Source organism: Pelobates fuscus, chromosome 3 (assembly GCF_036172605.1).
Source record: "Pelobates fuscus isolate aPelFus1 chromosome 3, aPelFus1.pri, whole genome shotgun sequence".
NCBI lineage: Eukaryota > Metazoa > Chordata > Amphibia > Anura > Pelobatidae > Pelobates > Pelobates fuscus.
The window spans coordinates 189,855,895-190,000,073 of NC_086319.1; the positions used below are offsets into that span (position 1 = coordinate 189,855,895).

The following is a 144,179-nucleotide window of genomic DNA, read 5'->3' on the forward strand; positions in this document are numbered from 1 at the left end:
TAATTTTATCAAAATATTAAAATATCAAAAATATATAATTTATAAACGAATATATCAATATATAAAAACTTGAAAATCTTTTTAACTATTAAATCATTTTTCCATTATATATATATATATATACATATACATATATATATACATATACATATATATATATATATATATATATATACATACATATAACACAACAGAAACAGAATTAATAACAAATAAAGAGTTATTTCTAGAAATTATGGGAAAAAGCTTTCACTTCCTCTGCTAAACATTAACACTGTGAGTCACAGCAAATCAGGGCATGTTTTTTGTTTACATATTGGTATTTGGACTGCACGGTCAGAGTTCGGCTTAGACTGGCAAAATTCCTAGGCACAAGTGTGCTCATCTCCAGTTTCTGCATTAGGAAGTGTAGTGATCGCATTGCTGTGGTTTAGGCCCTGTTAGGGTAAGACATTGCTAAATGAGGTAAGCTCATAATGAACAAGTTGCTAAATCGTTCATTACATGTCGTACATTATATGTGTATGGGGGACCAGATCTTATGAATAATGAGGACGGACACCAGAAGAAAAGTCTGTACTGCTTGTTTGAATTGGAAAATTCAACTGTAAAGTGTAACTTTTTTATTGTCCTGTTTCTTTATTAAAATTATTTGGTGTTATTTGTGTGCAATTTAGTAAATACACCCCAAATAAGATAAGCATGTTTTCTTCGAATGTATATTAAATATTCACGTACAATAGCTGCACATCTAAAATCTGCAGCTACTGCAAGCCCTTCCCTTTTCTCCCCAGCAATTATTTTCTATGTGTGTTTAATCACAGACTTTTCATTGAGCTGTGATATAGCTTCGTGATAAGTTTATTCAAGGCAGCTGCTCTGGACAATTGGCTTCCTCTTGAGTTTAGCTCCACTGAGGTAATAAAACAGGAAGTAACAAGAACATTGTCTGATTGACAGCCAGAGGTGTGTAACAAGATTCATTTATAAAAGTGCCAATTTCTACTGAAATTTGCACTTTATGTATAATGAAATATAGGTCATATTCTTCACAAATTATGCATTTCAGCATAATTCAAGTTCAAGTGCTTTATGTGTTGGGAATGTCACATTTTAATACTACTGGTGAGAGGTGCACTGGCCATGGTCAATGAGGTTGATATCAAATGTAATAATCCAAGTTTGGGATTAAACTGCAAAAACGAATTACTGCTATAAGCATTGTCTGATGCATCAATATGGCAACAAGCCATAGCAACAACAAATAAACAACCTTGACTTTAATTCAGTTAGAGCCAGGTAGCCAGAGTTACAATTTGCACCTCAATTGAAAATAATCAGTGTTTACATCTCAAAGGTGTTTACATCTCAAAGTCTTGTGTAAAATGTCACAGTTCAGCTAAACTTTGCATAATCAAGGTTCCCTGTTTTGTATGAGCAACTAGTGCTGGGGCCTGGGAGAAACAAGAAAGGTGGTTTAATTCAACAGAGTCTTTCTATTGATAAAATCAAATAAATGCCTCATGGCTACAGTCACAATATAGATGACAACTGGATTTCCATATGCAGCTTTTGGTGTGTCTCCTTCCCCCACTTTGCAGTTTCCAGGTGTACCTTAGAAGAAATGTTGATGAGTGCCTAAGGGTTTTCAGTAAATTAGCATTTAGTCGAATGGCTCCCAAAACAGTCCTTATGATTCAGCAACAGTCCATTTTTGTCAGTATATCCATGGGAATTGTACACGGAAATACATAAATACTGGAAGGTGTTTGGAAGGAATACTGGGCCATGAGGACTGGCTAGTGAAGTAATTCGAGATTAGTGTTAGAGATTTTCAGAAACAATAGCTATGCACCAAAATATTTTATCAGTGAACTGTCAGCTAATTCTAAATTTGAATATTGTGATATTGACAATTCTATGTTATATGAAAGAAAATGTATTAAACAATTAGGACTACTGATATAGGGCAACCTTAGTTTACAATGTAGTTTTCTGAAATTATTGCACAGACTAGAATGTAAACACTGCAACAGACCATGTAAAGCTGAAAGTATTTACAGTTTGGATATTTTTAGAAGCATGCGTCCCTCTTGTGTCCTCTCTGACGTATAGAACAATATAATGACCAACTCATGTAGAGTTTACAAATAAAGATAGTGTAATGGGCAGGGACGGATTTTCCTATAGGCTAACTAGGCTTCAGCCTAAGGCCTCAAGATCAAGAGGGGCCTACATTCAAATTGTTAGCAAAATTAAAATTACACTATTCTAAAAACAGTGAACACTAAAACACTGAACCGAAAATAAGGAGAAATTCTACGCATATGATATGACCAGTGGCGTACTAAGGGGGGGAGGGGGGGGCGGTCCGCCCCGGGTGCCACTTACTAGGGGGGTGCCTGGGGCAGACTGCAATGCCCCTCCTGCCGCGATCGCCGAGACCGGCGGTCTGAAGCTCCGCAATGTGCAGAGCTGCAGACCATGGATCTCGCGTGCACTGCCCAATCAGAGCATTGCCGCGGGTTACCACAGCAACACTCTGATTGGGTCTCGCGAGATCCATGGTCTGCAGACCGGAAATGAGGGCCACCGGACCACCAGGGACCCCACCGGACCACCAGGCAGCCCCCACTGGACCACCAGGGATTTAAGGTAATTTTTTCAGCCACCCCCCTCTCCTCATCACCCCCCTGCCTCTCACAATCACCCCCCCTCTCCTCATCACCCCCTCCCTCTCACAATCACCCCCCCTCTCCTCATCAGCCCCCTCCCTCTTACAATCACCCCCTCTCACAATCACCCCCCTCTCCTCATCACCCCCCTCCCTCTCACAATCACCCCCCCTCTCCTCATCACCCCCTCCCTCTCACACAATCACCCCCCTCTCCTCATTACCCCCCTCTCCTCATCAGGGGGGTGATGAGGAAAGGGGGGGGTGATTGTGAGAGGGAGGGGATGATGAGGAGGGGGGGTGATTGTGAGAGGGAGGGGGGTGATGAGGAGAGGGGGTGATTGTGAGAGGGGGTGATTGTGAGGGGGGGTGATTGTGATAGGGAGGGGGGTGATGAAGAGAGGGGGTGATGAGGAGGGGGGTGATTGTGAGAGGGAGGGGGGTGATGAGGAGAGGGAGTGATTGTGAGAGGGGGTGATTGTGAGGGGGGGTGATTGTGATAGGGAGGGGGGTGATGAAGACCCCCCTCCCTCTCACAATCACCCCCCTCACAATCACCCCCTCTCACAATCACCCCCTCTCCTCATCACCCCCTCCCTCTCACAATCACCCCCCCTCCTCATCACCCCCTCCCTCTCACAATCACCCCCCTCTCCTCATCAGCCCCCTCCCTCTTACAATCACCCCGCTCTCACAATCACCCCCTCTCACAATCACCCCCCTCTCCTCATCACCCCCCTCCCTCTCACAATCACCCCCCCCTCTCCTCATCACCCCCTCCCTCTCACACGATCACCCCCCTCTCCTCATCACCCCCCTCTCCTCATCACCCCCCTCTCCTCATCAGGGGGGTGATGAGGAAAGGGGGGGGGGTGATTGTGAGAGGGAGGGGGTGATGAGGAGGGGGGGTGATTGTGAGAGGGAGGGGGTGATGAGGAGAGTGGGTGATTGTGAGAGGGGGTGATTGTGAGGGGGGGTGATTGTGATAGGGAGGGGGGTGATGAAGAGAGGGGGTGATGAGGAGGGGGGGTGATTGTGAGAGGGAGGGGGGTGATGAGGAGAGGGGGTGATTGTGAGAGGGGGTGATTGTGAGGGGGGGTGATTGTGATAGGGAGGGGGGTGATGAAGACCCCCCTCCCTCTCACAATCACCCCCCTCACAATCACCCCCTCTCACAATCACCCCCTCTCCTCATCACCCCCCTCCCTCTCACAATCACCCCCCCTCCTCATCACCCCCTCCCTCTCACAATCACCCCCCCCTTTCCTCGTCACCCCCCTCCCTCTAACAATCACCCCCCCTCTCCTCATCTCAACTTTTTTTTTATTTATTATCCGTGCCACATTTTTTATAAAGGTTAGTACCAATCACAACATGTTTCATTTAACATATTGATATATATCACAGTAATTATGTATTTTATTGTCTCTCATGTAATTTACAAACTTAAAAATGGGAGGTGAAAGGGCCTCATAAGTGGAATAGCCTAGGGCCTCTTTTCATCTAAATCCGGCCCTGGTAATGGGACAAATAGGTGATTAAAGGGAACGTATAGTCCCAAAAATAACAAAATAACAATCATTGAGACCACTGATGCTCCTTAAAGGAACACTATAGGGTCAGGAATACAATCATGTATTCCTGACCCTATAGTGTTTAAATCACTATTAAGGCACACGGCTCCCACTTGCTTCCTTAAAATAAGTAATAAGTTTACCCTTATTCCAGTGCCGCTCAGGTCCTACCCCGTTCTGCCTCCTTGGCTGAGATCATCAGAATTGACAATCTCAGCCAATCCAATGCTTTCCCATAGGAAAGCATTGGGAGGCTAATGCACACACATAGTAAAACGCCAGCATCTCCTCATCAAGATGCATTGACTCAATGCATGTCTATGGGGAAAGTTCAGCACCTCCATGCAGAGTGTGGAGACAGTGAACGTTAGTGCTGCACTATAGTGTCCCTATAAACTGAAGCACTTTGACAGGGTGGGCAAATACAATTTTTATTGAAATGCAATTAGATTTATTTACCAAAACATTTAAGGAAAGAAAATGTTTAGCTTTTTTTTTTTTGCAAACAATTTGTGTGTCTCTATAGCAATACAGATACACAACAATTGAAAACATGAATAAAAATGGAAAACAAGGTAGTGTCTGGTGTTATGTATTCATCCCATAGCAATATTACATTGTTTCAGGATTTTCCCCTCCCTTTCTTCAACTTCAGATATCTTCATATACCTCCCCTCCATAGCTTTACATGCATTCTACATTCTCCTCAGTACCTCTACGTTCACTCATTCATATAAACTTCCTGACCCCTCACATCTTCATTGCATTCTTTTATATTTCATTCACATTTCATAAGAGTGTGTATATGAATGTGTATCTGTGTATGAATGTGTGTGTGTGAGTCTGTGTCTATGTTTATGTCTGTCTGAAGGCTGAGCTTTCCACAAATAATACAAGCAGGGTTATCCACTGAAACAAAAAATTGGTAGTTAAAGGATCACTATAGGGTCAGGAACAAAAACATGTATTCCTGACCCTGTAGTGTTAAAACCACCATCTAGCCCCCCTGGGCCCCTCATGCCTCCATAAATATAGCAGAATCTTACTTTATTCAAGCCAGAAGCTGTAGATCTGCATGCTGTTTGCCTAAAAAAAAACAAGCAGTCTGCTGACATCATCAGAAGTGGTAGCCTGATCCAATCACAATGCTTCCCAATAGGATTGGCTGAGACTGACAAAGAGGCAGATCAGGGGCAGAGCCAGCATGATTCAAACACAGCCCTGGCCAATCAGCATCTCCTCAAAGAGATGAATTGAATCAATTAATCTATATGAGGAAAGTTCAGTGTCTGCATGCAGAGGGAGGAGACACTGAATGTTTGGATGCATTTTAGGCAGCCATGACCCAGGAAGGATCTCTAACAACTATCTGAAGAGTGGCCAGTGAAGTTATCACTAGGCTGTAATGTAAACACTGCATTTTCTCTGAAAAGACAGTGTTTACAGCAAAAAGCCTGAAGGGAATGATTCTACTCACCAGAAGAAATTCAATAAGCTGTCGTTATTCTGGTGACTATAGTGTCCCTTTAATTTAAAGTCTATGGCCAAAATAGCTGAAGTGGAAAAATGATCTAAGTCAGCTATGCTTCAATTTCGCTACTTTGGCCTAAAATTTGAAATTCACTTTGAATTCTCACTTTAGAGAATACCCGGGAGGATCTTGGCATGTATAGTTGCAACAATTTTCTGGTGAAGGTCAACCCCAATTCCCTTTATTTACAAGCTTCCGCTGTTTCTAGACAAATATTTTTTTCACCATAAGGTTCACTCTTGTTTGTCTGTCCATACTATACCACATATAAATGCTTGTTAGTGTGAGGCTCTGTTGTTAATGAAAGGGCAGCGCCTAAAAGCTATATATAAATGTTTTGTGTTCTTAATTAACAGGGCTACAAACAGTAAAGTGTGATTGTGTGCAAAATGTTTAACATTTATGTTACTAGCCCCAGTGCTGTGCATTGTTTAGGGTCCCACGTCACTCGGTTTCAACTTTCATGCTCTTAAATACTTTAAGCATGCAGGCCTTATTTCCCTTCTTCAATTGTGATAATATGAAAATTTGAATTGTCTAATAAATAAATTATATAAATTATATATATCATTAAAATAAAAAATAATATATATATATTTTTTTATATTTTCTTCCTTATATATCATTTTATTTTTATTTATTTTCTACACAGCATTATAGCCTTGCTCCCTTGCAGTGAATGTCAGCTGAAAGAGATTGTGGGACATGTAAAACTAATTAAACATAATATATAGTAATTTCAAACCCTATGGTTGCAGCAATATTTGAATGTTGTACAGGTAAATTAAGTAATCGCATACAATGCCTAAACACCCTCCAGGAATTGTTTGCTTAGACTGAAGACTCTAGGCAAAGTGTGAATTGGCAATTAACTGATATAGCTACATTTGAAGCTTTTCATATAATCTCTCTATACTTACTTAAAACCCTATTCCTCCGTCTAGTTGAATGGGCTGTTATTGAGTCAAGTATCAATGTATTATTATTATTATTGCCATTTATATAGCGCCAACAGATTCCGTAGCGCTTTACAATATTATGAGAGGGGATTTAACTATAAATAGGACAATTACAAATAAACTTACAGGAACAATAGGTTGAAGAGGACCCTGCTCAATCAAGCTTACATTCTATAGGAGGTGGGGTGTAAAACACATTAGGACAGGAATTTGCAATCAAATAAGGTGGGCTGCCCTTTAGGAGAGGGCAAGAGACAGGTATGTGATGTATTGGTTAGTCTTGGAGGCAATAAGCTTTCCTAAAGAGATGGGTTTTAAGGCACTTCTTAAAAGATGCAAGACTAGGGGAGAGTCTGATGGCGGTAGGCAGGCTATTCCATAGGAAGGGAGCCACCCGCGAGAAGTCCTGCAAGCGCGAGTTGGCTGTACGAGTGCGGACAACGGACAGAAGGTGGTCACAGGCAGAGCGGAGAGACCGAGAAGGGACATACCTATGGATCTGTGAGGAGATATAAGAGGGGCTAGAGTTGTTCAGTGCTTTATAGGTGTGAGTTAGTACCTTGAATTGACTCCTATAGCATACAGGAAGCCAATGTAAGGACTGGCAGAGGGGTGAGGTGTGAGAGAATCATGTCTCAATGTGTAAAGAATTAATTCTAAAACAAAGAAAAAAAGAAAGAAAGAAATGGAAATGAAGAAAGCATGTTGAGTATGCATTTATGGAAGGTTTATTTACTAAAGTGAGAATTTAAAGGGAATTTCAACTTTTAGCAGAAGTGAAAGCATAACTTTTCCATTTTGACCTTAAATTTGAAATTCACTTTGAATTCTCACGTAAGTAAATAGCCCTGTAAGTTTCATTTTGTTTTAGTATGGTCTTTAACCCCTTAAGGACCAAACTTCTGGAATAAAAGGGAATCATGACATGTCACACATGTCATGTGTCCTTAAGGGGTTAAAGCTTTTTTTGTACTTTGAATATGTTATATGAATCCAATATTGTAAACAATTAATTTAAGAGTTTGTTAGCTTTATATCAAGATGCTAAATATAAATGATTGAGTCACTTACTAATCTGGGGAATTTAAAAAATGTAAAGGAAATATTTGCGCTAAATATTCTAAACATGTGTACCAAGCATTTAAATGTTTTGTAGTGTTACCCAGAATAGACGCCTGAATCGCTTCTGCACTTTGAATCTCTTCAATCTTATCAAGCCATTGTTCCTTAGTTGGTGTACATGTTTGTTTCCAGTGGACAGGTATCAGAGTTTTAGTGGCATTAAGCAAGTGACTCAAAATAGTTGTTTATAGACATATATTGGCATTGAGGTCATATGTAGAAGTACTAAATCTGCATTATAAGGTGGAATTTCCCCTAAAATCTCAGAAATGTAGTTTTGTTTGCCATAATCCAAAAGGGAATTATTTTTGGACAGTTCCACCAAGTAGGCATCACAGTACCCTCTCCTTTCTGACATCTCCAGCATGTAGACGGGAGATTCGGGAATATCCTAGAAAAATTTTTTGGGTATCGAGACCACATAGAAAGAAGTTTGTAATTAATTTCTTGAAATTTAGAAGAGATTGCGCTTTAATGCGGTAAGATCAAAACCTTGTCCCATTGGGCATTTGTGAAATTGTGACCTACTTGTTCACATTTTCTCTTATAAGTTATTTTTTCACCCATATCTCCTACCAGGAGATGTTGATAAAGAATTGATATAGCTTTGTCTAGCGGCTTGCCTTCTAAACATAAAGTTTCAAACCATGTCAACTCTCTCCATAGTTGTGACCTATCCGGTAGTGTTGTAGCTGTGTGTAACAGAGCTCTACTCAAATTTATGCTTTCTAGGGGTCACTTCTAATGGGGCACTAAATATTTAGTTTCTAAAATATGTGATTTTAAGTAGCTGTGTAAAATTTTAATTATATTTTTCTGTGTGTGCTATTGCTTTAATCTGTATTTTTTTCCATGAGATATATTGCTAATCTCTGATTAAATTAGAAATCTGCATTTATTACATTAATTGGTCACAGCGCACAGGGATTCAACAAGCACAGAATGTCTCCCAATACAAATAATAAATTTTTACATTGTTACATAGTTACAAAAAGTATAGAGAAGATTTTTCATTTTAGAGTCAGTCTAAATTCAAAAGCGTCTGAAGTGGAAATAGTGCAAAGACCCTGTCTATGCAGTCTTAGCTGTTAAATCCTTTCCATTTGCCTTAACTTTTTGGGGGGAAGGTCAACCCTGCGGACAGTCAAACAGACAGTTGGAATTCTGTCTGCAGTTTCCATTTTGCCCAATTTGTGCATCTGTACAATGAAACAAAATATGAAAACACATGTCTTATAAATGAGTAACTTCATCCGGAAATTAAAGCAGCATATTAAAGATTATGATTGAGGGTACACACGACTCCTGCGTCTGAAAAGGCAAATAGCTCCCAGGATATATGCTGTAGAAAATATAGATGTACACGTAATGTGTAATATAACATGTCACATTTGTTTTACCCTGTAGGGTTAGATAAAATCATATTGATGAGATCATTACACCAAACAGCACCACTGCAGTGTACAGCCGAAAATTGGCAAGACAGCTAGATACTATGCGTTTCGTTTTATCTTGAAAATTTTCTTTTCTTTTTTTTGTACGAAGCACATAGACATGCGGTAACTTGCTGTGTTTGGTGTGGTGATCTCATCATCATGATTTTATCTAACCATGTGGGGTAAAATAAATGTGACGTTTTTATTGTTCATTACATGGATATCTGTATTTTTTTTGCAGCAACATGTACGTATGAACATACACTTATATGGTTTGTGGCTCGACTGGTTAAACAGTGAACCCTGCTGTCTATAAACTAATAGAAGCTGCAGTAAAGCTACTATCAATTTAGTTACAATGATCCTATGTGATGTTACATGTTCTGTGAATATGTTTGCTTTATTCTACAAGCAAAGACAATTCTCCATTTTTTTTTGCAGATGGATATATAAGTTTTTTTAAAATTATATATTTTTAGAATACTTGTGTACTTGACATGTTGAATGCTCTTAGAAATTACATAGTTGAATAGGTACATGCATCCATTACATTCAGCCTTTCTTACATTTGTTTTTGCTGTTGATCCAAAAGAAGGCAAAAAAAATCAGTTTGAAGCTCTTCCAATTTTGCAACAAACTAGGAAAAATTCCTTCTTGATCCCAGAATGGCAGCCAGATATCGCCACGGATCAAGAAGCTATTACCCCACTAATTAAAAATTATATCCCTGTATATTCTGTTTTTGCAAGTATTTATCCTATTGCTGTTTAAACATCTGTATAGACTGATAAAACCACTTCTTCAGGAAGAGAATTCCACATTTCCACATCCTTATTGTGGTTACTGTAAAAAACACTTTCCTTTGCCTTAGACTAAATCTCCTTTCATCCAGTCTAAACGAATGACCTTGTGTCCTATGTATCGTCCTGTTTGTGAATAGAAATAGTGGCAAACCACTGAGAAATACTAAGATTTATGAGTTTAGTTTCACAAAGGTCTCCTCTTTTCTTATTCTAAAAGTAAAGGGAACTCAAAGACTAAGCATAGACTGACAATTTAACACTACAGTGAGTGCAGAATTATTAGGCAAATGAGTATTTTGACCACATCATCCTCTTTATGCATGTTGTCTTTCCCCAAGCTGTATAGGCTCGAAAGCCTACTACCAATTAAGCATATTAGGTGATGTGCATCTCTGTAATGAGAAGGGGTGTGGTCTAATGACATCAACATCCTATATCAGGTGTGCATAATTATTAGGCAACTTCCTTTCCTTTGGCAAAATGGGTCAAAAGAAGGACTTGACAGGCTCAGAAAAGTCAAAAATAGTGAGATATCTTGCAGAGGGATGCAGCACTCTTAAAATTGCAAAGCTTCTGAAGCGTGATCATCGAACAATCAAGCGTTTCATTCAAAATAGTCAACAGGGTCGCAAGAAGCGTGTGGAGAAACCAAGGCGCAAAATAACTGCCCATGAACTGAGAAAAGTCAAGCGTGCAGCTGCCAAGATGCCACTTGCCACCAGTTTGGCCATATTTCAGAGCTGCAACATCACTGGAGTGCCCAAAAGCACAAGGTGTGCAATACTCAGAGACATGGCCAAGGTAAGAAAGGCTGAAAGATGACCACCACTGAACAAGACACACAAGCTGAAACGTCAAGACTGGGCCAAGAAATATCTCAAGACTGATTTTTCTAAGGTTTTATGGACTGATGAAATGAGAGTGAGTCTTGATGGGCCAGATGGATGGATTGGTGAAGGACAGAGAGCTCCAGTCCGACTCAGACGCCAGCAAGGTGGAGGTGGAGTACTGGTTTGGGCTGGTATCATCAAAGATGAGCTTGTGGGGCCTTTACGGGTTGAGGATGGAGTCAAGCTCAACTCCCAGTCCTACTGCCAGTTTCTGGAAGACACCTTCTTCAAGCAGTGGTACAGGAAGAAGTCTGCATCCTTCAAGAAAAACATGATTTTCATGCAGGACAATGCTCCATCACACGCGTCCAAGTACTCCACAGCGTGGCTGGCAAGAAAGGGTATAAAAGAAGAAAATCTAATGACATGGCCTCCTTGTTCACCTGATCTGAACCCCATTGAGAACCTGTGGTCCATCATCAAATGTGAGATTTACAAGGAGAGAAAACAGTACACCTCTCTGAACAGTGTCTGGGAGGCCGTGGTTGCTGCTGCACGCAATGTTGATGGTGAACAGATCAAAACACTGACAGAATCCATGGATGGCAGGCTTTTGAGTGTCCTTGCAAAGAAAGGTGGCTATATTGGTCACTGATTTGTTTTTGTTATGTTTTTGAATGTCAGAAATGTATATTTGTGAATTTTGAGATGTTATATTGGTTTCACTGGTAAAAATAAATAATTGAAATGGGTATATATTTGTTTTTTGTTAGGTTGCCTAATAATTATGCACAGTAATAGTCACCTGCACACACAGATATCCCCCTAAAATAGCTATAACTAAAAACAAACTAAAAACTACTTCCAAAAATATTCAGCTTTGATATTAATGAGTTTTTTGGGTTCATTGAGAACATGGTTGTTGTTCAATAATAAAATTAATCCTCAGAAATACAACTTGCCTAATAATTCTGCACTCCCTGTAGTGATGTAGCGAACATAAGATTTTTGGTACGCGAACGGCGAACGCAAACTTCCGCAAATGTTCGCGAACCGGGCGAACCGCCATAGACTTCAATGGGCAGGCGAATTTTAAAACCCACAGGGACTCTTTCTGGCCACAATAGTGATGGAAAAGTTGTTTCAAGGGGACTAACACATGGACTGTGGCATGCTGGAGGGGGATCCATGGAAAAACTCCCATGGAAAATTACATAGTTGATGCAGAGTCTGGTTTTAATCCATAAAGGGCATAAATCACCCAACATTCCTAAATCACAATGGATATGGATTGACACCTGACATATGACATATTGACACCTTGACATATGGATTGACACCTGTCCTCAGAGACCCTGATACACACTGACACAGAGCAGAATAGGGACTGTTCCCCCTACATAGGGTCACTTGGCAGATATGGATTGACACCTGTCCTCAGGGACCCTGATACACACTGACACAGAGCAGAATAGGGACTGTTCCCCCTACATAGGGTCACTTGGCAGATATGGATTGACACCTGTCCTCAGGGACCCTGATACACACTGACATAGAGCAGAATAGGGACTGTTCCCCCTACATAGGGTCACTTGGCAGATATGGATTGACACCTATCCTAAGGATCCCTGATACACACTGACACAGAGCAGAATAGGGACTGTTCCCCCTACATAGGGTCACTTGGCAGATATGGATTGACAGCTGTCCTCAGGGACCGTGATACACACTGACACAGAGCAGAATAGGGACTGTTCCTCCTACATAGGGTCACTTGGCAGATATGGATTGACACCTATCCTAAGGATCCTTGATACACACTGACACAGAGCAGAATAGGGACTGTTCCCCCTACATAGGGTCACTTGGCAGATATGGATTGACACCTGTCCTCAGGGACCCTGATACACACTGACACAGAGCAGAATAGGGACTGTTCCCCCTACATATGGTCACTTGGCAGATATGGATTTACACCTGTCCTCAAGGACCCTGATACACACTGACACAGAGCAGAATAGGAACTGTTCCCCCTACATAGGGTCACTTGGCAGATATGGATTGACACCTGTCCTCAGGGACCCTGATACACACTGACACAGAGCAGAATAGGGACTGTTCCTCCTACATAGGGTCACTTGGCAGATCTGGATTGACACCTGTCCTCAGGGACCCTGATACACACTGACACAGAGCAGAATAGGGACTGTTCCCCCTACATAGGGTCACTTGGCAGATATGGATTGACAGCTGTCCTCAGGGACCGTGATACACACTGACACAGAGCAGAATAGGGACTGTTCCCCCTACATAGGGTCACTTGGCAGATATGGATTGACAGCTGTCCTCAGGGACCGTGATACACACTGACACAGAGCAGAATAGGGACTGTTCCTCCTACATAGGGTCACTTGGCAGATATGGATTGACACCTATCCTAAGGATCCTTGATACACACTGACACAGAGCAGAATAGGGACTGTTCCCCCTACATAGGGTCACTTGGCAGATATGGATTGACACCTGTCCTCAGGGACCCTGATACACACTGACACAGAGCAGAATAGGGACTGTTCCCCCTACATATGGTCACTTGGCAGATATGGATTGACACCTGTCCTCAGGGATCCTGATACACACTGACACAGAGCAGAATAGGAACTGTTCCCCCTACATAGGGTCACTTGACAGATATGGATTGACACCTGTCCTCAGGGACACTGATACACACTGACACAGAGCAGAATAGAGACTGTTCCTCCTACATAGGGTCACTTGGCAGATCTGGATTGACACCTGTCCTCAGGGACCCTGATACACACTGACACAGAGCAGAATAGGGACTGTTCCCCCTACATAGGGTCACTTGGCAGATATGGATTGACACCTGTCCTCAGAGACCCTGATACACACTGACACAGAGCAGAATAGGGACTGTTCCCCCTACATTGGGTCACTTGGCAGATCTGGATTGACACCTGTCCTCAGGGACCCTGATACACACTGACACAGAGCAGAATAGGGACTGTTCCCCCTACATAGGGTCACTTGGCAGATATGGATTGACACCTTTCCTCAGGGACCCTGATACACACTGACACAGAGCAGAATAGGGACTGTTCCCCCTACATGGGGTCACTTGGCAGATATAGATTGACACCTGTCCTCAGGGACCCTGATACACACTGACACAGAGCAGAATAGGGACTGTTCCTCCTACATAGGGTCACCATTTTTAGCCCAAGGCAGCTCATCTCATCATGCCTTTTTTAGTCATATGTATCGCCCACTGTCAGTCCCTTCGGGATCCATCCCTCATTCATCTTAATAAAGGTGAGGTAATCTTGACTTTTTTAACCTAGGCGACTTCTCTTCTCAGTGACAATACCTCCTGCTGCACTGAAGGTCCTTTCTGACAGGACACTTGAAGCGGGGCAGGCCAGAAGTTCTATCGCAAATTGGGATAGCTCAGGCCACAGGTCAAGCCTGCACACCCAGTAGTCAAGGGGTTCATCGCTCCTCAGAGTGTCGATATCTGCAGTTAAAAGGCGAGGTAGTCTGCTACCTGTCGGTCGAGTCGTTCTCTGAGGGTGGATCCCGAAGGGCTGTGGCGATGCGTAGGACTTAAAAAGCTCCGCATGTCCTCCATCAACAACACGTCTTTAAAGCGTCCTGTCCTTGCCGGCGTGGTCGAGGGAGGAGGATGATTACTTTCACCTCTTCCCCTGTTAGATTAGACAACGAGCACCCTGGGATGCCTGTTGTGGTTGGTCTTCCTCCTCCTCCTCAAAGCCACATTCCTCCTCTGACTCCTCTTCCTCACAATCCTCTTCCAGCGTTGCCACAGGTCCAGCAAGCAATGCTGATAAGGCTGTTTCTTTTTTTTTTTTTTTTTTTTTGAATTCTTCATTTTTGTTGTGCATGGTTTGACAAAATGATATACACTGCCACAACAGCAGACATAATCACAGCAATATCACAGATTCATACATATGTGGCATTGAGGTGAAAGCACATTTTTTTTTGATAAGGCTGTTTCTGGTGGTGACGGTGACCACAACTCTTCCTCTTCCTCTTCACGCTCATCTACGGCCTGATCCAGCACTCTTCGCAGGGCACGCTCCAGGAAGAAAACAAATGGTATGATGTCGCTGATGGTGCCTTCGGTGCGACTGACTAGGTTTGTCACCTCCTCAAAAGGACGCATGAGCCTACAGGCATTGCGCATGAGCGTCCAGTAACGGGGCAAAAAAATTCCCACCTCCCCAGAGGCTGTCCTAGCACCCCGGTCATACAAATATTCATTAACGGCTTTTTCTTGTTGAAGCAGGCGGTCGAACATTAGGAGTGCTGAATTCCAATGTGTCGGGGTGTCGCAAATCAAGCGCCTCACTGGCATGTTGTTTCGCCGCTGGATATCTGCAAAGTGCACCATGGCCATGTAGGAACGCCTGAAATGGCCACACACCTTCCTGACCTGCTTCAGGACATCCTGTAAGCCTGTGTACTTATGCACAAAGCGTTGTACGATCAGATTACACACATGTGCCATGCACGGCACATATGTCAACTTGCCCAACTTCAATGCCGCCAACAAATTTGTTCCGTTGTGACAAACCACTTTGCCGATATCCAGTTGCTGCGGAGTCAGCCACTTTTCCACCTGTGTGTTCAGGGCGTACAGGAGTGCTTGTCCGGTGTGACTCTCTGCTTTCAAGCAAGTCAAACCCAAGACGGCGTGACACTGCCGTATCCGGGATGTGGAATAGTACCTGGGGATCTGGGGGGTGCCGTTGATGTGGAGCAAGACGCAGCAGCAGAAGAGGACTCAGCCGAGGAGGTTATGGAAGAGGATGGAGTAGGAGGAGTAGAGTAGGTGGCAGCAGGCCTGCCTGCAGTCGTGGCGGTGTCACCAACTCCTCTGCAGAGCCACGCATTCCATGCTTGGCAGCCGTCAGCAGGTTTACCCAATGCGCAGTGTAGGTGATATACCTGCCCTGACCATGCTTTGCAGACCAGTTATCAGTGGTCAGATGGACTCTTGCCCCAACACTGTGAGCCAGACATGCCATTACTTCCTTTTGCACAATCGAGTACAGGTTGGGGATTGCCTTTTGTGAAAAGAAATTTCGTCCGGGTACCTTCCATTGCGGTGTCCCAATAGCCACAAATTTTTTGAACGCCTCAGACTCCACCAGCTTGTGCTGGTGTCAGACGCTGGGCAAGTGGATGACTTTCTGACATTGGCTTCTTACGCTCAAACATGTCCTTGACAGACACCTGACTGTGGGCAGATGAGCGGGAACTGCTCAAGGCGAGAGACGAAGTGGCGGATGGTTGAGAGGGGGCAAGGAGGACAGCAGTGGTTGATGTGGCTGAAGATGCTGGACCAGGAGGAGGATGGCGGCTTTGAGTTTGTGTGCTGCTTGTACTCATGTGTTGATCCCATAGGCGTTTGTGATGTGCGATCATGTGCCTACGCAAAGCAGTTGTACCTAGGTGGGTGTTGGACTTCCCACGACTCAGTTTCTTTTGGCACAGGTTGCAAATGGCATCGCTGTTGTCAGAGGCAGACACACAAAAAAAATGTCACTCTGCTGAGGTCTGCAATGACGGCATTCTGGTGGTGGACACAGCATGCGTTGATTGGCGTGCTGTCGGGCTGACCCCGGGTGCCGATGCATGCTGTCTGACTTTGCCACTAGCTCCTTGCGACGACCTCCCCCTGCTTCCAACTCGTTTCCTCCTCCTCTCTGTCTCCCCATCTGAACTTTCGCCCTGTTCTTATTTTTGCCGAGCGGGCACCCACGTGACATCCATGGACGCATCGTCATCATCAACCGGTTCACTTGTAGCTGACAACTCAGCAAAGGAAGCAGCAGCGGGTACAACATCATCATCATCACACCGTACGTCCATGTGTGTAATGCTGCCTGACTGAGACATATCCCTGTTATCTACATCCTCTGGCAATAATGGTTGCGCATCACTCATTTCTTCAAACGGATGTGTAAATAACTCCTCTGACAGATAAAGTGAAGCGGCTGTGGTGCTAGTGTTGATGGTGGCGGCAGGCGGGTGAGTGGTATCTTAAGAGGTTCCCGAAGCTAAGCTGGAGGAGGGTGGTGCGTCAAGGTTCCGAGCGGAAGCTGTAGAAGATTGGGTGTCCTGTGTTAGCCAGTCAACTATGTCCTCAGAACTTTTCAAGTTCAGGGTACGTGGCCTCTGAAAATTGGACATTATTCTAGGGCAAAAGGGAATCACAGCACCACGACCACGGCGGCCCCTGCGGGGTGGCCTGCCTCTGCCTGTCATTTGTTTTTGGGATTAGTGGTACTATGTGTGCAAGCTACTGTGAGACCAGATATGAGTGGCAATGTGCACTAGCAGAGGTTGGCAGAGTACACGCTGTAGGCATGACACACCCGCTTGAAGACATCTAACTGCTATTCAATCTATAACAGTGAAAAAAGTTTTTTGGTTTTAAATGCACGCTATTGTGACACCAGATATGAGTGGCAATGTGCACTTGCAGAGGTTGGTAGAGTACACGCTGTAGGCCTGACACCCGCTTGAAGACAACTATCTGCTATTCAATCTATAACAGTGGAAAAAGTTTTTTGGTTTTAAATGCACGCTATTGTGACACCAGATATGAGTGGCAATGTGCACTTGCAGAGGTTGGCAGAGTACACGCTGTAGTCCTGAGACCCGCTTGCAGACAAGTAACTGCTATTCAATATATAACAGTGAAAAAAGTTTTTTGGTTTTAAATGCACGCTATTGTGACACCAGATATGAGTGGCAATGTGCACTTGCAGAGGTTGGCAGAGTACATGCTGTAGGCCTGACAACTGCTTGAAGACAACTAACTGCTATTCAATCTATAACAGTGAAAAAAGTTTTTGGGTTTTAAATGCACGCTATTGTGACACCAGATATTAGTGGCAATGTGCACTTGCAGAGGTTGGCAGAGTACACGCTGTAGGCCTGACACCCGCTTGAAGACAACTAAGTGCTATTCAATCTATAACAGTGGAAAAAGTTTTTTGGTTTTAAATGCACGCTATTGTGACACCAGATATGAGTGGCAATGTGCACTGGCAGAGGTTGGCAGAGTACACGCTGTAGGCCTGACACACCCGCTTGAAGACAACTAACTGCTATTCAATCTATAACAGTGAAAAATGTTGTTTGGTTTTAAATGCACGCTATTGTGACACCAGATATGAGTGGCAATGTGCACTTGCAGAGGTTGGCAGAGTACACGCTGTAGGCCTGACACCCGCTTGCAGACAAGTAACTGCTATTCAATCTATAACAGTGGAAAAAGTTTTTTGGTTTTAAATGCACGCTATTGTGACACCAGATATGAGTGGCAATGTGCACTGGCAGAGGTTGGCAGAGTACACGATGTAGTCCTGAGACCCGCTTGCAGACAAGTAACTGCTATTCAATCTATAACAGTGAAAAAGGTTTTTTGGTTTTAAATGCACGCTATTGTGACACCAGATATGAGTGGCAATGTGCACTTGCAGAGGTTGGCAGAGTACATGCTGTAGGCCTGACACCTGCTTGAAGGCAACTAACTGCTATTCAATCTATAACAGTGAAAAAAGTTTTTGGGTTTTAAATGCACGCTATTGTGACACCAGATATGAGTGGCAATGTGCACTTGCAGAGGTTGGCAGAGTACACGCTGTAGGCCTGACACCCGCTTGCAGACAAGTAACTGCTATTCAATCTATAACAGCTTGAAGACACCCGCTTGAAGACAACTAAGTGCTATTCAATCTATAACAGTGGAAAAAGTTTTTTGGTTTTAAATGCACGCTATTGTGACACCAGATGTGAGTGGCAATGTGCACTGGCAGAGGTTGGCAGAGTACACGCTGTAGGCCTGACACACCCACTTGAAGACAACTAACTGCTATTCAATCTATAACAGTGAAAAATGTTGTTTGGTTTTAAATGCACGCTATTGTGACACCAGATATGAGTGGAAATGTGCACTTGCAGAGGTTGGCAGAGTACACGCTGTAGGCCTGACACCCGCTTGCAGACAAGTAACTGCTATTCAATCTATAACAGTGAAAAAAGTTTTTGGGTTTTAAATGCACGCTATTGTGACACCAGATATGAGTGGCAATGTGCACTTGCAGAGGTTGGCAGAGTACACGCTGTAGGCCTGACACCCGCTTGCAGACAAGTAACTGCTATTCAATCTATAACAGTGGAAAAAGTTTTTGGGTTTTAAATGCACGCTATTATGACACCAGATATGAGTGGCAATGTGCACTGACAGAGGTTGGCAGAGTACACGCTGTAGTCCTGAGACCCGCTTGCAGACAAGTAACTGCTATTCAATCTATAACAGTGAAAAAAGTTTTTTGGTTTTAAATGCACGCTATTGTGACACCAGATATGAGTGGCAATGTGCACTTGCAGAGGTTGGCAGAGTACATGCTGTAGGCCTGACACCTGCTTGAAGACAACTAACTGCTATTCAATCTATAACAGTGAAAAAAGTTTTTTGGTTTTAAATGCACGCTATTGTGACACCAGATATGAGTGGCAATGTGCACTTGCAGAGGTTGGCAGAGTACACACTGTAGGCCTGACATACCCGCTTGAAGACAAATAACTGCTATTCAATCTATAACAGTGAAAAACGTTTTTTGGTTTTAAATGCACGCTATTGTGACACCAGATATGAGTGGCAATGTGCACTGGCAGAGGTTGGCAGAGTACACGCTGTAGGCCTGACAAACAGACACTTGCAGACAACTAACTGCTATTCAATCTATTACAGTGAAAAAAAAATTTTTGTTTTTAAATGCAAGCTATTGTGACACCAGATATGAGTGGTGGCACTGGGCAAGTGGGCACAGTATCCACTGTGAGCCTGACACAGAAGCTGGCAGGCAGGCAGGCAGGCAACTGCAATTAGATTACACACACAAAAAAAAAAAAAAAAAAAAAGCAGACTGATGTTCTAGCCCTAAAAAGGGCTTTTTGGGGTGCTGTCCTTTCAGCAGAGATCAGATGAGTCCTTCAGGACTGTAGTGGACACTGAATACATTTCCCTATCAAATGAGCAGGAGCTACACTTTCCCTCCTCTATCTAAGAATCCAGCTTCAGAATGAATCTAAAATGGATGCTGTACAGGAGGTGGGAGGGTCTGGAAGGGAGGGTCTGCTGCTGATTGGCTGGAATGTGTCTGCTGACTGTGAGGCACAGGGTCAAAGTTTAGTCAATGATGACGAATAGGGGGCGGATCGAACTGCGCACGTGTTCGCCCGTCGTGGCGAACGCGCTATGTTCGCCGGGAACTATTCGCCAGCGAACAGTTCGGTACATCACTATTTAACACAGGTAGGAATAGGAAAGGCCATAAACACTGCATCAAAGCATTTTGACAACATAGCTTGCACCATGGCTGTGTGATGCAGGGCCTGGAAATCTTTTAAACAGTTTTTCACACTTCCCTCCCCTTTGCAAACACTGGCCTGGTTATATCCCTGCTGTGCAGGCATGCTATGGTCACACAGATCCTTTAATCCCATCTCTGTGTCCCATGTACACCCCTTTTACAATAGCAGCCTGGGGCCCTAATGCTGGCAAAGCATTTTCCTTGATAGCTGAAGCCTTTTCACCTCTGATTCGCTGACCAGCTGCTGACTGTGTGATATTGGTAGGCACTGGGCACAGTCCAGTGCAACATTGACAGAAGGAGGTCGAAAAAAACCAAAACAGTTTCTATGTCACTTTGGACAAATTTGGGCCCATAGCTGTTTATGAACTTGAACTCCTATCATCCCCAGTTATTGAGGATGCGGGAATGATATCCCAGATGCAGGTGGAACACTGCAAAAAACTCAGCCCTATTATGTATACAATTAATCCTTCTGGCCCAGGTATCAGGGATATTATTTAAAAAGCAATGACAATGCATTTTGGATACCATAGTGAAATATGTTTACCACTTGGCTGTTTTGATCTACACTGTATACTTTAGTTATCAACCTCTTATATACTAAATAATCCCAATATCAATGCATAAAACCTAAAATGTACCTTAATTTAATAAGCCAAAAAGTCATTCATAATATTAGACCGTATGTATACAGAAGACTTTTTTCTTTGTTTTGTAAAAAAAAAAAAAAAAAAATTGTATGTCTTGGGGATCATGTGCACTATAGTCTTTGCCGCCGTCCAGGAGTAGTGGGAATTTGAGCACAGTGGGAGTTTGAGGACTTAATTTTGTATGTTTGTATTTACTTTTGTATTACACAGCCATGTTACTGTATTACACTGTATTACAACCCGTGTGTTCCATATTAAGGATTAATTAGTATGTAGGGGTTTACAAGCATATCCCTCTCTGCCTCATTACAATTTTACCTTTTAGCTGAAAGCATTGTGAACTAATATTAGTAAAAGGTTTTGCCTTGATGTGGCAGGTGAGCTTAAACGTTAATGGCCATTGGAGTGATAATAAATCACCTCCAGTTATTTGTCCAAATGTGCATAGGGATTTGGGATAATGTGCCAGCAACTTTTTTTTTTTTTTTTGTATGTATTGGGGCTGATGTGCACTATAGTTGTTGCTGCTGCCCAAGAGTATTGGAAGTTTAAGCACAGGGCTTCATTTTGTATGTTTGTATTGAAAATATGTTTAGTTATGAATTTCTTATATATACTAAATAATCCAATAGCTCTCACAATATCACTGCATACAAGCAAAAATGTACATTAATTTATTACGTCGAAAAGCCATGGATAATTGGAGACAGTACAGTATACACAAGGCTTCCGTGCTAAGGACTTGCTGTTCTGTCTTGGAACTGTCTCGAATTGTGAAGCAGCTGTGAAAGCATTAGCTTGGTTCTGAAATATACTGCAGTATATACAGTTTCCTTTGTAGTAAACCTGGTTGAAACCTTCAGACAAATCAATGGTAAAATAGATCTGCAATCTAAAGAAGAGAAGGAGAATAAAAAGAGGAAAAAGAGAAGACTATATGGGAATTATAGAACTGTATTCAGAAATCTAAAAAAGTTAAGAATTTTTTTTAATAAATTACTACTTTTTGCCTTTACCTCAAATAGTGAGCTCATAATAAATGTCAGTTGCCAGAATTAAAAGGGTACTTAAAGCATCACAACCACTACAGCCCTGCGGAGTGGCTATGATGCCACAACTACCGTGAACTCTTTCTCTGGTAAAGAAAAAAACATTTAGCAACACTTTGCCCTCTTACCTAGGTTCTCAATGCCCTCTGATTCTCCCTTTGGTCCAGTGACGAGCTTTCGGCTTCTGCAAAGCCGCCAAAGCTGGAAGCTGCAGCTTTTGCCATCCAGCTGATGCTCTCAGAGAATGAATGCAATTCTGTGTAATGAAGGTTGCACAGAATTGACATTAGCCAGTGCGGAACTGGTTGGCTGTTCTCACCCTCATATGCTTACACCTCCAATAGCCGAGGGCTTAAACTTTGCATGTGCAGCACTTCGCTATGACTTCAGGCACCATAACAACTTCAAATCAATACCTTTTAAACTGCAGAATGTACCATTCAGTGGACTGTTTATGTTAGACAATAAAGGAAGATGGGCTGCAAAATACACTTATAATTCTGAAACCAGAAGAATATTCTGTATTTAAAAATATCTAATATTTACTCTATGCTATATGTTTACTTGTGAAGATTTTAACTACCCATTAATGTATTACAGTGTCAGAAATATATTTATTAGAAATGCGGATTCTTATCTGTTATTTGTAAGCCATATGCCTTTTATACATTGGATCCGGGTATGGAGCAGTGCCCAGGCTCAGGCCTTAGCAGGCAGGTTAGTGCATGTCCTCAAGGTTCACTTCTATGTTAGACGTTTGAGGGGTATACGTGCTAAAACTGGGATCACCGACAAAGAAATTTCCCAATGTGCAGGCGGGGCCCAGTTAGAAAGGTCCCAGTGAGTGATGGTGAGGATAAATAGTAACGACATCCTGGTAGGTGGGTTAGGGCACAGAATGAAGGCTTTTACGGGCCTGCAGCTTAGATGAGTAGTTGTGTCTAAGAGCTTCTGGTGTGGTTAAAGCCTGGTTGTTTTACAACTGAAAAGAGTGAGATTATAGTGCTCGCTGGTCCATCTTGGCACAAAACCTCAAGCAAATGTCATCAAAATCCTGAAGAGAGGCTGCCATTCCAGGATGCTGCATGATCCGCATCATTAGTGTCTCTGGCAGTAAAATCGCCACTATTCTAGGAGTCAGCTGCCAAATCTGAAACAAAGCTGAAAATGGTGGCTAGCGATAACGGAGCTGCTCCAATGAGGATCAAAATAACATCCACGGTCCACGAAAAAGGGGGGATAATGGGGCACAGCCAATAAAACCACCAGGATTCAGGCATCCCCAGGTCAGGAGATTGTCCACTTCTCCTGCGAACGGCACACAAGGCCCCATGGCCAAAGAATTGGAGGTCTGATATTATGTGGAGCAAGTCCTACAGATAGAGTCCAGCAATGTCCATTAGCATCAGCTAGAAGTCACAGAACTGGGAGGTTTTGTCTATTTAGAAACCAAAGGCTTGATATTAGCAAGGACCTCTCACAAGACACGTCTGTCTGCCATAACAGTCAGGCCCTGCCCCCTTCATAATATAAAAGTTTATGTATATTAATGTAAAGCTTACTTCCTTATGTAAAGCATTTATAACCACTATAAGTGCATCTGATTGTAGGTTGATCACAAGTGAGAAATATTTCTAAAGCTGTTAAGTTCATATAATAAGGTTTTATTGCAAGACATTTTTAAACATTATAAAGATTCTAAAGTTGTTTTTTTTTTACATCGCAGTTCATTCTTACAACTTTTTTTTTTCTTCCAATTTGTACTTTACTGTTTTCAAGTAACATCTGGGGTACAGAAGGGAAGAAGGGAGGGGGTAACACCAAAGATTTGGTTATTGTACAGTACATCACTTAGTATACATATAAGTTTGTTCGGTACAGTGTTAGTTACATTGTGTGTGCATGAAGGTCGTCGGTTATCTCAAGCATCCCTAACGTCATCTGGCAACTCGGCCTGTTCGGTTCCCACCATGTAGCCCTACTGTGTGTGAGAAGGGTATCACTTTTGTGTATGCCCTAGCGCTACTTGGGGGGTTATGTCTGTATGGGTTGCTCAGTACAGGTGTTCGAGGTGATATACATAGCTATAAAGGCCCTGTCAACGGGATCCGACCTTACATAATCTCTTATTTATAGTTTGCGGCACGTCAGATACCTCAGTGTTCTAGGGTTCCCATTCAGTTTTTAGAGCGGTGGATCATGCTCTCTAGCGGAGCTTGCCTTTAGTGTACGGGGGTGAGAACATGGGGCTACTGGAAGGGAGGGATGGTAGGTTGTGATGCCAGGCCGGGGAGAAGTCTGGGGAGCCCAAAAGGGGTATCTGTAGTCCTGATGGGTACCCTGAAGTGGCTTGTGGGTCGGGTATATGCTGTAGGGGCTCTGGGTAGGAATTCCACTGTGCCTGCATTGTGTGGGTGTCTGAGGTGGGAGCTCTGTGTCCTATCAGGGTGTGGTGGGCCCGGTTGGGTTCTTTGTTGGTAGATTGTAGGTAGATCCGCTACATAGTGGTAATGGTGGGGCTTAATTTCCCTATTTTCGTTTGGTTCCACATAATAAGTTTATATTCTACTGTCGAGGACATTAGGGTTGCAATTTCGTGTGGGCATGTTAGGTTGGGGGCCTTCCAGTTTCTGGCTATTAACGTGGACACTGAGCTCAGTAGGAGGAATATCATTTTCCTTGCTGTCTTGGAAATGTTTTCTGGCAGTACTCTGAGAAGGATGGTCTTTGGTTCGTGTGCCAGCTCGTAGTTTGTGACTTTGTGGATCAGTTGTATGGTTTCCTTCCAGAGGACAACTTTTTTTTAATGTAACATACCTATGCTTGCTTTCAATGATTGACAATAATTAATTAACCTTGTCAGGGATATTCACTAAAGTGTGAATTGAATGTAGTTCAAAATTATTTTTTGCAGTTTTAAAGAAAATTGTAGACCAAAAACAATTTGAAAACTTCTCCAAGGCAGCTGTTTTTAGTTTTGGCTGTTTGACCCTAATATTTTAAAGCAAATCTGGCACCAAATTAGTCCACTGGGCCCCAGCCTAGGAATCCCTCACTTCTAGGCCCCTGATGTTTATTGATCCAGGGACCAGTGCAAATAACTTATTTTTAACATTTTAACGATCCTGCCATGAAAGAAGACCCTGCTTTTCTAAGATGGCAGCTAACATAATTCCCATCTTCTGCCCTTCCTAGGGTGTGTGGATGAAATCACGAGCATGCCTTGTACAACAAATGTTCCTCACTATTGCCGAGAGTCAACACTGAGGATCTTGATGTGCTGCTCCTGGAATTGACCCAGTTCTAGAGAGGGATGTGAGTAAAGATCTAGATGGCCAATGACAACATTGTTAAAGGCCATGGAGCTTGACTAAAGCTTCATACTTTGGCAATTTTATTTCAACCTGTTATACATAAGTTATACATAAGTAGAAAATACAGGAAAAACCCAGTTGGAATTTTGGACATGCAAAAACAGAAAAGAAAAAAGTGACAGAGCCATTTCAGATTCACTGTGTATTCCCAGCAAGTCACACTTCAGTCTGCAGAGTTAATTTCTTGGGTCACAAACCTTATCATACTACCTTTAGTTTTGCTGCCGTCTTTCAGGATGATAGCTGGCTTATTTAAGGGCCTGATGGGTTTGGATTTAAAAGTAGTGCACAAAGATCCAATAGAACATGAGAAACCATCTCCACTCTCATATGCATTCTTTCCAAATGCCTTAGGTTCTGTGGTACAGACCCCAATCTGGGATCTGTGTCCCACCACCTGGGGGTTATTTTACCAACGTCTTGCTCCTTTAAATCATAGGGGAAATACGTGAGAAAAAAAATAAAAGCATCCATTAGTGTTGTAGGAAACACCAAAGTCTGCTGTAGCTTCATAAACATCTAGGCAACCAAGTTATCTCTGGGTCATCCTGAAAAGCCCTCCAAGAAAGTAAGAACCCATGTACATACAAGTTAGACATTTCTGCAATGTTAACTGGAGATTACTAAACATGGCAAGGTTTAATCATATTTGAATTATGATGCAGATTAGCAGGGCTAAAAATTCCCACTCACCACTAGCGAGTAAGACCTAGTTTGTAACATAGGACTTACAATTTTAAGTCCTGAGTATAGAAATAATAAAATGTCAGTTTCACAGTTTTTAACCTACAGTAAATATCAGTTCCCCAATCTGTGTTCCCAAAACCTTTTACTCCCTATCTCTTACCCATCCTTCTTCAACTAGTTTCTTCTTCCTATCTTTTCTTTTTTTAATCACTCTTTTCATTCTTGATCCTCAATCTCCCCTAACTTTCTACAAAAATATGTCACTCCCCCCCTTATCAGTCTCTTTGCCAATCTTAATTTCCTACTTCTAAAAATTTCTCCACCCTCCTCTGAAAAAAAATAAATCTTCTTCCACTTTTTATTATCTACCATCAATTCCTGTATGTTCCACAGGAACAAGCACCTGTCCTTACTGTTTTCCCTCCGATGTCAATCCTATATTCCTTCTCTGTTATGTTAAACATTTTTGCCTGTCTCTCTCGCCTCTCCTTTATGCCACACTGTACTGCTTCCCTCTTCCAGTTCTCCATATTTACTAAATTTCAGAAACTCATCCATATTGGTCCAGGATGGCAAGTGAGCATGATGTGCCTCCTAAATGATCAAACCAGTGAACTTGCTCCCTCCAGATATGTACAAGTGAATGAAATAGTGTCAGGCAAGATATGCCACTTTTTATGTGGCAGCACACTGGATGAAGCATGGAGAGCAACTTGAATCTTCAAGAGACACACACTGCTTTCTATATATCACAGTGAAGCTGCAAGGCCAGATCTCCCTGTCTGCCCGCAGCTTCCCACAATAAACCCCATGAAAGAGCACATAGATTCATTAGCTTGGAAAATTGCAGAGAATTCCAGTCTTCGTTTACAAGATCAGTTAAGATGATCAGAAGTCAGGCTAATGCTTTTGATTTTACATTGGGTAGCTGCTTTGGAAACCAAAAAAAAAAAAAAACATTAATACTCTGCTGTCTCCATTCCACCTCTGCCTACAATTATCCCAGGCTGGAAAGTTCCATATCCAGAGTTTCAGCCTTTAAAGCCGACCCCCAGTATTCCTGTGTATATGCAGTAAATTAAAAAAATCTATACACATTAATTGAATTAAAATAATTTCTTTCAAATAAAAATGAAGGAAGCAAAAGGCATATATTTTCTTCCAGGTGCATGTGCATCTCACTTGGTAAAGGTAAAAATATGAAGAAGTGCAAACAGAATATTACTGAAACTAAAGTGAGCTTTTCCACTAAGAAGTGAATTGTGGTGAACTGAAATACATATTTGCAAATGTCAAGCTAAAAAAGCCAAACTATGATTAAATAGGAATTGTAGAACTTCTACAAATCTTTTATTTTGCTATATAATTTTCAGTTCAATAAATCAGTCCCATTGGATTGTTGTGAAATGAAAACTGAATATAGAAAACAGATGCCTCAACTGCAAAGGAAACTGTAGTGAGCAACATTGGTGCATAGACTGGTACGCTAAGGCATTCCCAAAGCCAATGTGGACCTTGTGCACCTGTGCCAGCAATCCCTTCAGCGTATTTGACCACGTAGCCAGTCACTTCCCCTTTGAGGTGAGAAGGGGTGGCGTGATGGAGCAAACAGTAAGATATTGCTATAATTACCACCTTCTGCTTCTCTGGCTCAATTTCACATACATTGTGACACGGAGTGCTGGTCTGTAAAGATGGAGATGCCAACAGATTTGATGTGATTTGATGTGGGGAGATGAGGGTACTATTTTAGTTGCATTAAAGTGATTTGGGCTGTGAAGGATGAGAACACTAAGGGATTCTGGGTATGGGAATTGTGGCTTTGCAGCTAAATGGCAAAAGAGCAGCAGGCAATGAGGGAACTATGGAAAAGAGGTTATGGTGATGAGGGCAGTATGGGGATAGCGGTAATGTGATTTTAGGTGATGAGGGGATTATATAGGAGATGTGGATGGTTGTGATGGGATCTGATGATGGGGATATGGCATAATGTGGATTGGCATGGGAAATGAAGTGGTTATAGGAATTGGATATTGAGGGATTATGATGATGGGATAATGGTGGTTATGGGGTTGGGGCAGTGGCGGCTGGAGAAGTCTAAAGATTACTAGACCCTATTCCTAGAATTTGACTCAGTGGATGATTTGTTGGACTCTTTCAACTTCACCCCATGTACTCAACTCATAACCCAATGAGACATCATCCCTCTTCAACACCATAAATTAAAAACAATGACTTTAAATGAGTGCAGCTCCTGTTCAACTCCACACACTGGTACTGTTAACCATAGAAAGCCTGAAGAGACAGGATATGCAAGTCTGTGTTTTAAGGGGCCCAGACTCTGTCGGACAAATTCAAAAATCCTTTTAGAGCATGTCTGGGATGTCTATACCCGGAACTACCTCAAATGTTGCTGCTTAGTCTCTCAATAGCAACTCTATCCATCAGCCGGTTACTAAATATATATATATATATATATATATATACACACACACATACACTCATATATAAATTTACACATAACAGATGATAATATATTCAACCATGACTGATGGATAGAGTTGCTATTGAGAGACTAAGCAGCAACATTTGAGGTAGTTACGGGTATAGACATCCCAGACATGCTCTAAAAGGATTTTTGAATTTGGACGAAAGAGTCTGGGACCCTTGAAACACAGACTTGCATATCCTGTCTCTTCAGGCTTTCTATGGTTAACAGTACCAGTGTGTGGAGTTGAACAGGAGCTGCACTCATTTAAAGTCATTGTTTTTATATATAGTTTGTATATTATATTTTTGTAATATTGTATCCAATTGTAACATGTATCCAATTGTAACATGCAATGTTTTGTCGACAAAGACTCAGGACATACTTGAAAACTAGAGAAATCTCAATGTATCCATCCTGGCAAAATATTTTATAAATAAATAAGAACTAAACTGCATAACTAATCTTGACAGACACATTTTTATTTTGCAACATAATCTCCAATGTATGACAGTAAAACTGTTATGCCACTCTTTATACATTGGTACTTTATTACAATTCCACTAGACTGACTGTGGCAGAATACACATTTCTACATTTGTAAAGCGCTACAGAATATGTTGGTGCTATATGAATACTGATAATAATAATGGGGCAGAGTGATGAGGGGATTACGGGTCACGTACTGATATCAATATTGCAAACATGATGCGAGGGGCTTGGTAAAAGTGGATATTATGTGACCTTAAATTGCATATTGAAAGAAAGATTGAACTTTTGGCTATTAAATAGGGTTTTTAGTGTTTGTTATTGAATGAAACTAGTGTTAATGTCAATGAAGTGGTCTGGGTGCAGTGACCCTGTCCAACTTGGCCCTGGCAATGTAAAACATTGCAGTTTCTCAAAATCCTTACATTGCAGGCTGTCTGCCACTAGAGGCACTTCCCGGAGTATGACTCTGTGAAACGACTCAGGACGTCCACTCCTTTACATGAGAACATCCAGCGCCAATGAAAACCCCATTAGAAAGCATTGATGCAATCATTTCCTATGGGTAGGGCCCAATACGCTATGGGTATTGGCATACTATGGGATAACAGGGCTATTCAGCGAGAATTCAAAGTGAATTTCAAATGTAAGGTCGGCATAGAGCTACTCCGCCCTAGCAGTGTGACTCTCTCTGAGCGCAGTGATAGCATGGGAGGTGTTCCATAGTGTTAGCACAGGCTGAAGTTGAGAATGAGTTCCCCTGCTCCCCCCAGCCCCGCCCCCTCCGCCGCATTACGCTCCCCCCAGCCCCTCTCGGGAGCGCGCCCGTCAGCGTGTCTCAGTGCGCGCCCACCGTGCAGCTCCATCGCGTGGTCTTCTCTGGCTTCCATATTGCAGCGGTGATCTCGGGAGGCTGCCCGGTTACTAAACGCCGACCTACCCCGCGTTACTAGCCGGCCTCGCCTTCTGTCTGCGGAGCTCGGTCACAGGGGAGCCAGGGCCGGACACCTTGTCCCCACGGGGGGGACCGGGACATGGCTACCCAGGTGGAGGCTCCGCTGCTGCCCGCGAACCCGCTGCCGCCCCTGCAGCAGCATCCCCAGCAGGAGGAGGAGGTAGTGGCGGACGGGGTCAAGCTGGCCAAGGAGGAGGTTGTGTGCCAGGAGGGCGAGGAAGGCCGCAGGGAGTTCGTGGAGGCTCCCCTCCCTAAGGTGAACCCCTGGATCAAGTCAAGCGGAGGCCATGGCGGGCCGGTGAATGGACAGCTACCGCTAGGTAAGTGCCCCCTGTGCGAGCATGCACCGGGCATGGACGGGGGGGGGGGGGGGGGGAGGACATGGGTTCACCTGTTCAAAGGTCAAAGCGGGTTTCTGCCCCACGCTGAGCCATTCCGACTAAGTGGGTTTAAATGAAGAGTGGATTGGTTTTGGGGTGCTCTCTCTCTGCAATGCATTATAACCCCAATACAGGCCCCGGTATCCCCCACCTCTGTTACCGGGGCTTTAAGTTGTAGGAGAGATCTGTTCCCTGTAAATGAGCGATATAATGTCGCGGTGACCAATTTTGGCTGTCTGTAAATCAGCTGCTTTTAAAGCTTGCCGGTATTAGTAGTTATGGGGTGCCAGTGCCAATCATGCCTTACGGTTTCGTGTCTCTAGACAGTGGGGTGTTTGCAGACAGTGTTGGGAGTGTCCTTCACAGTATGATGACTGGGTTTCGTCGACCATGTGCCTTTTGGATTTGTCTTAACGGTGGCATGTTAGGGGGTGCGGGTCCCTTAATTTTTTAATATATTTTTGGGGAAATGGAGGGGGGTTCTTAGGTCACCTGTGAGCTCCCACTATCAGGCTTGTGTCACGGGTGAAATCGAGAAGGGGGGGTGCGCGATCTAGAGGGGGTTGGGTGTGTAGTACTCCCTAGTACACCCTTTGATGACACTGCAGTCTGTCCTGCCGGAGGAGAACCCTATCGGGCACAGACACCCCTAGATTGGAATGGCTTCGCGTGCTGTGAATTTTAAACAGCAGCCGATTTTCGTAGAGGGTTAACGAAAAGCGCAAGTCCAATCCTTCCATTTCAGAACGTCCTTAGTTCAACGTTCCATTTGTGGATAAACCCCGCCCACATCAGTCCTTCCACTACCCAGCATTCCCCATACAGGCAACGTGGGTTGCCTTTAGGCCTGAGAGTCCTTGCAGCACTTCTCGCACGTTGTAGTTGGGAACTTTGTGCCCCTGTGTGTGCCATGTTCTCAATCCAAAGAGACTTGTTTGGAAAATTCCTCCCAACTCCCTGCCCATAAAGCACAAGCTTCAGTAACACATTGCTAGCTCCCACTTCCTCCTCAGCCCTCGTGGCTCCTCCTCGCCATGTGAGCTCTGCAGATCCGAAAAAGTTGCCCAATGCCTATTTTAATACCATACCATGCCTGTGCCTTGCCAATAACAGCCCTGCGAGTAAACTTCCCCCTCCCATCAATTGGGATCTTGCAGCGCCTTGTGGCTGATTAGGCCTTGGCTGGTCTCCCATGCTTCGCTGGCACTGTGAGCTGCAGGCCTGCACTCTCACCTCGCTGATAAAAATAGTCCACGCTGCCTCTCTCTGGCTATAAGAGGCAGTGTGACCGAGAGGGGCATTGTGGGTGAACATAAATCTTTGGATCGTATGGTGGGCTCATGAGCTAGGTCAGGCATATAGTTTTGAGAGTGTTAAAGTGTAAGGCACATGCTGTAATCTCCCAGCATGGGCCACATTTAAACATCAGCAATGTTAGACTAAGTGATCTACAATTAAATAGCTCCACATATGTACAGGGTGTCAACAGATTCCTCATATTCCAGCCATAGCAGTTTATATTATAGTTCTTATCGACATTCCTTTTGCTTTTATTGAGGAGTATGTGAGGTACCACATGTTATACATGTGTATATTTTTAATCGGTGTTGATGTAGGGAGTAGAGTAACAGACTGACAAATTTGAATTATATACTTATCTACATTCTAATTATGCATTCGTTGCCAGCATGGTTTAGTGCATTACTTTGAACTGAAGACTTGAGTCTTGATGGGACATCCAAAAAAAAATGCTTTTTGCAATCTTAGTCTTAAAGTTTAATCCACAACTATTGTAAGTGCAATGTTTTCCATTTTTATTGGTGTTCTTCGACAACAATATTACAGTTTGAAGAGTACTTTCTTTGGCATAAATTTAATATTGTACCACCAAACTGTGTACAAAAAGACATAAGAGCACACAACCAGTATGTGTCAAAACACCTACACTTCTCATGAACTTGTGTTATGTCTGTCCCTCAGTAGCTGGTGTGCTAAGTTTTTTACGACTCCGATTGGGGGACTAAACTCAGAATTTACTCTAGCATATTCAGTCAGTTTCATTTAATTTGGTTATCTTTACTTTGCATGATATTTGCTTTTTTATTTTTTACTACTACACAAGCCAAACTGTAACTACATATTTTTGCAGCAGTGAGATTAATTTGGAAAAATCTACAGATGAAAGGCCAAATTACCCGACTGTTTGTAAGACGTTTTTGAGGTTAGAGTAGGGTTTAGGGGTGAATCTAGGTGCTGTTTTTAATTTTTTTAATAGGGTGGTGGTTTGGAGGTAGGTTAAGTGTTGTATAAAGTTGCTCAGAGCTATAAGTGCAGTTCCCAAGTTCGTGGGAATTTAAATAAATTAAAGGTTTGGTTGCAGCTGTTCGCGAATAGTAAAAGTAGCACATGTCACAGATATTCTGCTTATGTTAACAAGCTAATGGATTGGCATAAATATGGAAGTGAAAATACAATTGAAATACAAAAATTACCAATTCGTGAATAACTGAATGGGTTTCACTTTGCAAACTTTCAAGCGACTCATTTGCGGAGTCTTCACACTTTATTGTATACTTGTGTGGAGGAGGCATACTTGCCTTAAACTGTCCATCTTCTTGCTGTCGTACTTTAGCTTCTGGTGACTTGATTTGCCATTAGCTGTTACTTAATGCACGAACATCCAAAACAGGCTCAATGGGGGATCCTGCAAGCCTCTGGGATCATCCATGAATAATGTATGTACTGTAAGGTGTCATAAGTATGTTAGCATTGCCCAAAATTATGTATTTTCACATAAGCTGACATGGCAGCATATAAACTGCATTTTGTCAAGGATTAGCAGTTACACAAGGCTAGATAATTCTTACTTTGTCTCATGTATGTCTTTTGGATGAGTTGGAATTTAAAAAAATACGTAATCAACCATTTTCATAAAGTCCAAGCTTCTTTCGGTTAAAACTGCCAAATTTGACCACTCAAATGTAATTAGCTAGCAGACCCTTTGGGAGTCTATCTTTGATATTTTTATTTAATGTTGGGTTAAAAATTGTACACTTTCTAAAAGGATTACAGTACTATTAAAGCAGCTGTTCAGTAAAATGAACTTGAGGCAAAACCTTAAAATAATTGGGTTTCTTGTGTTTTTTTTGGCCATCTGAATGGGTGAATTGAATTGTATTTGTTTACTAACTTCCTAATGCATTTTTATTCATAGTGGAACAAGTTCTGCCTTTAGCAGCAAGTGATCACTAAGTTTTAGCTGGTTGTGTAGAGGAGAAGATAATGGGTTTGTTACCCTCCCCCCATTAACATTTGGAAATTCTTCTACTTGTGTGGCAGACAGTTTGCTCTTGGTAGAAAAAAAAAGTGTTCAGAAAGTCATTACAAGTCCACAGCTTCATATCAGTAGTAGAAAGCACTGGAGCAAAGCTGATCCTGTACTTTGGGTGTTACTAAGTGACTGCAAGTCAGCTGAGCAAGCTGAACTCTACAGTGGCAGATGGCAGACTTTTGCACCATGTACAGAATCAGAGGTAACTGTACCTTTATTATATTGTGTCTGGAAAAATGGGTGAGCATTAATTTTGCTGCATGAAATTAATCGCTCTGGGCATATGGTTTTCATATTTTGCATACACAAATGACACTATTTTCCAAAATGTATTTGCTTCTTACTAATGGGTATTTTTCAGAGTTGTATGTGTGAGGCTCTTATAAATACATAATCTGCTTCATTTTGTAAGAATGTATTGGGATGGGTCAGACACGGTTAGCATATGTTGCACACATTTGCCTTTAGATGGGTGGTTTATGTGAGGAAGAAACCCATATTTTCTACTGCAAAATAATACAGCTTAAAATCTATGTATATTGCCCAGTTGGTTAGTTAATGGCAGGATTATGTAATTGAATCTATGTATATATATATATATATATATATATATATATATATATATATATATATATATATATAATTTATTTATAAACCATCTCTGTGGATTATTTCGCTTAACACCAAATGTTTGAGAATTAATTCCAATTCTGAGTGACATAACTGAGGCAAAAATAGCCAAGCTGTGACTATAGCAGTGTTGGAGTATTTGTTCAAATCAGCTATTTTTACTTTAGTTTTGTCATTCGAAATTAGTCACAAAACATTCAGAATTTTCATTAATCTTGTCTGTTAACAAAGAGCTTATCTTTATATTCGCACAGCCAGTCAAATTGTAACCATTTAAGATCCGGCACACTGCTTCACTGTATGTCCTACTTTTTAACCCAGAGAGCTGATTTTCATGATTGAGACTCCGGTCCAAACACTCGTGATGAATGTCATCATCATACGCAAGTTTTAATGTTGGTGTCATTAGAGCATTACGTGGATACATTGCAACTCTGCTTTGCTCTGTGCATAATAAACACCAATGTTTTAATGACACGAGCAAGGGCTGGGTGACATGTCCCTGTAAACTGACCCTTTAACAGCTGGATGGCTGTCACCTGCTCATTCCTTGTATAGGAATTCCATATAAAACATGCATGTGCAGCTTTATTTTATAAATGAGTTTTCAAAGGGGAGCCAAGTCAAGTTGTTTTTGATATTCATGAAATGTTCAGTGTTACATGTCTGTTTGCTATGAAGGCAGTTAGCGTGCACACAGAGGAAAGAAATTGCAGACTCATCTCTGTAAGATATCAAGTTTCCTTAGGTGATCAAAGCTATTTTGTGTTGTGAAACGTAGCATTATACTGGAGAAGACTTATTGATGAGAAAAATGGAAATGTATAATATTGCATCGAACTCCCATATGGAGTCCCTATAACTTCTACAGTGTCAATCAGCATACAGCCACATTATATACCAATCATGTTACCTGAAAATCTCTAGCCAAGCTCTGTGATCAGAGGTAAGCTATGATATTTGACAGTCCTACAGAGAATAGTATCTGTTCTGCTCTCCAAATGTTTACTGTGAGCAACAAGGTGTTTTGCAAATTGAGTTTGACACGAGGGTTACATTTGTTAGTAACCTAGAACCCATCTATAATTTGTCAAGTCCTGCTGCAACAAAGCTCCCCATACTTCTAACAATGTTCTCACTAATGGGGTTAGTAACATAGATCTTTGTATTCAGAAACCTTTCTTTAAATTATTTTGCAACCACACTTAAAAAAGAAAAAGTTGAGAAGTTGCTAATGTGTAGCTAGTGGCTATCCATTCACATAGATACCCCTCCCAGTATTAGTCAGTCTCTCTGCCCATTCAGTGGCAGGAACAGGTTATCTAACAGCAATTTAATGTACTGAAGCTGACTTCTAAATTGTATGGTAAAAAGATATTGGATAACTGAACCTTACATAGAATATGTTGATGAATGGCAGAGCCATTTGAAATGTGCACGTATTTACCTGGGGCTCAGAGTATGTTTTTTAAAACACAAATGTTATGTTAAACATACACAATATCAGCGTCCCTGTCACTGTCTGGGGACCATGCATAATTTACAAAGACCCCGGCAGTTACAATGCTTCTAGTGGTTGTAGGAGGGAGGAGGAGAAGGTAAGATTTACTTACCTGAACCTGTTCCTTGTGGATTCTGCCATCTTCTTCTGGCTGGTCTACTTCTCCTCTTGGAGCTTAGCAAATATCTCTGCAGCAGTGAGATTGACACTTGTAGATGGGGGTCTAAATGTGTCAGGCATAGGACATATATAAGTAATCCCCACTTGGTCTCTATATCTCTTGACTGGGTTGGAATTTTAGTGAAATTCCAACACCGTCCGTATGAATACTTTACGTTATCGTGTGTGTAAAAAAAAAAAAGTGGAGTATTGAGGGGCAGGGGATAGCTCTGTGACAAGCCTTTTTTAGATTTAAATGATGTATTGATAAGAAAACAATGTGTGCACAGACACCTTAACTAAAAGCAGTAATGTGAGTAAATTAGGTGCTTGGCAGCATAGCCTGTTGAGTGGGGTCTGCTCTCTAGCCCTCTGAACTGCCAGTACACTAGCTGAGCAAATTGTGAAGTTTTTTTCATGATTTCTCGAGGATATAATGGATTTATCATTGCAAGTTGATGCGTGTACAGTATATTTGTGTTGAATATGTGCATGCTGTAAGAGCTGCATACTCATAGCCTGTAGAAACCTCTCCAGCTCAGTTATAACCTTCAGGATCCATGATGCAAGTAAATGCTTTTATTTAATCTAAACTTGCAGTCCAGTTTACCCAGACTTTACCAGTGCTCTCTCATAATGTAATATTACCTGCTCGTCATCGCTGTGAATGTTGTTCCTTTGGTTTCAGAGAACCGGATTGACAATCCTCTCAGTATAATAGAATAAGCCCCATCCTTTCTGAACACCATACCAGTCTCACTGAGTTTGTCACAATGTTCCAGAACCATGTTTAGTTTTTAATACACGAGTTACCCGAGAGGCTGCGATAGCTTTGCTTTGTGAGATGTATGTGCGCGCATATGTTACTCTGATATTAAGCGTGAATTGTGAATGAACTTCTCCAGTGTGCTTTTATTTGCAAAGATTTTGAAATCGTATGTTATTGGTTTGTGGCTGGGCCTACCTCTTCTGCAGTGAGCTCTTAACTTCCTCCACTCCAGGAATCCTGATCTAAAGACCTACACTTGTCTTTTTACAAGGATGTTGCTGCTGATCTCATAAGCTGCTTAAAAGCCATAGTCGTGTGCTTCTGTGGTAGTATGAGTTTTAACTCCTTCAGTCCTGGGGAAAATCTGAAAACCATTGGGTGTAAACTGCCCTGGCACTGGCAATATTCAATTCCGTGTAGGGTTAACTAAAAGGTGGAAATTTATTTATTTTACAGCCCATCATTGGAGCACTTCCGTGGCAGATTGTTAACCCCTTTACTGTTGAGCTCCTTCCAAAACAAATTAACCATAGTCAGGATTACACAGCCTAAACGATTCTTGTTTACAAATGCCATTGTCTGCTTTCTTCAAACATAACTTTTTAAGCATGTGACCATCATCTTGTACATTCTTGTGAGCTGTTTTGTGGTGCTTTTGCACTAACCCTATCTGACCATCTCTGCTAGCATATGATACTGAAGGTGATGACATTATGTACAACCTTCCTGTCATTGTAACAGCTGCAGCATGGGTTTTAGTATGCTGTATTTTGGTAGGAGAGTGGTTAAAGGAACACTCTCGTACACATGAAAACTTCTTACGGTGACAGGTGTGTCTGGGTGTCGTTTTACGGTTCCTGGCAAGCCTCACTCGTACAGTGGCAAATGGAAGGAACGGTGTGAGATTGTACCTTTACTGAGAGCTGGATGACCAACTTCTTTTGGGAAATGGTGTAACCTTTTGATGGTAAGACGATGCCCTTAAACTCCTTTCAGTGAGCTTGAGGGTTTCATGGGGTTGGCAGTGTTCCTTATAATAAGCACAATTTTGCCAATACATTGCCCTAATATGATGAAACTTTCAGCCATGTGTGATTTATGATTGTTATTCTGTAAACTTTAAAGGAACACTCTTGGCTTTTTAATTTGTAAATATACTGTACATCCCAATGAAAACATGCATACTTGCAACCTTTTGCCCAAGTACTCCAGGCTGTCTATCAAGGAGTGTGCAGGCGGTGTTAAAGTAGGCTCTTTGAGCACACACAAGCACGCATTGACACACACTTTTACTTGGGGGGGAGGGGGGGGGGGGAGGAAGGCACATTCAGTGGAACTAAGAAATCAGGGAGGTGTTTCTGCAATTGGTTATAAAAGTGCTGAATTCAAACAGACATCAGCACTTTTAGAAAACTACCATTAAAAAGAGATGCTCCTGACATGTAAAGCACTTCAGCAAGCTGAATTGCTATATGAATGTGTAGGGTCTCCTTAAGTCTGCATCCCCACAGTGACTTGAATGGGATAAAATCATATAAATATGTATACTAGAATATGTAAAACTACAATTATATTCATACATTATGCAGTTTGGCTAGCATAATGCACCTAAAAATAATAGAACTGTGATAACGAACTTTTGACTGGTTAACATTTTTTTTTTTGTGGTTATATTGCTTTTCTAACAATACATTGCCACTATACTTTGTTAGAATGCAGAGATCTTATGTCCTTTTTTTTTTTTCTCAGTCACATGCTTAAAAATTAGTTTAACCACAAATTAAAATTTACTGGTCTGTACAACATTGTAAAATTATTGTGATTTACATTATGCCATGCTGTGCCTTGACAGCCAATATGTTGGGAGATAAGGGGTCATTAAAGAGAGTTTAGTTTTCAACTTCAGCGCTGAATGTGCATGCGCGCGCATTCGAACCGCCCGTAGGAAAGCATTTCTCAATTCTTTCCAATGCATTTCTCAATTCTTTCTAGCGTCTTCTCACTGTGAATTTTCACAGTGAGAAGCATGGGAAGCGCCTCTAGCAGCTGTCAGTGAGACAGCCACTAGAGGCTGGATTAACCCTCAGTGTAATATAGCTGCAGGGTTAACACTTATAGGGACTTGGCACCCAGACCACTTCATTGAGCTGAAGTGGTCTGGGTGCATTTAGTGCTCCTTTAACCCCTTAAGGACCAAGCTTCTGGAATAAAAGGGAATCATGACGTGTCACACACGTCATGTGTCCTTAAGGGGTTAAGTCAATGTTTTGCTCTTTGAACTGCCTCCCCTTTAGAAAACTCTGGAGTCCCATATCTGTTCGGGGGCTGGTCCTACACCTGTCCAGCTTTGTTCCTCCAGGAACCTCTGTCCTCCCTCCACTGAATATGGAAGTCCTCTTTTTAAAGTGGTCAGCAACCAGTGGCTCCAAATGGACATAGTAAACTGTCATTGCACCAGTGGTTACAAAATTGAGTTTTCCTGCCATTAGTAGGTCTTCCATTAGTGTGTAAATCACACTCGCAACTACGGAAAGATAAACTGTTTACAGAACTGAGGAACGACCTATTTAGCTACATTTAAAATGTGTATTGTTACTGATTTCTTGTAACGTGGTGTAAGAGCATAGGGACTGGCCTAAAAGTAGCTTGTGCATCAGAAAACCTCCCCAACATGGCATGTATCAGACTCCAATATGGCTGAATCAATGTGCGTTCCCACCATAAATGAATCAGTGTTCCCACTACTTGGCTACAGCGCCAATAAAGACCAGAGTGTGTGGGATCAAAAATCTGTAAATACCTGGGTGTACGATACTAACCCCTTTAGAAGCTTATATGTGGTTTGCTCTGCCTTACTAGAGACTGAGCAGTGATGTGCCGGGTAACATATCTTTTCCCATTCGTTGTCACTAAATTTTTCCCCTGTGAAAGTCTCCCAATTACTCATGAATAATGGTGATTCTGTGGGGGTCTGCGATTGGAGCAGCCAGTACAGATAAGAGACTTCATGGAGATCAACTCAAAAGGGTCATCAAGATTCTTTTAGTTCCATTTACAAGAGAATTTTTTTTTTTTTTTTTAAAACAAGTTCAGTTTATTTCCTGAATAAGCTGTACTTTTAGTTCAAGCAGAATACTTCTGTTCACAGTGTTACAAAATGATTTTCAAATTGTAAGAGTACTCCTGACTTTAAAAATTAAAATAAAAAAAATCTGCCTTGCTGTTTTGTGAATAAAGACTGTCTTTGAAGTCTCTACTAGGTGTGAGGTATGCCATCCACCTGTTACCTTTCCATATTTTTATTGTTTGTGTGTAGTTACCCTTCATCTTTGACTAGTAAATGGTGCTTGTTTAAAACTGCAAAACCTAGTACTTGCAATGTCATAGATTTTGTCAAAGTTAGCTTTTTTTTTAATTTTATGAAAACAGTAGTAAACAGTCCTTTAAAATTCCACAGAAATTTGTTCACTCTACCACTGTTTATACACATTTTTGGTGTATTTTTAGTATTATTATTATTTTTTAGCATTTTTCTAATAAAGGTTGTTTACCCTATTTATGTGACTCTTTGTTAGGAGGTATTACTGAATGGGTTGGATGTTCCACCTACTTTTTGTGAGTGGATTCTCTACCCCATTTTTTCTGCTCTTATTATTGTAATTTCTGGGGTTAGGCCCCTTATACGTCCTGTAACCTTTTTTTGGGGTAGTGGTGGTGGTTTATTCTACTCCATAACCCCTCCTCTCTTTCTTATTTTAGTCCTTTAAAATTCCACAGAATTTTGCTGCTCAAATCATATTTATTATCTGTTCTGATCGCTAGCGGGAGCACACATTTTATTGCACATATGCAAGAGCTTCACGACCTGAATCTAGAGACTTCCTTTTGTATTTTCCCTTATTTGTTACAGTGCCACTAGAACACTGATCTTGGTAGCGTTTTCCTAGTAGCAGAGAAGAGAAACATTTCAGCTCCAGCTAGTGAGAGTTTAACATATCTTCCTTTCCCCCAAGGTGTAAGTATGCAAATAGCTATGTAACTTGGGATAGTATTTGGAAAGGGGGGGAAAAAAGTAGGCGCCCCATAAGTGACAGCATGGTTTTAACTTATACCTATGTAAATGTAAATAGCTTTGTTTTCCAAGTAAAGTATTTAAAATACCGTATTTGTTTTCCTTCTACTGAGGTATTTTGCTTTGCATACAGCCAGCAATTTAAAATGGAACGGGAAATAAAAAGGAAAAAAAGACCAGGTGTCAAATAATTGAACCAACAATTTACCTCCCAGGTCATAACCGGCTTTACATTACATGTTAAATAAAGAGATTTGGGCATTTTGTTTTGATTCAAGTTAATGGTTCTGTCTATCCGTATGTGAGAGTCAAGTGCTAATGGCAGACAAAGCAACAAATACAATTTCCAATCATGTATAGTGTGTGTGCATGGGAGGCGGGGAGGGGGGTGTATATGCTAAATTAGCAATAAGAGGAGCTGCAAAGCAAGATTACGATGCTGTGAGGGTTATCTGTACAGGATTAACTGGTCATGTTACATGGCTGCAAGGGGCCGATGTAACTAGAATTTCCAGAGACTCAGTCAGTTAATGGCATGCAGAGCTGGGAAGGAGACAGCCCAATACCTTGACACAGAAATGGGGTTATTTAAGTGGCGCAGTGTGGTGTATTTAACCAAACGTTGTAGAGCATCCCTGTTTTGCTTGTTCATACTGTAGTCTAAAGAATAGAAGTTAAATGGACGTGTTTATTTTCAGGACAGCATACACACAGTAGCTAAACCATGGGGCGGAGATGTTCATGGTGGGGAGGAGGGCAGTCCTTCCATCTGCTTTACACAGCAGTTCAATATCTGATTTGGAGAGCCGTGCCATTAGCAGCCTGTTGAAGAAGCTGAGGACTGCATGCAGCATGCTGTGGTAGGGTGGAGATTATAAAGGAGGGGCGTGCCTGTCTCTTGTGGGGAAGGTGGGCTAAAGGTTGCTATTTAAGCATTGGGCATGTACCCCTGCCCCAACAGCCAGTTTGAGAAACACATCTTCTGTATTCTGAGAAAGGAATCTTTGTTTAATTTTTGTTTGTAAAAGGCATGCTTGTTACTTAATTTGAAAACCTCAAATTGTATCAAAAGTGTGCTAATCCTTACCAATAAGTTTTAAAGTGGATATAATGTGGTGTTTAGCAAAACCAACTCTCCACAATTATTCTGTTGGTGCCTACATTTCTGCAGTGTTTTGAGCACATTGTTACCAATCCCAAGTCATGTATGTATGTATGTATGTATAATTCTTCAAAGCTACATTGTTTGTGCTTTATAAGTAACATTATAGAAAATAAATTCAATCTAAAAATGAGAGGAGGTAGCTAGTCAGAATTTAGGAAACCCCCTTTAGGCTTCTACCCTTGAATTTTTTTTATTTTATTTTTTTAAAAAACTACAGAAATTAGGTACTTGCTGTTTCTTTATTACATTTTCATTTGAGAAGAAACGAGTTGACTTACTTTGTTACCATTTTATATCACCAGCTTTGTTTGATTTGTTAAATGTGCCTTTCACACACTGTTGGATATTTCATGAAGTTTTGGCACATGTTGCCTGCTGTATATGGATATCTTCTGGTATTCAAAAAGGAGGATACTAGCAAAGTGTGTCCTGTTTTAAGACCTTTAGTGGAGGGTGGAGTAGAGCATTGCATACACACTGTACTTGGTTCCAAAGATAATAGGAATGCAAAGAGTTAATTGCTTTACAGCTGACTAGAAATGCTTCAGCAGAGGGCATTCAGTAATCCAATTGGGAGCCATGCCAATCATGTGGTGACTGCAATCTCCCCCTCAGAGTGCCATTTAAATGCCCACTAATTCTTCCAAATACATTGAAATGAACAAATAATAAGTGACTTATTTCACTATTGGCATGTTCTTGAGTTCCTATAGTTTGTTTGCCATTGTTTCATTATTGTCCAGTGCCTATTTAAACATTTTCAATGAATCCCCACTTTCTTGGTGCTGTGAAACTCTATATAGTAAAAGACACATTAAAAAAAAAGACTGCACCATTACAGTACTTTAACCCCTTAAGGACACATGACATGTGGGACATGTCATGATTCCCTTTTATTCCAGAAGTTTGGTCCTTAAGGGGTTAAAAACCTCCAGTTTACATGTATACATGTCATGTATCTTCATTTAGTGTCTGGCTTAGCTTACTTTGGGTATTCTCTTATATTTAAAGAGCGGCACTAACTATTTTAAATTATGTATATTCTACTGCTGGAAATTTGGCCCAGATTTTGCTTTCTGTACAAATTCTCCAAGCTTGTTTAAATGATTTGGTAAACTGACCACAAGGCACTCACAGGTTAGGCATTCATAACTCCTGAGGGGTTGTCAAGTGAGCACATGGTCACTGTGTCTGTATTGAGCAAATCATAAAACCCCATTCAGGCCTGTATCAAGGCACGGATTAACTGCAAAATATCAGTCTATAATATTCAATAATTATAAAGAAAAGGTAGAAACCCAGCCTAGTCTGTGTGTGTGATCAGTTTGGCACATTAAGGTGTTTTTTTCCCTTTTATTCCTATGGGAGAAGTTGTTTCTTCTAAATAGCACAGGTCGTCATGAGGAGCTAAATGCAGCAATAAATAGATGCTCTCTCTCGTGCCATGACTTTGCCTGCCAAGGCTCGCATTCAATTCATCTGGCACCCTTTATTTGCATATATTCCACGCATGCTTGTTTGCTCAGCCTGCTACAAACATTTGGTTTTTTTGGCTTCTGTTTTTTTTTTTTTTATCCTTAAAAGGACACTATAGTCACCAAAATAATTTAGCTTTAATAAAGCAGTTTTGGTGTATAGATAATTTGCCTGCAGTCTCACTGCCATTTAGGAGTTAAATCATTTTGTGTATGCAGCTCTAGTCACACCTGCCTGCATGTGTAACTTGTACTGTTTTCCTAAACAATTCCTGTAAAGAGATATATATGTATATATAAAAAATGTTTAACCCTATAAAGACATATGACATGTGTGATGTCATGATTCCCTTTTATTCCAGAACTTTGGTCCTTAAAGGGTTAAACTTCTTTTACTGCACATTCTATTTAATTTAGAATTTGTTTTATCTCATGTGTCATTAAAGTTCAATTCACAGAGCAGAAAATAAAACTTCTAAGCAAGTTAACATCTAATTGACAATGAAAGCATTTTTAAATGCAGGCTGCGTGAGTCACGGCCATGGGAGGTTTGGCTAGGGCTACAGAAACAAGTGTTTTAACTCCTACATGGCAGAGAATCGAGCAATGGGACTGCATGGTCATGATCTACAAACGGGCTTGGCACTGCAGATGTTTTGGACTACATCTAACATAATACTCATACAGCCATAATACTGACAAAGCATCATGGGAGATGTAGTCGGCAACATCTGTAGAGCCAAAAGTTGCCTGACCCTGATCTATACACTAAAACTGCTGCATAAAGCTAATGTTTATCGTTTCGATGCTTGTATAGTCCCTTTAAACGTTTAATTTTTTTTATTTTTTTTAACCATTTGGTGGTGGTTGTAGAAGTTAAATTTTAAGTCAATGTTTAAAGGGTGGGGTCACCATGTGAACAAGTTGGATGAAACCGATGATTGTTCCACTTCTAGAATTTTGCTCTATAATTACTCATTATGCATAACTTCCATTCTAATTTACCAATTAATCCCAGTTATTTAAAAGGCAGTGGTATGGATATTGTTTTAAATGTTTGGTTCACATTTCTAAGAATCCACCACCAGTCAGTCTACCAGTATGCAGCAGTCAGTGTGTATGGTTGAAAGTGTACAAATGTGTATACTGTTTTGTATGAATAGATACTATATGTAGGGTTATTATTTAACTTGTATGTATAATAGAGATCCAGAGATTAATGTGCTTACTGCACGAAGATGCAAATATTCTATGTGTAGTCATTACTGGACATAAGTAACCATTCGAATTCCTCTCATGCCAAAGGTAAGTACTAGTGTTCCTCACTGGGTAGTAGTTACCTTGTGGAAACTAGCTCATAATACTAAAAATGGCTCTATAGTCTGCCCTCAGAGGACATAAAAATAGTTATTTTGGTATAACCTTTGAGTCCTGAACTTTGTGCTTGGCAAAGAATGCACTGGAACCTCACAGTAAAAAGGGCCCACAGATCCTACACATGCAGAAGCTTTAATTTCCTCCATATCTATCTCGGGGGGGAAATAGTTCCTGCATGGACTGAACCTTTTTTTTTTGGTTTGTTTTATTACGGTATGCGTTTCTTGGATATGGTTTTCTTAATCTGGTATTTTAGAAACCATAGAGTATGGAGGACTTCCTAGGAACTGTATGCAGGAGGGTTCTCAGGTATCTCCTGTTGCTATGCTAAAAATCCTTGACACATGAGTTGAGGGACCCTCTCTTGTGATTTACTGCAATATTCACATGTCCCTGTATTTGTGCTAGTACATTGAATGGATGAAATTCTGTTTTTAAATGTATAAAAGCATTCAGAAGTACCTTTTTTCTTTTCTTTTCTTTTTTTTTTTTGTGGTAATACATCTTGATTACTGGCCTCCCTTTTGTGTTTTATCTCCAATTTTTTTTAAACTGGCTTCATTCCAGTACAGTCGCTTTGCTGCAACCGAACCTTCTCCTTCAATCCTGATGACTTTTGTGTAGTCAGATGCTTCTAATAGAAAAGCATTGAGAGTGCATGTACAGCAATTGGCACAATCTACCAGTTTATTGCTTCTTTTTAAAAAGCATTGAATTATTTCTGCATGTCAAGTCTTTTGGATTATGCAGATTTGTTGTCAATTTTTTTGTTTGATATTTCTTATATGCCACATAATGGATTTTATTAAATACATCTCAATATGTACCTTATTTTGAGAATTAATATATATTTTCCAATGGATGAAGTGCTCTGGTATATAATAATATTGGAAGTAGGATTCTTCTATATAGCACCTAATCGAGTGCTGAACATTAAACCCTTGCTGTGGAACGCTTCTAAAAAATTTATTTTAAATTGTATTGGTTTTGGTGCCTAGCTTGTCCCTTTAATGCAAACATTTGTGTGTACTGTGATATCTACACTTTAAAGCTTTGCTAGTAGCCTGGGTTAATAATTAAATAGGCCTGTAAAAGTTTATTTTCTTTTTAGCAAGTTGGTGTTAAGTTTTTGGATAGTAGGTAAATGAGCGTTTTCTGGATCATTGCATTATTTATCAGAATATATAATTTATCTTGTTCTTGGTTTAGATTAGGCCTACAATAAATACTTTGCTTTAAAAAATAAATTCAACTTTTTTTTTTCTTTTTTTATATCTATATAACCGTTTTGAAGCACATTATTGACTCAGGTGTTGCTTTTCAGGGTCACTCTGTTCTTGCTCCACAGTTGTATGTTTTTTCCATGTGTATTAAAAAAAGTTTCCTTCTCCTCAAGGCAGATTTGGTGGTGTTGCTTGCATCCAATGATTGAAAGACACGTCTTCCTTGATTTCTGTGACTCGCCTTAAAATGATTCGGATGTTTGTATATTGGATTCAGTGGAGTTTATTCGCTAGGCTCCAACCTTTTAGTGAATTAAAGTGACATACCAGACACTTAACACCATGGCTTTTTGAGAAGCTTTGTGTGATGAGTGTGTCCCTTTTTGCAAAATGAAAAAGGAAAAAAAGTGCAGATTTTAAATGTCACTTTTATAAATTAACCTTGTTACAACCCTATGGCTTTCAAACAAGTCATTTTACTTCCAGGTTTGGTTAGCTCAGTGGAGCTAAACGCAAGACGCAGCAATAACCCAAAGCACCTGCCTTGCATAGACTTCTCATTGAGCTGTATTGGGAAGTCTGTGATTGGACAGTAACAAAGTCTGGGCGGAGTTTGAAAGGGATGGCTTGCAAAGTCTTAATACAAGAGAACTGCAGCATTTGCAAGCTTATTTTAGATACACCCACAATTCTAAAATGCCTAATAAAATGCATGCCAATTTTCATTTGGGGTATATTTACTAAGCAGTGATTTTTGTTTTGTATTTGGACAGCATGGGGTGTCCCTTTAAAAGCCAAATTGAAAAATGTAAGCTAAGAGTCAAGCTGTGACTGCAGCTGAGTTGCATTGCCTTCCGACACCTAAAAACATCCTAATTCAACTGGTCCCCTTTAAATGTAGGCCCCCAGACCATTTCAGCTCATTGAAGTGGTTTTGGTGCAGTGTCCCAGGCCCTTAACCCTGCAATTGTAATGATTGCAGTTTTTGATAAACTGCAATAATTATCTTAGAGGGTTAACGGCACCTTTAGTGCCGTGGTCACCTGACGCTGGACTTCCTTACAGTTTGCATGAGGACATCCAGTGTCACCCCAAAACCTATAGGAAAGTACAAAGCTTTCCTATGGGGCAGTCCTAATGTGAGCAAGGCACTCAATGCTGTCGTCGGCGGAGTTGGAGCCTTAACCAGTGTCAATGGACATCAGTGCTGGAATCGGATGTTTGATAAAGGTGTGGAGTGTTTTTTTTTTTTTAATTCCTCTTCAGCACTATGGGGGAGGGGGTTGGGAGATATAGTGCTAGTAAAACAACTTTGTTTCCCTAGCACTATAGTTTTCAATTCATCAATATCTTTTTATAATGGGTTAAACAATGATAGAATTTATTTTTCTTTCCAGTCATCATATATACATGGTTACTAGATACAAATGAATGAAAATGGGATGTAGTGGGATCACTCTTAGGACTTTGTGTAAAGTCCTGATAATCCACATTCCGTGGCCTGTATAGCCTCAGGACACCGATTGAGAGTGCTGTCACAAGTTCTGTGTGTGTGTAATCACATGGTTTATATTTACATGTATTTCAAGTCAGATTGTTGGCTTATGTAAATGAAAAATTGTAATTCTGTGTCTTAATTCTAGCAGAGGTCATGTGATCTTTCATCTCTTGAGTGCCAGTAAGACTGGGAATTTCTTGCTCTTCCCTCTGTCATCTACAGGGTCAAATCTGTTTTATAACAGCAGTCCACAATTCTCTCCTTGCAGCACACTCGCTGCCTGTCCTCCTCGCTCATGTGAATGTGCACTCTAACCATGTGAGCTGCAGACACGCCTCCCAGCACTGACAGAAGCTGTGGATTTTCTCCTAGCCACGTCATGCTATGAACATGTCCCATATGTTTCAGTGAAGGAAACTTTATTACATATCGCTTGCCTGTTTTGCTCTTCCTGCATCCGAGCTTGCATGAATGAAGAGGTGCGCTGGCGTAAAATAGAGATAATGAACAGAATATATGGTTTTATGTAGCATTTTGGTTTTTGAAGGGCTTCTAATTTGTCTACATCTACTTTTTTGGGGGGTACTTAAATATATCTTGTTTGTGTATGTTGTCCTCTAAATGTATGTATTTATGTTGAATATAGGAGCCAGCTAAATACTATACAGGTATTATTCTAATGGCTATTAATCAGGGAATGTGTCAGAAGTTAGAAATTGCAGAATTTGTTTTATTGTACAATTTGTTCAACCTGGTGCCCTTACAAATAAAGTCTGTTGATGTTCTTTTTGGGCAAAATGTTAATGGTAATTGGGAATCTGCAGTTTGTGAACATTTAACCTAAATGTCAAGAGGAAAAAAAACATTGTAATCAGGGCTGGATAATTGTTCTTGGTTTCTAGAAAGAGTAAAATAATCCTAATACAAGATGTATCGTAGTATATTCTAAAATAATAAAAAAAAGGATACAAATGGGTTTATTCACTAAACAACAATTTGTGGTGAAGTTCTTGTTTTTTTTTCCCATATCAAAGGTAGAAAATAGAATACATAGTGATGTTTCCAGCTAGGTTATTGTATTCTTATGTATTATGTATGTCACTGTTTAGTGAATACATTTCCAAACCTCAATCCAGTTTAAGGGAAACTTCATCTCTCCTTAGGCTGTGGTTAATGCTTGCACTTTTTAGAACAATTGCAGTCTTCCCCCTTCATTGTTTACTTTCTTCCTATGTGTGGAGGAAAGTTGCTGGGTTAAAGCACATCATTATGGGCTTTTTAGTGGGACAGCTCAGGTTTTTTTTTTTTTTTTAACCAAGTTCTGTGCATACATTGACTCCCTTAATATAATAACTAGATCAAGCAAGTTGACTTTGTTGCTTTTAGTTCTGGATACGGTTGGTCCTAGGTTGGATGGTAGTTAGCCACGACTCCTGCTGGCAGACAATATTTTGATTTATATTGTATACCTCTCAGTTGAAGCACCCATTTTGGTCCCAAGAATGGTCATGCTCATAGCAATCTGTGTTGTATGGTATACTATTATTATTATTTTTTTTTAATTCGTGTTTTAACATCTACATTTCTCTTTACAGAGACACCAGTTCCTGCCAAAGTCGTGAAAGCTGGGATTCCAAGGACGAGAAGGGGCAGCAAGGTACTTTACTTTGTCCTGTTGTAGCTCATGCTAAAGCAATATGTAATGCTGCATTATACACATTTGCAATAGTGAACATTCTCAATTTAATAAAGAACATATATGGCGATGTAGCATGTGGTATCCTTCACTTAAAGGGACACTGTAGGTGCCAAAGCAAATTTAGCTTAACCCCTTAAGGACCAAACTTCTGGAATAAAAACTTCTGGGGTTTATTTATTTATTTATTATTGCCATTTATATAGCGCCAACAGATTCCGTAGCGCTTTATAATGAAGCAGTTTGTGTATAGATCAGGACCCTGCAGTCTCACTGCTCAATTCTCTGCCATTTAGGAGATAAATCCCTTGTGTTTTGGTTTATGCAGCCCTAGCCACAACTCTCCTGGCTCTGACTGACACAGCCTGCATGGGAGATTTTTCTTTTTCTTTGAATAGATGTTAACTTACTTTAGAAGTTTATATCTCCTGCTCTGTAAATCTCACACACACACACGCGCACACACGGCTTCAGCATGGTCTAGACTACTATTAAAAGAGCAGGAGATAAGAAATACTAAATTCAGCAGAGGGTGCAATAAAGGAAGTTAAAACATATGATCTCTCTTTACAGGAAGTGTTTAGGACAACGTCATCTGGCAGGGGAGACCTAATAAACAGCAATGGTTGCACTCGCATTAGGATTTTCCCATAGGAAAGCATTATACAATACTTTCCTGTGGGGGCTTTGGGCGACGCTGGACATCTTCATGCACAGCGTGAGGACGTCGGGCGACCAAAAGTCGCCTAATGATAGACAGCCACGAGAGAGAGAGAGAGAGAGAGAGAGAGAGAGAGAGAGTAAACCCACCAAGCTAATGATTGCAGTTTCTTAAAACCGCAATAATTAGCTTTGCAGGGTTAAGGGACTTTGAACTGTGCACCCAGACCACTTCAGTGAGCTGAGGTCGTCTGGGTGCCTATAGTGTCCCTTTAAGCTAAAGTTGGTTTAATGACTGTAGTGTCCCTTTGAATTAGTAGTCTGCTCAAAAGCCATAGATTTAATTAGTCAGTAAAGGTTAGCCAGATCCACCATGTTTTCTTGAACTCACATTATGCCTTCATGCTTATACGCAGTGCATAAATATTTATACCGCTTAGAATGTATGCCATATGCTGCAGAAGGGAAATCAATTAAGCGTCAAAGAAGGGGTGCTTTGTTTAATGCATTTCCCTACTGGTGCATATGAGCCATGCATGCATACTTTAGGGTAAGACACATACATACTTTAGAGAAAAAGACAAATACACTTGGCGGCCATGTAATGTAAACCTTAAAGGTTGAATGCAGATTTTAATTTTGGCGTGGTTTGCACCACGGAATCATTAAAAGCAAATTTTGCGGTTTCTTGCTGAATCTGACAGATTCAAGCTGATGAAATATATTTTCTTATTCAGAGACCTCTGTTTTAAAAGGACTTGCAAAAGGGAGTAGGGAAGACATTTGTGACACACTAGAGGCAGAGATCTCCTGGTTTCATCTCTACATGATCAAAGATTGCATAAATGACTTCTTAATATAACTTCCCTGAATTGAACTCAGAAATAAATATACAGTTTGAATTTTTTTTTTCATTTTTTATTCTTTTTATTAGTAATTTTACTTAATTTAGTTTTCATGACATTTATATTATCTAGTACTTCAGGTATATTTTTCATTCACTTCTCTGCCCATTTTTTATAGGTTGGGGATTTTGGTGATGCCACCAATTGGCCTACCCCTGGGGAAATTGCCCACAAGAGTGTCCAGGTAAGGTGCTGAAATGTCTCATTAGTGGGACCTTGCTATAATGTTCAGATGACATATAAATGATTCCCCATGTGTAACAGCCATCATTCACCCTAGTGCTGTACTTTGGTTAAATTAAAGGAACTTCTTGTGTCTGCAGCTTTGCTGGTACATTCGCAGATCAGAGACATTACTGGGCTTGACCACAAGCCTGTATCTTTAGCTCAGTGAAGTGCATGATTGACAGCCTTGGAGTTAATTCCATCTATTCATTAAAAAAAGGGCCACAACAAGTGATTTTCATCTACTGTTGAACATTAAAAGTAAGCCTTTGCACCACTATCATTTAATATCGCATCGTGGGAAATATGCACTCGAATGAGATGCTCCTGAATGGAGGTCATGTCCTGGTGTGAGAGGGGTGTGCCTACAGACACAAATCACTAACCACTGATTTGGCTGGGATCCATAAAAGCAATGCTGTCACTGTTTGGGATCTAGGGGAGGGGTAAGCAGGCAAACATTAGTTCTTCTTACTCGAACCTATCCCTCGCAGGTGCTGCCACCCTTTTCCGGACGGTGCTTCAGCTACAAGGAGCAGACGTCACTGCTGTAATCTTGCATGAGCGTGTTCAACAGAGATGTCTATGGATGATCTCTCGAGACATAATTTCCATAATGGGAGATTGACACTTCTAGAAGTGTCAGGAATAGGAAATATACAGAGACAAAGTAGTCAATAATTTGTCTCAGTATATCTTTGACTGGGTTGAAAGTAAGCCTTTGCAATATGAATATTTCATAACGATTCTACCTGACCGTGCTCCTTTAAAGTGACAATTTATTTTGTACCTTTTTAATTTTTTAGTATACCTATAATGCATTTAAAATTAGGATAATTTTTACTACAAAGCTTCCCATTCTCATCAGTGCTGAAAAGCTACAAAGAGCATATCCTTTCCTAATCATTTTTTTAAACAAATGGTATGTTATTTGAATAGTCACATCACAGTGCTAGCCTCTGATATTGTGTTGGGATTCCACTTTATCAACAGGCTGTGATGAATTGAAAATAAAATTACTTACATCTAACTTTCTAACTAGAGAAGAAAGCCAGGCAGAAACCGAATGTGCTTGTCTTGTCTTATAACGTATCTCCCTCTCTAGGAAAAATTGAATCTACAATACAATAATAACAGACATAGCATAATACTGTTGATATATAGGAAAGAGTGGAAGTAAAAATAGTAGTTCACACTCACAAACCGAATTTGATTGTAGGCATGTCTTATCAAACGATGCAAATCTCAAAGTGGTGGACCATCATAGGATACATAGAAGGAAATAAAAGCAAAATAGTGCAGAGTATCTTGGTAAAAAATTTACACTTTAATAATAAGGCACACTTACAGTGTTGAAGTGGCAAACAGGCATGTAAAATCTACCGGTCTCAGGATCAGGTGATGATTTACAGGATCCAATTTCCCGGTCAGAGATAATAAAAGTAAAAATAATAAAACAGCCTAATCTAAACAATAAAAACTCTAACACTATTAATCAGCCCTACGCGTTTCGTCCAAACGTCCTTGGACTTCCTCAGGGGCAAAAATGTCCTTCTGTGTGTAGGTATCTCCCTCTCTACCTTATTTGCCTGTGTAGATTTTACGTCCTCCACTGATTGCACAGCGCTGCGGAATCTGTTGGCGCTTTATAAATACCAGTAATAAATAAATACATATAATAGACCTCATGCTACATTTCATAGCCGGACATGACCAGTTTCCCTAGAAACTTTTGATGTATAGTCAAATTAAAATGTTGGGGGTTTTAAGTTTACTCCTGCATCATTGGTGGTTGTGATTCCATCTGGGACAGGGCTGGGAATTACTTTATAGGGCCCTAGGCAGACTAAAACTTAGCACCCAATCTCCCCCTCCTCACCCAATGTGATCCAACACCATAAGTTTCTCTTGGTGCACACCCACCAAAATTCACTATATTTCTTCATCACCGTATACCTTACACCTCCAAGGCAGCCAGGCCTTCATTCTCCTGGATGATCAAACATTGGTTCTAGAGTGCGGTGGGAGCAGAGAGGGCATGCAGCGTATGGCAGATGTTTTGATCTCTCCTGGCTTTCAGGTATCCAGGATGTTGAGAGGTATATCTTGGACCCAAGTTGTAATACCTCTGTATTCTGAAGAGACCATATTATCGGCCTCTTTCTGGGTCATTAAGGTGACCTGGCCCCTTGGATTTTTGAAGCCCTTCACTGTGTAAACGTCATTCCCTAATATCTGATGAGTGTATGCTATGCGTAGTTTGCTGTCCATTTTCAATAAAAGCCTCTGTAGTTTCAGGTGTAAAGGTTTAGTTCAGAATTTGTAGAGAGAAGGCGTTATTTTTTTTTTTTTTTTAATAATCTACTCGAAAATTTAGTTGAATCACTGATCGTTTCTTTAGAAGTATAATTTTTAAACATAATTAACAAGTATAAGCGTTCCCATGCCTTTGATTCAAATGTCATTGCCATAGCTCAAAACAAGTGAATATTTTTTTTTCTATTTGCCTTTAAGCATTTGAAAAGGGACACTGCTCCAAAACGTACAGTGTTTTACATTTGTGTAATAAAATACTGCTCGTTATAGGAACTGTTCATGGGAAATTACTTGAAGTTTTTCTGTAGAATATATAAGAATAGAAAACATACCTCTTATTGGAGACAACATCCCAATCACTTTAGGGGTTAATCATTAAAGTTAGAATTCAAAGTGTATTTCATATTTAAGAACAAACTAGCCAAATTAGAAGTATAAGTGAGTTTTTTTTCCAGTTCAGCTATTTTAACTTCAAATTGATGGACTTTATTCACGTTAAGTAGCCATGTTGTCAGTCTCCTGTTTTTTTCTTAGAACAATAGTCTGACCCAGCATGCCTGCTCAGCCAGAAAAAGGGAAATTTTCTTTCACACAAAAAAGAAATCTTTAAGTTTTAACAAATGTAATCCTCTTTTATTTATTTTTTTCCTTTTCTAAGCGAAATGTTAACATTTGATGACAGTAGTCCTTTAAGAGGCTAAACAGTCGCAATGAACGGAGGGCGTTAAAAGGCTTCTAATGAACAATGCCATGATAACTTGGTCCATATTTTATAGTTCCCCATGGCTGCTCTTGGGAAGGTAGTCACAGAAAAACTTTTTTATAAAGTGGCATTTATGAAAGTGGTAATGTACTTCTGTATTTCTGTATTTATAACGTGGTTTCTGAAAAGCACAGACCTATCTAATTTAGGATTACCATTAGAGACATTTTTAAAGGCACATTTTCAATCGCCCTAATGGGAAAATACACGGAAACCATATTCTAGATTTCTGTATAGTATTAGTCACCATGAGCTTAGTGACCTTTCCCTTTTAATAAATGGCTTTATTTCAATACCCCCATTTATGTGGATTCTGTGGCAAAAGTTCTTCAAATCATTCAAAAATCATGCGCTGTAAACTTGTGGAATTGTTGCTGTCAAAACCATAGAAATCATCCAGACTCTGGAGGACTCTGACCATTCAAATAGCTGTCCCTTTGTTAGGTCCGTCTCAGTTGTCTAGTTTTAACTACTGCTATTATTGAGACAACCTAAACATTTGCATATCAGTTATCCCATTTCATCAAACATTGGCTGATGCCTCTCTAGGCACAGTGAGTTAAAGGGTCCCTGTGTGGATTATCCTTGTACCTTACTGGAACCTTAAAGGACCACTCTAGTGCCAGGAAAGCATACTCGTTTTCCTGGCACTAGAGTGCCCTGAGGGTGCCCCCACCCTCAGGGACCCCCTCCCGCCTGGCTCTGGAAAGGGGAAAGGGGTTAAATCTTACCTTTTTCCAGCGCTGGGCGGAGAGCTCTCCTCCTGCTCTCCTCCTCCGATCCGCCTCTTCTCCTCCCCGTCGGCTGAATGCGCACGCGCGGCAAGAGCTGCGCGCGCATTCAGCCGGTCACATAGGAAAGCATTCATAATGCTTTCCTCTGGACGCTTGCGTGCTCTCACTGTGATTTTCACAGTGAGAATTACGCAAGCGCCTCTAGCGGCTGTCGGTGAGACAGCCACTAGAGGAAAAAGGGGAAGGCTTAACTAATTGATAAACATAGCAGTTTCTCTGAAACTGCTATGTTTATAAAACAATTAGTTAACCCTAGCTGGACCTGGCACCCAGACCACTTCATTAAGCTGAAGTGGTCTGGGTGCCTAGAGTGGTCCTTTAAACAAGAGTGCAAGAGCATACAGAGAACAAAAAACTCCTCATATAGTTTTCGTTTTGGTGGTCCCTGCACAATTCACCATGCTAGTTTTATTTGCTCAACATATGCTTACGGGGATATCCACCACACCTCAGTAACAACCCACCAATGCTAAAACTATTGTTTGGAGTTGCTGTGTCACTGTTGTAGAGGGAGCTTGCTATGTTGTATTATTTTTTTACATAATATAACGTTGAGAGTAATGCATTTATTTTAAGCTTCTATTTGTAATTCCTCATTGAATGTTAGAAGAATGTATTCATGATTTGCATGGTGATACACTGTAAGATGCAAACCCTTACTGACAAAACAGATAAGTATCCCAGAATAGAACTTACCCATGCATGCATTATCAGGTGGATGATGATGTGAATTTGTTATGAATGTGTCTCCGGGTGGAATGCATGTATGCAAAGACTGTAGCACATTGTTAAATTCACATCAACACCCCAGAAGAATTGTGCTTACTGGCACGAGTAACTGGTTTTCATTCATTAGTATGCAAAAAAGGATGAAACTCATTAAGTGAGTGTGTTTTACCAGAGATCTATTATACATTTGTAATGTTTTTAACCCCTTAGGGACCAAACTTCTGGAATAAAAGGGAATCATGACATGTCACACATGTCATGTGTCCTTAAGGGGTTAAGAGCGTGTGCGTCCTTTTCTGTTTTTGAACTGTCAATCAAATTGTGAACGCCCTTTTAATTTGGAGAGTCTCCCTCTTGCCCCCTTTTCTGCTGTGATTACACACGCAGTTTACCAGTGGAAGCTACATTGTGAATAAGGTAATCCAACCAGTGTTCGCGTTAGGCTTTCTTGAGCTGTAGGTGATGATGCCAGATGTGAAGACCATTAAAATTGTTTCTCAGAGATGCCAGTGTTTTGCATGGAGAAAAACAGCATATATACACTAAAAGCTCTACATCTTTGATCACATTATTATGACCTGCTAATCTGAGCCCTGTATTACGCAATCTAGACATTAATAAATGTTGAGAATGTTTGAATTCTGCAGTAAATATGCCTTCACATTATTAGAAGTAATCTGGCCTGGGGATGTGGACTTAAGTACACTCATTAAATCTGTTGGCATTGTTGATGCTATGTAAATCTATAATTTGAGTTTGTATATGTAAACATATGCTTTATCCTTTTAAGTGTTAGTCTTTAATTTAAATATGGTGGCATACTCTCTTGTGGGGTGTTGTATATTGTTAGCTTAGAAGTAGCCATGTGACACCAGGAATAGCACAGGCAGCTCCCCCGTGGCAGGATTTCCTTTTAGGGATCCCCTCTTTCTGTCCCCTCCCAGCAGATCTCTCTCCCGCAGTCTCTATTCTGGGACAGAAAGCTTCCTTGCTGCTTAATGTTCAGAGTTTGAAGGCCTTACTTGGGGTTTATTTTTAGGAACCTGGCCACAGTAGCCTGGCAAGGCATGGGGAGGTTTTGGATTTCACCAGCTCTTTGAGGACACAGGTAAGAGAGGAAAAATATATTTGATTTTCTGAAAAGTTAGAAATCATTATAAACCTGTCTGCACTCTTCCACTCCTTTCTCCTAAAAGCACCCCCCAAATAGACAGATTACAATGTGATCAGGCTGTATGTTTATTGAATTGCATTAATATCACTCACTCTCTTACTATAGTTTTAATTATATGTATTACCACTGTCTGAGAAGCTTTGTTCTCAAGGCACCTAATATCCTTTCTTAATCTTAATCCTCAGATTACACCTCATCTTATCTTTTAGTGCTCCATGGGTGCAATACAGAATGCATTTTTTACAACTGCATAAACCAGGGTCAGCAGGTCAAAGGAGAAATCTGTTAACTGCTAGAGCTTCTAGATAATGTCAAGGTTCTGCAATCTGCATTGTTACAAAGTCTAGAAATGAGCATGTTGCTTTTTGCTCATTTAGAATTTAGAGATTGCAGTTATATCGTTTTTCATTTTGTCATACCTCATTCTGATCCTTTTTTTTTTTTTTTTAATTTAAATATATGTGTATATATATTATACACGCACGCACATGGTATGTGCATATTAGTAAAGCACTTTTGACGTCCTGTGCAGATATACGTCATGTTTATTTGTTACATTAGTGTTTGGTTGCATGTGGTGTTTGTGTTGCTATTGGGTGCAAAACACATATTTTGAAAATTAATTTGACAGTCAGTAATTCACTGCCTGCTTTGTAAGGGTTTAGTTTAAAAAAAAACAAAACAAAACAAAAAAACTTATATTGACTTAAAACAATAGCAAGAATTCTCAGGTTAATGCTAGTCAGCAGGAGCCATAGCGTAACCATAACAGAACGGGTTTACTTAATCACACTTGTGCTACACTATTGATAACTTTTGTTTTGTTGGGTTTTGAGACAACAATACCTCCCTGTGTTATTTAACTAGTTCCGTGGCAGATTGGCGAGCTGCAGTGCTATGTTCACATGTACACAGGGAGTGTTGGTGTTGACGTATCATGGCGGTAGTGACTGCATGCTGCATGGTATCATAACCTACTTGCTTAAGGGATTTGGCATGAGCAGTCACATGATTTTAATATCATTGGATCTTTTTGAAAACAAACTGGTTATGTTTGGTTTGCAGACCTTAATACATCCACATGACTGCCCTGCATGTTCATGTTGAATTTGGGGCATGCATCTTTCCAGACTGAGTGGGGGAATGCACTGAAATGTAATCTAAGTAATGTCTTACACCTTCTTGATTTGGGTAGGTCGATATTTTAAACACTCTAGAATCTAGATCACCTTTGATAACTGTTGGGGGGTGTTCATGAATGACTGACCATTAAACTTAAACCTGTGGGTCATTAAGCAATGCAGGTGGGTTAAAGGGACACTCCAGACACCCAGATCACTTATGCCCATTGGGGTGGTCTGGGTGCCAACTCCCACCACCCCTAATCCTGCAAGTGTAATTATTGCAGTTTTTATAAACTGCAATAATTACCTTGCAAGGTTAAGTCCTCCTCTAGTGGCTGTCTATCAGACAGCCATTAGAGGGACGTCCGTGTTCACGCTATGCATGAGGACCTCCAGCGTCGCCTGAATCGCCATAGGAAAGCATTGAACAATGCTTTCCTATGGGGAGGCCTAATGCGCGTGCGGCATGCCTCCCCCGCCGGCTGACGTCGCCGGAGGAGGGTCGGAGCCTGAGCCAACGCCGAGGGACATCATCGTTGGATTCAGGTAAGTGACTGAAGGGGTTTTAACCCCTTCAGCAACATGGGGTGGGAGAGAGAGAGGGGTCCTGCAGATCCGTTTTCCTGGCACTGGAGAGTCCCTTTAACTATACTTCAGCCAGTGCCTAAATAGGTTTTAGCGGTTTCGCTAAAAGTGTTGTCCCAAAGCCAAAGAAATCCGAGTAATGTACATTTTTATGTGGTCTTTTACATCAGTAGTTAACAGTGTGTTCCTGGAGACCCAATCAGTATGTATTGATCTTAACATTTACTATCTCTAAAGATTTTTTAAAAAAGTGTGTGCTAAATATAAATATTGGAAGTATAAACTCAAAAGGAACAGCTCTTTGGTTATTGGTTTTAGACTAAGTTAAATGTTTAATCAAACTAAAATTGCAGAAATAAAAAGCCAATTAAGGTGATCTTGCATAAATGGCACTCTAAATACCATAACAACTGTAACGACTGTGCTTAGTCTTTTGGCAGGTTGTGAATGCGGAAAGTTGTTTAGACCAGTACTGCAAATGCAAGTGGCTACTGTGGTGCTATGCATTGGATGAGAGGGACATCTCTGTTTGTTTGTGAAGTCAGTCCAAAGAATGTGGGGTTGGCTCCAACAGACGTCCAGTACCATAATGTTGCAGTGGTTATGGTGCTGGGTGTGCCTTGTTAACTTTTGTGTTTACTACCAATGTATTTTTCCATTACATGCACTAATAATTCCTCTTGGTTACAATTGTGAAACCGATGAGATTTCTCTTTTTTGCTAGCTGTACTGTTTGGCATTGGTGCATTGCTTTACGTATGCCTTTTAGTCTTGATTCTGTGTGTAACTGTAACTCAATAAATAAGGTGCAGGAATCTCACCCAGTTGGTCTTTTTTTACCTTTTTGTTTCTTTCCAGCCACCTTCCAAAATACAGTTGAACCGGAAAGCTTTTGGAAAGAGAGACATGAAAGAAGAAAGTGCAGATGGGAAGGAGAATCAGAGGGTGAAATCGGATGAGTCAAGTGAAGAGAAGAATGGAGATGACGATGGGCAGAGATCATCTCATAAAAAGAAAGGTCTGATAATGGAGAATAAACATTAAAGTGTGTACTTCAAAGCTCAGATATATTTGTATATGTCATGTATCATATATATGTGTCTGTGTCCTGTCCTTGTCATGCTGGCTTCTGGTCTCTGCATCTCAGCTGTCAGTGACTGGGTTGTGTATGTATGGGGCAGGATGCTGCAAAACTTATTTTTGCTAAAACCTATCCATATTTGAATATTTAAAAAAATAAAGCCTATTCAAGATGCCAAAATGTCCTAAAGTTTGCTTAGTGCCTGGAGGTGCTTTTAAGTTGGACAATAATGTGTAAGCCGAGTACTCAAGCATTTCCAGCTGTAATTGGCTAGATCTACCACTAATCTTTTCTCACTTTTTAAACACAATATTTGAGGGGGAAATTATTTCACCTTTACACCATTGTGACAGTAGGCACATACTTCCTATTGGCACTCTTCCTTTTTAACTTTACTACAGTCTACAATAAAGGGGCATTACAGGCACCAAGACCACTTCATCTTATTGAAGTGGTTTTGATGCAGTGTTCCTTTCCTTTTAGCCCAGCAATGCTTTAGAGAAATTGCAGTATTTACATTGCCATATTAAGACCGCCAGAAAAGGCGCTTCCTGCTGTTTCACGAAGTTTGACTCCGTGAAACAACGCCAGACATCCTCAAGCTTTGCATGAGGACATCCAGCATTTTAAGAATCCCCCACAGGAAAGCATTGAGTCAGTGCTTTCGTATAGGAAACCTAATGAGCACATGGCGCTCACCGGATGCTATTTTACATAAAAATATAGAAACTTTGGATGAGTGCTTATTTTTATTGTGCCATGTTTTATGAGGGTTACTTGCACATTCAAAATGTCACCAGCAATGTTAGGCACCTGTCCGACAAATATCCTAAAGCTGACATGGTTTCATATAAGAATCTTCAAAGAAGATGAAACAAATGAGCGTCTAGCTCAAATTTCCACTAGCAATTATAAATGCTAGTGCTACATTATAACGAGGTACATTATAGCAACAATAAACTGTATATTATAGAAATTAAACCCTAATTAGCTCAGTGGAATATATGCTAAATTTAATTCCTGCTACTTCTGCTTCAGGTAACAAACACAAGTGGGTCCCACTTCAGATTGAAATGAAACCCGAGGGACCTAGAGACAAAACAGCTTCTCGAAACAACCGCCAGAATGAACAACAGCGCCATACATTTACCCGCAGTGACCCCAAAGGTATGTGCTTCAATTTAAGTATTTCAAGTTCGTTGGCACATTGGATACATTTTTGTCTTTAATTTCATACCTTCCTGAATTGTTGATAGTAGAAAGTATAACGTAACGTAAATAAATAAAATACATTTGCGATACCGGTTTTCCCTGGTATTGTTTGTATAAGGCTACCTGCTGTTGGTTGCATTTCTAATGCCAAACTCTGCTCTACTTGTTTAACAGCCTGGTATCCGGATAATAAGCATGAGCGGGACTGGCCTGACTATGATGACACTTCCAGTGTGAAGAGTGAAGGAGCAGTCCGTGGTGGTTTCAGGGGAAGGGGACGTGGCAGAGGACGGGGCAGGGGACGCGGTAGAGGTGGTTCTCGATGTGAGTATGATTTCTAATACAAACACTTAGAGCTGAACTTTACCCACAGGAGACTTACAGTGCATCACTTTGAAGAATGGATGTTTTTTTTTTCTACACACTGAGGGGACATATTCACTCAACTGTGCCACACACTGTGTAAATCTTTAGTTGTGCTTTCTATATCTACCGAACCCTTGATGGTCCGTTCACTTGGCACTTCCACATCAAGCCTCTTCCTCCTGTCAGACTGGCTTCTTTGACAGTTGCGTAAAGATGGAGGAGCCTGCAATAGAGGATAGGGAGTATAAGGAGAGGTGGAAGACAAAATGCTAAAAACAGTGAATTACTGTTTCACTAGCAACATGTTTTTATTTTTCCCGTCTATAGAATGTTTGCCAAACTACCCCCACTTATGTCTACTTTGAAATCAATTTAGAAAAATGTGTCCTCATATGATCTTATCAGCTGACTTGCCATTGGGAGGAGAGCAGGGCCCCATGTGCATGCATTTGATGTGCTTATCACCGTGCATTCACCTACAGTTTCAGATCTTTCCTGATAAAAGTTGCTAATTTGTCATTTTCAGGGCACTCCAATCCGTGTCACTGAAATCCTGGCTGCTACATTTCTGTACCCAGGCTGGCTTATATCTCTGATTTCTGAAAAGGGGCAAAGTGCTGTCAGTAGTTTGATCTAAGAATTTGTGTTTACTTTGCATTGTGGCAGTGTTTTGTATTTTAATCTGCCTTTAACACAAATAGAAATGAAGGTTATTGTTACTTTGGTGATTAAAGGTGTGTCTGACCTTTTTAATCTAAATAAAATAAAGCTTTTTGGAACATAATACAAAGTTCTCTGCAAATAGTCCATGTGAAGTTAACTGTAAACCTATTCTGCAGTTTCTGTAAGATTGTTGCAGATTGTTACACCGGTTTTGTTTTTTGCCAATATATATTTTTTCAAAACCTGTAATCTTGCTAAAAGCAATGGATTGTGCTTTTTTTTATTCTTAAAGTAACATTCCAAGCACCATAACTACTATAGTATGGCACCGCCCACATTTTGGTTTTGCATGCTAACTAGTAAAAACAAAAAGTATTTTTGGGGTCTTCCTCATAAAGCATGACCATTTTTAGTCTTGCTAAGCTGTCCGTGTGTTTGTTGTGATGGGGTGCTTTTAGTGGCACCTGAATCAATTAGTTTCTTAACTTTTCATTGTTTTTAAACCGGAATATCAAATTAGCTGGTATCCTGCTGCTCTGCCAGTTTGCATATTTCTTGTTAACAATAAGTTTGCTGTAACTTATATTCTTTTTATTTTCCCTCTTACAGCTCATTTTGACTATCCTTATGGATACAGGAAATTTGATGTTACAGATGGGTCACGTGGCCCAAAATACCCTAGTAATATAACTTATTACTACGACAACATGAGCAGTTCAGAGCTTTACAGTGTGGACCAGGAGCTGCTCAAGGATTACATCAAAAGGCAGATGTAAGTCACCTCAAACCTATGTGAAAAAGTGTCCGAGCATTCTATTCTTTTTGAAAACTCATGAAGGGGTTTTGTCTCACCTTGACATGGGGAAGTTGTATAAGGAGTTGGCAAATGTTTTGTCAAAGTTCACACAAATAGATGTCACAATAATTAGTTTGAACGCTAGAAGATGAATGCAACATATACTTTTAAATGTCTATAGATAAATGTGCATTATTTGTGTATAAACATGATGCACTGGGATAATGTGGCAAACTCTCCTGGATCTGCTTCGTTTGTGTTCATCAGAGTTTAATATAAAGCATGTATGCAAGAGCACTGCATATATGTATATGGGTCTTGGGTGTCTACTCACACACCTTCTGAAATTCATGCCCCTATTTAAGGATTGGTCCTCTGGAGCACAAAAGTGAAGGATGTTTTAATTCTTAATCTGCTTGAACATAGTTTCTAAATTTTGTGTATATATAGTTTGGAAGACTTTAACTTTTGAGACTGTTTGTTTCTCCTAAACTGATCTTGATCTGGCTCTTTTACACATTAGGAGATCTTTACAAGATCTCTTGAAGTGATCAGGAGCGAGATGAAACTATAGGAGAAGACTGAGAGCAGCGTGATTAGACAGAAGTGAGCTGAGATGGTCAGCATGTCTGTCAGGTCACCTGAAAGCTGGTAAAATGCAGGAAGATATTCTAGAACCTACCAGGTATCGAAAATATTACTTCTCTTCTGTTGAAGATTACTGGGTTGTTAAAACTTTACTAAACTTTAGTTATAACTCTTACTTAAAAAATTAATGTTGTGTTTTTTTTTTATGTTTATTGTATCTCTGACTCATCAGCTCTGATGGACACCAATATCCTTAATAGCTGCTGCCACATTGAAAAATTATCATTTATTAATTAAACCAATGAAGAACATGTTTGGTACGAGTTTCTTACAGTGGGAGCAAAGAGTGACTGTTACTGACTTGTTCCCATGCTTTTTACATTTAAGCAATATGTATACTACAGCAAAAAAAAAAAAAAAGATTCAAATGAATTATAATATTTCTCGATCCTTAGTAGACTTATCATTTGTACAAAAAAAACACAGGCTGTAGCTGACATGTTAAAGGATCACTATAGTGTCAGGAAAACAAACTTGTTTTCCGGACACTATCATCCTTGGTTCCCCCTCCCTTACTTTAATCCAGCGCCGGGCTCACTCGGCGCTGGTGACCTCTCCTCCTCCGCCGACGTCAGCTCCTGAGTGGAGCGGAATGCGCATGTGCGGCAAGAGCCGCGCACACATTCAAACAGTCCATAGGAAATCATTTCTCAATGCTTAACTATGGAACTATGGACGTTCTGCACGCTGGATGCAATTTTCACATCCAGCGTCGCAGAAGCGCCTCTAGCGGCTGTCAGGAAGACAGCCACTAGAGGTTGGATTAACCCTTTAATGTAAACGTAGCAGTTTCTCTGAAACTGCTATGTTTACATCTGTAGGGTCAAAACCTACGGGACCTGGCACCCAGACCACTTCATTGAGCTGAAGTGGTCTGGGTGACTAGTGTCCCTTTAAGGCCAGGTAAAATGTATGTCTTTAAGAATTTCGATTTTTCTTTTAATTCTTTATTTTTAAAAGAAAAACTAAACAGTGTTAGTTTGCCCTTTTCAACAGGTGTAGAGGTTGTCGGGTCTATTTAACAAACAGAGCAGTAAGAGAAATTAGCCATTTAAAGATATATAGCAGAATGTTTTCCATGTTGACGATTTTAATTATGGTTTAGCTTGTGTTAAAAGAGCTAGGTGAAAATTACCTTTTGGGTTTTAAAATACTGCTTCTTGATTATTTTGCAGAGAATATTATTTCAGCATTGACAACCTTCAGAGGGACTTCTATCTGCGACAGAAGATGGATTCGGAAGGCTTTCTGCCCATTGGGTTGATTGCTAGTTTCCATAGAGTTCAAGCTCTTACCACGGACATTGGGTTGATTGTCAAGGTAGGTTAGAAATCCAAAACTTATCAAATTTAGATTTGTAAATTAAGACACAAGAATAATAATGTACATAAGTTGTTTTGGTGTGTGTCATATACACTTTGCATCTTATGGCATCTACTTCAAAAACAGATGTGTGATGTTCAGAGGCATGAAAACTTGTTTCCAAGAAGGTAGCCTACTTTAGCAGAATTATTGGCAATTGTACAGTTTAAGGAAAAGAACCACAAACTTTTCTTTAATAAAAAAAATTATTATTTTTTGCCATATTTAAGATTCATAATCAAGGCATCATACTTTGGCTAATAATCCATTTTGGCATTGATTTCATATTTTTGGAGAAGCCAAATGATTTAATACAATGAAAACTTTTAATATTTTGATATATTGACTTTTTTGTTGTATATAAATGTTTGTCCTTTGTGAGGAAAATTGCAGTCATTAAACATTGAATTAAAGTTTTTGTCCAAATCCGATCAATGGGGGGCGAGGGGTCTTTTTGCTATATTACATAAAGTGTATTAATAAAATATATTACCTGTTCAATGCAATGTTATTAATGCTGTTTATACATTTTCTTCAGGCATTAAAGGACAGCAAAGTGGTGGAGATAATTGATGAGAAGATTAGGCGGAAGGACGATCCTGATACATGGCCGCTGCCACCCCAGCCTGCAACTGACTTCTCACAACTTATTAACTGTCCTGAGTTTGTGCCCAGGCAAGGATACCAGAAAGAAACAGGTAAGGGGTGGGAAATTGGTCCTAACAGTTAAGTGGAAAATCTCTAGGTAATTCTGCTAGTGGTCTTGGTGCTATAAATCCCCAGGTGTTGTCCACAGGTAATTTCTCAAACCATTGATGAACAGTTTGACACTTATTTAGTAGGGCACCCACATTCCCTCTGGATTTAGTTCATACTTCCAGCTTCTTATAGAAACTCATACCAGGATTAAACAGTATTCGTTAAATGAAAGCATAAACTGACCTATCTCAGCCAGTGTGATTTTAAGATTTTGTTTACATATTAAGTGTGGCCAAGTCATTTACTTGAAGTTATCTATGTTCAATGCTTACAGAATCTGCACCTGGATCTCCACGTACCTCCAGCCAAAATCTGACGCCAAAATCTGAGGAAGTCAGCAACTTAAAGACTATGCCCAAAGGTCTCTCAGCAAGTCTGCCAGACTTGGATTCTGAAACTTGGATAGAAGTCAAGAAACGGCCACGGCCCTCCCCAGCCAGAATAAAGGTAATGACTTGAATCCAATCAGTGTCCTCTTTATTTCACTTTTTTTAAATGGAGATACACAATACTAAGCCTATGCGTTTGTTGCCGCTTAAATGTGACAATGCTTAGCGCTCTCCCCATTTATTGAAATTGACATGTCAGCCTGTGAAATGCTTTAAATCTGTAAGAAAATAAGGTTTTTGTGTTCCCTATAACAATTTTCCTAGTTATTTATTTTTACTTTAACCTCTCTGTGTTAAGAGGGAAAAAAAAGTTCTTCTCTCCTGCTGCAAATCTTAAGTTTCTGCTGGCACCACAGTGTAGCTAAGACTTTGAACTATCCCGATCCTCTAATTCAGGATGAGAAAGGAAGAGGAACTGACTGTCCCTCTTCCCCATTATTTTTATTTATTAATGCTGTAGTTCCTTTGGAAGGCTACTTATATAAATGATGTAGTTTGTACTTCATGTGACATTCTCATGCCATGAAAAATCTTGTACAGGGTCGGCAAGATCCTTGTCACACAGATTCTATTCTCTGCAGGAATATAGGGATTGGTCACAGTTTTAGTCAGACATCTTGCGCCAAGATGAACTCTGAGTAGGTCAAAGAGCATTAATGCTGCTTGGACTTAAAGTGTCACTTGAAGTATGGATAATTTTTATAGTTATGTACACTTTCAACTCCTATTTTGAGCAAGAGAAAAAGCTACTTTAAATTTCAGTTTAGGGAGGATCTCTTTTTGGTGATTGCAATCCCTTTTTTTATGAACTCTAGAAGCCAGAGGAAGTGAAGGTCATCCAATCAACTACACCTACAGCCGTGACTCCCCCTAAGGCACCAAAGGAGCAGGATGAACCAGAAGAGCTAGACTTTATGTTCGATGAAGAAATGGAGCAGATGGACGGCCGAAAAAATACCTTTACTGACTGGTCAGATGAGGACTCGGACTATGAAATTGATGACAGGGACGTGAACAAGATCCTTATTGTCACACAGACCCCACCCTCTCTTCGCAAGCATCCGGGAGGAGACCGCACCGGTAATCACACCTCTCGCGCCAAGATGAGCTCCGAATTTGCCAAAGTGATCAACGATGGCCTGTATTATTATGAGCAGGATCTGTGGACGGAGACGTTTGAGCCAGAATATTCTCAAATCAAGGTAAGCGGGTATACAAATAGTCACTGTCTCAAGAACATTTAACATTTTAAAATGAGGCGGACATGTGTCTTGCATTTGTTTGTAAAATACCAATCTTCATCATGCTAAAATGTCTGACCCACTTTGTAAATTTATAAAAGAGTGTCTTAAAAATATAAATTTAATCTGCATATGGTGTTGGGTTACTAATGTGTAAATGTAGAGAATATGTAATCTTGTGGACCTTGGGCTCAGTTTGAATAGGTTTTAACTCTGGAAGCTCTGAAGCTCTCTACAAAAAAAGTTGAGAACATGCTAGACCATGGTTTTGTGATTTAGCATGCATTTACTTTACATGGTCTGCAAATTATTTTAAAAGCACTATTGTGTGAGATAAGCATTACAGAGCAGAGTTAAATGGTGTATGTTAGTAGTGCATTTTATTCACCATCTTAGTTGACAAGTTTACTTTTTTAAGGGGAATACTGCTAATTGCTGTAATTTGTTTTAAACCCGCTCTGAGTTATATTCTCATACTTTTGTCCTCTTTCAGTATTTGGCATTTCACCAGGGCTTGTGACAGAAAATGCTACATGGTTGTCAGAAGTTTGCTTTTAATTTGAATGTATAGGCCTCTGGCCTGTGCACGTTATGATGTCCGGTCAGCTGCTTTCACGTGTGCCAGCCCCTCCCAAGCTTTGTCTTTTAGCTGGGTCTGGGGCCTAGCAAAGTCCTTTGATCATATAACAGTGATTTCTGTGTGGCACATTCTGGGCACATTTTGAGGGGCATGTGCAGTGTGGCGTGTGGATTTGTTCAGTGGTTGTGAGGAGTGTTCACATTTTTGTTCTCCATACCCCCATACGTTTTAGACTGATATATTGGATATTTACCCTCTTCTTATTCCTGTACCTGGACATTTCTGCTTGCCTTGTTCACTTGTATTTTTCTGTCTTGCTGTCCCAGAGAAATTGATTTAGTTTTCGTGGTTCTGAGGTAAATGGTATTACTCTAATACGCACTGGTCTACTGTGATCAGTTTGGTATGTCTTTCTTGGATGTACTCCTAAATTAATAAGGCAAAGCAAAGGTGTTTTCCTCATTAGAAATATATTTGATCCTGCAAAGAAATTGCTGTTAAGGTAAGAATGAAAGTGGTGCAGTTTTTTTCCCCACGTCCTAATGCTTGTTCCTGATGGTTGAAAAATAGAAATTGGCTCCATGTGAAATATGTAACATCTGAAATATTTGCTGCTTTGCCGTATACTATCCTGTACTCGAAAGCTTATGGCCAGCAGGGGGCTGTATAGCTCTGCAAAAATATATGCATGTTATGAATAGAGTCTGTAAACTAAAATAGTGTACTGTGGGTGTTCAATTGAGCTATGCATGGTAATGTGACATTATCTTCCAGGTAATCTATTCTTACCTTCCAGGAAAGTTATAAGATTCCAAACCTCCACCCTCCATTTAGAATAGTTTACTTTGGAATGACCTTTGTCAGTGGGTTTTCAACCTCATAGGAGGTTTGAAGTGACCAAACAGATTTGCCAGATTTATTGCAAATTACCATTCACTTCTTTGTGAAGAGTAGAATGCTCTTATGCAAGTTTTGATATAACTTTATTTTTTTTATTTTTTTTTTATTGATTCATATTTGGGTGAAACGTTACCATATCTGGAACTGTTTTCTAATGTAATTTAGCGGATTTATTAGCATGTCCCAGTTAGAACCCACCAAGATTTAAAAGTCATTCTATGCTCCCAGTATGTGGCTTCTGAGTGTAAAAGTCCCAAATGTATAGATGAGGCGTAGAAGAGATATTTCCAGTGGTTACTTGTGGGAAGCACCATTTTCTTTCCTGTCAATCCCTTTTAAAGCTGTGCCTCATCATCACTGGATACATTATTATTAATAATAATAATAATAATAAGAGATTACCCAACCATATTAACGTTGATCTCCAGCAACTGGCCAATTTATACTCAAGATTGTAGCTGCATATGCTGTTTCTGTGCGCAAGGTAGCATTCACGCATGTCTTTGTAAAATACATTTTGTATTACTTGTTTGCTTCTTTTTTACAATGCATTTTCCAGCTTATCCATGGATTTAAGGAGCTTTAGGTACATTATTATAAAGATACTTGCCTATAGCATCTCTCAAAATTTCAACTAGCCATTGGCAAGTGTCAATTTTGTCATGAGACGTGTACCATGGATCTCCCCATTATAGTCCATATTGTTTGAAAGTGCAGGAGTACTTTTACAGTATCTACACAGTTAATATCTGCTGTCATCAAACAGGGGATTAAATCAGCATCAGCGGCTGCATGCTTTCTAAAGAGACAAGCAGCTCTGGGTCCTTAAGCCCCGCCTCCCCGTGTCCTTTATCCAACTCACCAGGTAGCCACAGTGACATTGCGTAGTGTGAATGGTTTTTGTGCGCACACACAGGGGTTGCTTGACTCCCATGCACTTTGAGGATTAAACATTAATGTGGCATTGAAAGTTAAACTTAATATGCTTTAGTATTTAATAATTATATATATATATTTATTATTTTTTTACATTTGTAACCAGCAGTTTAAATCTCTGCGGGAAGTGTAGAAAGATTTGGGTGAGGGGCTAGAAGTTGACTGGCATATGTCTGTGAATAACCATAAGATTTAGAGGGGAGAGAGATCACAATTTCCCCTCTTTCTCAAAACAAGTAGATTCTCCCCTCAATGAGTTGGCATTGGCCTAAGCTGGAGTAAGTCACTGTAATTGTCACAGAATGTCAGCTGACTACGTTCAGCCAATCACTGCACCCATTTCTGGTACAGCCGTACGACTAGTAGGGGCCAGGGGGTGGGTGGTCAGTAACCCATATTTAGTGTCAAACTACTGACCACTCCTGACACTGTAACCAGTTCAATGAGATGTGATTGTTATACTGCCAAAAGTGTTCATTTAATATTGCATTGGGGTCCTAACTTCACTGTGATCATCCTTTAAATGATTTATTACATGATTACTTTTTTATCTTTGTATTGTGATAGCCATCCTAACAAATGTATGGCTTAAAAAATTATATTTAAATTTTTTGGACTTATTTGCAAGATTGTGGTACCGTTGTAAAGATTACCAGGTCAATGCACAATGCCCCTTGCAACTCCTAGAGTGCAGCCATATACCAATAATAAACAAGTTCTGCTTCTGCCTTTTCCATTTCCAGTGTTTTCATTGGAAGGGAAAACCTTCTGTGTCAAGATATACTTAGAAAGATCAAGACACTTGTAGCGAAGCCTAAGTCACATGCTTCGTACAACCTCAGTATAATGGTTTTTTTTTGTTTTCAGCTTGAGGTAGAGAACTTTAAAAAAGTGAATATGATCAGCCGTGAGCAGTTTGACACTTTAACCCCAGAACCCCCTGTGGATCCCAACCAAGAGGTTCCACCAGGACCCCCAAGATTCCAACAGGGTAAGTGTGAAAGAATGTATTTTTTTTTTTTTTTTTTTTTTTTTTTTTTTTATAAAGTCCTGTTTAGTTACTCATTACTACCTGTGGTTTGGCTCAATCCCTACAGTTTTGCCCTGTTTTCATATTTCATATTTTGTTTTGTGTGTTTTATTTTAAATAGAGATATCTGAATTAGTTATACAATTAAAGGGACACTATAGTCACCTGAACAACTTCAGCTTAATGAGGTTGTTCAGGTGAGAACTATAGCTCCCTGCAGCCTTTCTCATGTAAACACTGTATTTTCAGAAAAAATAGTGTTTGCAACTGGAGGTGTTCCTAGCTTTCAATGTAGTCACTCAGAGGGAACCAGAGGGACTTCGAAGTTGATGGAGGCATAATATGCCTCCATCCACTCAGATCTGCTGTGCACAGCATCCTGTGATTCAGTATCTCCTCCCTCTGCATGCAGACACTGAACTTTCCTCATAGAGATTCATTGATTCAATTCATCTCTGAGGAGATGCTGATTGGCCAGGGCTGTGTTTGAATCATGCTGGATCTGCCCCTGATCTGCCTCTTTGTCAGTCTCAGCCAATCCTATGGGGAAGCACTGTGATTGGATCAGGCAACCACATGTCAGCAGACTGCTTGTTTTTCTAAGTCTAACAGCATGCAGATTTACAGCTTCAGGCTTGAGTACAGTAAGAAGTTGCTATATTTATGGAGGCATGAGGGGCCCAGGGGGGCTAGATGGTGGTGTTAACACTATAGGGTAAGGAATACATGTTTGTGTTCCGGACCCTATAGTGATCCTTTAATGTGGAGTTAGTTGTGCCTTGTTTAAAAGAACCACTAAAGCCACACAGACCACTTCATCTCAATGAAATTGCTTGGTTGCAGTGCCTGTGGCATTGAGTAAATACTGCAATGTTTTGAAGGCAAGGGGTAAACGCACCTCTAGTGGCTTTCTTCCTGACAGCCATTAGATGCGCTTCCGCATTCATATGCATAGTTTGACTTGGTTATATGGTATTGACAAGATGCGTGCATGGAGCTTCTTGTCACAATGCTTCTCTTCGACAATGACTGGATTGGCTTGGAGGAGGAACTGCAGCCACACAGTGAGTCTTCACAATGGAAAAATAAGAATGAATGGCTTGTCTTGTTTACATATAGTACAATGCTGTGAAATGTAAGCGGTAAATAACTCATTGTAATTGTCTGTTTCATTAACAGTTCCCACAGATGCGTTAGCTAACAAGTTATTTGGTGCTCCTGAACCTTCCACTATTGCCCGTTCCCTCCCAACCACTGTTCCAGAATCTCCAAATTACCGCAGTGCTCGGACACCACGCACCCCCCGCACACCTAGATTGAAAGATCCAACTGTAACACCTCGCTTTTACCCAGTGGTGAAGGAGGGACGAACGATCGATGCCAAGGTATCTTCCGCCTCTGTCTGTTCTATTTGTGAAAGTCACACTAGTAAAACATGTGTATCTATGGAATTTTTGAAGCAAGTCATGCTTGACTGCAGTGCTGGAAGAGTGGGAGTTCTGAGTAATGTGAAACAGAAGCACTGTTTGACTGTTTATTGCACTGTTACACTATCACCAAGTCAGTGCACCACGTAAGTGATCTGCCTTATACTTACAATTAAAGAAAGTATGTGTCAAGTCCCAATGATTTCTTTATTCAGGATTTTACCCACCTGTCTGGGATTCGCCTGGAAGCCTTCTAGGTAGGCTTTGGAGACAGGAATTTTTAAGTTTCTCTCAATTAAAGAAACCATTAACTCTGAGAAAACAAAATGTATACATTTGGATTGACCTATGTATAGTTAGGTTTCTAATTTTTATCTCCCCTAATCATGCTACTCTGACTGAAAATGTGTTACTATATCATCCTTAGTGCCTTATGTGGGGTTATTGGTTTTAAAGCCACAGTGCCATTATTGTAAGCCTTTGATTTTTAGTCATGGGAAAATAGAGAATTATAGGTGTTGCTGATATTTAAACAAATCATTGTGCCACTCTTAAAAATAGAATGCACAATTCTTAGAAATTTGATTTTGTTGAAGTGTCACCTTTGTGGTCTACTTATATATTATGCTGTAGCATGATGATGTACTTATGCATGCTGTGTATTTTGACAATTTTCCTGGAGCATGCTAGGGCACACCTGGCACAATACAGTGTGTGGTGGGTTCCTTTAAATTCATCCTTTTGAAGTCTTCCTGACGTGGGTGCTGAGTTAGCATTTTCATGAGAACAGCCTCTTCCTGCAGCATGGTCTTTTTTGACTGACCATATCTATTACCTTAGTTGCTGCAGAATAAATTGACAATGGATCAGTCTAAGGAAACTGTAGATTTACTTCACTATACAATGTCTAGTTGGTCAAGTTACATTTATGCCTCAGAGACCTTTGCAATCTAAAGTTTTTTGTTTATTTTTCTTTTGTATTTCAGACGCCGAGAAAAAGAAAAACCCGTCACAGCTCAAATCCTCCCATGGAATGCCATGTGGGGTGGGTGATGGACTCCAGGGAACACAGACCTCGAACTGCCTCAGTAAGGTATGGCAACCCTAAATAATGAACAGAATGCTGGTTTGTGTGGGTTTCACTTTTGAACAAGTCAATTTTTATTTACATTTTTTGTTGTTGATCAGTTCACATTTTAATTTCCACTTAAATCCCAAGAGCCGTAGCATGGTTGTTGTGCTCAGTAGCATCCTATATCAAATTCTAAAGTGTGGTTTAATAATTTTGTATTTTTTTTTTTTTTGGACTAACAATGTTTATCCTATCATGCAGCTCCAATGCCAGCCCGTCAGAAGGAGCCCCTGCCTTGAGCAATTTTGGATGTACCCCTCAATCTCTGCCAAAGTTCCAGCATCCTTCTCATGAACTACTGAAGGAGAATGGATTTACTCAACATGTTTACCACAAGTACCGCCGACGTTGCCTTAATGGTAAGACACTTGACGTTTTCAAGTTATTTTATCCTACTTCATTATTTCCCTGTGCACCTAAAAGCATAGCATTTGTTCCACTGGGTCACGTGAGCACCAGTTCTGTAAAATAATTTACTATGAGGGCTCAAAATTTCCACCAGTGTTTGGCGAGTGAAAATTTTACCTGGTGAGTAAAAGTTCATCCTTGGCGTCTGTGACATGGACCCTCCAGGCTTGCAGTGATAAACTTTTAATAGCCTTGCTAGTGGCATAGGGCTTAAATTTATAAATTAATATACAATTTAATATATTAATGTAATCTCTCACTTGTACATTGTTCTTTGACTTAAAAATATTGTGTATTGTGGTCTGTTTATGTAGCCTTTTTAGAGATGGGACAAATGGGCAGTTTTGCCAAATAATCTTTTGTAGAATGTTGTAATCTGGTAGGTACTTTAAATGTTTGCCTTGTGTGTGAGGAATTAAACAACTCTGTTCCTTCTTGTGCTATTGCCACCAGGTAAATTGCTTTACATTAGTATTTTCAGAATGGCTTTCATTGTACTCCTGCTAAGTAGTTTCTGTCATGGTGTCTGCATGGATATCATATTTTTGCTCTATATTAACAGAGAGGAAACGGCTAGGCATCGGCCAGTCACAGGAAATGAACACTCTCTTCCGCTTTTGGTCATTCTTCCTAAGAGATCATTTCAATAAGAAAATGTATGAGGAGTTCAAGCAACTGGCCGTGGAAGATGGCAAGGAGGGCTACAGGTTAGTAGTGCATAATGTGGTAAAGGATAGACTTGCGTAAGCTGACATAGTTTTGATAGTGGAGCGTTGACCAAAAGTTGCTGTAGTTTTGAATTTTGTGATTGGTATTTATTTCAATTGTCTAAATAGATGTTTTTTGAAAGCTCAGCTAATATAGGGTTGGTACTTTGCCCTCGTTGAAGTCAGATATAACCTCAGTGTTGTGCTGCACATATTTAATACGATGTGCTAACTAGCACAGGCTTGAATTGCAAACTGAACATCTATAAGCACCCATAATGTTTAACCTCTTGTTGTAAAAAAAAGTTTTTTTTTTTTTTTAGCTTTTATGCACCCCAAATGACACATCCACATTAAAGGTTTGTGTAAGATATCTTCCAAGACTAACATGGGTGGATTGTTTACAGGACACTGGTGTGAAAAGTATCTTTGTACACTCACTATCTACCACATTGCATAAATAAAGAAACCATTGTCCTTTTCTGTAGGTACGGGTTGGAGTGCCTTTTCAGATATTACAGCTACGGTCTAGAGAGGAAGTTCCGGGTGGACATTTTCAGGGATTTCCAGGAAGAGACAAGGAGGGACTATGAATCCGGTGAGTCTCCTGTTTAAAGGGGGTTGCAACTATCCCAGAGTTCCCAACTTGAGATGCAAATGGGCAGACAGGCATCATGTTTTAGACTTCATTCTACAGAAAAATAGGCACTCTAATGTTCTGTACCACCTTTATGAATGCCTTTTTTTATTAAATGAACATCTATAGAGGTGTGGTATTCTTTTCATATGGCCAAAATAAGATTATTATTATTTATTTATTTTAATTCTCCCTTTTGAACTATATTTATTGTGGCAATTTTGTTCATCGTGCCCTGGACCAATGATGGTTTCCTTATCCAGTAGCTTATTTATTTTATCATGCTTCTAATGAAGTGGGTTGTCTCATTCTTTAGTAGTTTTTGTTTGTGTTTTCTCGTCCTTGCTGTGAACAGATGTTGTAAACAAGCTCTTATTATAATTTTTTTTTTAATTATTATTTAAATATTAGGTCAACTGTATGGACTGGAGAAATTTTGGGCCTTCCTAAAATATTCCAAAGCCAAAACCCTGGATATTGATCCTAAATTGCAGGAATATCTGAGCAAGTTCCGAAGGCTGGAGGATTTCAGGGTGGATGTAAGTATGAAGTGTCAGTTATTTGAAAAGACAATTTGTGATTTTAAGCTAAAGACAAAACAGCAGATGTGCTTTATTGCTCTCTATTACAGTTGTTTCAATTTTTGAACTTTGTTCCAGAGAGCTACCTCTCAATGTGTCTGTGTGCTTTAGTAGGCAGGAGGGGAAAAAGAATTACCTGCGCACTTTCCTAAATCGCTATGCACATTTATTTAACAGGAGGTTTTTAGAATCACTGTAAAATCCATTCATTTGTAAACTCATTGCCTCATCAAGGCAAGCCTCTTGTGTGAGTCCTACACTAACAATTCACCTTGCGGCTTTCAGCTAAAAGGGAAAATTTCAAGACAGGGCTATTTTATAAAAATTAAAAAAGTACATAACCACAATATGATACAAATGGCTAGAGCCACTGTGCCACCCAAGACCATTAACAATTTGATTGCAGGGCTAATTTGTGTCCTTAATAGGCAGACAAAATTAGTACTCCCAAGTTCTGTTGCTCTCCCCATAGAAACAGAATTGTATGCCCCTAACATTTTTCTTTTAACCTTTACCTTCAACGTAGGCTTATATGGTGTATTTAAAAAAGTGCAAGCCATGCAGAATGTGTAACTCAGAATGTCTCTCCCCCTCGTAATCATTATTTGTTGCATTTAAGATTTTCAAGTCAACATTATACTGCCATTATATTGATTTTTATTTGCCCCACCCCAAAATTAAAAATTTTCGATCCTAAAACCTTTATTTTAGAAAACTGAGTTTGTGAAAACAAATTACATCTCTGCTTAATTTTGTGTTCTTAGAGATGCTGTCCTATTTGGACACAATGAGTTTGACTTTAAAAATAACATTGATTCCTTGATATTTGACAATCTTTCAAGAGTTTTTTATTTTATTTATTTATTTATTTTCAGCTCACCCCCTCTAATAAATCAATTTAGTTACATTGTTAAGTGCTGGAACTCAAACATGTTATAAACGGACAATGTTCTCAGTGCTCTAGAATAGCATAAAGTGACTAATCACAGCCCCAACAAACTTTTATTATACAGGTGGTACTCATTTTGCGTCCTACTGGTTTTACGACGGCTCGCACTTACGACCAGCTCTCTCGCAGGGTGGTAAGTGTGAGCCGTTGTGGGGATTACAGGGATTCCCTTCTCTGCTCTGTTCGTCTATGTTCGGGGAAATTTCCCTGACTATAGACGAGCGCACCAGAGCAAGGAATCCCTCTAATCTATGTTTGGGGAGATCTCTGTACCTGTTAGAGATACAGATACACATTATCCACAGTAATTATTGATCTAGAGGAGGGCGACATGCCACAGATACCAGTACTAATCAATAGCTATGGCAGATTAAATTGGCGGGATGGCTTGCAACCACATATGTGACTCCTAGCCAGACAGTATTCACCATGTGTCTAAATGCTGGGCATCAACAGATGATCATAGATCTCAATGCTGGGCATCAACAGATGATCATAGATCTCAATGCAGGGAGGACTCCCCACCCCAGCTGTTATGCATATTAAAGCCTGACAATGATGGGAGTTGTATTTTGAACTAAGCACCCCCCTGGATACAGTCCCTATCAGCATGGCCCCAGCTGACTGCCCCTAGACCAGGCCCTGCTCCTACCTCTCTGGATCGAGATCTGTGTCTGTGCTGGCTGCTTTCCCATGCTTTTGGCGGCTTTGGGCAGGACCTGGGCTTGCAGGTTTCCTTGCAGCACTCCCAGCACGGTCTGCCCTCTGGGGGCTGCGGACTGGGGCACGCTGTGCTTCTTGGGCTGCACATTCTCCTGGTTCTCCCGCCTCAGCAAATGGTCAGACATATCGCGATCTCCACAGAGTGGAAATTTCCCTGAACATTGACTAACACAACACAGCAGGGAATCCCTTAACTCCTCACTTACTGACCAATTTGTTCTATGACCGGGTCGTAAGAACGGAACCCAGTCGGTAAGTGAGGAATGCCTGTAATGTATTTTTTTTTTTTTTTTTACAATTTTCACTGACATTTGTGTCTAAAATGAATTGTAAAAACCAATGTGATCCAGGTACTCAATGGACAGGGTAGCAGATTTATTTGGAAAGTCAGAACATAAACGGCAACGTTTTGACCTCCAACAAGGTTGTTTCAAGCTTTGTAAAGACCTTGTTGGATGTCGAAACATTTGTTTTTGTTCTGACTCGCAAAATAAATATGCTACGCTGCCAGCTTCAGGTCCAGCAGGGCACCTGGTTTCATTTATTAGACAAGTATTGATTCCTCCTTTCCTGGTTACAACTTAAAATGTATTGTGATACTGTACATGGAAGTTTACAAGATTAATCTGTCTAGTGGTTTCTCTTGTTTAGTTTGATAATTTAATTTATATACCAAAGCATTTTTTTTAATTATTTGTATTTCTATATCTTAAAGCATCTGTGTATCAAATCTCTGTGGTATTGGACATGAAATTTGTATTTATAACGCATTTCCTCCCTTCCAGCCACCAATGGGAGATGAAGGAGGTTCACGCCACCGCCGCCATTCAACAGGAGAGGGTCGACGAAGATATCCATCACAGTCTTCCAGTAGAGGATCCGGTCACCAGTCCCAGAGTTCATCCCATAATCCAACACGGGAAGATGCCAGAGCCCAAAACCATCCCACTGCTGCCACATTGGATTCCCAAACTTCAGGAGGGAGAAAATAAGCAAAGCAGAATTGGAAAGAGTCAAGAGGGACCTGAGGGGGGGAACTTCAGGGACGTTTCTTGGACATAATAAGGGTGGAGGTGTGTGTAGAGTGTTTACAGCCGAGTGGATCCTTTCCTCTCCCCCTTAAGTTCCACCAGGAAATATTTCAGCAAACATCAGAGACTCCATGTTCTGGAGAGGAATGACTGTTCCCATATCCTTTCTGCGAAGGGTGGCGGCTGCTAACCCTAGAAAGGAAGATAATCTTAGTTTGATTAGGGTTATTGAAATTTTAGTTTCATTTTAGCAGAAACCAGAAGGAAATGGCCTATTGGGAGGAAGTGATTTTTTTTTTTTTTGTATTTTTAAATTATTCTCTGCCCTTCTTCCTCCTTTTATGGATAAATAAGGAGTGTGGAACTCAACTCTGCTCCTAAGATTGCTGAACGCAGACAGCAGAGCTTTGCTGTTACAAATTTGGAAGGCAAAAAGGGGCCATTTAATCTTTCTTTGGAAAATATTCAAACCTATCTGTTTTGAAGCCATTGCTTTTCTGACTGAGTTGGCACAACGCCACCTCTTGGGAAGTGGCCTTCAGATGATTCCTTTTGCAGGATACACATGGCAAATTAGCAGTTGTCCAGTAGGTGTCTCTTTTCCCTCTGGTTTCCCTTCAAAGTCTTTTAGACCCCTGGCCCCACTGCTTACTGCTTCAAAAGAGCCCTGCGTTAATTTTATTTCTTTTCAAAGATATATATATTTTTATTTGGGGTTTTGTTTTTTTGTTGTTACTTCAGACTGTGAAAGAGAAAACTACAAAAACAACAAAAAAAAAAACTAAATAGCAATGGACTACATAAAAAAAAAAAAAAACTTTTAAAAAGAGACTGCCTTTATGTTCTTATTCCCTTATTCAAAATTATATTAAGCGATGAGGAAAAAACAAAGATTACAAAGAGTTGCCTTATTGTAACCTTGAAACTTGCAGAGAGCTGCCATTTTGGATGAAAGCGGCAACCAATCAAAAGCAAGAACTGCAGACTAATGAAACAAAGTGGCTCTGAACGCTGTGCTCAGTTAATTGTAGGTGCCGTTTACTCTCTGGGAGAAGACTAAGCTTTGCTAGCCCATGGAATAATTACTCAGTCTTGACAACATTGTTTGCCACTGAATACAAGACAACATTTTTTTTTTGTTTGTTTTGTGGGAAGGGGCGATGATTGAATTAAAAGGATCAGGTATATATCAATCCAATGGTTGGTTGCATTGCATCTGCTGTGTCACTTTAAGGCATTTTCTGGGCTTGATTCCACCAAAGGTTAGAAAAAGAAAGGCCCCTGTGGTTATTGTGGACTTGTGGGACTGATTAAATCTCCGTTATTAAAGGAGAAGCTCCCTGGATCATCGAGTAACACCTTCACTGTCTGTTTCAACATATCACTGCCACACAGTGTGGTCTGTTGAGCTTTTGAATGCACGCTCTTATGATCAAAATCCCTGTGGGTCTCCAGTAAAATGGCAACTTTAAAGGGGTTTTAATCTCCTATCTCCTGTTTGAGTGGCTGCAGTTTGCAAAGGTGCATCATTGTATATTTCTGTATAACGCTCTATTAAGGTATACTGCCAATGCCTACATTGTGAATTGTCATTACATCACATAGGGTGGAAGGGCAACAGGTGGCTAGGGAATCACCCTAGTGACAGGGTAATTTTGCAAGAATATCCAGGACGGGGGAGAGCCTTACGGTTTTCAAGCTGCAGAACTCGTTACAGCAGCGTAGGTGCTTTGACAAAAATGTTGGCCTCAAAATTGCAGGGTTTGTGCATTGCATCCATCCTTTTGTATCTGAGTTAAACTCTTTAAACAGAGGTGCTGGTTTGATGCATTTGGATCCATGTAATAGCTGCTCAATTCGAATATCTTTTATACGACTGGTTTCATTACTCAGCTTTGTCATGGAGTCCAATACATTTAATTATTTAGGGCTGGATCCTTAAGTGAAACATTTCTTAACTGGTTACAAAAAGAGGTTGTTTGCTCTTTTCAACTTCATGTGTTCTAAATATCCCCCATTGCTGGTGGGCCAACACCAGCATGCAAGCTGTCCCCCCCTTTTTTCTTTTGCATAGTAATGTGGGCTTTTCATAAATGGTAGTGGGTGAGTCTTGAGGCTCAGGTATGAGTATAAATTTTAAATTTCCTCCAACATACTGATATGCTTATAAATTTGCCCTTCTCCTTGCTGTAAAAAGGGTAACCTTTAATTATTTTTATGCTACAGCATAAATACATATATAATATATATCTTGCATACATATGAATGATATATGTATATCATGGTATAGTAACTCACAATTTTTATTTCTTCTTAAGGATGGGTAACGTGGCCTAGAGTTTTAATTTCATCCTCCCTCATGTAGAGGAAGAGAGACAATACATTTTTGCTCCTTACAATCAGAGTGAGTTGAATTGAACAGCTCTCACTGTCTTGCTTATTTGAATTTTGAAATATTATTATATACTTGTGCCCCTCCCCATGTCAAATTTTTCTCTCCCAATTAAAAAAAAAAAATGCTCATATCATATTTTAATGTCTTTTAGATGACCGGTTGCCTAGTCAGGTCTTCTGAAACTAATCCTTAACAATAACTCATGTTCGGGGATTTATCAATATCACCAGTGAAAGTGAATTTTGTAATTCCTAAATTTTGGATTACTTGTGGTTCTTGAGGATTGGTTTGAGAAGAACTTCAGATTTTATTTTAACTGAAGGGATATGTTTTTTTTTTTTTTTTTAATGGTATTTTCTAGGTTTAAGCTTGGAGTCACCACATAAAAACATACTTACCCCAAAGCCTTGTTTTAGGGTTTAATGATCCCTCCTGCCCCATGCCTCCTCCACCTACTGTTAAACACTTGCAAACTCTCAAATATCATACACATGCAAAGGCCAGTGATTTGACCTTTGTTAGTGCAAGCTGCTGCCCCTGAAAATGGAATGCTACAGATATTCATAATCTTGCCCGTTATGCGAAAATCATAAGAGGACATAAGAAAAAAAAATATTTAAAAAAAAATAAATAAAAATGTAAAATACTTGAATGAGCGCTTGTATTATAACATTAATATTATTCAGAGTATCCATTCTTACTGCGTTTTGATTTGCTTCTAGCCGTGCTTTAGTCAATTCTTGGTAATTTGTGGTAATTATACTTTTTTCTTTTTAATACAAAAAAATGTATAAAAATAAAAACTTTAAAAGACCAAGTTTTCTATTGCATCTGTTTTTCTTTTTATGTTTAAATGGTCTATTGGAATGTGGTTAGCATTTATATTAACACCAGTAACTATTGATTAGTTGCCAGTATTGAGCAGTTTTCTACTTGGCTATCAGTAATGAGGAAATGTACAAATTGCAATGTTACTTATTTAAGTGGAGTAACAGTTGACTCGATTCAACAGCTGGACGTGGAAAGTGGGAGAACACCATGGCTAAGAGATGGGGTCTAGCTGCTGAAGGGTCTCCCTGCCTGCTCCTTAGCAAATCATGATAGATGTGGTTTGCCAGCAGAAAACATGGTGTGTTTGGCTGGGAAAGCATGCTTGGTTCAGTATTACAGGGAAATGTCTCTGTAATACTGTAATATTAAAAACAGCCAATAGATGGTGGCAACAGAACATTTCCCCACCCCACCCCTGATATTAGAGGAGGATGGCTAGGTAAATTGTTAGCGTCATTCTAAGCATATAGGGGTAGGTTGGAATAACGTTAGTGGAAGTTAGCATTGGGTTAGCCAAAAATAAATTTGGGTCTACGACATTTGAAGCTTTTAACAAACTGAAATCTATTTTGAGTTTTTTCTTTAGTTGCACTTATGTGTAAAAAAAAAAAAAAAAAGAACCCCCCCCCTAATTTCAAAATTGTATTCACACTTCATGTTTTGTTAGGAATACATAGTGAGAACAGGTTCTGCCCTTTAAAAAAATACTAAATATAAATTAATGAACAAACATTAAAGGTTTTGTTTTGGTTCAGAACTTGATAACTTTCATAATTGCCTCTGCCCATAACCCCTTAAGGACACATGACATGTGTGGCATGTCATGATTCCCTTTTGTTCCAGAAGGTTGGTCCTTAAGGGGTTAAAGGGTTACATCAGATAACTGTCTCTCCACTCTTTATTAATCCATAATGATGGGCAATTCTGCCTAGTACACAGTCACATGTAGCTTTCACTTGTATATCTCTGGTAATTTTTTCAGGCAACGCTGAATCCACATTAGGAAATAGGGAGAAACCGAAGACACATGATATAGGATTTGTATACTTTATTACATCTTAAAATTTGTACACCTAGAGGACACGGATAAACACACACATCTACACTCAGAGGACACAGACACGTAGGACACTGACACACACACACACACACACTGACAAACACACACACACACACTGACAAACACACACACACACTGACAAACACACACACACTGACAAACACACACACACACTGACAAACACACACACACACACTGACAAACACACACACACACACTGACAAACACACACACACACACACTGACAAACACACACACACACACACAGACAAACACACACACACACACACTGACAAACACACACACACACACTGACAAACACACACACACACACTGACAAACACACACACACACACACTGACACACACACACACACTGACACACACACACACACTGACACACACACACACACTGACACACACACACACACTGACACACACACACACACACTGACACACACACACTGACACACACACACACACACACTGACACACACACACACACACACTGACAAACATACTGACTGATTGCACACATTATCTCACACACACTCACAAATTATTATATTTAAAATTATTTTATTAAGTCCACCCAGCCTCCCTACTTTTGGGAGGACTGAAGTTTAATTTAAATTTGAATTTAAACAGTGTGTGCAAGGGAGTAGTGCTGAAAGATCATGAAAGTTACAGCTCCTTTGCAGTCTACGCCTCCATTCTCCCCCAGCCAGCCTACTTCTGGGTGCTAAGGTTACCTCTTGGTGTACTCCGTGCTGTTGGTGCACATACCCCACTGTGAATTGAGGTGAAATATCCGGGCAGTGGTTATCGCCACCAATATGTCACTAAGGAGCGAAATATCTTGCCATTGCTTAACAGTGCATTGAAATTCTACCACCATTTTATATGATTTTGCCACCCTCATTTCATTTTGTCCCCATGTTACGACTTTTCCTTCGGGTTCCATCCACATTTCATTTAAATGCTGTCCCCATTTTGACATGATTTGTCTCAAACTTAAACATTATATTTGTGATTGATTGGACATGATTGAGTATCACACTTGAAGCTGTGAGATTCTTGGACAGACGTTCTTGCAGTAAGCAAAATGTCACACAAATGCCTACACCCTGACAAATACAGTTGGTGTTACCAAGAGTGGAAAGAGTCTGCTTCCCTCCCCAGCAACAGCTTGTGTTACTGGGAGCGGGGGTTATCGGATAATGGAATACTAGGAGGGAACTTTGTTTAGGAGGCTGCCAGAGTGGCAGGACGTTTTGGGGCGGGTTGCCACACTAACTCAGGCACAGACTGATTGGAGGTCTAATATCTAGTTAGTCTTCCCTGGGGGGGGGGGCGAAGATGGAAACTTTATGTATGTCCCCTGATTGCTCCTTTGTTTTAGTCACCCTGTGCTCATAATATGGTGTATAATGTATTTATTTGTTATGTTTTCTTCCCCTTTCCTTGTTGTTTTGTCATAACAGTGTTGTCCCATTGTTCCAGAGACATTGCTGGGCAAGTTCAAACTCACTGTTCTGCCACGCCCTTAAAGCCATGTAGTGCTCAGCCCTTGTTATTGTCCGTCCCCACCCCGCCTTGTAAACACAGTAATGCATTCACACTATTGTAGGACATAATTGAAGTTAATTGGGTTATTGCATGATTGTGAAACAGTTATTGTGCAATGCTTCTTGGTGTCCAGCTGGTAATTCAATTATGGCGACTTAAACTAATTATGTCCTGGACACCAAGACTCTGGGCAGGGGCTTACATTGTTTCAGCTGATGGCCTCCTGTAGGGAATGTGCCTATATATGTGTGCTGTGGCTCAATAAAGTTAGTTCTACTTAACCCTTCACTAAGACTCGCTTAGTGTTTGGGTGAGACTACTATACAGCTATGTCACTGCATACTGATCCAGAGTGGAAAAGCTCCAGAAAGTAAAGCTACGGTGACTGTAGCAGAAGCGTTCCAGGTTTTCGGCTGTGGCTGATGGGAATCAAGGTTGGCACAGGTACCATACCAGGGTACAAGGTGCTCATATCAAGCAGCGAAGGATATATGTGGGTTATTGTGAGTGATGTGTGTTGCTGCTTGTGTGGACAGTGGTGTGCAGTGTATGGTAGCTGAGATGGGTGTGTGATCATATGAGTGTGCTGTGAGTGCCGAGGCTTGGGTGGCAGTGATGCGTATGGAGTGAAAAAAGGATCTTAGGGTATGAGAGAAGGGGGATGGAAAGGATGGCTGGTAGTGTTACAAGGTTTCAGAGAAGAAGCCATGAGTTGGTGTGAGGAATGAGGGATGAATGGAAATGATTGTAGCATGATGAGTGAAATGTAGAGAGAGGGGATATATGTGATAGTGAGGATGGGGAGAGAGAGAGAGAGAGAGAGAGAGAGGAAGAAGGCATGAGTGGAAATGATATAAGGAGAACTAAAGCAGAGAGGGATTAGTGACCAGCTGGTTGTAGTAGGAGGAAAAAAAGAGATTAGGTAGCAATCATACAACACAGATCTCCACATTATAATTTGTGCAATTACTCCGTCAATAGTTTCAAATAAAAACATTGCTGCCTTCTGATGGTGGTGTAAGTGACAGAGAAGGGGCAGGAGTTGCTGGTGTCTTTGGTATTCTTCCAGTAAGCAGGCCCTTGAGAAGAATTAAATACACATCTAGTGGCTGTCTTCATGACAGCCACTACAGGTGCTTTTACAGCAAAAACTGTTAGACTTAATTATTCAATCTATGCGTTTTATGGAGAGCAATTAATTGGTGCTGCAAGGTGACTTGTTGCACATGCACACTAGCAGCTAAATGCTTCCATATGGGGGAGCTTTGGGTTGACTGACATACAAGGTAAAATACTTAATATCTCACAGCTGTGGTGCGACAAGCATGCCGCAGGATATAAGGCAAATAAAATATGTATTAACTTTTAAAAATTATTAGATCCTTAAGGGGGGGGAGGACACACCTAAATAGTGAGATCACTTTAGGAATACATGTTTATTCCTGAAACTGAAGTGCACAGCTGCAGGAAGCTGGGGCATTTGTTTGCACAATAACTGTTTAGCTGCAAAAAAAAGTTGAACTAATATTTGTTATGCTCCACGTGCTTTTTTTAAGCAGGTTTAAAAAAAGAGCCACTAGAGTCATAAGATTTTGAGGATACGTAAATGTTAACAGAAACCATCTCCTTGCCTTAAGAGTTTGAAAATGTAAATATTACATTCATATTCAAATGTAAATATGTCACAATATCAGCAAATGTGACATATGGGTTTATTTCTGTTGTTTCTTTCCTCATTTTAAAGTTATAAATCATTAAATTTACCTCAGTTGTACAGAATATATTCCACATTTACCCGACTGCGTGTCCCACTGTGAGATTTCTATTATACCATAAATATTTACATTTATAAATGACTAGAGGATGTTGAAATTTAAATTTTTCAAGATTTACATGAACCAGTAATGCTTGATGTTTAAGGGGCACATCGCCAGTGGTTATAGTGAAATAAATATTCAGGCACCCCAAGTACTCCAGCTAACCCACTCACTTTGTTCCCAGTGTTTCTCTACTGTGCAAAGCGAGCTAATTCATATTTAAATGTAATTTCCGTTTTAGCCCAGCAGACGGGTAAAATGTGTGAAAATTACAGAATATATAATCACTAAAGATAATCTGAGCCCAATTTGAAACATAATGTAAAACTCTTTTTTTCCCCTCTCAGAAGTAGCTTGTGCAACACCTTGTGTGAAAAATTAGATTTAGGTTTATAGAGATTATCTGCTCCCTAAAATATATGTGAAAAATGATTTTTGTGCATATTTTTTCATTTTTTTATTAATTTTCACAGTATAAAAAAAAAAACGCAAAAGTAATGCACTATCTTCTTGTTCTGAGCTGTTGTAAAACCTGATTTCTATGCGTTTTCCATTGTATTTTGATCAGTACACATCTGCTAGGCCAGAGGTTCTGAAAGGGACACTCCATTGCCTAAATACAAAGTAAATAATTACTGTTTAGTATATATACCCCACAACTTGCATGCATTCAGGGTCGGTGCAAGGATTTTTGCCGCCCTAGGCAAAAGTAAAGTTTGCCGCCCCCCCCCCCCCCCCTTGTGACATCACAATGCCCCACCCATATGATCTGCCATGTTAACTAACGCCAGTGCTGCAGTGCCGCCGTGTTTACATTAAAAGGCCTGCAGGGACAGGCTATAGACACCAGAACCACTACATTAAACTGCAGTGGTTCTGGGGACTATAGTGTTTCTTTAATGTGAGGTAAATTAGAGATTAGTGCCACGAATAATATGCTAGATTGCCTACTTACAACCAGATGAGGATGATGGGCTCTAGCTGCAGTCTGGCACCACTGGTCTGGTGTAGAACAGGATCTCTGGAGGCTGTTTGTAACTGTGGTCACAAAAATCAATGTTCTGGGAGAACGGGAAGCAGCTCCCTTTTTGGGGGGCCCTTTACACAGCTCGGGGTCCACCTTCATGTTCCACCAATGAGTTTGTTCACAGGGGGTGGAGTGTGTAGGGGATGTCCTGATATGTGTGTAAGGAATGCATTGTGTGAATCTGTGTTTGTATGTGTAAGGGCTGCATGGTGTGTTTCTGTGTGTGTAAGGGTTGCATGATTGTGTGTGTGTGTGATGGATGTCAATCTCTTCCCCCCCCCCTCCCTCCCTTGTCACTCTCTTCTCCCCCCCCTTGTCACTCTCTTCTCCCTCCCTTGTCACGCTTTCTCCCCCCTCCCTCCCTTGTCACTCTTTCTCCCCCCTCCCTCCCTTGTCACTCTTTCTCCCCCCTCCCTCCCTTGTCACTCTTTCTCCCCCCTCCCTCCCTTGTCACTCTTTCTCCCCCCTCCCTCCCTTGTCACTCTTTCTCCCCCCTCCCTCCCCACTCTCTTTCTCCCTCCTCCCTCCCCACTTTTCTTTCTCCCCCCCTCCCTCCCCACTTTTCTTTCTCCCCCCCTCCCTCCCCACTTTTCTTTCTCCCCCCCTCCCTCCCCACTTTTCTTTCTCCCCCCCTCCCTCCCCACTCTTTCCCCCCTCCCTCCCCACTCTTTCTCCCCCTCCCTCCCCACTCTTTCTCCCCCTCCCTCCCCACTCTTTCTCCCCCTCCCTCCCTTGTCACTCTCTTTCTCCCCCTCCCTCCCTTGTCACTCTCTTTCTCCCCCTCCCTCCCTTGTCACTCTCTTTCTCCCCCTCCCTCCCTTGTCACTCTCTTTCTCCCCCTCCCTCCCTTGTCACTCTCTTTCTCCCCCTCCCTCCCTTGTCACTCTCTTTCTCCCCCTCCCTCCCTTGTCACTCTCTTTCTCCCCCTCCCTCCCTTGTCACTCTCTTTCTCCCCCTCCCTCCCTTGTCACTCTCTTTCTCCCCCTCCCTCCCTTGTCACTCTCTTTCTCCCCCTCCCTCCCTTGTCACTCTCTTTCCCCCCCTCCCACCCCACTCTTTCTCCCCCCTCCCTCTCCACTCTCTTTCTCCCCCCTCCATCCCTCCCTCCCCACTCTCTTTCTCCCCCCACCTCTGTTGTAGCGTGGCCCAGCTCTGTATGGTCCGCGGGTACAGGAGACAGATGCTCCCTGTACCCGCGGACCATACAGGGCTCGGCCACGCTACAGTGAGGGAGTGACAGGAGCGAGCGCTGAGCGCTTCCCTCCTGTCAGCCCCTCTCCTCATGCTGCGCCCGGGCAGTGCGCTCTCATGGACGCACCAGCCCGGGCAAAGCTGCAGCCGCCTGAGGCTCTCTGCAGAGCTCTCGGGCGGCTGCAGCATGAGGGGGGCCGGCGCTCCTGGCGGCGCCCCTTCCCAAGGGGTGCCCTAGGCGGCTGCCCTGCATGCATTTAATCATGTATTTTTTCAATTGGCGTTATATCTAAAAACAGCTTGCAAAACCTGCAGGTCTCATGTCTACTCAGGGCCAGATTAGGAGCCCATTGGGCCTGGTGCTGACAATTATGATAGGCCTAATTACAGAAGCTTATCGACAGAAAACACTAAAACAGTCATACCTCCCAAGTGGCATGTACCTGGTGGACATGGTGCTGGAGGCAAACTCACAGGATGTAGCTATAAGAACACACATACCCTATGCTAATCTCTTACTTTTATCTTTTAAGTAAATTCATACCCCCTAACAGAAGTGTCTGGTGAAGCAGGATGTCAATGCCACAGTGTTAGAGAGACTGAAGCAGCAAGAGCATTTGCATAATCAGCTTTACCTTAACTAATTTAATTGTCAGTCAGTCCACACAAGTTTTGTTCCCCTACATCCCTCTTAAGTTCCCATACTTAAGCAAGAGCATGTGAAGAATAGATAAAAAAAAAATAAGAAATAAAAATCAATGGGCCTATTCCATAGGCATGGTCACGGAGCTGCAGCTCCATCAGCCCCTATGTTAATCCGGCTACCTTTGCAGGACCTCCCCTTCTAATCCTGGACAGGTTTTCTGTGGCTGTCCAACCACAAACTACCAATGTAGCTCAATGAGAATTTTTTTTGCAAAATAAAAAAACAAGAGGACACACTCTTCACACCTAAAGCTTTTCAGCAAGCTAAAGTACTTTAGGGATCTAAAGTGTTCCTTTAACATTTTTTTTTTTTTTTTTTTTTTTTTTTTAAACAGGAAATCAATAAACCAATAAGACATGCAGTAGCTGGTCAATCCACTGTTAAATCATAAAATTAACTTAGTGACCAATTTCTAATCAAAATTAAATGTAAAATAATATGCTTTACAATATAGTTAAACTCTAGAATTTATTCCTTAAACACCTTCACTAAAATTTCCTGTTTAGTCCAAGCAGTCCCTATAACATTGGGGTAGTATATAAAAATCTGCTTAATCTAATCGTGGGTGACAATGTTGAACTTGTGTCAAGCTTATCAAATTCATACCAACAATTAAAGTTAAATGTTAAAAACACAGAAAAATTTTGTTTTCTTTTTTAGAAAAATAGAAACATAGAATGTAACGGCAGATCAGAACCATTCGGCCCATTTAGTCTGCCCAGTTTTCTAAATACTTTCATTAGTCCCTGGCCTTATCTTATAGTTAGGATAGCTTTATGCCTATCCCACGCATGCTTAAACTCCTTCACTGTGTTAACCTCTGCCACTTCAGCTGGAAGGCTATTCCATGTGTCCACTACCCTCTCAGTAAAGTAATACTTCCTGATATTATTTTTAAACCTTTGCCCATCTAATTTAAGACTAGGTCCTCTTGCTGTGGTAGTTTTAGTTCTTTTAAATATAGTCTCCTACTTTACTGTGTTGATTCCCTTTATGCATTTAAATGTTTCTATCATATCCAACCCCGCCCCCCCCCCCCCCCCCCCCCCCCCCCGTCTCTTCTTTCCTCCATGCTATATGTGTTCCATTAACCTTTCCTGGTAAGTTTTTTATCCTGCAATCCATGAACCAGCATTGTAGCCCTTCTCTGAACTCTCTCTAAAGTTTCAATATCCTTCTGGAGATACGGTCTCCAGTACTGCGTACAATACTCCAAGTGAGGTCTCACCAGTTTTCTGTACAATGGCATGAGCTCTACCCTCTTTCTACTGCTAACAGAAAGTATCTGATACCAAATTTCCCTTTGTTAACACTAAATCTAGTATGGCCTCTGGACGAGTTAGCTCCTCAACGACTTGTTTTAGAGACAATCCCAGTAGGGAGTTTAGAATATGTGTGCTCCTGGCACAAGCAGCTATTTTGGTTTTCCAATTCACATCAGGAAGATTAAAGTCACCCATGATGATAACTTCCCCCTTCATTGTCATTTTAGCCATTTCCTCAACTAGTAGATTATCTAACTCTTCTATTTGTCGTTGGGGCCTATAAATCGCACCTACACGAGTTACTGTGTTGTTACCAAATTCTAACGTAACCCAACCGGACTCTATGTTCGCCTCACTAACTTTTATTAGGTTAGATTTTATGCTATCCTTCACATGTAGGGCCACCCCTCCCCCTTTCTTGCCTTCCCTGTCTTTTCTATATAAAGAGTACCCTGGTATTGCTATGTCCCAGTCATTTTTTCTCATTATACCATGTCTCAGTAACAGCGACTAAATCTACATTATCAGTTGCCATTATTGCCACAAGTTCATGGATCTTATTCCCTAAACTGCAAGCATTTGTAGGCATGACTCTAAGCTTATCATTTTACACACTTGCTACTGGCACCTTCTGTCCTTGTCCAATCCTAGTTTAAAAACATCCTAGCAAAACCTCTGAACTGCTCACTCAGAACATTTGTTGGCTTTTGAGAATGATGCAAACCATCTTTTTTTTTGTACAGTTCATTTCTATTCCAAATAGAGCTACCATGAGAAATAAAGCCAACTCCTTGCTCCCGACACCATTTACCAAGCCACAAGTTAAAGTCCATAATACGCATCCGCCTGTCTTTCTGAGTGTTATGCACAGGCAGAACTTCAGAGAATGACAATGTGGAGGCAACCTGCCTATGTTTCTATGTTTATTTTAACATAAATATGACAAAAATGACCATGTGACCAGCAGTGCCCAAAAAGTAAATGTCCAGATGTTGTGGAAGCACACTTCCTATGATGTTTCGCCAACTTTTAAAATGACAAGGCATCAGGTAGTTGTAGTTCTAAAAACCTCTAGTGATCTACCATTAGGATACTGCTCCTTGAGGTGTTTTTGTAAACTGCTAAAAGGCACATGTTCTAAAATGGAACCCTGTAACTTCCAAAAAACAACAGAGAGCTCCATGCACATGGTGTATTGAATGTGATGGGAATGTACTTGAACATGTTTATTTTTAGGGCTTAAGCACACATAACGTGTCAACATCATGAGTGTGTAAAGTATGTTGAAAACTAATATTTTTTTGCAAATGTGGGGGATAAAGGGGTCATTTGTAAACCCATATTAATCTGGCAGATATTTGTGATAAAAGGCTGCATGATATGGGTCTAAATTCTACAAGATATTTAAAAGGAAACCATAGTGCCATGAAATGTTTTTTTTTTTCCTGGCACTATAGCTCCCCCACCCCCAGTCTTGCGTTTTGACCTTCGGTGCTGGCTCGGGTTCCACCTACTCTCCTTCCCTGCCGACATCATCAAGCAATGGCCACGTGAGTATTTCTCCCATAAGAAAACATTATACAATGCTTTCCTATGTGGTTTTACACAAACACATACACTGCATCCACTGCAAGTGATAATTGTCAAGAATTTGAAGTGAATTCAAAGTGAGTTGCCAGTTTAGCTTAATGGGAAAATTCTCCTATCGTCTTTCACGAAAATAAGACCGTGTCTTATATTAATTTTCCCCCCGAAAAATGCACTAGGGCTTATTTGGGGGATGTTTTATTTCAGGGAAAAACAGTAGCAAGCATGTGCTAGAAAGCAGGTCTACGTTTGGGGTCATTCACACATAGACCAGTTCACTAGGGCATGGAATCCCATGAATCTATGTTCGGGGAAACTTTCCCCGAACAAAGATTAGCTTACTCACTAATGAAATCCCTTAAATCTATGTTCGGGGAAACGTGCCCGAACATAGATTAGTTTATTCGCGAATCGATGTTCGGGGAAAATTCCCCAAACATAGATTAGTGAGCTAGCATCTAGCGACTAGGACTTTTTTTGGGGGTAGGGCTTATATGACTATGCTAGGTCTTATTCGAGTATTTGACTGCGATGCTATCACCTTCTATCCGGAGGGAGTTACATTCTCCATATATAGGCATACTAAATCAGACACCTCCATGGTGTTCTAGCCATATTTGCCTAATCACCCTAAACTATGTGTAGTTTCGACCCTTTCTCATTATTTGTCCATCACCTCGCCCCTCCGTTCATATTCCTCCGGTCAGCTTTTGACCTCATACGCCCGCCCACATAATCCTGTTTCGACTATCACTCTAGCATGTTTGATCAAGTGGTTACTGTCATTAGTGTGGGTCAGGGCCTCCTTCAGAGATCACTCCATCAGAAGGGCGGCGGCCTCTGGAACATTTACGGCTGGAGCTACACTACAAGACATCCTCCGATCGGCAGATTGGTCCCGTGAAGAGACGTTTCGCAACTTCTACTTTCGTCTGGCTGTCCATGCTTCCTTAGCTTTGCTTGCTGAGCATTAAAACAGCAAAATATGAAGCCTCCTGTCATGTTATAAAATTGTAGATTATGCTAGCTTTAGTGTGCCTATAATCTTAATTTTATTAATGACAGGAGGCAAATATTTTCCCACACTTGTTGTTACCCTGACTCTTTTTACCTCTTTAGGTGAGACTCCTGGACAAGGGGGTGAGTACGACTGGGTTTATTATTGACAGATTCCATTATGGATCGGGTATATTGGATGGGGGGTATAGCTAGTTTATCTATTATCATTATTGGAGTATTTGTTTAATACAGTTTGGTGGCATGCCTTTAGAGGTCCAATTCTTAGATTTATCCTCCATTTCGACTCTGTTCTTATGTTTCAGTTTAAAACTCCGTCAAGATGTCAAGCCTAGTTCTTGTTCTTCTCACACTTAAACTCATCTCGTCTTCTATGCTATTCTTCTTCCTGGTTTTCTCCGTTTCCTGTTATTGGCTCGTTTCACAGCCAGAAAGAGGAAGTGACGACTGTGGGAGGGATTTTTGTAGCATGTTACTTTTTTCTGATTGGTTTATCCTGTTACTATGTTAAAATGTGCTGCTGTGGAGCATAAGTAAAGTGAAACTTAGGCAAAATATTCGCCTCTTGTCATTAATAAAATTAAGATTATAGGTACACTAAAGCTAGCATGATCTACAATTGTTTAGAAAGGCATTACATGGAGAGATATAATTTTGGCTGCATAAACAAAGTGATTTACCTCCTAAATGGCAGAGAATCAAGCAGTGAGACTGCAGTGGAATTATCTATACACGAAAACTTCTTAATTAGATTAAAGTTGTTTTGGTGACTATAGTGTTCCTAATGTGAAATTTACTGGGAAATCCCAACAGTTCTCATTTTGATGCATTCGGGTCTGGATTTCATCCATCCGGCTGCATTCAGGCCTGGTGAAATCTGGATCAAATTTAGTTTGGTACCTGAGTTGCAAAATCCTGATATTATTTAATAGCATGAACAATTTCCGTATTTTGCAGTACAAATGGCCCCATATGCAGCCGCATGTTTTTTCCCCATTTGGGACGGGACTATTCATACTTTAGTGGATAACCTTGTAAGAGACAGATCAAGATAAATAAAGGTATAAATTATCCTAAGAAATCCCTGTCTGTCTTTAAAGAAACACGCCAAGCACCATCACCACTACTCTTCTGTTCTGGTATGAGAGCTGAAAGTTCCTGCTAGGAGCTTCAGTTAACCTACACTAAGCACTGCTCTGCAGGGCTCGCTCATTCACTGAGAACATCAGCTGAAAGCTTAATGCAGTGAGCTTCTGGCTGCAGAGAGCCAGAGAGTGGTATCCAGCGGACCCTCAAGTAAGAAGTCAAAACATTAGCTAATTGTTTAATTAATTACGACCCTGGCACCTTCTCGATAGTGTGCTGTAGTAGTGAAGGTGCTTGGAGTGTTCCTTTAAAGACAGCGTGAAATGAGAAAGATGACATTTAAAGTTTAGCAGACACAGCGCAAAAAACAAATACAACTGCTTTGGTAGTTAACAAACAGCATCATTAATATACCTCTATGAAGAAGGAGTCAAATATCATGCTACCAAGGAGTTATTTATATATCCGGCTTTTTTAATTGTAGGATGTGTGACCCTCGGGATATTAGAATTACTCAAACTGAAATTACCTTCATTGTCTCTTCATTCCAAATATTTTTTTGAGAAGTAATAACAGAAACACCTTCACATAATTTAGCAAATTCAGATACATATTAGTTTCTAGTAACTTTCAATAACTTGCTGGTTCAAATAATTTGTTAAAAGACAGGGGATTACTTTTGCCCCATAGTTTTTCAATTTAAGACAAATTAGTCTATCTTTTAAAGGGAGAGTTAAAATTTTAAATGGAAAGAAAAGTAATTTATTTTATTATAGTTTTAAAAGAGAAAAACTGCTTTAAAGGGGCGCTCTAAGGACCACAATCACTTCATGTTAATGAAGTGGTTTAAGTGTTTCATATTTAAAACATTGATGCTTAGAGAAGGACTGGCTTTATTTTGCATGATCCCAAACAGCAGAGGGGTTTCAAATGAAAATAGTTCGAAGTGTGCAGGTGGGTCTGCTTGAATTTGGAGTAGACAGAGTAATTTGTTAAAAGGAGAAAAGGCTGAGGGAAAAAAAAAAGAATGCAGTCTGCGGAGGTATATTGATGGGTCTTAGCTAAGCTGACAAGTACACTGCTCAAAAAAAGAAAGGGAACACTTAAACAACACAATGTAACGCCAAATCAATCACACTTCTGTGAAATCAAACTGTCCAGGAAGCACACTGAGTGACAATCAATTTCACATGCTGTTGTGCAAATGGGATAGACAACAGATGGAAATATAGGCAATTAGCAAGATACCCCCAATAAAGGAGTGATTCTGCAGGTGGTGACCACAGACCACTTCTCAGTTCCTATGCTTCCTGGCTGATGTTTTGGTCACTTTTGAATGCTGGCGGTGCTTTCACTCTAGTGGTAGCATGAGACGGAGTCTACAACCCACACAAGTGTCTCAGGTAGTGCAGCTCATCTAGGATGGCACATCAATGCGAGCTGTGGCAAGAAGGTTTGCTGTGTCTGTCAGCGTAGTGTCCAGAGCATGGAGGTGCTATCAGGAGACAGGCCAGTACATCAGGAGAAGTGGAGGAGGCCGTAGGAGGGCAACAACCCAGCTACCTCTGCCTTTGTGCAAGGAGGAACAGGAGGAGCACTGCCAGAGCCCTGCAAAATTGCCTCGAGCAGGCTACAAATGTGCATGTGTCTGCTCAAACGGTCAGAAACAGACTCCATGATGGTGATATGAGGGCCCAACGTCCAGTGGTGTATCCTGGTTTTGTGCTGCCCTAGGCAGGACAAAACTCAGGCGCCCCCCTCCCGCCCGCACCACCCCCATCCCACCCTTCCCCCCGCCCGCACCACCCCATCCCACCCTTCCCCCCGCCCGCACCACCCCAACCCACCCTTCCCCCCGCCCGCACCACCCCAACCCTTCCCCCGCCCCGCCTTCTAAATACACACACACACACATTCACTTACAGATACGCATACACTAGCTAACAGAAACACACACTCGCTAACAGAAACACACAGACACTTACAGACACACTCACACTCACTAACAGACACACACTCACTAGCAGACACACACACACGCACTAACAGACACACACACTAACAGACATACACACACACACTAACAGACATACACACACACACTAACAGACAGACACACACACTAACAGACAGACACACACACACTAACAGACAGACACACAGACATTCACACACACACACACAGACATTCACACACACACACACACACACACATACAGACATTCACACAAACACACTAACAGACATTCACACACACACACACACTAACAGACATTCACACACACACACACTAACAGACATTCACACACACTAACAGACATTCACACACACACTAACAGACATTCACACACACACTAACAGACATTCACACATACTCACTCACTCACATATTTAAATTTTTTTTTTTTTAAATTTACCCACCCCCAGCCTCCTTACCTTTGGGAATGCTGGGGGGGGAGGGTCCTATTTCTCCCTGGTGGTCCAGTGGCTGCTGGGCTGATATCTAGCAAGCGGCCGGCGAGGGAGCACTTCCTCTGAGCTGTCTGCTCAGCTCCCTCGCGCGCCGCACAGTGAGGCTGGGAGGCGGAGACGGAATATGACGTCATATTCCGGCTCCCAGCCTCACTCTGCGGCGCGCGAGGGAGCTAAGCAGACAGCTCAGAGGAAGTGCTCCCTCGCCGGCCGCCCACCCGCCAGCACTGCCCAGCAGACCGCCCGCCCAGACGGCATGCCTGAAGTCTGTTAGCCGCAAGGCTAACAAGGCATTTGCACTGGGTGTTTGGGGGTGGCTTTTTTGCCGCCCCCTGGAAAATGCCGCCCAAGGCAAATGCCTTGTTTGCCTTGCGGCTAATACGCCCCTGCCAATGTCCTCAGGTGGCGGTTGTGCTTACAGCCCAACTCCGTGCAGGACGTTTGGCATTTACCAGAGAACACCAAGATTGGCAAATTCGCCACTGGCGCCATGTGCTCTTCACAGATGAAAGCAGGTTCACACTGAGCACATGTGACAGACGTGACAGAGTTTGGAGACGCCGTGGAGAACGTTCTGCTGCCTGCAACATCCTCCAGCATGACTGGTTTGGCAGTGGGTCAGTAATGGTGTGGGGTGGCATTTCTTTGGGGGGCCGCACAGCCCTCCATGTGCTCGCCAGAGGTAGCCTGACTGCCATTAGGTACCGAGATGAGATCCTCCGACCCCTTGTGAGACCATATGCTGGTGCGGTTGGCCCTGGGTTCCTCCTAATGCAAGACAATGCTAGACCTCATGTGGCTGGAGTGTGTCAGCAGTTCCTTCAAGACGAAGGCATTGATGCTATGGACTGGCCCGCCCGTTCCCCAGACCTGAATCCAATTGAGCACATCTGGGACATCATGTCTCGCTCCATCCACCAACGTCACCTTGCACCACAGACTGTCCAGGAGTTGGCAGATGCTTTAGTCCAGGTCTGGGAGGAGATCCCTCAGGAGACCATCCGCCACCTCATCAGGAGCATGCACAGGCATTGTAGGGAGGTCATACAGACATGTGGAGGCCACACACACTACTGAGCCTCATTTTGACTTGTTTTAAGGACATTACATCAAAGTTGGATCAGCCTGTAGTGTGTTTTTCCGCTTTAATTTTGAGTGTGACTCCAAATCCAGACCTCCAAGGGTTGCAAAATTTGATTTCCATTTTAAAATTTTTGTGTGATTTTGTTGTCAGCACATTCAACTATATAAAGAACAAAGTATTTCAGAAGAATATTTAATTAATTCAGATCTAGGATGTGTTATTTTTGTGTTCCCTTTATTTTTTTGAGCAGTATATATGAAATCCAAAATTTATATAGGGGTGGGGCCTGACTGTCATGGCAACCATCTGCATCAAACAGGAGCCCCGTAACCTCCCACTTGGACCGGCGGTGATGATCCTGGTCCACCCCGGGAGGCTTCCCTGACCTAATGGGGGCACCTGGTGAACCCATGGGGGCTGCTGGAAAATCCATCGACCCACCTAATATGGCGGATGCCATGTGGATGCCCAAGATCATCGAGGAACAGCATGAGTTTGTGTCCAACCTGGACAAGATATTTGAAAACGTCTGGTGAAACCTTGAGCATCAGGTACACCAACATGCCCTACGACAGCTGGGCAGACACTCACCTCGAAAGCTGCCTCCTAACCCGCAGCAGAAATCCACAGCTCCTGTAATGAATAGAGCCACAAGCTAGCGGCGAAACACAGGGCACCCAGCTCACCAACAAAAAGCAGGGAGGGAACCACTGCAATCCAGCACCAGATCTCTTCAAGTGTCCAAGGTGCCGGTACAACCCTGCTTCAACTATATGACACAGCCGACTGATTCGCAGCAAACCAACCCGGTAACCACACTGTAATATGTCTTTGCACAAAAGAGTTGCTAGATCCGACACTGGGACTTCCGTGGCTGGGCTCTGTACAGCCCAACAGGGCATAGGTTGAATCCCAGGCTGAGATGAGGTGCTTTCTACACCCAGTGTTACCAGGGCCGTCTTTAATATTGATTGGACCCTGGGCAAATCTTGAGCTTGGGCCCCCTGGAACCTGTCCCCCCTCCCCAGGTATGCAACCACGTCCTCCACCCCAACACAGTGGCAGACCTAAAGTAGAGAGGTGCAATAATTTTTTGGGCCTCCCTATCGCATGGGTAATTAAAAGGTAGATCCCATCTGTCGTGCAACTCCAGCAATGCATTGCCAGCTGGGGCTCTACCATTTACCCATGTTTGAAGGTTTGTATTTAGCACTAAGCTGTTTTGTGTGTTTGAATGTAAACAGGTTTTTGTATGGAATATGTTTGTATGTGGTGTTGGCGTACTTGCAAGCATGTATTTATGGATAGTGTTGGTTTTTGAATGTAGGGGTGTGTTTACATATAATTTTGGTGTGTAACACAGACGTGTGTTTGTAAGTAGTGTTGGAGTTTGAATGCTGGGGTGTATTTGTATGTAGTGTTATTGTGTGAATGCTGAGATGTACGCACATATACACACACACATAGAGATATACATATATAGACACTGAAACACATGCAGACACACAGATATACACACTGGTACACATGTTAATATTCAGACACATATACACACACTGACACACATGCAGATACACAGATACACAGACACACAGATACACTGAAACACACAAAGACAGCATACAGATATACATTGACACACATACAGATACCGATATACAGACACATGTAGACACAGACACATAAACTGACAGACAAACTGACATATGGACACAGGCACATACACTGACAGACATGCTGACACACACACAAACACATACTGGCACACACACACACACACACACAGACCTACTGACAGACACACACACACACACACACACACACACACACAGACCTACTGACAGACACACCCACAGACCTACTGACCAGTGGCGGATCCGGGGGGGGGGGGCAACGGGGCAATTGCTCCACCCCCGAGAGCCGATGCTCTCTTCTGCAGGGCCGGTGCTATCCAAGCGCCGGCCCTGCTAAGTGCCTTCACAGACCGGAGGGGAGATCAGAGTTCTCCCTCACCGGTCCGCAGGCACATTGCTGGGCGGCCGGCACGGAGGGAGAGGATACCCGGGAGCTCTAGCCTGTAGCTCTGCATGCACACAGTGCTCCCCCACATAAACACTGCACCCCCACACATGTCTCCCCCACACACACTTCTCCCCCCCCACACACACTGCACCCCCATACACACAGTGCTACCCCACACAAATACTTCACCCCCATACACACACTTCCCCCAACTGCACTCCCATACACACACTGCCCCCACTTCACCCTCATACACACAGTGCTCCCACAGCACCCCACACTGCACTCCCATGCACACACTACACCCCTCACACAAACACACACTGCCCCTCCTACACACAGTGTTCCCACTGCACCCCAATACACACACTGTCCCACATGTATTGTCTCCCGTACACGCACACACACACTCTGCAACCCTCACACGCTGCCTCCCATACCAACCCTTCATCCCTCACACACTCAGTGCCTCCCATACACACACACACACACACTGCCTACCCCCTCCCCCCACACACACACACACACACATTACTAGAGGCCATATCCCCTACTACAGCCCCTATCCTGGCAGACCCCAGGTAAATTGTCAAACTGTTCTTAAACAGTTTGACTATTTACTCTGGGAGGGGGCCACGGCACTCCTGGAACCATAACCACTACAGAAAGCTGTAGATGTTATTGTGCTTGGATTGTTTCTTTAAATAATCTATGAGTGCCCTCTCCCGAGATAAGACTTTGAATCCGCCAGTGCTATTGACAGACACACACACAGACATACACAGACCTACTGACACAGACACACACACACACACACACACACACAGACACATATGCAAACTTTACACTTTAAAGCCCTCCTCCTGTTTCATACCTTCTCTGGGGTCCAGAGTGCTGGCTTGGGTGGTTGGGAGCTGGGGACTGGCTCTATTTGCTCAGTCCCCTTCTTAGCTGCCTCCTGGCTCAGCCTCCCTCCCGCGCGGCTCATTATCTCTAAGGGAGGAAGTGACTCGTAGACGTCACTTCCTCCCAGGCTATCGTTAAGCAAGGGGGCCCGGTCGTGCTGTTAAAGGCCACAGCATCCGACCGGACCCCTGCTGAAACGTGCTCACGTGGTAGCCCTAAGTGTATTGGCCACCCAGTGACCCTTCTTAGAGTTCGGGCCCCGGTGCAGCCGCAATACCAGCACTGCAGGCTTGTGGGGGGGGGGGGGGGGGGGGTGTTATGCAGGCTATGGGCGGTGGGGCCACGGGGCAGTTGTTTTGGGCCCCCAGGAGTAACTGGACCCGGGGCAGCTGCCCCGTTTGCCCTGCGTTAAAGACGACCCTGAGTGTTACTGCAAGATATGAGGGAATATTATGCTTGTTATTTGTGGGACTCACAGCTACTTAGTTTGTTGGGCCTTCTGGAGGTTTTTATTTTCTTTAGTTTATCCTATTTTGTATTTCACTATCTTCACTATGTATTCAGTGCAGCATTCTTAACATGTTATGTCCCATGAGTCTTATCTTATGCTTGTCTAATGTGACCTTGTTGACATGTTATTATATACTTGTCTGTTACTCTTGGCACATCAAAAATAAAGAATATATTTATTTATATATATATATATATATATATATATATATATTAAAAAAATGTATATAGATAGACAAGTATATAAAAAACAGAGTAATATTAATTGGGCAAAAAAGTAAAAAAGCACAGAGGGAATTTTAGATTTTTAGATTTTAGAGCAATGAATAACATAGTCATGGGAAAGATAAACTACACCCTCTTTAAATTGTATGTTTTTTACATATCAGGCCAAAATAACAATTATCTGTTCTTTAGCAGGGCAGCATAGAACGTCCCTGCCATCCTAAATACTTTAATGGGTCCCCACCGATCCCCCACTGGTGGTTTCAATCCTGGGGGCAGTCAGCAGATTTGGCCTTCAATGAAAGCTTTAGCAATTTGCTGGTCTGGAGCACCAGCAATGATCGTAGAGAACTAATTGTTGCTGTCCATAAAACTGAGAAGGGTATTAGGGGCTTTTCCTAACAATGTAAAGGGACACTCCAGGCACCCAGACCGCTTCTGCCCATTGGAGTGGTCTGGGTGCCAACTCCCACTACCCTTAATCCTGCAATTTTCATAAACTGCAATATTTACCTTGCAGGGTTAACTCGTCCTCTAGTGGCTGTCTATGGGGAGGTCTAATGCGGTGGCCGAGCATGCGCAATAGGTCTCCCCCGACGGATAATGTTGGCGGGGGGGGGGGAGGAGCGTGGGCGGACCCAGAACCAGCGCCGAGGGACATCGGCGCTGGATACAGGTAAGTCACTGAAGGGGTTTTAACCCCTTCAGCAACTTGGGGTGGGAGGGAGAGGGGACCTGCAGTGCCAGGAAAACGGTTTGTTTTCCTGGCACTGGAGAGTCCCTTTAAAGTCCATCATTCTACAATGAGAAAGATAATTTACCTAATTTTAAGACCTGCTAAGGAACAGATGATTGTTAGTATGTCCTGATATGTAAAACTATAGAATTCAAAGAGAGTGTACTTTATTTTTCCCATGACTGTACATTTCACAGGGAACTAAAATGATCTTAAGTGGGTAAACAGAGCTAACGTTGCAGACCAGTCTGAAATAGTCAGTGAGAAGTGGAGGAGTCTGAACTTAACAGAATAGTCTAAACTAGTCAAACAGTTACTTCTGAGGTGAGTAGACTGTTTAACTTCAGACCAGACATAAGAAAAACTAAGACTTTTCTATAGCACATAGCAAGACTATTTCACAATTACAATTCTCTAGCTGTTGGGATTTCCTGGAATAAAATGCTATGGTTATTTTAATGACAATTCCCATTTTCATCCTATTTCGCCCAACTTCTTACCTCCACCCGTTCTCTGCCTGTTTTGTTATCACTGGGACAGAGAGTAAACGTATTCATTGCTTTTTATTGGTAAAGCTGAAGCCCCTGGAGACTTCACGTGTTTGTAATATTAAACCAGAGTGCATTCAGGGCTTCACGTAAACACACAAAACATGCAAAAGTAAAACAGCTGAGAAAATAATGGTATTTTATTTTTAGTCTGAAGCTCTAACAGCAGGAAGAAAATGTTGAAGCCAAATGATTTTTCATAATTTATTTCCAGTAATTTCAGTGACACATAATGAACATAGATTGCTCTGTTATACCAAACTCTCAACTTTATGTAATTTTTCTGCATTACATTCAACTGATCACCTTTCTCATGACTTTTCATAAACTCATAAAAGCCTACAACCGACATATTCACATAAACCTTGCATGATCCTCACCACAATGACTTCTAGCTACCATTCCCAAGCTCTCGAAGCACTATAACCACTACAGCCCCATACCAGGTCCTAACAGTTTGAATTGTTACCTGAGGTTAGTATTTCCTGTTAGAATCTGGAATACAGGTTTGTAAGAGTAAAAAAGCAAGAGAAAAGAAAATATTATAAATGCAATCACCACAATAAACAATTAACAAAGTAAGCAAACTGATTTCTAAGAGCTAGTGAACAGGTCAAGTGATAAATAGCCTGTAGCTCAGTTTGTACCTGCTGGTCATTCCTTACGCTCACTGTGTCCAGGGCCGGATTAACATAGGGGCTGATGGAGCTGCAGCTCCAGGCCCAGGCCCATGGAATAGGCCCATTGATTTAAAAAAAAAAAAATGTTTTTTTTTAACATTTTTTTTTTACACACTACGCTTAGGGTTGCCAGGTATTTCTCATGTATTTCTTAGGGTTGCCAGGTATTTCTCAGAAGTATTTCTCAGGTATTTGAGGCTGCCTAGCCGGTGCCGGTATTGCAGTAATACCGGCAATACAAATGTCTGTCTCAGTATAAACAGAGATTATTCTGCAGTACCAGCGCCGGCCAGTAGGGGTCGCTATTTGTGTGGATAGAGGCAGTGATAACAAGTTACGGCATCTCCCTCCCTGCCTCTCTCTATTCTCTGATCCGCGGGGGAGCAGCTCTGCACAGAGAGTCCAGACAGCAGCTCCGAGACATGGGGATGCTGAGACATTGGGACACTGGGGAACATGGGGACCCTGAGACACTAGGGACACAGTGGCCCCATGTCTCGCAGTGGCCACTAGTCTGTGTCCCCATGTCTCCCAGCCACTGTCCCTAGTGTCTCAGTGGCCCCATGTCTCCCAGTGTTCCCATGTGTCCCCATGTCTCTAAGTGTCCCCTAGTGTCCTAGTGACATTGGGAGACATGGGGACACAGACTCTAAGGGACACTGGAAGACATGGGGATACAAAAATTAGGGGACACTGGGTGACATGGGGACACTGAGGCACTAGGGGACAATGAGAGACATGGAAACACTGGGGGACACAGGGAGACATGGGGACACTGGGCGACTTTGAGACCTAGGAGACATGGGGCACTCCCAGTGTCCCCACGTCTCCCAGCCAGTGTCCCTAGTATCTCAGTATCCCCATGTGTCCCTGGTGTCTCTCAGTGTCCCTAGTGTTTCCTAGTCTCCCAAAGTCCCCTAGTCTCCCAATGTCCCAATGTCTCCTAGTGTCTCAGTGTCCCCTAGTATAAAAGAAAAAATCTCAGGCACTCACTGTAATAGATTTAGGCAGGTTTATTGGACACCGCAACGTTTCGACCTGTACCCAGGTCTTTATCAAGTCTCCATTGTCCCCTAGGTATCAGTGTCCCCTGTGTATCAGAGTGTCTCAGTGCCCCATGTCTCTCAGTGCCCGATGTCTCTAAGTGCCCGTAGTGTCTCAGTGTCCCCTAGTATAAAATAAAAAAATCTCAGGCACTCACTGTGATAGCTTTAGGCAGGTGTATTGGACACTGCAACATTTTGACCTGTACCCAGGTCTTTATCAAGTCTCCAGTGCCCCCTACATATATCACAGTGTCTCAGTGCCCCATGTCTCCCAGTGTCCCCTCGTGTCTGTCACCCAGTGTCCCCATGTCTCCCAGTGTCCCAATGTCTCTCAATGTCCCCTAGTGTCCTAGTGACATGGGGACACTGGGAGACATGGGGACACAGACACTAAGGGACTGGGATACATGGGGACACAGACATGCGCCCTTTTTGTGTATGTTCGCCCTTTCGGCCGTTCTGGTTATGTGATTTGTGTCAGTGGCCCACCCTTTTACCGCATCCATAGACTTCCTGCTTTACTGGACACTGCTGTTAGGGGGTATGGGTTTACTTGAAAGATGAAAGCGTGAGATTAGCAAAGGGTTTGTGTTTTCTCATAGTTGCATCCTATGAGTTTCCCTCCAGCACCATCTCCATCAGATACATGACGCTTAGGAGGTAGGACTGTTTTAGTGTTTTTGGTCAATAAGATTTTGTAATTAGGCCCATCATAATTATCAGCACCAGGCCCACTGGGTTCTTAATCCGGCCCTGACTGTGTCCCTTGTACCTCCCATGGAGCAAGAATTGAAAGTCAATTTGAAATATAAGGCTAAAAACATTCTCTAAGTAAGCTATGCTTCCAGTTTAGCTAGTTTGGTCTTACATTTGAAATGTATTTTATATTACTTGCAGTTGAATTTGTAAAAATGTTGACATTCTCTTCTCAGTTCACTACAATAAACCCCAGTATATGTGAACGGGTCCTCAGATCTGGCTGTTAATATTGAGACTATAGTGCCAGCAGATAATGTCCTAGTTTTTGTCACTGCAGCAGAGTAACCGAGAGAAGTATCACAGTAGCACAAGTATCACTTTTTTTTTGTTATTCTTTATTTATTCCAAGGCAAAACACCACATGTATACAAACATAGTAATGCAGTTAGATACAAAGAACTGAATATACATCTAAAAGTGCACAAGTGAAATAAACGAGCATAGTATAGTCATTCTTCAAGTGTATGAGGCTGTTGTGAACAAACTGCCATAGCTTGTCCTGCCAGGTTTTTAGATAAAGGTATAATAATAAAAAAAAAATAGTGAGGATCTGACCAACCAGTGTTAGCAGGACCTTTTCACACAGCGCCCATGTTTTAGTGACCTATAGTGATGTCGCGAACCCGAAAATTTTCGGTTCGCGAACGGCGAACGCAAACTTCCTCAAATGTTCGCGAACCGATATTGACTTCAATGGGCAGGCGAATTTTAAAACCAACAGGGACTCTTTCTGGCCACAAAAGTGATGGAAAAGTTGTTTCAAGGGGACTAACACCTGGACTGTGGCATGCCGGAGGGGGATCCATGGCAAAACTCCCATGGAAAATTACACAGTTGATGCAGAGTCTGCTTTTAATCCATAAAGGGCAGAAATCACCTAACATTCCTAAATCACAATGGATATGGATTGACACCTGACATATGACATATTGACACCTTGACATATGGATTGACACCTGTCCTCAGAGACCCTGATGCACACGGACACAGAGCAGAATAGGGACTGTTCCCCCTACATAGGGTCACTTAGCAGATATGGCGTGGTCGTGGGAGGAGGAGGAGGATCACTTTCACCTCTTCCCCTGTTAGTTTCCCGTTGTGCTGTGACATTACCCTTATACGCTGTGTAAAGCATACTTTTTAATTTATTTTGCAAATGCTGCATCCTTTCCGACTTGTAATTCGGTAACATTTCCGCCACTGTCTGCTTATACCGGGAGTCTAGTAGCGTGGACACCCAGAACAGGTCGTTCTCCTTCAGCCTTTTTATACGAGGGTCCCTCAACAGGCAGGACAGCATGAAAGACCCCATTTGCACAAGGTTGGATGCCGAGCTACTCATTTCCCGTTCCTCCTCCTCACACAGAGCATGTCACGTTCACAGTAAATGATGTGGAACACAACTGCAGATTTCTTAGGACTTTGATCTTTTATTAAGACACTTAGATGGAACTGAGACTTCAGTTCCAGAATAACAGTTACTGTTTCTTTAAATAATAAACGGTTCGTTTCATTCAGCATTGACAAGGTTCAGAATTCATTAGAGTCCGTTATTCTTGTTAATAGTTCAAATTATAAGAGATTATATACAGTGGGATTATCAGTAGCAAGACTGGTGCAGCAAAACTTAAATAGTACTTGTTTTGAGGGATGCTGTAGCAGGATTGCTGGACAACTTGATAGCAGACTTTAGTATGAAGAAATAAGATTATCTGTAGCAAGACAGGTACAGCTGAACTTGAAATAATACTTGATTTGAGGAAAGCTGTAGCAGGCTTGCTGGAGAACTTGATAGCTGACTTTAGTAAGTTGAAATAAAGCTTTAGCATTATAAGCTCTTAACTCAGAGACTGTAAGTTACTTAACTTCTAGAAGTAGAGAGATTGTGTCCCCAGCTCTCCTCCGAGGCGGTTGCTTCAGTGAATGGTTGCCGAGAGTGCTGGTATCTGTCTCTGATGAGGAGAGATGTTGGGGACTAGAATATTCCTCCGGTCCGGTCTAGTAGCGAGTGGTCGTCTCAGCGAGGTATGTGAGCCGGTGAGTTTGGCGCGGTACGCGTTTCAATAATCCAGCGTCTATCAGCTGGTGCGGTCGCATTAAATAGCAGACCGCGGCAATGGGGGTGTGGCTAAGCTCCGTCAAACCCGGAAGCATGAGGAGACATCGGGAGGCTTAAGGCCTGACAGAGCAGAATAGAGACTGTTCCCCCTACATAGGGTCACTTGGCAGATATGGATTGACACCTGTCCTCAAAACCCCTGATACACACTGACACAGAGCAGAATAGGGACTGTTCCTGCTACATAGGGTCACTTGGCAGATATGGATTGACACCTGTCCTCAAAACCCATGATACACACTGACACAGAGCAGAATAGGGACTGTTCCCCCTACATAGGGTCACTTGGCAGATATGGATTGACACCTATCCTAATGATCCCTGATACACACTGACACAGAGCAGAATAGAGACTGTTCCCCCTACATAGGGTCACTTGGCAGATATGGATTGACACCTGTCCTCAAAACCCCTGATACACACTGACACAGAGCAGAATAGAGACTGTTCCCCGTCCTCAGAGACCATGATACACACTGACACAGAGCAGAAAAGAGACCGAGGGTCTAGTAGCGTGGACACCCAGCACAGGTCGTTCTCCTTCAGCCTTTTTATACGAGGGTCCCTCAACAGGCACGACAGCATGAAAGACCCCATTTGCACAAGGTTGGATGCCGAGCTACTCATTTCCCGTTCCTCCTCCTCACACAGAGCAGAATAGAGACTGTTCCCCCTACATAGGGTCACTTGGCAGATATGGATTGACACCTGTCCTCAAAACTCCTGATACACACTGACACAGAGCAGAATAGGGACTGTTCCCCCTACATAGGGTCACTTGGCAGATATGGATTGACACCTGTCCTCAAAACCCCTGCTACACACTGACACAGAGCAGAATAGGTACTGTTCCCCCTACATAGGGTCACTTGGCAGATATGGATTGACACCTGTCCTCAAAACCCCTGATACACACTGACACAGAGCAGAATAGGGACTGTTCCCCCTACATAGGGTCACTTGGCAGATATGGATTGACACCTGTCCTCAAAACTCCTGATACACACTGACACAGAGCAGAATAGGGACTGTTCCCCCTACATAGGGTCACTTGGCAGATATGGATTGACACCTGTCTTAAGGATCCCTGATACACACTGACAGAGCAGAATAGGGACTGTTCCCCCTACATAGGGTCACTTGGCAGATATGGATTGACACCAGTTCTCAAAACCCCTGATACACACTGACACAGAGCAGAATAGGTACTGTTCCCCCTACATAGGGTCACTTGGCAGATATGGATTGACACCTGTCCTAAGGATCCCTGATACACACTGACACAGAGCAGAATAGGGACTGTTCCCCCTACATAGGGTCACTTGGCAGATATGGATTGACACCTGTCCTCAAAACCCCTGATACACACTGACACAGAGCAGAATAGGTACTGTTCCCCCTACATAGGGTCACTTGGCAGATATGGATTGACATCTGTCCTAAGGATCCCTGATACACACTGACACAGAGCAGAATAGGGACTGTTCCCCCTACATAGGGTCACTTGGCAGATATGGATTGACACCTGTCCTAAGGATCCCTGATACACACTGACACAGAGCAGACTAGGGACTGGTCCCCCTACATAGGGTCACTTGGCAGATATGGATTGACACCTGTCCTCAAAACCCCTGATACACACTGACACAGAGCAGAATAGGTACTGTTCCCCCTACATAGGGTCACTTGGCAGATATGGATTGACACCTGTCCTCAAAACCCCTGATACACACTGACACAGAGCAGAATAGGGACTGTTCCCCCTACATATGGTCACTTGGCAGATATGGATTGACACCTGTCCTCAAAACCCCTGATACACACTGACACAGAGCAGAATAGGTACTGTTCCCCCTACATAGGGTCACTTGGCATATATGGATTGACACCTGTCCTAAGGATCCCTGATACACACTGACACAGAGCAGAATAGGTACTGTTCCCCCTACATAGGGTCACTTGGCAGATATGGATTGACACCTGTCCTCAAAACCCCTGATACACACTGACACAGAGCAGAATAGGTACTGTTCCCCCTACATAGGGTCACTTGGCAGATATGGATTGACACCTATCCTAAGGATCCATGATACACACTGACACAGAGCAGAATAGAGACTGTTCCCCCTACATAGGGTCACTTGGAAGAAATGGATTGACACCTGTCCTAAGGATCCCTGATACACACTGACACAAAGCAGAATAGAGACTGTTCCCCCTACATAGGGTCACTTGGCAGATATGGATTGACACCTGTCCTAAGGATCCCTGATACACACTGACACAGAGCAGAATAGGGACTGTTCCCCCTACATAGGGTCACTTGGCAGGTATGGATTGACACCTGTCCTAAGGATCCCTGTGTTACGGTTACCCTTAGGCTTGCTGAGAGCTGGACCGCTTAGTCGTCTGGATTCCTAGTTGCTGAAGAGGGGAGAGCTGCTTTCCATAGTATTCCATATGAGTCCTGTAAGTGTAGAATAATCCCACTAGCTATAGCATAGCTAGGATACCTTTCTGCCCAAAAAACGAGTCGAGGCTGCGATTTGAGGGTCAAGTAAGAACTGAGGTCTGGAACACCCAGCCTGCTTTTTATTACAGTCAGGTACAAACAGACCCCTCCCAGGGGGAGGTATAAAATAACCAATAACAAAATAGTACAGCCCCCTGGTGCCCTCCCCTCTGCTTGGGAGATAATTGAGTTTCCTACTGTATCTACTCAATTATCTCCAAGCTAAAACTTATACACTTTTATACATTTTTATAACTTTCTCATTTTATCTAGTACATTAATAAAACTTATATTTTTGTGAACAACATAAATTGTGGAACAACATACTCAAATTTCGTGGGAATCCGTCCAGTAGTTCCAGAGATATTAAAAAGTCTCTTTGGACCGACCGCACGCCTGTTTGCAAGCCCAGAAACAGTTCCACAGATTCAGGCTGTGTGGTCGGTCGATGTTTAGCCGGAAAATCGGTAAAGTTCCATCCGAAGCCGGTGTTCGAATATTCGAACGCACTTCGGCTTTTGTCGAAGTGTCGAAGTAAATGCGGTTTAAACTTCCGCGGCGGTCGCTAGTCGTGTGGTGATCTATTCCCATAAAAAAGACGACAAAGTTCCCTTCGACGGTTGTTTCGAATGTTCGGCCGGGACTTAGTCTCTGCTGTGGTGTCGAAGGATTGGGAAAGGTACAGGTTACCGCTGACCGCATTCGACTGTATTAAAATGGCCGCCGCCACGTGTTCGACTGTAATGGCGGCCGCTTCGACTACCTCGGTGACTTCGACGGCTTCGGCACTTCGACGGTATTCGAAGTGCCAGTTCAAAGGTTGAAATGCTGTTCCCAAGTAATTAAAGGTACACAATTAGAACTAGTGTTTCTGTAACAGTGCTCCCTTTTTGTGGAACACTCTGGCAGACACCGTCTGACCCCTTTTCGGGGCAGACTAAGGCTGTCCAGACCGCTGGTTATGCTGGGCTGAGGTCTGTTTGTCTGGACAACCCGTCGGCGTTGCCATTCTGTTTCCCGGGTCGGTAGGTAATGGTGAAATTGAAGGGTTGCAATGATAAACTCCAACGTAATAGCCTGCCGTTTTCTCCAGAGACCCGGTTTAGCCACACCAACGGGTTATGGTCGGTGACCAGAGTGAACTCTTGTCCATATAAATAGGGAGTCAATTTCTTTAATGCCCACACCAAGGCCAAACACTCCTTTTCGACCGCTGCATAGCTGACTTCGCGGGGCAGGAGCTTCCGGCTGATGTAGGCAACTGGATGCTCCCCTCCGTCTTCACCTACTTGGCTGAGGACGGCTCCCAGCCCGAACATGGAAGCGTCTGTATGGACGATAAAACGTTTATTAAGAGCTGGGGCCGCCAAGACAGGAGCATTAACCAAAGCATTTTTGAGGGCCTGGAAAGCCGTTTCACAGTGGGGAGACCACAGGACCTGTCGAGGTAAGTTTTTCTTGGTCAAGTCAGTCAGGGGTTTGGCAAGTGTGCTGTAGTCTGGTACAAATCGTCTGTAGTACCCTGCCGTGCCCAGGAAGGCTAGAACCTGGGTCTTAGTGATGGGGGTGGGCCAATTGGCAACAGCTTCTATCTTGGCTGGCTCTGGTCGCTGTTTTCCGCACCCCACCCGGTGACCCAGGTACTGTACCTCGGCCATCCCAAAGTGACATTTTTCTGGTTTCAGAGTCAGGCCAGCAGCCCGGATCTGATCCAGAACCATTCCTACATGAGCTAAGTGGTCCTCCCAGGACTCACTGTGAATCGCTATGTCGTCCAGGTATGCACAGGCAAAACTCTGGAAGCCATCCAGGAGCCTATCCACCAAGCGCTGGAATGTAGCTGGGGCATTCTTCATCCCAAACGGCATTACCTTAAACTGGTATAAGCCAAATGGGGTGACGAATGCCGACTTGGGGATAGCCTCCGGGGCCAGGGGAATCTGCCAGTAACCCTTGCAGAGGTCAATAGTGGTCAGGTAATTTCCCCTGGCTATACGATCGAGTAGCTCGTCTACCCTGGGCATAGGGTACGCGTCCGTCACTGTTTTTTCATTGAGCCTCCGATAGTCTACACAGAACCGGGTTGTCCCATCTTTCTTGGGTACCAGGACAACCGGGGAGGCCCAGCGACTATCGGAGGGCTCAATCACCCTGAGTTGGAGCATCTCATCGATCTCCTTCTTCATTCCTGTCCTAACTGCCTCGGGGATGCGATACGGGGGCTGGCGTAAGGGTGTTTGCCCGGGGGTATCGACCTGGTGGGTAGTTAAGGTAGTGTACCCTGGCTTCTGGGAGAAGGTGAGGTGTTTGGACTGGAGGAGTGTATTGAGCTGCTCCCTTTCAGTGGGGCTAAGTCGGTCTCCTATTTGAACCTGGGTTACTACACCGGTGGGGGGACTCTTTTCTAATAGGTCGGGAATGGGTAGACTGTCGGGGTCTTCCTGGGGAGGACAACATACGGCTGTCACGTTCTCGGGTCGCTCCAAATATTCTTTGAGCATGTTTACATGGAACATCTTCCTAAGGTTGTTGTCGTGGCAACTAGCTATGACATAAGTGGTGTCGCCCCGTTTCTCTACAATCTGGTAGGGGCCCTGCCATGATGCTTGCAATTTGTCTGTCTTCACCGGCTTAAGTACTAACACCTTTTGTCCTATGGTAAAGATTCTCCTTCGGGCCCCCCGATCGTACCATACCTTCTGTCTTCTCTGGGCCGACTGGAGGTTAGCCTGTACTGATTTGGCTAGTTGCTCCATTCGGTCTCTGAGTTCCAGCACGTATGGTACAATGGGGACACCGTCAGTTTCCGTCTCTCCCTCCCAGTGCTCCCGGATCAGGTTTAGGGGGCCCCGTACCTTTCTTCCGTAGAGCAACTCAAAGGGAGAGAACCCTGTCGTTTCCTGGGGCACCTCCCGATAAGCAAATAGGAGGTGCGGCAGGAAGCGTTCCCAATCTCGGTATTCCTGAGTGAACGTTTTGAGCATTTGTTTGAGGGTTCCGTTGAACCTCTCACAAAGTCCGTTCGTCTGTGGGTGATAGGGGGAGCTCAGAAGGGACTTAATTTTGCAAACCTGCCAGAGTTGTTGGGTCAATTCGGCTGTAAATTGGGTGCCTCGGTCAGACAGGATTTCTTTTGGAAATCCTACCCGGGAGAATACTTGTACTAGTGCATTCGCTACCGTATCCGCTTGGATGTTGGATAGGGTGACAGCCTCGGGGTACCTGGTAGCGTAGTCCACTACGGTAAGGATGTAGCGCTTACCGGAGGGACTAGGGGTGGCCAGTGGTCCTACTAGGTCAATAGCAACCCTGCTAAAGGGTTCCTCTACAATGGGCATATTGACTAGATGGGCTTTAGTGATCGCCTCGCCTTCCTACTCGTTGACATACATCGCAAGTATTACAATAAGTTCCAATATCAGCGTGTACTCCTGGCCAAAAGAATGTGTGGGTAATGCGGTGTAGTGTACGGGTTACAGCTAGGTGGCCTGCCAAGGGGATGTCGTGTCCTATCTTGAGGATTTCTCGACGGTATTTGTGGGGCACTACCAGCTGTCGCCTACGTTGTCCCTTTTTCTCTGTCAAGCGATATAGTTTCCCTTTTTCCCATAGAAAAGTTTCGTTATCTGCCCCGCTCCCTCCAGTCTCTGCTCGTTCCCGGTATTTTTGTAAAGTCGGGTCAGTCTTAGACTCGGTCTCGAAAGTATCTGGGTTGTCCCAGGGTATGGGGCCTAACATGTCAGGAAAAGTCGGGGTCGGTCTTACCTGTGTCTCCCGCACTGGTGAGGGTTCTCATTCTGTCCGGGCTTGTGCTCGGGTAGTCACTGGGTTCGCCTCGTTGTTGTACGCTGGAGCATAGGCAGAAGTCATGGGGCCCAAATCGTTGCCCAGTAGTACTTCAGCAGGTAAATTATCCATTATGCCCACGTTCACAGCCCCTTTTCCCGCTCCCCAATCAAGATGTACTTTAGCGGTCGGAATTTTGTACACATCCCCCCCGCCACTCTAACGGCCATGGTCTGCCCTGACCGCTTGTGTTCCGGCACCAAATGACTCTGTACCAGTGTGATGGTAGCCCCTGTGTCTCTCAACCCCTCGGTAGATCGCCCTTCGAGCCATACCTTCTGCCGATGGTGCTGGCGGTTATCTGAAGCAGCATATACAGGGTCTGCCTCGTGAAGCGGCCCCAAATATTCCTCCATAGAGGCCTCTTGGTTAACACAGAGGGCTCGGGCAGGACGGTATGGCCCAGAGGGGTAATTGTAATTCCTGGGCGTCTGGTGCGTGTTAAGGGGGCAGTTAGCCATGAAATGCCCTGGTTGCTTGCATCGGTGGCAAGTCGGTCTGGGACGATCAGAGCTGTTATTGGGTGGCCCTGAGTGTTGGGTGGGCCCTGCGGGTACCGGGGCTCGGAATTCCGTACGAGGAGGTGCACGGTAAACCTCTCTGGGCTCGACCCGTGCTGGAGCCCGGTAGTTCGTGGGCTCGTGAAGACGTGAGTCATAATGTTCATCAGCTAATTTGCCCGCTTCTTCTAAGGTGGAAGGTCGCCTGTCTCGCAGCCACTCCTTCCCCTGCTGCTCCATGCCATTATAAAAATGTTCTAAGAGAAACAATTGTAAAATTTCCTCACCAGTCACAGCTTTACTTCCGCTCATCCAGTGATTTGTCGCCCTCCACATTCGGTGCGCCCATTCCATATGGGTATCGTTAGGCTTCTTTTTCGTGCCCCGAAACTGCCGGCGATACGTGTCTGGAGTTACAGTGTACCGTCTTAGCAGTGTCTCTTTAACTCGCTCATACTGTGTCACTTCCTCAGCACCCAAGGTACGAAAAGCTTCCAGGGCTCGCCCGGATAGTTTCCCAGACAGGATCGTGGGCCACTCTCTGAGGGGAATCTGGTGCAGGGCACATTGCCTTTCGAAGTCCGCCAAGTATTCATCAATTCCTGTCTCGCTCTCTAGGAAGGATCGAAATGCCGCATAGGGTATCTTGGGCCTCCCAGCATTTTCGACAGGAACGATTACCTGCGGGGCTTCAGCATTGCGGTGTGCGTTTACTAGGTCAAGTGCGTGGGCTCGGGCCTTTCGTATATCCTCGTCTGCCTCCGCCATCAACTGTTGCACTAGTTCTATAGGTGGGTTTGGCCCGTATAGGGAGAGCCTTTCCCGAACAATTCTTGCCTTTTCGTCACCATTCGTGGTTGGTGTTTCTGCCATTGTGAAGCTTTGATCCAGTTCGGTCAGTTCTGCGATCAGTTCTCTCCTTGGCCGGTTGCTGGCGTACCCTCCTCTGCTTTCCAGTAAATCTTTTAGGGTTGTACGCTTCAATTTTGTGTAGGTGCTCTCCATCCGTTCCGTACCTCTCCTAGGAAATCCAGGATAATCCCACCGCTGCTACCAAATGTTACGGTTACCCTTAGGCTTGCTGAGAGCTGGACCGCTTAGTAGTCTGGATTCCTAGTTGCTGAAGAGGGGAGAGCTGCTTTCCATAGTATTCCATATGAGTCCTGTAAGTGTAGAATAATCCCACTAGCTATAGCATAGCTAGGATACCTTTCTGCCCAAAAAACGAGTCAAGGCTGCGATTTGAGGGTCAAGTAAGAACTGAGGTCTGGAACACCCAGCCTGCTTTTTATTACAGTCAGGTACAAACAGACCCCTCCCAGGGGGAGGTATAAAATAACCAATAACAAAATAGTACAGCCCCCTGGTGCCCTCCCCTCTGCTTGGGAGATAATTGAGTTTCCTACTGTATCTACTCAATTATCTCCAAGCTAAAACTTATACACTTTTATACATTTTTATAACTTTCTCATTTTATCTAGTACATTAATAAAACTTATATTTTTGTGAACAACATAAATTGTGGAACAACATACTCAAATTTCGTGGGAATCCGTCCAGTAGTTCCAGAGATATTAAAAAGTCTCTTTGGACCGACCGCACGCCTGTTTGCAAGCCCAGAAACAGTTCCACAGATTCAGGCTGTGTGGTCGGTCGATGTTTAGCCGGAAAATCGGTATTCTGTAACACCCTGTATTGGTGAACATTGTCGCCCAAACTAATTTATATGCCCATCAATTCTGAGCTACAAATCCGGACTTTTGTTTGGCAAAAGATACACACTGTGCCAGAATTTAAAAAATTCTGGGCATTGACTATGCTGATGGGCATCATAAAGAAGCCCTCCATCCGCTACTACTGGAGCAGTAGCCCCATCTACTCTACTCCCATTTACTCTCAATGTATGTCGAGGAAGAGGTATGAAATGATTCTGCATTTCATGCACTTCAGCGACAACAGCCTGTGTCCCCCTAGGGAGCATCCCCAGTTTGACAGGCTGTATAAAATCCGCCCCCTGATTACCCGCTTTGCTGCCAGGTTTGCAGAGGCTTATACACCTGGAAGGAATATATGCGTGGATGAATCCCTGATGAAGTATAAGGGAAGGCTGGGATTCAAGCAGTATGTTCCTTCCAAGCGCTCTAGGTATGGTGTAAAGATGTATAAGCTCTGTGATAGCGAGACTGGGTATACTCAGGCCTTCCGGGTGTACGAGGGAAAGGATAGCCACCTTGACCCTCCAGGTTGCCCAGAACATATGGGAACCAGTGGCAAGATTGTCTGGGACCTGATATTCCCCCTGATGAACAAAGGGTACCACTTGTATACTGACAATTTTTATACAAGTGTCCCTTTGTTCAAGCTACTGTACTGTTTTGATACAGTAGCTTGCGGCACAATTAAAAAGAACAGCACAGGTTTCCCAGGACTTGCACGCACCCGGCTATGAAGGGGGGAGACCTCAGCTCGGCGCCAAGAGGAGCTGTTGGCAGTTAAGTACAGAGACAAGAAGGACGTCCTGTACGCCTGTGTACTTATGCACAAAGCGGTGTACGATCAGATTACACACATGTGCCATGCACGGCACATGTGTCAACTTGCCCAACTTCAATGCCGCCAACAAATTTGTTCTTTTGTGCAAAGAAATTTCGGCCGGGTACCTTCCACTGCGGTGTCCCAATAGCTACAAATTTTTTGAACGCCTCAGACTCCACCAGCTTGTATGGTAAAATCTGGCGGGGTAATAGTACAGACAAGCCAGCTGTCAGACGCCGGGCAAAGGGGTGACTTTCTGACATTGGCTTCTTACGCTCAAACATGTCCTTGACAGACACCTGACTGTGGGCAGATGAGCAGGCCTGACACAGAGACGCTTGGAGACAACTAACTGCTATTCAATCTATAACAGTGAAAAATGTTTTTTGGTTTTTAAATGCAAGCTATTGGGACACCGTTCAAGCTGCTCGTTAAAGCTGCTCTGGTTCCTTGATGAGCCAGCCAGCCTCACCCCAAAAAATGTAAATAAATAACAGCACTCGGAGTGGTGAGTTTAGTAAATGTTCATATCAGTTTAATACCTTCCGCGTCTCCTATCAGTGGACGTGTATATGGCAGCGATTTTCAATTGTGGAATCACCTCCCCTTTTTAGGCCAAGGTGGGAAGATGCTTAGACCACTGGTATATTGGTGCCATCTTGGAGGATTTTTTTTGGTTTGGTTTTTGAAGCCACAGTGCTGCACCAGTGGGCCTAAAAATTAGGCATGTACACATGCCTGAAAAATTTGGTATTGTTGCAGCCGCTGCTGTAGCAGCGGCCAGAAAAATTGATGTTTGTTTCACAGGCAGAAAGTGCCCTAAAACATGGCGGCTTGAACCCTAGTTGGTGGCAGATAAGTCACGCAAGTCAAACGTCATTCAGAGCTAAAATACAGCAGCGTGTGGACCATTTTTAGCCCAAGGCAGCTCATCTCATCAGGCCTTTTTTAATCGAATGTATCGCCCAGTGTCAGTCCCTTCGGGATCCATCCCTCATTCATCTTAATAAAGGTGAGGTAATCTAGACTTTTTTGACCTAGGCGACTTCTCTTCTCAGTGACAATACCTCCTGCTGCACTGAAGGTCCTTTCTGACAGGACACTTGAAGCGGGGCAGGCCAGAAGTTCTATCGCAAATTGGGATAGCTCAGGCCACAGGTCAAGCCTGCACACCCAGTAGTCAAGGGGTTCATCGCTCCTCAGAGTGTCGATATCTGCAGTTAAGGCGAGGTAGTCTGCTACCTATCGGTCGAGTCGCTCTCTGAGGGTGGATCCCGAAGGGCTGTGGTGATGCGTAGGACTTAAAAAGGTCCGCATGTCCTCCATCAACAACAAGTCTTTAAAGCGTCCTGTCCTTGCCGGCGTGGTCGTGGGAGGAGGAGGATGACTTCCACCTCTCCCCCTGTTAGATTCCCGTTGTGCTGTGACATCACCCTTATACGCTGTGTAAAGCATACTTTTTTATTTATTTTGCAAATGCTGCATCCTTTCCGACTTGTTGTAATTCGGTAACATTTCCGCCACTTTCTGCTTATACCGGGGGTCTAGTAGCGTGGACACCCAGTACAGGTCGTTCTCCTTCAGCCTTTTTATACGAGGGTCCCTCAACAGGCAGGACAGCATGAAAGACCCCATTTGCACAAGGTTGGATGCCGAGCTACTCATTTCCCATTCCTCCTCCTCACTGATGTCATTGAAGGTATGTTCTTCCCCCCAGCAACATACAACACCACGGGTACCAGATAGGTGACAGCGAGCACCCTGGGATGCCTGTTGTGTTTGGTCTTGCTCCTCCTCCTCCTCAAAGCCACATTCCTCCTCTGACTCCTCTTTCTCACAATCCTCTTCCAGCGTTGCCGCAGGTCCAGCAAGCGATGCTGATAAGGCTGTTTCTGGTGGTGATGGTGACCACAACTCTTCCTCTTCCTCTTCACGCTCATCTACGGCCTCATCCAGCACTCTTCGCAGGGCACGCTCCAGGAAGAAAACAAATGGTATGATGTCGCTGATGGTGCCTTCGGTGCGACTGACTAGGTTTGTCACCTCCTCAAAAGGACGCATGAGCCTACAGGCATTGCGCATGAGCGTCCAGTAACGTGGCAAAAAAATTCCCAGCTTCCCAGAGGATGTCCTAGCACCCCGGTCATACAAATATTCATTAACAGCTTTTTCTTGTTGGAGCAGGCGGTCGAACATTAGGAGTGTTGAATTCCAACGTGTAGGGCTGTCGCAAATCAAGCGCCTCACTGGCATGTTGTTTCGCCGCTGGATATCGGCAAAGTGAGCCATGGCCGTGTAGGAACACCTGAAATGGCCACACACCTTCCTGGCCTGCTTCAGGACGTCCTGTAAGCCTGTGTACTTATGCACAAAGCGTTGTACGATCAGATTACACACATGTGCCATGCACGGCACATGTGTCAACTTGCCCAACTTCAATGCCGCTATAAAAAAATTTCCGTTGTCACACACCACTTTGCCGATATCCAGTTGCTGCGGAGTCAGCCACTTTTCCACCTGTGCATTCAGGGCGGACAGGAGTGCTTGTCCGGTGTGACTCTCTGCTTTCAAGCAAGTCAAACCCAAGACGGCGTGACACTGCCGTATCCGGGATGTGGAATAGTACCTGGGGAGCTGGGGGGGTGCCGTTGATGTGGAGCAAGACGCAGCAGCACAAGAGGACTCAGCCGAGGAGGTTATGGAAGAGGATGGAGGAGGAGGAGGAGTAGAGGAGGTGGCAGCAGGACTGCCTGCAAGTCGTGGCGGTGTCACCAACTCCTCTGCAATGCCACGCATTCCATGCTTGTCAGCCGTCAGCAGGTTTACCCAATACGCAGTGTAGGTGATATACCTGCCCTGACCATGCTTTGCAGACCAGGTATCAGTGGTCAGATGGACCCTTGCCCCAACACTGTGTGCCAGACATGCCATGACTTCCTTTTGCACAATCGAGTACAGGTTGGGGATTGCCTTTTGTGAAAAGAAATTTCGGCCGGGTACCTTCCACTGCGGTGTCCCAATAGCTACAAATTTTTTGAACGCCTCAGACTCCACCAGATTGTATGGTAAAAGCTGGCGGGCTAATAGTTCGGACAAGCCAGCTGTCAGACGCTGGGCAAGGGGGTGACTTGGTGACATAGGCTTCTTACGCTCAAACATGTCCTTGACAGACACATGACTGTGGGCAGATGAGCGGGAACTGCTGAAGGCGGGAGACGGAGTGGCGGATGGTTGAGAGGGGGCAAGGAGGACAGCAGTGGTTGACGTGGCTGAAGATGCTGGACCAGGAGGAGGATGGCGGCTTAGAGTAGGCGTGCTGCTTGTACTCATGTGTTGATCCCATAGGCATTTGTGATGTGAGATCATGTGCCTACGCAAAGCAGTTGTACCTAGGTGGGTGTTGGACCTCCCACGACTCAGTTTCCTTTGGCACAGGTTGCAAATGGCATCGCTGTTGTCAGAGGCAGACACACAAAAAAAATTCCACACTGCTGAGCTCTGCAATGACGGCATTCTGGTGGTGGACACAGCATGCGTTGATTGTCGGGCTGACCCCGGGTGCCGATGCATGCTGTCTGACTGTGCCACTAGCTCCTTGCGACGAACCCCCCTGCTTCCAACTCGTCTCCTCCTCCTCTCTTCCAACTCGACTCCCCATCTGAACTTTCACCCTGTTCTTCTTCTTCCCGAGCGGGCACCCACGTGACATCCATGGACGCATCGTCATCATCAACCGCTTCACTTGTATCTGACAACTCAGAAAAGGAAGCAGCAGCGGGTACAACATCATCATCATCACACTGCACCTCCATGTGTTTAATGCTGCCTGCCTGAGACATATCCCTGTTATCTACATCCTCTGGCAATAATGGTTGCGCATCACTCATTTCTTCAAACGGATGTGTGAATAACTCCTCTGACATACCAAGTAAAGCGGCTGTGGTGCTAGTTTTGGTGGTGACGGCAGGCGAGTGAGTGGTATCTTGAGAGGTGCCTGAAGCTAAGCTGGAGGAGGATGGTGCGTCAAGGTTCCGAGCGGTGGCTGTAGAAGATTGGGTGTCCTGTGTTAGCCAGTCAACTATGTCCTCAGAACTTTTCAAGTTCAGGGTACGTGGCTTCATAAAACTGGGCATTATTCTAGGGCAAAAGGGAATCACAGCACCACAACCACGACGGCCCCTGCGGGGTGGCCTGCCTCTGCCTGTCATTTTTTGGGGGATTAGTGGTACTATGCGTGCAAGCTACTGTGAGACCTGATATGATTGGCAATGTGAACTGTAACAGTTCTGCAGAGCACACACTGTAGGCCTGACACACCCGCTTGAAGACAAGTAACTGCTATTCAATCTATAACAGTGAAAAACAAATTTTGGTTTTAAAAGCACGCTATAGAGACACCAGATATGATTGGCAATGTGCACTTGAACAGTTCTGCAGAGCACACAATGTAGGCCTGACAGAGCCGCTTGAAGGACACTGACTGGCTGCTATTAGCTTACACTGGAAACCTTTTTTCTTTGTAAAAGCACACTATAGAGACACCAGATATGATTGGCAATGTGCACTGGAACAGTTCTGCAGAGCACACACTGTAGGCCTGACAGAGCCGCTTGAAGGACACTGACTGGCTGCTATTAGCTTACACTGGAAACCTTTTTTCTTTGTAAAAGCACGCTATAGAGATACCAGATATAATTGGCAATGTGCACTGGAACAGTTCTGCAGAGCACACACTGTAGGCCTGACAGAGCCGTTTGAAGGACACTGACTGGCTGCTATTAGCTTACACTGGAAACCTTTTTTCTTTGTAAAAGCACGCTATAGAGACAACAGATATGATTGGCAATGTGCACTGGAACAGTTCTGCAGTGCACACACTGTAGGCCTGACAGAGCCGCTTGAAGGACACTGACTGGCTGCTATTAGCTTACACTGGAAACCTTTTTTCTTTGTAAAAGCACGCTATAGAGATACCAGATATGATTGGCAATGTGCACTGTAACAGTTCTGGAGAGCACACGCTGAAGGAAGGACTGACAGAGCCGCTTGAAGGACACTGACTGGCTGCTATTAGTTTACACTGGAAACCTTTTTTCTTTGTAAAAGCACGCTATAGAGATACCAGATATGATTGGCAATGTGCACTGGAACAGTTCTGCAGAGCACACACTGTAGGCCTGACAGAGCCGCTTGAAGGACACTGACTGGCTGCTATTAGCTTACACTGGAAACCTTTTTTCTTTGTAAAAGCACACTATAGAGACACCAGATATGATTGTCAATGTGCACTGGAACAGTTCTGCAGAGCACACAATGTAGGCCTGACAGAGCAGCTTGAAGGACACTGACTGGCTGCTATTAGCTTACACTGGAAACCTTTTTTCTTTGTAAAAGCACACTATAGAGACACCAGATATGATTGGCAATGTGCACTGGGACAGTTCTGCAGAGCACACACTGTAGGCCTGACAGAGCCGCTTGAAGGACACTGACTGGCTGCTATTAGCTTACACTGGAAACCTTTTTTCTTTGTAAAAGCACGCTATAGAGACACCAGATATGATTGGCAATGTGCACTGGAACAGTTCTGGAGAGCACACGCTGAAGGAAGGACTGACAGAGCCGCTTGAAGGACACTGACTGGCTGCTATTAGCTTACACTGGACATCTTTTTTCTTTGTAAAATCACACTATAGAGACACCAGATATGATTGGCAATGTGCACTGGAACAGTTCTGTAGAGCACACACTGTAGGCCTGACAGAGCCGCTTGAAGGACACTGACTGGCTGCTATCAGCTTACACTGGAAACCTTTTTTCTTTGTAAAAGCACGCTATAGAGACACCAGATATGAGTGGCAATGTGCACTGTAACAGTTCTGGAGAGCACACGCTGAAGGAAGGACTGACAGAGCCTCTTGAAGGACACTGACTGGCTGCTATTAGCTTACACTGGAAACCTTTTTTCTTTGTAAAAGCACACTATAGAGACACCAGATATGATTGGAAATGTGCACTGGAACAGTTCTGGAGAGCACACGCTGAAGGAAGGACTGACAGAGCCGCTTGAAGGACACTGACTGGCTGCTATTAGCTTACACTGGAAACCTTTTTTCTTTGTAAAAGCACGCTATAGAGACACCAGATATGATTGGCAATGTGCACTGTAACAGTTCTGGAGAGCACACGCTGAAGGAAGGACTTACAGAGCCGCTTGAAGGACACTGACTGGCTGCTATTAGCTTACACTGGAAACCTTTTTTCTTTGTAAAAGCACGCTATAGAGACACCAGATATGATTGGCAATGTGCACTGGAACAGTTCTGGAGAGCACACGCTGAAGGAAGGACTGACAGAGCCGCTTGAAGGACACTGACTGGCTGCTATTAGCTTACACTGGAATCCTTTTTTCTTTGTAAAAGCACGCTACAGAGACACCAGATATGAGTGGCAACTGTCAAAGTACGCTGGCAGGGTTGTGCAGGGCACACGCTGAAGGAAGGCCTGACACAGCCGCTTGAAGGACACTGACTGGCAGCTATTAGCTTACACTGGAAATCTTTTTTGTTTGTAAAAGCACGCTATAGAGATACCAGATATGATTGGCAATGTGCTCTGGAACAGTTCTGGAGAACACACACTGTAGGCCTGACAGAGCCGCTTGAAGGACACTGACTGGCTGCTATTAGCTTACACTGGAAACCTTTTTTCTTTGTAAAAGCACACTATAGAGACACCAGATATGATTGGCAATGTGCACTGGGACAGTTCTGCAGAGCACACACTGTAGGCCTGACAGAGTCGCTTGAAGGACACTGACTGGCTGCTATTAGCTTACACTGGAAACCTTTGTAGTGTGCGCTACAGAGACACCAGATATGAGTGGCAACTGTCAAAGTACGCTGGCACAGGTCTGCAGAGCACACGCTGAAGGAGGCCTGACACCCAGACGCTTGCAGACAACTAACTGCTCTTCTATTACAGTGAAAAAAATTATTATTTTTTTAAATCTAAAGCTTAAGCTATTGTCACAACAGATATGAGTGGTGGCACTGACTGTGCAAATGGGCACAGCATCCAGCCTGACACAGAAGATGACAGGCAGGCAACTGCTCTTCTATTACAGTGAAAAAAATTATATTTTTTTTAAATCTAAAGCTTAAGCTATTGTCACAACAGATATGAGTGGTGGCACTGACTGTGCAAATGGGCACAGCATCCAGCCTGACACAGAAGATGGCAGGCAGGCAACTGCTCTTCTATTACAGTGAAAAAAAAATTTTTTTTTTTAAATCTAAAGCTTAAGCTATTGTCACAACAGATATGAGTGGTGGCACTGACTGTGCAAATGGGCACAGCATCCAGCCTGACACAGAAGATGGCAGGCAGGCAACTGCTCTTCTATTACAGTGAAAAAAAATATTTTTTTTAAAATCTAAAGCTTAAGCTATTGTTACAACAGATATGAGTGGTGGCACTGACTGTGCAAATGGGCACATCATCCAGCCTGACACAGAAGATGGCAGGCAGGCAACTGCTCTTCTATTACAGTGAAATTTTTTTTTTTTTTTTAAATCTAAAGCTTAAGCTATTGTAAAAACAGATATGAGTGGTGGCACTGGGCAAGTGGGCACAGTATCCACTGTGAGCCTCACACAGAAACTGGCAGGCAGGCACCTGCAATTACATTACACAGAAAAAAAAAAAAAGCAGCCTGATGTTCTAGCCCTATAAATGGCTTTTTGGGGTGCTGTCCTTACAGCAGAGATCAGATGAGTCCTTCAGGATTGTAGTGGACACTGAATACCCTAGCCTAGCTATCAATTTCCCTATCTAATCAGCAGCAGCTAAACTTTCCCTCCTCTCACTAAGCATGCAGCTTCAGAATGAATCGAAAATGGATGCTGGGAGGGAGGTTGGAGGGTGTGGAAGGGAGGGAGTGCTGCTGATTGGCTGGAATGTGTCTGCTGACCGAGAGGCATAGGGTCAAAGTTTGCTCAATGATGACGAATAGGGGGCGGATCGAACCGCGCATGTGTCCGCCCGCCGCGGCGAACGCGATCACTCTAAGTTCGCCAGGAACTATTCGCCGGCGAACAGTTCGGTACATCACTAGTGACCTATATAGAGCACATGTATCGTTTGAGAGAGCTAGTACCGCTCACAGATCCTCCAGCATAGTGCCTCCAGTTTCCGATTATTACCACCTGTGGCTCGACAGATGAAAAATGGTGCCCTCATACTCGGTGCGTTTGAGATGCAAGTACCGGTCAGATCTGAGAAGAAAGTGATGTTATGAATGATAGAAGTAGACAAAACTTCCGAGAAGGAAAGAGGGAGGAAAGAGAGGGAGGGAGAAGGGATAGAAGGGGGGGGGGGGTAGGGAGGAACAGGGAGTCAATTGCCATGACCATGGTGGGACCACACGACACAACCGCAAAGGGGTTCCAGAATGGTTAGCAACAGTGCGACGGTAATGTAGAGGACTAACTCGCGAGGGTGGTCCGCAAGTTCCGATCGCCCCCCTGCGGGAGCGTAGAGTGGGCGAGCCAAAAATTGTCGTAGATCGGCCACCAAAAGATAAGGGGGCCGGGGGATACACCAATCCCCCCATCTCCTAGTCGCCAACTCCGCTATCTACCCATGGGCCCCAGACCTTTTCGAATTTAGACAAAGTACCCCGGACCTGTGCTGTTAATTTGTCCATCAAGAAGTTATCTCTAATCTTTTGTATAACCAGGTCTAGCAAGGGGATCCCTCTCTGCAGCCAGACCTGTGCCAAAGCCCTCCTAGCAGCCAAGTTTACCTTAAGTATTAATTTCTGTTCAGTTCTAGTCCAGTTGTCCATAGACCTGGCCAGGAGGAAGACCCAGGGGTCCAGGCGGACATCTCTGTCAAAGATGTCCCGCAGCAGGTCTGCAATCTGTTTCCAGTATTTTTGTGCCTCTGGGCAATCCCACCACATGTGATAATAAGTCCCCTTCTGGCCACAGCCTCTCCAACATAAATCTGTGGCAAGTATCTCTTTTAATCTTACAAGGAGTATGAGATAAAACATACAAGTTTTTTTTTTTTTTTTTTTTTAAATTCTTTATTTTTGCACACGATGGGTAAGGCAAGATTCATACAGCTTGGAGGCTTGCGCAGAAGCCAAAATATACACAAACAGTTTCGTAAATGCGACAATGCAACAACAGCATGTAGCACAAGCCACCTTGATAATTCTATTCAACCTGCCCCCCATCGGGGGTTTTTAATTGTGTATATAGCATAAGTATCAAAATTCCTCACTTTTGCCCGAGGGTGTCATAATAAGAACGGTGCTATTGTGTGTCCTGCTTATAAGCCTCAGTGGAAGAGATCGGTCTGTGGAAAACAGTCTTAACGACAGCTGTCCCCCAGACACGCTTATCCCTAGTTTCCGTGGCGCCGGATCCCCATCGGGGATTTGGATTTATGCTGTACTTTTTGGCTGTTGTCTTCCATCATCTATTCGAATAAAGGGCCAGGAATGTAATGTAACGTGTCCGGTTAGCGTGAAACCACATTAGTGATACAAGAGGTCACCTAATAGCCATAGCCAAACCATCCCGAGCTTCCCCGTACAGGTCGTCACAGTCCGCTGCCTCTAGTTGGAGGAAGTGTATATGACTCGGGGAATTACCCATTATCCCACAAGGTGTCTGGCAGGAAAAAGGCATCCAGAGAATATGGTATCTCCGCATTCCCCTATCGCACCGATCGTATCTGAGGAGATGTTGGGTATACAGGCAAAGTGAGGAACCAAGAAGGATGAGACTTCAATAAAAAGAGAAAGCCTACCCCCGAAACCCGATGATGAGAAATCCGGGGTGGTTATAGGAGAGAGAGAAGTAAAAGATCAGAAGAAGAGAAGAGAAAAAGAGGTGAGGTGCTGGAACCGGGACGCAGCGAGTGCGGGGCAACCAACCAGGGGCGCCACGCGACCGGCAGTGGGAGAGCCCGAGAACCCCCATGCCCCATCCTCCTGGTGATCATAATCCGTTTACGCAGATCCTGCTACGCTATTATCCCAGGGCTCCCAGAGTTTTATGAACTTCTCTGTCGTACCCTTCACCCGTGCCGTCAGGTCGTCCATCAGTCGGCAGTCTCGGATCCGTGAGATCACGCCTGAGATCTCTGGACCTTCCGGGGAGAGCCATGCTGTCGCGATAGTACGTCTAGCCCCGAGGGTTAGTTTATGTACCAATGTCTGCTCCCGTTTGGTCCACCCGTCAATGGGTCTATTCAGTAAGTACACCCATGGATCCAGTAGTAGGGGTTTGTGGAAGGTCTGAGTCAGTAAGTCCTCTACTGCCTTCCAGAAGCTACGTAGTTTTGGACAATCCCACCACATGTGGAGATATGTACCTTGGTTACCACATCCCCTCCAGCAATCATCGGTATCCAGTTTGTGCATCTTATATAGTTTGACAGGGGTGGTATACCAACGGAACATAGTCTTCCATGATTGTTCTTGGAGAGTGACGCAGACGGAGGAGTTCTTATTAGCCTCCCATATATCCTGCCATTCCACCCCCTCCAGAACCTCTCCCAGATCTGCCTCCCACTGGTCGGCGTAGGTCAGACGTCCCCATTCTTTGTTCTCCGAGCTAAGGTGGGCGTACAAGAGTGTGATCATACCCTTAGGGACGGATCCTTCTCGGCACAGCTTTTCATAGAATGTCATCCCTGTTTGCGCAGCTCCCTTTATATGGGGTTTTTTGGCGAAGTCTCGAATCTGAAGGTAGCGAAAGAAGTCTGATGGTGTTAAGTGGGAGTCCCGTCTAAGGTCGTCAAACAGGATTATCTGTCCGTGGCGGTAAAGTTGGTGAATCCGCCTTAACCCTAGTCCCTCCAGATTCCTAAAATCTCCAGGAGCCATTCCCGGTGGAAATTCCCTGTTACGGAGGATCGGGGTCAAGGGGGAGGGGGAAGAGGACAGACCGTATTTGCAATTAGTCTCGTCCCAAATGCGGAGCGAGTTCTGGATGGACGGGCAGAATGCCCGTGTCAGAGGCCTGTATTCCTTCGGGACCCACATAGTAAAGTGGGGGACGTCGCTCCCCATCATCTTGGACTCCATCTCCACCCATCTCCTCTCCCCTGTCGGCGAGTGCCACATCGCAACCTGAGTCAACTGGGCTGCCAGGTAGTAGAAGTAGACGTTTGGTAGGCCCAGGCCCCCTCTATCCCTACGTCTGTAGAGGACTTGGCAGGATATCCTATGTCTCCTATTCTGCCATATAAATGCGCTGATTGATCTTTGTAATGGTATCAGTTGGGTTTTCGTAACTCGGATCGGCAAGGCTTGGAATAAGAACAGGATGCGCGGGAGGACGTTCATTTTAACCGAGTTAATCCGTCCGATCCAGGAGATGGGCTTGTCCGTCCACTTCTCCAGGTCTCCGGTCAGAGTGCGTATCACGGGGTCGTAATTAGCAGAGTATAGGCGCAGAGGGTCGGCCGTAAGTTGTATACCCAAGTATTTCAGGGCATCTCTTTCTATTTTGAGGCCATAGGTCTCTTGAACGCGGTGAACGGTGGCATCGGACAAATGGATCGGCATTGCGCTGGTCTTGCTCATGTTGGCCTTATAACCCGACATCGCGCCATACTCTCTTATAACTCCTTGTAGAGCGGCCATGGAGTCCAGGGGGTTAGTAACGGTAAGGAGGATATCATCGGCGTATGCCGATACGGTGTACTCACTATCCCCCACCCGTGCTCCACGTATGTTTGGGTGATGCCTTATGGCTTGGAGCAAAGGTTCCAGGGCCAGTACAAATAAGAGGGGGGAGAGTGGGCAGCCCTGTCTAGTACCGTTAAATAGCCGAAACGGCGTCATAGGGGCTCCCGTGATCCGCACTTGTGCCTGAACGTTGTGGTACATGGCCTTTGTGGTTGTTATGAATTCATCCGGGAACCCCAGGTGTTTCAGTACCGTAAATAGAAATTGCCACCGCACCCTGTCGAAAGCCTTTTCTGCGTCGATAGCTACCACCAGCGTCGGTACTTTCGATGTCACTTGTTGCCAGATCAAGCCTATATTCCTCCGAGTGTTCTCAAACAGCTGTCTATCCTGAATAAAGCCAACCTGATCGGCATGCACCAGAGAGGTCAGTAACGGGTTTAGTCTATCTGCTTGTATTTTCGCCAAGATCTTAAGATCATGGTTGATCAGCGAGATAGGCCGGTAGTTTTCAGGTGCGAGCGGGTCCTTATCGGGTTTGGGTATCAGTACCATTGTAGCTAGGGCCATTGTTGGATCCAGCCGACCCCCCTGCCGGAGGTCGGTAAAGAGCCTGGTCAGTGGAGGCACTAATTCTTCCCTAAATATTTTATAATAAGAGCCCTCGAAACCATCAGGTCCCGGTGCCTTATTGCTTTTTAAGTTAGAAATGGCTTTACTTACCTCCTCCTCGGAGATATCCGCCGCGAGGGCAACCGCGGCTTCCCCCTTAAGTTTGGTCATCCCAAGTTTATTAAGGTATTCAAGTATGATCTCTTCCTCACCTACCTCACTCGTCTGCTGGTCCGGCGTATGGTTGTATAATTGTTTATAGAAGTTTTCAAACACCTTAGCGATCTCATCGGGTCTCGTTTTGGTCGATCCGTCTGGGTGTCTTATGGCTGTTATATGAGAATGTTCCTGTCTGGGTCGCAGAGTCCTGGCAAGGAGCGAGTCCATTTTGTTGGATTTCTCGTAAAAGGACCGCCGCGACCATACCATGGAGCGCGCTGCATCGTCTAGCAACAAGGTCCGGATGTCCCTCCTGACGCCCTCCAATCGTTCGAGTGTCACCGTATCTGGGGCCGTTTGGTGTTTCAGTTCAAGGGTCCTCAGTCGTTCCAGTAGAGTTTCCAATTGAAGATGTTTCAGTTTCTTACGTCTAGTAGCCATCTTTATGAGGGAGCCCCTGATGACAGCTTTGTGGGCTGCCCAGATCGTGCTCGCGGAGACGTCTGGGGTATCGTTCATGTCAAAGTATTCATGGATGTCTCGACGGATCTGTTCCCTCAAAACGGGATCCTGTAGCAAGGAAGTGTTCAGCCTCCAATTCCATGGAGAGGCCACGCAAAGGCTGTCCAAAGTAATGGTCACGTCGGCATGGTCGGACCACGAGATGTTACCGATTCTCGAGTCGACTATCCTGGGCATCCCTATTGCATTGGCGAAAAAGAGATCGATCCGTGAATACGTACCATGCGGTGCCGAATAGTACGTGTACTCCTTATCCCCCGGATGGTGGGCGCGCCAGACATCCACCAGGCCAGAGTCCGTCAGAAACCGGTTAAGCAACCGATCCTGGCCCCCTCGGCCCTGGGACCTCGGGGTCCCGTCCTTAGTGCTCCTGTCTACTGCCGGGTTCGGTGCGGCATTGAAGTCCCCGCCGACATAAACCATACCATGGGGCAATGTCGCAATTCTCTCCCGGAGGTTCCGCCAGTAGGCGGGGTCTGGTTGATTAGGGGCATACACGTTGATGAGGTGGATCGTATGTGAGTGCAGTATGCCCGAGACTATAATGTACCGCCCCTCTGGGTCCGACTCTTGGGCCGTTTTCCTGAAGGGGCAACTGGATTTGACCAGGATGGCCACTCCATTGCGTTTACGGAGAGACCTGGCTTCATAAGAACCCTTGAAGGCATGGTCCCTCAGGCCAAACTTGGCCTGCTTAGGAAGGTGTGTTTCCTGTATAAATGCTATATCAGTATGCAGCCTCTTGAGTTCCCTAAACAATAGGCGACGCTTCCTGGGGGCGTTGAGACCCTTGACATTCAAAGTAGAGATTTTAAGTGTCATCTTGTTTCATGGTCCCCCCGCTTCTGTAGACCGGGACATACGGGTCTCTACTCCCCCCCCCCGGGTCCCACGACCCCACCGAGGCCCCCCCACACCCCCCACCCCCCAGCTCCGCACCTCTTGAAGAGAGAAGAAAGAAAGAGAAAAAGGAAAGAGAAAAAGGGAAAGAAGAACCAAGGCATCCAAACCCAATTGGATGTAGAGAAGCACTGATCTCACCAGTAGCCAGTGATTTGTGGGTAGCGTGTTCCCTCATCCCTCACCACGATCAACGCGATAAGGGAGCAAGGGTCCCTGTGCTCCCACTCGAATCGCGCCCGCTAAGACCTATATGGACCTAAATGGGCAGACGTAGAGCCTCCTCCGGGTAATGAACCATTTGATACCTGAAAAGTTGCCACTGTGGTACCCTGATCAGTCATCTGTCTATGTCTCATCTGTTGAGCCTACGGGGCGGTAGCCCCCGTCTGGGGTCTGAGCTAAGTCAGGGCGGGTCAGACCGTATGAGCGGGCCTGGGTCCGGGGTCTGAATGTATCTCCCGAGGGGAGATCCCCTACGTTCCCCCATCCGTCCACCTTCTCGCAGCGTCCACGGCGGAGCCACATGTATAGGGGGCCCACCGCTGGTTATATGTAGAGTCGCAAATGTGAACCCCAATAAAAATGAGTATAAGACAGTGCTAAACCTATGTGTCAAAAACGTGTGTACAGAGCATATAGTGTAGGTACGATTAATAATGCAATAAGGCACTGGGCCCAGCAGCCGGGGGGAAAGCCGGCCGTGTCTTAACCGATACAATGTGGCTATATTCAGGCCGGTACCAATGAAACTGTCAGGCCGTAAGTTGTAAGTCAGGGGGTCCAGGTGACATCCCTCAATCCCTGTAAGGAGGCGAAGCCCTAACCTAGGTATAATGCTAAACTATATGAAAAGCCATGTACAAAAATCATAAACATCGGACATCTTAATGCCCTCATAGAAATACCCGCATACTAATCATATCTGTTCCCTTCAAGTATTTACATATCTTTTTTTTTTTTTTTTTTTTTTTTTTTTTTTTTAAGTTAACCAAAAGATTGTTTTACCCGTAACATAGGGGCGGAGGGGTACACAGTGGCGGTGTGACACGTATGGACTTAAGGTCTCGGCAATTTGTCCCAATTGAGCCAATAGTCCCCCCTCCCCCCCCCCCCTGTTTGTTTTTTTTTTTTTTTTTTTTTTTTTTTTTTTGTCTTTAAGCTTATTTGCTGAGTTAAACATCTAAGTATATATACTGTGCTTGGCGTTTTCAACAGATTGTAATTATTTTCATCATTTTTTTTTTTTTTTTTTTTTTTTATATAAATAATCATGTCACAACTTTGTCAAAAACTAAAGTCCATCTACCTGTACACTCTATTTTTTTTTTTTTTTTTTTTTTTTTAAATGGGAGGGGGGGGGGACGGGAGGGAGGGGGGGGGAGACGGGATGGAGGGGGGGAGGGGAGGGGAGGGGGGGAGGGGAGGGGGGAGGAGAGGGGGGGAGGGGAGGGGAGAGGGGAGGGGGGAGGGGAGGGAGGGGGGGAGGGGAGGGGAGGGAGGGGGGGAGGGGAGGGGAGGGAGGGGGGGAGGGGAGGGGAGGGAGGGGGGGAGGGGAGGGAGGGGGGGAGGGGAGGGGAGGGGGGAGGGGAGGGAGGGGGGGAGGGGAGGGGAGGGGGGAGGGGAGGGAGGGGGGGAGGGGAGGGGAGGGAGGGGGGGAGGGGAGGGGAGGGGGGAGGGGAGGGGAGGGGGGAGGGGAGGGGAGGGGGAGGGGGGGGAGGGGATGAGGGAGGGGGTACATCGATCCAAACAATACAAGAGGCATAGCATTACAAGTACAGGCTGATTGCAAAAAACGTGATAATTACAGTTCCGTCCTGGTGTAAGTTCACTTAGGGACAGGTAAGGCAGGAACCAGATGCCCAGGAGGCCGATGACTTCGGGTCGGAGTCCCAAGCCCACGGAAAAAGCCCCCACATACTGACACCCAGCCTCGAGCCCCCCTAAACCAAGCGGGGGGCATCCGGGCTCCCCCAGAAATAAAGCTTCCTTCCGTGGCAGAAGTGGCATACAGTAATTAAGGGGAAACTGGCAAACCGGGGGTAGCAAGAGGTTCTGCAGAGGAGTCCCGCAGGGATAGCAATAAAACTGAGGCATCAGGGGGGGGGCGAGACAGGCACCGCTGATCTGGACCCGGCCAGGGCTTTAAAAACGCCCAGCATGGGTCCTAGCTCCATGACCCGTACCCCCACCCAAAAGGGAAGACAACAGCCTCCCCGACCCGTGTGGACACCCTCCCCCGGCAACCCCCCTCCCCAAGGGGGAAGGCAAAAAAAAGGTACCCCTCCGGGGACAGGGCAGAAGGGCAGGGGTCCCCCGGGTATGGTGTGGGGAAGGCACATACACTACCCTGTGACCTTCAGCGATGGCTCCTGGCTCCGGCGGCACTCCAGTCGTTTGGCAGCTGAGGGAGGTCATCAATGTACAGGGAGACGTCTGGGATCTCCGAGGGCGGCTGAACTCCAAGGCTCCGCAGGAAACGCTGGGGATCGCCGCCAGGTGATAGAACGTGCGCCCGGTCACCCTTGAACACCTGCAGCTTGAAAGGGAAGCCCCAGGCATACTTCAGGCCTGCTCCTCGCAAGGCCTCAGTGATCGGCCGCCACTCCCTCCTGCGCTGCAGTGTCGTGGGCGCCAGATCATGGTATAGGGAGACAGCTACCCCCTCGTGCCGGATGGGCCCATCTCGGCTCCTTCTCATGAGGGCCTCTTTGGTGCCGAAGTAAAGGAAGCGGACAATGACGTCCCGCGGGGTGTTGTTATCCGCCCTCTGGGCTCGCAGGGCTCTGTGCACCCGCTCAATGTGCCACTGTTCTTCAGGGAGGTCAGGGAGGAGAGGCCGCAGGAGAGTAAGCAGTGTCTCCCGCAGATTTTCGTCCCGCACCTCAGGGAGCCCCCTAAGGCGGAGGTTGTTCCTCCGGGACCTATTCGCCATGTCCTCCAGTGCCAGGTCAGTATCCACCATGCGGGCCGCCATCTGATTCACCCGTTCAACAACATCGTTGTGGGCTCGAGCGGTGGTATCCATGCGGTCCTCCAGGGCTGCAGTGCGTTCCCCCAAGGCTCCGATATCTGCCTGGAGCACAGCCGTGGACCTGGCTATTTCCCCTGCCAGGAAGGCCCTGACTTCAGCCAGTTTGGCCAGGACAGTTTCCTGATCAGCGGTCGGTGCCTCAGTATCGGCCTGGGTCGGGGTGTGCGGAGATCCTCCGTCGCCATCTTGGCTCCCTGTTCGACCAGGCCGTTGCATGGCGAAGTGGTCGAGGACGGAGGCTCCGGATTCTGCTGTTTTTTTCCCCAGCTTGTTTGTACGCCTCCTGTCCATGTCTGGGGACCCGTTTTGGGGTAATTTGCGAATATTTAGGTCGCTTTAGTGGGCTTTAGGGCGCGATGAGTGCGGAGCACTAATGAAACACGTCCGTGTTCATCGACGGTTCGGCCACGCCCCCGAAAAAAAACATACAAGTTTTATACCTCTCCTGACATATGCTGTTCAGTTATACAGAAGAACTGCATATTTATGTTCCCACACATTGTCCATGGGAACAACATTGCTTTTTTGGATTTTTGAAAGAGATCACTTTGTACTAACAATATTATTGTACACCAGATGGCGATACTGACTCGGTCTCTTTTAAATTTGCTAGGTTTGAATAATTTGTATTTTTAATGAATATTGGTTATAAAAATGTATAACTATTATGCATATATGACCGTTCCTCCAGTGATTGCTGGAATCTGAAATGTATTTTTGTAATTGTTTAAATCAAGTAGATTAGGGATTTTTACATTTTATATGTGATAATATATAAAGGAGTAATATTAAATATTCTGGTATGCCAAAATAATTCTAGTATTTTATTATATGGGGGAAAAAAAAGAGGAAACGCAAACATGTTAAGCAAGTTAGTAGAGTCTATTATAAGTTTTATGTTTTAATTGTTTAAAACACAGTACTGGGGGAGGAGGAAACAAAAATGTAAAGTTATTCAATAAACTCTCAATTTAGCAAATAAATTGCAAAATGTAGGCAAACATAGATGATTTGGAAACAAAATTCCATCTTAACTGTAGTCACAATAAAATTTAGCAATTCCGAGTAACTCGCTAAAATATGGAATTTGTGGAAAACCGTGATTGTTTGTAATGAACCTCTCTCTATGCCCTCTCTTTGGTAGATAATAGGTGCCAAGGGCACAGCTTAAAAAAATTGATTACAGGCAGCCAAGATGGACGTGATCAGTTCCAGAATATAATTAATTCAGATAAACAATGCATGTAGGCCCATGTGTGAATGCAGTTGTGTATTTGTGCAGAGTCACATACACAGTCCCACAGTCAGACACACAGTCACATGCATATAGTTATAAATGTACACTGTCAAATACTGGCATTTAATTACAGGCAGTCATACACACAGTTACAGGCAGTACAGCACACACAGACACAGTTACAGGCAGTGATGCATGCACACACATACACACACACACACACACACAAGCAATCAGTCACACACTGGCAGTTACAGACAGACAGTGTCACACACACACGCAAATGTGTGACAGTCACAAACACACATTACAGGCAGTCAGAGACATTTGGAGCCAGTCTGTTATACACCCAGAGTCACACACACAAACAATGGCAAACAGTTACAAACACACACAAAGTTACAAGCATCCACTTACATAGTCACACACATATAGTTGCAGTCAGTCAGTCAGTCATATATACCCACAGGTACAGACAGTCAAACACAGTAACAGACAGTGAGTCATATATACACAGACAGACAGACAGACACACACACACACACAGTCAGTCATACACACTCAGTTACAAAATACAGATTAAGGAACAGTGCACACACAAAAATATAGTTTTAAATGTTACAATGCTACTTAAACTCACCTATCTCAGCAAACAAACATGGGGTTTCAGTTTCACCATGTAGCCTTATTCTGGAACTGAATCTCCATCTCCATATTTGTTTGCTGAGATAGGTGATTTTAAGTAGTAAAATTTCAAAGTCACACACACACACACACTTACAGACAGTCAAACAATGGAACAAAGCTACAGGTAAGAGATTTTGTTGTTTAGCTGGGCTTTGCATTTAGCTGGGCTTTCTTCGGGTCATTCAGAATTAGTGGGTTGGTCAGCAGCAACCGTTCGGGTGCCAGGGGCCTCCAACAGCCGGATGTGGAGCTCTGGGACAATTGGGTGGTGATTAATTTTCGTCGGTCCAAGACTGACATTTTTGGAAAAGGCTCGGCAGTTACACTATTTGCAGTTACACTATTTTCAGTGCCGGGGTTGGCAGCGTGCCCGTTGTCTTGTTGGTTGAGCTTTAAGGCAGTACGTGCCATGGTCGGCGGTTCCTTGTTGTTACATGCGGATGGCTCTTCGCTATCAAAGTTTCAGTTCCTCCGGGTCTTTCGGTTGGCGTTGGGGCGCCTGGGGCTGATTCCGGCCCAGTTCGGTATGCACTCATTCCGGATTGGGCTGAGACGGAGGCTTCTCGGCTAGGTTTTGGTGAAGATCTGGTCAAGAAGATCAGGAGATAGGAATCAGTAAGATTCGGGTCTTATGTGAGGACCAACCATTTAGTTTAAATATTGGTTGGGCGGGGGGGGTTGTTGTTTTGTCCTCTGTTAACATGTTTTTATCTCTTAGGTTGGACCGCTTGGTTGCTGGGACACTCCTACGTGTATTGGGCGTTCAGGAGGTGCAGTTCATCGTGACGGTGCGCAGCTGGGCTTTCCGCACTCAATTGTGCAACTTAAATGGTTGGTTTAAGGGGGGCTGGTTGGCAAGGGGTCTGTTCTCAGCTGTTCAGATTGCTTGGCGAAGGTCAGAGACCACATGTTTTATTTCACGCAGGTGGGAATGATTTGGGGTTAGTTTCTCAGAGAGACTTAATTAGTGGGATGAAAAGGGATTTGGAGAGGCTAAGGCAGTTGATCTCTGACGTGGTTGTCGTTTGGTCTGAGATGGTGCCGTGGTTGCTGTGGCAGGGATCCCAGGGCAGTAACTAAGAGTAGGGTAAAGGTGAGTAAGCTGATGGCAGCTTATGTTAGATGGTTTGGGGGTGTTGTGGTCTGGCATAGGGATTTAGAGAAGCGACTTGCAGGGCTTTATAGGCAAGATGGAGTGCACCTCTCTGATGTGGGTGTTGACTTTCTGTTATTGGGGTTTCAGGAGGGATTGCAGCGGGTGTTGTTCAAGGTGTCGAGCTCTGAGCTGTGGCAGAGGATGGATAAACAAGTTGAGGGGTATGGTTGTTTGTCCAGTTGTAACATAATTTAGTTCGCTAAGAACTGTTAGGTTTGGTTAAATTTTGGTTGGTTCAAGCTCGTCGGTAGCTCCGAACCTGGTGTGTGTAGGGTGTATCTTGGTATACCTCTACATGGTGGAACATGGTAAATCCTGCCCTCGATAGCAATGGTTTAAGTGGTTAGATGTTATTTATGTTAATATATGTTAATATTGTTTGTTTATAGGGGTAATTTTCAGCGTCGAATTGTTAAGAGTTGGGGCTGAGATGTTATGTTAAATATGTTGACAATGACCTTTAATAATTTATATATATATTTTATTTATTAATAAATCTGTGATAATTTTCCCAAACATAAGGTGTCTGAGTATCCGTGGATTTTTTTTTTTGGGGGGGGGGGGGGAGGCTTATACTGCAGATGCTGGACTATGCATATGTCAAATGTTGTATTCACTTTTCAAGTGTGAAAAAGCAGAAGCTTTGTATAATACTTACCACCATTTTATTTTCCTGGCTGTTCTGTATGGAATCATTACTTATGGGTTAGTACATCACTAGCTGTCAGTCTAGTAAATTGCCCTAGCTGAAAAACCCAGGAGGAATAGAGCATGATGCTGCTATGAAGAATAGCCAGGGAAAGAAAATAACAGTATTATACACACACACACACACACACACACACAGAGACACATATATACACACATACATACATACAAACACACATACATACAGACACATACATATATACAAACACACACAGACACATATATACAGACACACACACATACAAACACACATACAGACACACACACACACATACAAACACATACATTCACAGACATACACACACACACACACACAGAAACATTCATACAGACACACAAACATGCATACAAACAAACACATATACAAAATATTTTAGTCACCCTCCTGCATCTAAAAGACTTCCCTGGGATCCAGTGGAGGCTCAGCCAGATGGAAGTTCCCACTCTGACTCCCTCCTCTCTTCCTCCTGCGCGGCTCTGTCTGATAGCTGGGAGGAGTGACCGGGGCAGTAACTTCCTCCCAGCTATGATGTCATCAAAGAGGGCCCGGTCACGTTGTTAAAGCACCGCAGCGCTGACCGGGCCTCCTGGAAATCCATAGCCATCGGGTCACCCTAACAGCATGGGCCACCCGATGGCCCCTTCACGTGCAACCAGTCGCCGGGTCCATAGGGCGGCTGGGCCCCCTGGAGTGACGAGCTCGGTCGCATCTGCGACCCCTGTATGTATGCAACAGAGAGTGGCATTTCTCACAAATTTGCTTATATCAACAAAGGCAGAGAAGGAGTTCCATTTTCAGGTAGGGGCATATTTAATAACTTTACTTAAAACAGCTGTTGCATTTAAAACTTTGTTAGAGGGGGGCAGGGCCTGACAGCAGAGCCGTGAGGACATGAAACTCCAGAGCTCCTGCACTAAGCTACACGATTAATCAATTTTCACTACCCAAGAAGCGACTAATCGGGCCACAAAGGCCAGCAAACGAAACTGGAAGTTCAGCAGAGCGGAATGACATCTCACAAACGGCATCACCTGATATTCTCACCGGACAGGTGTCCGGGGCCTAGTCACATGGCGAGCGTGGGAGGGACGGCCGCTCTCCCACCGCCACGACTAGCTACCTCAACGCCTAAGGGCCCCTACTCCCCCCCCCTATGGACCGGCGGGGGTAATCCCGGTCCACACTCCACAGGGCCACAGAACCCTACGAATATCCACAGCCTCCAGTAACCCGCACCCGGATGCCAAGATGGCGGCAGCCGACCGAGCTCCAGCCACCCAACCTCTACCAGCACAGCTGACAAGCGATATCCGCCACGAAGACCGCATAGCGGCAGCCTTCGAACACTTTTGGGCGCGGTGGAGGGCCATACTGACAAAGTCCCAAACAACCACACTGAGCCCTCGACCGCCCGCTACCTCGCCTGCATGCGGGCCGACTACAAGGCACACGGCCGGACCAAAGACCGGTACGAAGCAGCAAAGGGCACTGAGGGCTTCGCCCTGTCCTAATGCTCGCAGACCGCGAACCTGACACCGCCTACCAGGGCCCCGACGCAACCAGAGAACCTCCATCCAAGGCCCAACGAGACGCACAATAAAGAGGCACACCTGTAGAGCCGGGGCGGCCTACCCACGGGTCAAACACCCACAGAGAAACACAACTCAGACGGACCTTGTCCCCACAGCAAGAAGACACCCAGAGATACCTACCCGTGACACCGCAAGGGGAGCAGAGCAGCCATCACGCCACCAAGGGAAAATCCCCGCCACCCGAGGTACTCACGGAGGCCCGGGAAGCAACGGAGGAGCCCCTGAGGCTCTCTTGGCCCGTGATACCGCAGCTCTATGGGAGCTTCCGGTTTGTGCCATGCCACTGCCGATTAAAGGAGTTGGCTGACCTTTGCTGCCACACTGCGGCCTGGACTGTTCCACCACCACATTCCTGCAGCTGAGGTGGAATATGTCTCGCATCAACATCCAGCCCTGTCTCTCTGAGATAAGTGATATTTGAGCTAGCAACTGACAGATGTGTATTGAGGCAGAGGCATTCATGACTTATTTTAGCCCTCGTTTCTCCTATTTTACTGGTTGATACTTGTACTACTGGTCCCTGATGGGTTTCCCAGAAGCCCTATCCATACATGCTCCCACACATACAGCCTGTGATACCATATACAGGTGACCCACCATATAGTAGACACGGGCAGCCTTAACATGTTAATATGGAGTGCTTAGCATATCTCTAACGGCAGACCACCTTCACAGGCACATATTCATACAGATCATACGCAAATGCTATTTACTGTTCAGTCCTCCTCTGTTTTTAACTTGCCCTCGGAAGTGCTGACATTCATGACACAGGGGTCAGCTCTAACTTTAGTAGTGTAACGTGATTAATCCACAGGGTGAGCCAGGGTTTACTGTTTATTGCTGCAAAATATAAGCTTACGATTTACCTTAATTTACGTTTATGTTAAAAATGTTTATAGCTTGTACCAAACGATAACAAAAAGAAAAATTGTGCAGTTCTTTAGTGCCAACATGAGAATCTTGACAGATAAAATATGCGTGCTGTTGTGGCACATCACAAATGCTTGTTATTTTCATGCACAGAAAAAATAAAGAATTTAAAAAAAAAAAAAAAAACTTTGTTAGATAGGTTAACAATGCCAAATGCTGAGGTACATTTTTGGTCTGTGTTTGTTTTCATTCTCTCCTTCCTTTTTTTAACTCTTTTCTCACTGCTTCTTCCTCTAAAGTGAGGTTTCTCTTTTTTCTCCTTTCTTCTATATGATGTGTAAGGTGCTCTGTAGTGCATTTTTCTAAAAAAAAAAAAAAAAATGGTCTCCAGTGTCTGTCTGTATAGTCTGATGAGAGGGTGTACAATCTGTTTCTTTTATTGAGTTCGTTTGGTGATAGGCGGGCTTTTAAAATTTGGGGAGTTAGGGTTTTAGAAAGTGAATGGTCTTTGATATTGAGGAGAGGTGAAATTAAGTATGGACATGTTTCTAGAATCTTTAGAATATATAGAATAGTGCCATTTCATTCTCCAATTCTGAGAGACCTAGTTTCATCCCTTTACCCTGTGGAAAGTTTCAGTGCGAGTCATGATGCAGGGCACTTTACTGAATCTCAAAGGTACAGAAGAAAAGTTCTTGCATTTCTAATAATAAAATGATTACTATTATAACAGGATACAATTAGAACAACTTCCTGTATACCTTACTATCGTGACAGAATATTTACATAATATTACATATGCACCAAAAATGTATTGAAACAGAGACTATACATTAGAATATACCCAGATTAAAAAAAAAATATATATCATCCAACATTTAGAAGCTTGTAACATTGGCATTTGCTTATTTAGATGGCTTGTTTGTAGATACTTCAAATTTCCTCAAGTTCTTGATATAAATTTGCGTGAACATAGGAAAGGCATCACTGAAAGCTTATTCACTCACTTAAGTAGAAATTGCTGGGAATTCAAAGTGAATTTCCAATTTTAGACCCCAATTGCCAAACTGGTCAGCTATGTTTTTAGTATGGTTACTTGGGCATCAAATTTACTTAGAATTGCCAGCAATGCACACTTTGATGAATAACGCTTATAATATTTTATATTCAGTTATCACTGCTCTCCCCAACTCCTATTCCCACTGCCGGAGGCATAATTTGAAACCCACAGTCCCTCTATGGGTCTCATTCCCTCCCCCCTAGCCCTTCCATATGTCCATTCCCTCTCTGTGTCCCATTCCTTCCCCGCCAGCCCATCCATTCCCTCCTCAGCTCCTGTACCTGCTCACCGCAGTGGTATAGTCTGACAGGAAGTGCTCTCTTAGTGAGCATTTCTTGTCAGACTGCAGTCAGCTCGGCCACACTACCCACAGCAACAGGAGGGAAGCCCCACAGCACAGCGCTCCTTTCCTGCCAGTCACCCAGCAATTGCGGGCCCCGGCCCCCTGACATGATGGTGGCCCATGGTTGCAGTGGCCACAGCTGTGGCCAGGCTCCATGGAGTAACGGGGTGGGTTGCAGCTTCAACCCCTGCAACCATGGTAGGTACGCCACTGCCCACTGTCCATTCCTTACAAACTGCTAGTATTCCTACTTAAAGTGGTGAAACTATGGACAGTGCAGCTGCCCCATGTCCACAAGCTTGAGTGACCCATTGGTGGCACTGGTGGCCCACCCAATAGGCATCTCTAATCTAGGGCCTGGTTGGTGCACTGACCAGCTAGCTCTATCAGTCTCTGCTAGCCTGTAGCCCATTTTCACTTGCCAAAACCAAATCCCACTGGAGTGATGGAAACAGGAGGGTGGCTAAAATATATAAATTTTGACTTATTTCTGAGTGTGTGTAACACATACAAGTAAACCTGTGTATTGACACACCCACTCCATAAATTAACACTCTTACATTCAAACACATAGAAAATGCACACAAATACTGCCATGTAAGGATTGAACAAATGGGAAAACCCCAGCTGGCAAATCATTGTGGAAATTGTATGACAGCTGAGGATCTACTTCTTGGCCAACCTTAATCTGATGTGGTGGATACCAGGGCCTTCTCTTTATTAGTTCTGCTACTGACTACTCTTACTTCTACAGTCAATAACCTCTTGTCCTATGGAATCTAATTTTAACTTTAATTTATATAAGCTGGGGTGGAGTCTATGGGAATCATAATAATGGTTTACTACACAATGAAATGGGGTATGCTTAAATAATACTAAGGGACTGATGTGTGGACAGGAAACTATATGCTTAAGATACGTCCGTCTTCTCAGCCATCTGACTGATGTAGGTCACTGGTATTATTTTTTTTTTTTTTATTGAGTGGGGTGAGTCCGAATAGTAAGATGTGTCTGTCATAGGCTTTGTTTTGCCTAAATAACAAATCTGTCCCATTCAATCTGTCCAGAATTCCCACAATTCCATAGCACTGGTTACTCCTGAAATACAAAAACATGTTTTAGCCGTGCTGAATTAAAGGTCCATCCATGCAACTAGACAACTAAAATGCATTTATTATAAAGTCTGCATCAATTTTATTGGTTGAAAGGTAAGGGTTAATTCCAGAATTCTAGCATTTCCTTTGGTAGCTGGTAATGTAAACCCTCCACGTAAGACAAAAGCAGGATATTTAGATTCAATTATCTAATACATTAAAACACTATGTGGAAATGGAACAGGTTACGTTTGGCAAATGTTTGGGTTCAGATATTAATATTCATGTGTATATATTAGACAACAAGAAGGTGTGAGGCTCAACTAAATAGGGAGAAGATAATTACAAAGTAAGGCCATCTGGGAACAGAGAGAGATCTCAGTCTGGGTGCAGGTACTGCACCAGACAGAGTAAACCGAATTGTGACACTGACCACCCCTGGGAGTACCATGTTAAAGATGGTAGGTGAGACCAAAAAATAAAACGTACCTATGGGAGATAAATCATCCCTGTTTGTCATCTAGGACAGGGAAAATAGACTGCGGAGCTTGGGGACTAGTAGGGTCTTTTATTACCTATGTCTGATTGTTAAATTAAGAAAATATTATTTTCCTGTTCAATTTTTTGGGGTTAACAAATTTGTCACTTCCAATGCATAAGAAGGGTTGACACTACCACTAGGCAAACTAGGAAGCCACCTAGGGTGCACCAGCTGGGGAGAGCAATGTCCAGGCACCGTGTGACTGGCAGGACGAGAGCGCACAGCACTCACCCCGCCTGTCACTAATTTGAACATAGCATGTGGACCACGGGTACAGGATCTTATGTATCCTCTACCCCGTCTGACAGGATATGCTCACTGGGGAAACTAACAGCTTCTTGTCACACTGGGGAGAGGATACAGAAAATCCTCTACCTGCAGTCAGCTTGGCCATGCTACACAGGGGAGTGGAGCAGATGCGCAGGGGGAGTTGGGGGGGGGGGGGGAGAGGATGGCACACAAAAGGGCCTGGGCAAGGGAACAGTAACACAGAGGGGCTGGTGAAGGGCACAATGACACATACAGAGGGGCCAGGGAAGGGGACACAGTGACACACACAGAGGGGCTGGGGAAGGGGAGGGAGAGGCACACAAAGGAGTTGGGGAAGAAAGAGACACACATAGGGGCTGGATAGCTTGAGAATCACACAAAGGTGCTAGGAGAAGAGAAACACAGAGTGGCTGGGGAAGAGGAAAAAGTGATACATAAAAGGGTTGGGGAGAAAGAGACATACAATGGGGTGGGGGGGAACGAGGCACAAACAGTTGGCAATTTTATTTTTTTGGGGGGAGAGGGGGTGGGGGTGCAAGTAGCTGTTCTAACTTAGAGCATAAAATTATAGTCTAGCACCGGCCCGGTTTATAAAAAAACAGGTGCAAAACGAAGCATTTTCTTCCCGACAGTGGCAGGTTTTTGGGACTGGTAAGAGATGGAAGGTAATCCTTTGCCTGTTTTTCCTAATAATATTACTAATTTGTCCTATCTTGTGAACGTGATCAATGGTAAAATACAATCGGAAAAAAAACTTCCAAAACAGAGTCATACATAAGAAAATGGTGTATATGCACACATTTTTAGCACTTTTTTACACAACCGCCAATGCTTCTCTGAATATCATGCGGGCTAACAGCCAAGAAAAGAAAAAAGGGGAACATTGCCACAAATCCAGTAGGCAGCCCATATAAGCCTGTGATTAATATGAGATAAAAAATTGCATATAAGGAATGATTTAAGTATGGCATGACGTTGGCTTGAACAATGACATATTCCTTCTTTCATATTAGAAACTATTACAAAACATTTTGGATGACACTTACCTTTCAGCTGTTCAACACTTTTTTTTTTCATTATATTTCTTTTTTTATTTGTTATTCTAATCTATTTGTTGTTCTTTCCCTTTATCTTCACCCACCTACAAATTAGACTTTACTTTACTGTAAAGCCTCAAAGTCAGGTTATAATTATTGGTAGGAATGAAAAAAATAACTTAAATAGATGTAGATTAACTGCACATACTTTAACTAAGGAGAAGGACTTTAAATACAAACTATATATACAGATCAACGGGAACTATGTGCTATAGATATAGATAGAAGATGCAGTGCAATATTTCCATATTTGGTTGGAATGCAGTTTTGGAGATGGGTTTGTTTTTTATAATCAGTGGTCTCCTGGAGATTGCTCTAAGCCTGGACTAGACTATATATTTTTCAGGTAAACTCTGATATTTTCATATT

At 43.1% G+C, this 144,179-nt stretch overlaps 2 protein-coding genes across 5 annotated transcripts in view; one reads left to right on the plus strand and one right to left on the minus strand.

The window, feature by feature from the left end:
• Positions 1–29,950: 29,950 nt before the first annotated feature.
• On the plus strand, positions 29,951–79,444 carry LARP1 (La ribonucleoprotein 1, translational regulator). Of its 4 annotated transcripts, none has more exons than XM_063447839.1 (20): positions 29,951–30,378; positions 49,234–49,295; positions 51,018–51,083; positions 56,766–56,834; positions 59,468–59,627; positions 60,729–60,857; positions 61,077–61,226; positions 62,541–62,703; positions 64,551–64,695; positions 65,276–65,435; positions 65,771–65,943; positions 66,701–67,087; positions 70,410–70,533; positions 71,752–71,957; positions 72,986–73,092; positions 73,333–73,490; positions 74,102–74,246; positions 74,735–74,844; positions 75,295–75,422; positions 77,922–79,444. In XM_063447839.1, the coding sequence occupies exons 1-20, from the start codon at positions 30,138–30,140 to the stop codon at positions 78,126–78,128; spliced, it is 3,090 nt and encodes a 1,029-aa protein (XP_063303909.1). In that variant the 5' UTR covers positions 29,951–30,137; the 3' UTR covers positions 78,129–79,444. The 4 variants fall into 4 exon arrangements, with proteins under 4 accessions (XP_063303909.1, XP_063303910.1, XP_063303911.1 ...); XM_063447841.1 differs by lacking the exon at positions 29,951–30,378 and adding an exon at positions 33,941–33,971; XM_063447842.1 differs by lacking the exon at positions 29,951–30,378 and adding an exon at positions 41,754–41,760.
• A 57,271-nt stretch (positions 79,445–136,715) lies between these two features.
• LOC134601703 (fatty acid hydroxylase domain-containing protein 2-like) overlaps positions 136,716–144,179 on the minus strand; it is a 16,567-nt gene continuing 9,103 nt past the window's right edge. The window contains exons 8-9 of the mRNA XM_063446216.1: positions 141,784–141,906; positions 136,716–136,806 (exon numbers count right to left, since the gene is read on the minus strand). Coding sequence (XP_063302286.1) covers positions 136,716–136,806; positions 141,784–141,906 — 214 coding nt within the window. The remainder of the gene's footprint in view (positions 136,807–141,783; positions 141,907–144,179) is intronic.

What these genes read in the sequence shown, in the direction of transcription:
- LARP1 (XM_063447839.1), top strand. Translation starts at nt 30,138, where the DNA reads ATGGCTACCCAGGTGGAGGCTCCGCTGCTGCCCGCGAACCCGCTGCCG. An exon ending in GATTACATCAAAAGGCAGAT is followed by an intron (nt 62,704 to 64,550) that starts GTAAGTCACCTC and finishes ATTATTTTGCAG; the next exon opens with AGAATATTATTTCAGCATTG. An exon ending in ACCCCCAAGATTCCAACAGG is followed by an intron (nt 70,534 to 71,751) that starts GTAAGTGTGAAA and finishes TTTCATTAACAG; the next exon opens with TTCCCACAGATGCGTTAGCT.